We start from the raw sequence: 144,179 nt of genomic DNA, 5'->3' as shown, positions 1-144,179 counted from the left end.
TGCCTATTTTGAATGACATGTTAAATAACTTTTGCATAATGTTGAGTGCCTTTGCTATTAATGATATTACTATTATTATGATTATTATGAGCCAATGAAGGTACCAAATGTACCAGGTTATTGGATTGTGATCAGTGTGTTAGATGTATGCCCTAGAAGCCAATTTTGGCTGACACATTATTAATTCTAGGACATAATTTGTACTTGACTTTATTATTATTGAATAAATGAAAGGCATCTTTTTCATTCATATTATTATTGTGTCTATGAATCGTCCAAGAAATTAATAAAATGATGATGCATATTCTCAAGAGTTGAGAATTTGAGCCATGTATCATTAGTGATTAATTTCTAAACGCTCCTGATCGATGGATCATCACAAGGACGGTGATCGATCCGATGAGATCAGTGCACACTTACTTTCCCTATGGATGGACGAGACTCGAGTCCACGGTGTAGGGACACTGAAGTAATAGTGCAGGTGCTTGTTAGAGAACAAGGGTACTGAGCGTGACCAATATAAGAAGTCACTTGGATGTCTATCCACTCGTCAGTGACTTGCTTGATGTTGCAGTAGTGTGACTGGTCCTTTGACCTGCGATGCTTCGGCTACTCACAGTGAGGTTATTGTAGTTTGACTGCACACATACATGGTCTCTAGCCATATGGGTCCATGCAGTGTAGATTGGCTGCAGTAGGTTCACTGTAGGAGTAGGGTATGCACCTATAAGGAATCTATCGACCTTGATAGATAAGGAGAGATCCTATGTGATTTATAAGACTGAGTTCGTAAGACCTCGGCCGGGGCAATATGCACAGTGGAGAAAGAGTTTTCCACTCTCAAACTTAAGTCGAATAAATCTTGACATATGACAGGCGATGGAGTTTGACGAGTTGTCCATGATGTAGGGATCCACGATAGTAGGACTGTATCACACGATAACTGCACCTAGAGGTTCATCATTCCATTCTGCTGGGTAGCCACTACATGCTGCTAGGTGTCACTGGTGGATGGTGGGACTCACAGGGATTATCTCGATGATCGATTAACCCTAATGAGTAGAGTTGGAATCGTTCCAATCCATTGAAAGGAGTTTTCAATGATATTGTGATAAGAGATCACAATATATCTCACTACCAGTCAGAATAGAACCTATGCGGTCACACACACTAGAAGTATTAACCGATCCGATGGTTGAAAAGTGATTATGAATCACGAGTAATCAATTCGATTGATAAGAAGTTGAAGAAGGAATGTGAATTGATTAATTGGACTTAAAACACGAATCCTACTTGGAGTAGAATTTCTGAATCCTAATTGGATTAGGACTGGAAATCCTAATTGGAGTAGGACTGGGATTCCTACTTGGAGTAGGATTCCTACAATCCTAATTAGATTAGGAGTTTTGAATTAAAATTGGATTCCTACTTGAAATAGGATTCCTAGAGTCCTAATCGGATTAGGACTTCGGATTCAAATTAGAGTCCTAGTTGGATTAGGACTAAAATTAAATAAGTCCTAATTGGATTAGAATTTCATAAGTCCTAATTAATTATTAATCTAATGGATCAACATGACTCCTAATTGGGTTAGGATTGAAGAGTTCAATTGAGTCATGATTCATTCAAGTTCTAATTGGATTAGGACTAGTATAGATTGAACCCAACTGATTCATGATTTGGTTAATCCTAATTAGATTAGGACTAAACCATGAGAAGGACACCTAATCCTCCTTGGAGGAGTATTAGGTTAACCAAGTAAGAGGGGCATGAGCCCCTCTCCTTTTGGTTGGTGCGGCATGAAGAGAGGGGGCCGGCGCCCCCTCTTAGGAAACTAGTCTAGGCCTAGATGGCTTTATAAGGAGGCATGGGGGCCGGCGCCCTAGAAAAATGAATCCCCTTCTCCTTGCAGCCGTACGCCTCCCTCTCCTCTCCTCTTAGTTCAGCCGCAAGCAAAGGAAGAAAAGAAGAAGCCATTGGTGGCCTCCTCCTCCTCTCTTCTTCCTTCCAACGCAGGGAAAAGATAAAGGCTGAAAAGCCTAGTGATCTTCTTCCTTGGTTGCTCCTTCTTCCTCCTCCTCTCAAGCATATTCAAGAGTTGAAAGAAAGAGAGGAGATCAGCCATCAAAGTTATCTCTGCAAGGGAGCTAGCACCCCAGGGAGATAGAAAGCTTGGATCGGTTCCTGCTTCGTGTGGATACCCGTAGAGGCCGAGCACTTGAACGGCTTCAAGCGAACCTTCATCCAAAACCACGATCATCAGTTTGCGGTGATCATCTATCCGCACAAGGTGAAGATCTGATCTTCCTAAAGTTTTTAAAAGGTTTTAATCCTTACCCATCTACGAACGGTTCTTGAACAACGTTCATGCGATGAACGTCGATCCCGCTTATGCCGATTCCGCTGCCATCTGAATTTTTCTTTTTGAATTTTCTGCGGCATGGGCGGGTTCCCAACATAGTGACCAAATTTTGGTTATTGAAATGTTTACCAAGTATTGTGACGAGCAGCCATAAACTTAGTGACAGAATTTTGGCTAATAAAAATTAATTTTACTCAGAGGGTTTGTGACAAAGTAGTGACGATAACCTTATCACTAGGTCAATGACGAGATTAATGATAAATTTAGTGACAAAAGTTGTGACCATGTCTGTGACGACTAAATCTGTTACTAAAGGTTCTGATAGATCGGTGACCAAATTTATGACCGAAGTCTGTGACAAAATTAGTGACCAAGTTACCTTCGTCACTAACTCAGTGACTGGTTAGTGACGGAAAATACGTAATTTCTTAAATATTTAATTCTTGGATTTGTAACGGCTTAGTGACGGAGGTTCTGTCATGGAGTTTAGTGACAGAAATCGCCGCCGTCACGGAGAATTTAGTGACACGTATTTTTGTAACCAATTTAGTGATGGAAGCTCCAGTCACAAATTCCGTATTAGTAACCGGAAACACGGTATAGTGACGAGAATCTTCATCACTATAGGCGTGTTTTCTGGTAGTAATCATTGGAATTATAGTGCAAATTCTCAAGAAGATAGCTATAGGAAGTGGACGTTGGAGTGAGTTGACTCTGAACCACTAAAATTATATTGTGTTACCCTCTTTATGTTGTGCTCTTTGTTTTCTTATTTACTGTTGTGTTGATTTCCTTCCATACGATCCTTCACTTACACACTATTTCATTACAGTTGATTTTTAGATTGTTTCCATACTCATTGCTTTCTTTAGTTAATTGTCAACAAGTATAAAAGTTGCAAAGAAATCCAATTCATCCTCCCACGTGGGTTGCTATCTAAGCAACAATTGGTATCAAAGACGGTGCTCTATTGGCCACTCTAGGACTTGACATCTAAGAGCAAAAGATCCATGGCATCCCTTAGAGGCTCATCTCTAGTTGAGGGACAATCTACCAACGGACTTTTCTTGTCTAATTGAGGATGATAATGGTATTTTGATGATTAATACAATGATTAATAATGAGATAAAATTTGCGATAGGAAAGGGATAGTGAATTCTAAATTCCAATTCGGCAAAGTTTCAAGTGAAACGTACTCTTAAGTGGACAATAGTAATTTTCATTATTTAGAGTATGTAGCACCACCATTACATATATTCAAAATTGTTTAAAGTTTATTTCATTGATTATATGGATAAATCTAACCTTAATTTGCAGCAAAGTATAGATTGAGTCGACTCCAAGCTTGATTGAGTCGACCTCGGCACATCAAGAAAACATCTGGCACACTTCTGCAAAAATGGCACGGATGAACAGTACTTAGGTCGATCCAAGTGAAAGTTGAGTCGATCCCATCTTTAAGCTTCAAGAAAACAAGTCTCTGGAATCCCTGAGAGGGTCGACCCAAATGGAACTTGAGTCGACCCAACCTTGAGTCGACCCCAACAGAATATGAGTCGACCCAAAGGCTATGTCATTCAAAAATCAGTTCTCTGGAATCTCTGAGAGGATCGACCCAAGTGAAATTTGAGTCGACCCAACCCAACCTTGAGTCGACCCAAGTGAAGGAAGGCTGAAACACAAGGTTCTGTGGTTCCTGAGAGGGTCGACCCCAATGTTGCATGAGTCGACCCAAGTGGGTCGACTCCAGTAAAAGTTGAGTCGACCCAAGCACGGGAAGAAGCATAACGGCTAGTTCTGCAGAAGTACTTTTTGACCTCCAAACAATAAGTAAAGGCTAGTTTTTGAAATCTGACCAATGAGGGATGTCCAATGGGTGAGGAAAACTATTTAAAGGGATACTATTCATCAAAGAAGAATATCCTTTTGCAAAAAGATCAAAGCTTACACAAGAAAGACAAGTGCCCTAATCTTCTTCATCCAAGTGCTTCATTCAAGAGTTGAAAGGAAGTGGTTGAGCAGATTCCAAGAGATATCAAGAGCTCCATCCATCCTCGAAGAGTGAAGCATTATTGACAAAGAAGAGAGAAGTCTCATCAAGCGATAACTATTCTCTAAACTCTTCTTTGTAGCTTATAATTATTATATTTGCTCATCTAGAAGCTTCAACCTTCTTCTTTCTTTTGTTAATCACCTTGTAAAGGTTTGTTGGTGAGCCCGCAAAACCAACGGTGTAGGTCTATTGGTGAACCCGTAAAACCAATTATAAAGGTTCGTTGGTGAGCCCGTAAACCAACAAAGGTTATTGGTGATCCCGAAAAACCAAAGTGTAAAGGTTTTTGGATTGTGAGCCCGGAAAACAATCCAACTATAATCCGACGGATCATAGTGAATTCCCAAGGGATCGCTTGGGGAGTGGACGTAGGTGCTTAGGAGAGCACCGAACCACCATACTTCTTGTGTGTTTGTATTGTGCATTGTTCTAATTTCACTCACTCATCAATTAACTAAAGTAAGATAGCAAATATATAAAAAAACCAATTCACCCCTCCTCTTGGCTTGTCACCTTGGGCAACAAGTGGTATCAGGGCGAGGTGCTCATATAGTATTTGTTGATCTCACAATCAAGAGACAAAGATCATGACAACCCAAATGGAATGTTCTATGAGTGAGGGGCAATCCACAAATAGACCTCCTCTATTTAATGGCACTAATTACACATACTGGAAAGCTAGGATGAGGATATTCATTCAAGCTCTAGACTATGAATTGTGGTATGTTATAACTAGAGGACCTCACACACCCACAATTAGTGTAGAGGGCACTATCATACCCAAACCAGAAATGAATTGGAATGAAAGTGATAGAAGACTAGCACAACTAAATGCTAAAGCGATTAATGTACTTTACTGTTCACTAGATGTAATTGAATTCAATAGAATATCTACATGCATCTCCTCAAAAGAAATTTGGGATAAACTTGAGGTCACACATGAAGGAACTAATCAAGTTAAGGAGTCAAAAATAAACATATTAGTACATAAGTATGAGTTGTTTAAAATGGAATACACTGAGTCCATAACTGAAATGTTTACTCGTTTCACAGAAATCATAAATGGGCTAAAGAGTTTAGGAAAGTCTTGTACTAACTCTGAATTGGTGCGAAAAATTCTCAGGTCTCTACCAAGAGTTTGGGAGGCCAAGGTAACAGCAATTCAGGAAGCAAAGGACCTCAATACACTGCAATTGGAGAAACTTCTAGGATCACTCATGACCCATGAGTTGACCATGAGGCAAAATTCAGAAGATGAAGTCAAGAAAAGAAAGACCATTGCATTAAAGACTACCACTCCAAAATAGGAAACTGAATAGGAAGAATTTGATGATGATGAGGAATTTGATGAAGAAGGAATGGCTATGCTTGGAAGAAAATTCAGAAAATTTATGAGAGGAAAGAAGAAACTTCATAAAAAGAAACCCTTCTTCAAAGGTAGTTCAAGCAAAGAAAAGGGTAAGGACAAGAAAAAAGAAAAGGAAACGCTAATTTGCTATGAGTGTAACAAGCCCGGGCATTTCAAGATAGATTGTCCGGAATTGAAGTGGATGGCACGAAAACTTAAAAAGAAGAACTTCATGGCTGAAGGGAGTGAAAGTGAGGCGTCAAGTTCGGAAGAGGAAGATCAACAAGAGACAGCTCAAATCTGCCATATGGCTAATGACGATGAGGTAGATTCTGAACTTGAATGTGATTTTACTATTAATGAATTACATGATGCATTTTTAGAACTCATGGAAGAACACAAAAAACTAATCAACAAAAATAAAGTTCTAAAAGATGAAAATCAATCTCTTATCAAAGATAAGCTGAAACTATCTAATAACTATGAAACATTAAGTAGGAGATTCTCAAATGAAACCAAGAATCTAATTGCTGAAAATGTCAAGTTAAAAGAAGACGCTGAAAAATACAAATCCTTAGTAGACAAGTTTACACTTAGCTCAACCAAATTAAATATGATTCTTGATAGTCAAAAAGCTGTATATGATAAAGCTGGATTAGGATATAAAACAAATAGGAAACAAAAATACTTAAAGAATATATTTGTGAAAGCCAAAAATGAAAATATAACTTGTTATTGCTGCAATAAATTAGGACATAAAGCATATGAATGTAACTATAGAAAGTCCAGCTACAACAAATTGAGTAATAATTATAAGCTTAAATCTAAGAAAGTTTGGGTTCCAAAAGGAACATCAAGTACTAACCCTAAAGGACCCAACATAATTTGGGTACCTAAAGCTTATTCTTGATCTTGATTGCAGGGGTGTCTTGCAGCTAATAAGGTGGATAAACGATGGTATCTAGATAGCGGCTGTTCAAGATACATGACAGATGATGTAGAACAATTTGTCATCTTGGAATCTAAAAAGGGTGGAGTGTAGTAACCTATGGAGACAATGGAAAAGGATATATCATTGGAAAGGGTAAAATTTTCATTACTCTATCTATCTTTATAGAAAATATCTTATTAGTTAATGGTTTGAAACATAACTTACTTAGCATAAGTCAATTTTGTGATAAAGGGTTTAAAGTCACATTTGAAGCCTCAGTTTGCATAATCACAAATCCTAAAGATAATAGCATTGTACTTATAGGTCAAATGCAAAGAAATATTTACTTGGTAAACCTTCATGAATTAGGCAAGAAAAATGGATTGTGTTTAATTACTAATGAAGAAAAGAAAAATGAAACAAGTTGGCTTTGGCATCGTAGACTAGGACATGCTAGTATGGACTTAATATCAAAACTAGTCAAGAAGGAATTAATAAAAGATGTGCCAAAATTGATTTTTGAAAAGGACAAAATCTGTGGACCATGTTCATTAGGAAAGTAAACAAAATTATCCTTCAAATCAAAGAATATAGTATCGACCACTAGGCCCTTTGAACTCATACATATGGATCTATTTGGACCTACTAGAACCGCGAGTCTAGGAGGGAAGAAGTATGGACTAGTTATAGTAGATGATTTTTCAAGGTATACATGGGTTTCATTTCTTGCACATAAGAATGAAGCATTTTCAGCATTCTTTAAATATTATAAAAATATCATAAATGAAAAGAAGCTCACCTTAATAGCAATTCGAAGTGATCATGGAACTGAATTTGAAAATCAACACTTTGAAGAATTTTGTAATGAAAATGGTATCTCACATCAATTTTCAGCACCTAGAACGCCTCAACAAAATGGGGTTGTTGAAAGAAAAAATAGGACCTTGGCATAAATGGCACGCACAATGTTGTGCGAGTCAAATCTTCCAAAGTACCGCTTGCCATATTTTAAATCGGGTTTTAATACGACCAATAACCAATAAAACTCCCTATGAACTTTGGAAGAATAAGAAACCAACTGCTAAGTATCTTAGAGTATTTGGATGTAGATGTTTCATTTTAAACAATGGCAAGGAGGATCTAAGTAAATTTGATGCCAAGTCAGATGAAGGTATCTTCTTAGGATACTCTACATCTAGTAAGGCATATAGAGTATTCAATAAAAGAACTCTTATAGTTGAAGAGTCAGTTAATATCATTTTTGATGAGTCTGATAGTGAGTCTCCTAGGAGAGAAAGTATTCTTGATGATGATGCAGGAATTATTGACTTTGAAAATTTGAATCTTGATGACGTACCAAATCAAGAGATGGAAAATGATTGCGTGCCACCACAATCTCAAGACTTAGCAAAGGAATGGAGGTATGCATATGGACACCCTAAAGACTTAATCATTGGTGATCCATCTCAAGGGGTAAGAACTCGATTCCTCTCTTAGAAATTTAAATGATTATCTTACTTTTGTTTCACAGTTAGAACCTAAGACTTATGAAGAAGCTGAAAAAGACACCAATTGTATAAATGCTATGCAAGAAGAATTAAATCAATTCAAAAGAAGTAATGTATGGACATTAACTGAGAGACCAAAGCATAACTCTGTAATTGGAACAAAATGGGTCTTTAGAAATAAATTAGATGAAAATGGGGTAGTTATAAGAAATAAAGCTAAACTTGTAGCTAAGGGATACAATCAAGAAGAAGGGATAGATTTTGAAGAAACATTTGCTCCCGTGGCTAGATTAGAGGCTATTAGATTACTTCTAGCTTTTGCATATTTCATGGATTTCAAATTGTATCAAATGGATGTAAAAAGTGCCTTCTTAAACGGTTTTCTAGAGGAAGAGGTATATGTAGAGCAACCTTCTAATTTTGAAAATCATGAATTGTCAAATCATGTGTTTAGACTACATAAGGCATTATATGGATTAAAACAAGCACTTAGGGCTTGGTATGATCGACTAAGCAAATTTCTACTGAATAATGATTTCAGTAGAGGAAATGTAGATAAAACACTTTTTCTCAAAAGAAAAGACAAAAATCTGCTAGTGGTACAAATATATGTAGATGACATAATTTTTGGTGCCACAAATGATAATCTTTGCAAAGAGTTTGCTAATTTAATGCAAGGAGAATTCGAGATGAGTTTGATGGGAGAACTAAATTTCTTTCTCGAATTACAAATCAAACAAACTAAATAAGGTATCTTCATTCATCAAACTAAGTATACAAAGGAAATATTAAAGAAGTTTGGGAATGAAAATCATAAGGGAGTAGGCACCCCAATGAATCCCACTAGTAAGCTAGACAAAGATGAGAAAGAAAAAAGTATAGATATGAAGCTTTATAGAGGATTAATTGAATCCTTGCTGTTCGTCCTATTGGGAACCCGCCCATGCCGCTGATATTTCAAAATAAAAATTAGATGGTAGCGGAAGGGGCATGCGCGGGATCGACGTTCATCGCATGAACGTCGTTTGATAACCGATCGTAGATAGGTAAGGATTAAAAACTTTTTATAACTTTAAGAAGATCAGATCTTCACCTTGTGCGGGTAGATGATCACCGCAAATCTGAGTTCGTGGTTTTAGGAAGAGGGTTCGCTTGAAGCCGTTCAAGTGTCCGGCCTCTACGGGTATCCACACGAAGCAGAGATCCGATCAAAGCTCTCTTGTCTTTCCGGGGTGCTAGCTCCCTTGCAAAGACTTCTTTTGATGGCTGATTTCCTCCCTTTCAATCAACCCTTGATTGTGCTTGGGAGGAGGAAGAAGAAGGATGAAACTTGAAGAAGAATCAAAGCCCTTGCAGCCTACTTCCTTTTCCCTGTGTTGGAAGGAGGAAGAGAGGAGGAGGAGGCCGCCAATGGCTTCCTTTTTCTTCCCTTTGCTTGCGGCTGAACCAAGGAGGAGGAGAGGGAGGCCACGGCTTGGAAGGGAGAGGATTCAACTTGATTAGGGCGCCGGCCCCTTTGCTCCCTTTTTATAGCCATCTAGGGCTCCTACAATTTAGGAGTCCTAGAGTTATTTCCTAAGAGGGGGCGCCGGCCCCCTCTCTTCATCCCTCACCACATGGAAAGGGGAGGGGCGTATGCCCCTCCTCATGGTAAACCCTAATCCATATTAAGTAGGGTTTGCAATGCCCTAATGTGGTCAAGTCCTAATCCAATTAGGCTTAGCCCAAAGGTGAACCAATTTGGATCCAATCTAGGTAAGTCCTAATCCAATTAGAACTTAAATCAATTTTGACTCAATTGAACTCTTCAATCCTAATCCAATTAGGAGTCTTATTGATTCATTAGATTAATAATTAATTGTGACTTAAGAAACCCTAATCCAAATTAGGACATATTTAATTTTAGTCCTAATCCAATTAGGACTCTAATTGAATCGGAAGTCCTAATCCAATTAGGATTTCTAGGAATCCTATTCTAAGTAGGAATCCAAAAATGAATTCAAAATCCTAATCTAATTAGGATTGTAGGAATCCTACTCCAAGTAGGAATCCCAGTCCTACTCCAAATAGGATTCCCAGTCCTAATCCAATTAGGACTCTAGGAATCCTACTCTAAGTAGGATTTGTGTTTTAAGTCCAATTAATCAATTTCCATTGTTCCTTCTTCAACTTATTATCAATCGAATTGATTACTCGTGATTCATAATCACTTTTCAACCATCGGATCGGTCAATACTTCTAGTGTGTGTGACCCCATAGGTTCTATTTTGACTGGTAGTGAGATATATTGTGATCTCTATCATAATATCATTGAAAACTTCTTTCAATGGGTTGGAACGATTCCAACTCAACTCATTAGGGTTTATCGATCATCGAGACAATCCCTATGAGTCCCACCATCCACCAGTGATACCTAGCAGCATGTAGTGGCTACCCAGGAGAATAAAATGGTGAACCTCTAGGTGCAGTTATTATGTGATACAGTCCTTCTATCGTGGATCCCTACAGGACGGAGGTCATAAACAACTCGTCAAACCCCATCGTCTGTCATATGTCAAGATTTATTCGACTTAAGTTCGAGAGCGGAGAACTCTTTCTCTACTGTGCAATCTGCCCCGGCCGAGGTCTTACGAACTCAGTCTTATAAATCACATAGAATCTCTCCTTATCTATCAAGGTCGATAGATTCCTTATAGGTGCATACCCTACTCCTACAGTGAACCTACTGCAGCCAATCTACACTGCATGGACCCATATGGCTAGAGACCATGTATGTGTGTAGTCAAACTACAATAACCTCACTGTGAGTGGCCGAAGCACCGCAGGTCAAAGGACCAGTCACACTACTGCAACATCAAGCAAGTCACTGACGAGTGGATAGACATCCAAGTGACTTCTTGTATTGGTCATGCTCAGTACCCTTGTTCTTAACAAGCACCTGCACTATTACTTCAGTGTCGCCACACTGTGGACTCGAGTCTCGTCCATCCATAAGAAAAGTAATGTGTGCACTGATCTCATCGGATCGATCACCGCCCTCGTGATGATCCATCGATCAGGAGCATTCAGAAATTAATCACCAATGATGCATGGCTCAAATTCTCAACTCTTAAGAATATGCATCATCATCTTATTAATTCTTGGACGATTCATAGACACATAAACAATATGAATGAAAAAGATGCCTTTTATTTATTCAATAATAAAGTCAAATACAAATTATGTCCCAGAATTAATAATGTGTCAGCCAAAAATTGGCTTCTAGGGCATACATCTAACAATCTCCCACTTGCACTAAGGCCAATCAGTCATATATCTTAGTCCCATCTTTTCAAGGTGGGCTTCAGTCTTTTGCTGACTTAGCTGTTTAGTGAACGGGTTTGCCACGTTATCCGCGGAGTCTACTCTCTGCACTTCGACATACTTCTTCTCAACATAGTCGCGTATGAGGTGGAAGCGCCGCTCTATGTGCTTGGACTTCTGATGAGACCTTGGCTCCTTAGCAAGAGCTATGGCGCCATTATTATCGCAGTAGAGTGTTATGGCATCTGATGACATTACATCCAATTCCGCAATAAATTTCTTGAACCAGAAGCCTTCCTTAGCAGCTTCAGAGGCGGCGATGTATTCAACTTCCATAGTAGAATCAGCAATGATCGGTTGTTTAGAACTCTTCCAATTCACCGTACCACCATTGCACAAGAACACATATCCAGATGTTGACTTCCTATCATCGACATCAGTCATGAAGTCTGAATCTGTGTACCCTTCTACCTTTAACTCTGATGATCCTCCAAAGACTAAGAATAAATCTTTAGTTCTTCTCAAGTACTTAAGAATATTCTTTACAGCTGTCCAGTGTTCTTCACCTGGATTCGACTGATATCTGCTTGTGACACTCACAGCAAGAGCTATATCAGATCGTGTACATAGCATTGCATACATGAGGCTCCCTATTGCCGATGCATAAGGGATCTTGCTCATGCGTTGAATCTCTTCAGATGTGTTGGGGCACATCTTCTTAGAGAGATGAATTCCATGTCTTAGGGGTAAGAGACCCCTTTTAGAGTTTTCCATGCTGAACCTTTTCAGCACTTCCTCTATGTACATCTTCTGTGATAGGACAAGCATCCTTTTAGATCTATCTCTATAGACCTTAATTCTCAAAATATAGGATGCTTCCCCAAGGTCTTTCATGGAGAATTCTTTTGACAACCAGACCTTGACCGAGGTTAGCATGGGAATATCATTCCCTATCAGGAGGATGTCGTCCACGTACAGTACGAGAAATACGACAGTGCTCCCACTAACCTTTTTGTAAACACATGGTTCCTCTTCATTTTTGATGAAATCAAACATTTTGATTGCATCATCGAAACGAGTGTTCCAACTTCGAGATGCTTGTTTTAGTCCATAAATAGATCTTTGCAGCTTACAGACCTTGTGATCTCCATCATTGGAAGTGAAACCCAGAGGCTGTTCCATATAGATATCTTCTTCAAGATATCCATTTAGGAAAGCAGTTTTCACATCCATCTGCCAGATTTCATAATCATGAAATGCTGCAATGGCAAGCAATGTTCGAATGGATTCCAGCATGGCTACAGGTGAAAAGGTCTCCTGATAGTCAATACCTTCGCGTTGACTATATCCTTTCGCCACCAGCCTTGCTTTATAGGTCTCTACCTTTCCATCTGAACCTATCTTCCTTTTGTAGATCCATTTGCATCCAATAGGTACAATACCTTCTGGTGGATCTACTAAGGTCCAGACTTGGTTGGAATGCATGGAGTCTAACTCTGATTTCATAGCTTCCAACCATTTCTCAGAATCGATATCAAATATCGCCTCATTGTAGGTTTTGGGATCCTGTATGTGATCCCTATCTCCCACTAGGAACATTTCCTCGGTATCCTCTTCTAGTACACCTAAGTATCTATCGGGAGGATGGGAGACCCTACTAGATCTGCGAGGCGGTTGAGGGATATCGTGTACTGGCTCTGTATTAATGGGTTCGATAGGATCCATGACTCGTTGCTTTTCAGAGACTTTCTCTTCAAGCTCAATTTTCCTCCCACTGCCTCTGTCAAGGATAAACTGATTTTCCAAGAAGATGGCATGACGGCTCACAACCATATTGTGATCCTCTGAGATGTAAAAATTGTATCCTAATGACTCTTTAGGATATCCTATAAAACGAGCACTTATGGTCCTAGCCTCTAGTTTGTCCGCCTATAGTCTTTTGACGTGGGCCGGACATCCCCAAATCTTGAGATGACCAAGACTTAGTTTCTTCCCATGCCATATCTCATACGGTGTGGTAGGAACGGATTTAGAGGGAACCCTATTCAGTAGATATACTTCGGTAAGTAAGGCATCTCTCCAAAGAAACATCGGTAGATCAGTGAAGCTCATCATGGACCGGACCATATCCAATAGAGTCCGATTTCTCCTCTCTGACACCCCGTTGAGTTGAGGTATACCCGGAGGAGTCCATTGTGAGACTATGCCATTGTCCTTGAGATAGTTCCGGAATTCTCCACTAAGGTATTCTCCTCCTCGATCTGATCGAAGAGCCTTAAGGAGTTTTTCAGTTTGTTTTTCTACTTCATTTCTGAACTCTTTGAACTTTTCAAAAGATTCAGATTTGTGTCTCATAAGATACACATACCCATACCGTGAATAATCATCGGTAAAGGTAATGAAGTATGAATAACGTTCCCTGGCTAGCACATCGAATGGGCCACATACATCTGTATGTACCAGGGTAAGTATTTCAGTGGTCCTCTCCCCATGTCCTACAAAGGGCAATCTGGCCATTTTTCCTTGAAGACAGGACTCGCAAACTAGATATGACTTGGAAGTCAATGAGCCGAGAGGCCCATCTTTATCCATTTTGTTCATTTTGTCCTCTCCAATATGGCCAAGCCTGAGGTGCCATAAATACTTTTGGTTTATCTCATCCCTGGATCTTTTGGATCCTTTGGCACTCACTTCTTGCTCGGTAACATTCACAGATACATCCATATGTAAATGATAGAGACTGTCAATCATAAAACCACGTGCGACTATTTTATTTCTGAAATAAATAGAACAGCAGTCTTTGTCAAATGTAAAAACATGACCTTCCTGTGCTAGACATGAAATAGAAATCAAATTTCTGCTAGCAGCAGGTACATAATAGCAGTCTCTAAGTAATAAACTAAAACCAGACGGTAGTTGCAGATGGTAGGTGCCCACAGCCACAGCAGCAACTTTTGCCCCGTTGCCAACCCGAAGGGTTACCGCACCTTCCGCCAGCCTTCTACTTTTCTTTAGACCCTGCATGGTAGTGCACAGATGAGCACTAGAACCAGAATCTATAATCCAACTAGAAGTAGAAGAAACCGTTAGATTAGTTTCAATTATGAGCAAGTCTATACCTTCTGAAGGTGTGTCACCTTTCTTGTTCTTCAGGCTCTCGAGGTATGAAGGACAGTTTCTCTTCCAGTGGCCGTCGACATTGCAGTGGAAACATTTTTCTTTGTCATTAGCCTTTTTCTTTTGAACTTCCTTCTTTGGCTTTTTGTCTTTCTTCTGCTTCTTAACAGGCTTCTTTTTCTTCCAAGTAGACTTTCTCTTGGAACCAGAAGTCAACTCAGCAGCAAGGACATTGCCCCTTGAACCTTTCGAGGCTCCCTCAGCAGTTACCAACATATTTATCAGTTCAGTCTTAGTGCATTCAATCTTATTCATGTGGTAGTTTACTATAAACTGACCAAATGAATCAGGAAGTGACTGTAGGATCAAATCCACTTGCAATTCCTTGTGCATGTTCATTCCAAGCTTCTCAAGCTCCTCTAGGTCCTTGATCATAGTCAGACCGTGATCATGGACAGACTGCCCTTCGCGCATCTTTGTCTTGAAGAGCCTCTTGGACACTTCAAAACGAGCTGTGCGACTCTGCTCACCATACAACTCTTGCAGGTGTGCCAGTATGTCCCTAGCAGTCTTCATATTTTCATGCTGGCATTGTAGTTCAATGGACATGGATGCCATGATATAACACTTGACCCTAGTGTCATCGTCTGTCCACTTCTCATGCGTCGTACGCTGATCAGCGGTCGGACGTGCTGGTAATGCAGGAATGTCATTGTCGAGCACATAGCCTATTTTCTCGTAGTTCAAAACAATTTTGAGATTTCTAAGCCAGTCCTTATAATTTGTACCGGTCAATCGGTTAGTCTCAAGAATACGGGTCAAAGGGTTTGAGGCTGACATTATGATCTGCAGAGAGTAAAGATTCTAGTTAGACTTTTGTACTTGATCTTTAATCTATTTTAAGGACTTTTAGAACAAATGTAACTCCCACTATTTTCTCGAATTCCTCACACTCCCCTGGTAGGAAAACGAAAATCCCACACGACTAGAATTTCTAGTGGGTACTGCGGTCCCACCGATTTATATGCCACCTCACCTAATAGTTATTGGTGACACATAGATTGATGAATGTACAACTCTTGTACAATGCTTCTCAAGCATGTTGCAGTACAACTTGGTCTCTAAGCCATGAAAACCTCACCTAACAGTTATTGGTCCCATTTCTTAGTTAAGTCAGACCCACCGTATAACCGTAGGAATAAAGTCGTCATTGGGTCCTCACCTAACAGTTATTGGTGCCCAACTCTATCTTTATCCTACAACATCTCATGTCTATAGAAAGGTCCAGCCCCCCGATGCAACTTGACCACTGTGTCCAGCCGAGACAAATCAACATCAGAAAGGCCTTAGCAGCTCTACTACAGTGGAAGACCTATTGACTTAATATTGGTTAATCAGGTCTTAGTGTTTGCAACTTGAGCTCTTCATAAGAGATAATCGAACAATTGGCCAGGTAAGCAGGTGGGAGGCTCCCCTTACTTAGAGAGTAAGGTCCTAATTAAGTAACCACCTTTCATGCTTTCCTAGACACCAATTAGATCAATTAATCTAATATGACTTGCTCATGTCGGTTCACTCTCGACTTGATTGAGGAGGTTTTAATTTAGGTCTCAATTGGGTTTGTTACATCACATGTAAACCTATCTACCCGACTCTCATTCACATCACATGCAAACGGCACATTGCAGGCAGTTATAATCGCAGCAATAATTAAGCTAAACTTTAAATAGGTGATGATCATGGATTCTAGTTAGGTCGTATTATAAGCACATGCACGTCAATCGATCAACTGGTCTTCAACTCTTGAATTGGTTCCAAGCCTCCTTGATTCGATCATTGATCAACTCTTGATCCAATCGCCATCAACCGCTTAGACCCCTGCTCATCTCATGCATCATCTTCGACTTGATCGTTGACGTACATCACATCACAGAAATACAACCAGATATAAAATAAAAATAAAATAAATTACATCTTCCTTTTAGAAGGCACGCAGGCCTCTCAAAATATTAAATAAGATGCATGCAAGCATCTGAAAAATTACATGACATTGCAGATCACATAGCAGGTCCTTACATTTAATACCAAAAGGGTTTGAATCCTATGATCATCACCATATGCAACAATTATAATTTTCAGATCTGAAAACTAACTGATTATCTCATGACATAGGTTGCTGATCATGCTAATCATGATTCTAAACTTTGTAATCCCATTAACAATGCAATTAGAATCATCTTTTTATCACATAAAAATCAGCATGTAAAAATCAGCATCCTAGAAAAAATCTGCATGCAGAAAATTTTCAGCATGCATGATCATTCAATTTTCAGATCTATTAAGCCTATTAATAATTAATCCTTATCTTCATCTACGAAACCTAGGCTCTGATACCACTGTTGGGAACCCGCCCATGCCGCTGATATTTCAAAACAAAAATCAGATGGCAGCGAAAGGGGCATGCGCGGGATCGACGTTCATCGCATGAACGTCGTTTGATAACCGATCGTAGATAGGTAAGGATTAAAAACTTTTTATAACTTTAAGAAGATCAGATCTTCACCTTGTGCGGGTAAATGATCACCGCAAATCTGAGTTCGTGGTTTTAGGAAGAGGGTTCGCTTGAAGCCGTTCAAGTGTCCGGCCTCTACGGGTATCCACACGAAGCAGAGATCCGATCAAAGCTCTCTTGTCTTCCTAGGGTGCTAGCTCCCTTGCAAAGACTTCTTTTGATGGCTGATTTCCTTCCTTTCAATCAACCCTTGATTGTGCTTGGGAGGAGGAAGAAGAAGGATGAAACTTGAAAAAGAATCAAAGCCCTTGCAGCCTACTTCCTTTTCCCTGTGTTGGAAGGAGGAAGAGAGGAGGAGGCCGCCAATGGCTTCCTTTTTCTTCCCTTTGCTTGCGGCTGAACCAAGGAGGAGGAGAGGGAGGCCACGGCTTGGAAGGGAGAGGATTCAACTTGATTAGGGCGCCGGCCCCTTTGCTCCCTTTTTATAGCCATCTAGGGCTCCTACAATTTAGGAGTCCTAGAGTTATTTCCTAAGAGGGGGCGCCGGCCCCCTCTCTTCATCCCTCACCACATGGAAAGGGGAGGGGCGTACGCCCCTCCTCATGGTAAAACCTAATCCATATTAAGTAGGGTTTGCAATGCCCTAATGTGGTCAAGTCCTAATCCAATTAGGCTTAGCCCAAGGGTGAACCAATTTGGATCCAATCTAGGTAAGTCCTAATCCAATTAGAACTTAAATCAATTTTGACTCAATTGAACTCTTCAATCCTAATCCAATTAGGAGTCTTATTGATTCATTAGATTAATAATTAATTGTGACCTAAAAAATCCTAATCCAAATTAGGACATATTTAATTTTAGTCCTAATCCAATTAGGACTCTAATTGAATCCGAAGTTCTATTCCAATTAGGATTTCTAGGAATCCTATTCTAAATAGGAATCCAAAAATAAATTCAAAATCCTAATCTAATTAGGATTGTAGGAATCCTACTCCAAGTAGGAATCCCAGTCCTACTCCAAATAGGATTTCCAGTCCTAATCCAATTAGGACTCTAGGAACCCTACTCTAAGTAGGATTTGTGTTTTAAGTCCAATTAATCAATTCCCATTGTTCCTTCTTCAACTTATTATCAATCGAATTGATTACTCGTGATTCATAATCACTTTTCAACCATCGGATCGGTCAATACTTCAAGTGTGTGTGACCCCATAGGTTCTATTTTGACTGGTAGTGAGATATATTGTGATCTCTATCACAATATCATTGAAAACTTCTTTCAATGGGTTGGAACGATTCCAACTCAACTCATTAGGGTTTATCGATCATCGAGACAATCCCTATGAGTCCCACCATCCACCAGTGACACCAAGCAGCATGTAGTGGCTACCCAGCAGAATAAAATGGTGAACCTCTAGGTGCAGTTATTATGTGATACAGTCCTTCTATCGTGGATCCCTACAGGACGGAGGTCATAGACAACTCGTCAAACCCCATCGTCTGTCATATGTCAAGATTTATTCGACTTAAGTTCGAGAGCGGAGAACTCTTTCTCTATTGTGCAATCTGCCCCGGCCGAGGTCTTACGAACTCAGTCTTATAAATCACATAGGATCTCTCCTTATCTATCAAGGTCGATAGATTCCTTATAGGTGCATACCCTACTCCTACAGTGATCCTACTGCAGCCAATCTACACTGCATGGACCCATATGGCTAGAGACCATGTATGTGTGTAGTCAAACTACAATAACCTCACTGTGAGTGGCCGAAGCACCGCAGGTCAAAGGACCAGTCACACTACTGCAACATCAAGCAAGTCACTGACGAGTGGATAGACATCCAAGTGACTTCTTGTATTGGTCACGCTCAGTACCCTTGTTCTTAACAAGCACCTGCACTATTACTTCAGTGTCGCCACACTGTGGACTCGAGTCTCGTCCATCCATAAGAAAAGTAATGTATGCACTGATCTCATCGGATCGATCACCGCCCTCGTGATGATCCATCGATCAGGAGCATTCAGAAATTAATCACCAATGATGCATGGCTCAAATTCTCAACTCTTAAGAATATGCATCATCATCTTATTAATTCTTGGACGATTCATAGACACATAAACAATATGAATGAAAAAGATGCCTTTTATTTATTCAATAATAAAGTCAAATACAAATTATGTCCCAGAATTAATAATGTGTCAGCCAAAAATTGGCTTCTAGGGCATACATCTAACACGTCCGATTCCTGTCTACCTAAAAATATGCTAGACAGATCGTTGTTAGAGCCGACGAACAAAAGTTTAATTTAAATTTTTACTCTTACCTTTCCTACTCGAAGAATAGCGGTTGTAAGAGGTCGATCCACAGGAAGGCGATTAGAGTTGCATAAAAATTAAAACGTTCACTCGGATTCAAAATTGATTTTTGAATGATAAAAGAAAAATATTATTTTGAGAATGTTGAATGATTTTATAGTCTACCAGAGAATGTTTTCTTATTTGAAAATAAACAAAAGGAAGAAAGAAAACTTTGCAATTGAAATCTGATGCAGAGTAGGAGAAGAGCTTCTTGTTTCCAAGCGGAACTCGGTAGGGGTCGATTTCTAAAAACAGAATATAAATTAAAATTGCCAATCAAACAGCAAAGACTAATTTCAGAGTTATCTTAAGACTAAGAATTTCAAAACACATAAGATAAATTACAGAAATTAAATTAAAACTTAGACACAAATTGCATAAAAAGAAAATTAATGAATTGCATAAAAAAATAGAGAAAATTACATAAGTTGAAGAACGAAACTTAAAAATAATAGAAATTAAAAACAACAGAAATTAAAACTTGAGCATAAATAAAACTCTTTATTAAACTAAAACTAAAAACCCCAAAATAACATGCTCTCAAAATAAAAGAAACATAATGCTCTTCCTCCCCTATTTTTTTATTCTTTCTTTTCAAACCAAAACAGAGCCCTCCCCTGTTTCTATTTTTTTTTCTTTCTCTCTTCTCTCCCAAACCAAACTGTCTTCCCCTGTTTCTTCGACCCGCCGGCCACCACCCAGCCCAGCTCCCCTCTCCTCTCGTTCTCCCCCTTCTTATAGATCGTGGGGTGTTGAAATTAGGGGAGGAATGCATGTCATCCGGGATGCTGGGGCTGAATCGAGGTGCTAAACTGGAAGAGAGCTAGCCTGCCGTTCCTTGACAATGCATCGCGGGATCGCTGGGAGGGTGCTGCGGGATCGACGGAAGGGCTTGGATCACGGGATGGAATCTTGGGCTGCTTCACAGGCTGGGATCATGGCGGATTGTGGAGGAGGGGGTCGATGATCGTTGGAGACGCGGAAGCTTGATCCGTGGAGGGGGATCACGGGATGAGCTGGATTACCGGCTGCTGGCAGTGGAATTCCTTGGATGCAGAGGATGGGGTCTCGAATCCAGAATGGTTGCACGGCTGGACGCGGTGCGGAAGGAAGGAGGCGCGGGCTGAGGAGGAGGAGGAGCGATCTTGGCGTGATCCGTGGATGGCTGGGAAATCGCTCGGGATCATTTGAGGAGCCGGGAGCGTGATCAACGGGAGGAAGAAGCTCTGTGGATCATTTGTGATGTGCGGAAGAGCTGGGGAGGACGCCGATCATGGGAGAGGCGGTCATCCGGGCTGAGAGAATGGCTGAGGGAGCGACGCGGACGGCTTGAATCCGGAAGAGGGGAGAGCTTGCTTTGATGTGGATGAAGCGGATGGGCACGGGATGATCCGTGGAAGATGGACGGCCTGGCACGTTGGGGATGCGGGCGTTGCGATGCGGACGACGGCTGATTGCTGAGATGGGGGAAACGTGCCATGATTTTCTTTGCCCTCCTGAGATGGGAGTTAGTTCGTCACAGGCCATCTGTTCTGACTGGAGGTCAATTGCAAGTCTTTCAAGTCATGGGTCACCCAGCACCTCATAGTTATGATATGGCCAAATTAGATTTGTCCAAAATTCTTTCCCAAAAGCACAAACAAAATGGACCTGAACCCGACTCGGACCCGAGCCGGATCGGGTCTGGGAAGAGATCCTTCTGAAGTTAAATTTGTACTCAATGTGCATTTTATCTCTAATTTATGATAATCTGTGTCAAACCTAAATATAATATTAATCTAGTGAATTTATCATTATCGGTTAGCAATAACACTAATTTTAGTGACATGTAGGTCGTACTTTTGTGCTCTTGTCACACCCCCCAACTAGCTTATTGCTAGTCTCTAGCAATTAAAAAGCAAACGATAAAATGAGGGCACAAAAAGATGTAGTCTAACTTATGACTCTCTTTTTTTTTCTTTTTTTTTTAAACTAAATACACAAAACTAAGATATGTACCCATTTTCGTAGGGAATCACGATTGCACTTAGCACGTGCAACAAGCCTTTAAACCTCTAGGTTACCCTAGTGGACGAGTGTTGTCTCGTGAGGGTTTGTAGTGAAGTTATCCACAAACTCCATTAGTCAGGGATTTCTAATGTTTAACTCAAAATTTGAGCAAGTATTATTGTATGGACTTAGAATTGCAAGGACAATAAAGACTTATTGCTATCATATTCAAGCAGACTCTAACTCAAGTTTCATTACACCCCATCTATCTGCTAACAAGTCAAGAATGTAGTAAGGTGCAAGATAATATCATATAAATGAGTGGCTTTCACTTACTTCCAACATGATCAACTCCAATTTTCAAGACTTTCTAGAGTTAAATGGTAATGAACATCCCAATTTTTTTTTATTTTTCATTATTATTATTATTATTTATCAGACTGAATGCTAAGAAGAATGACTTGTGCAATATCTAGCCTTATTAAGCTTTCTAGTTGACCCATGTAGCGAGTGTTAGGCCAATAACTTCCGATCCAGATGGCTCAGTGCACTAAGTGTAGAGACACCCTAACAGGCTTAATAACTCAAGTTAACTAGGCTTCAAGGCCAAATTAGTCACTCAGAGTTTAATCTAAATCATCCTCACCTTTTTACGCGAACACTCGCTGCTTGCCAGGCAAGAGGCCCGGTTACTCAGTGAGAAGACTTAAAATAAACTCATTATTTTTATTTTATTTTATCTTCTTTTTTCTTATTTTCTTTTTTTTTGATTAGGGTGTTCATCACACATATAAGTTTAAATTATCTCGAAGATTAAAAGTATTTATATTAGTTGCAAGTATACATACCCCACTATTCATGTGCTTACGTTTGGTGCTAAATCATCTTGTATCATAGTAGCAGAAGATAGGTGGGACGAAAACTCAAGCTAGAACTGCTATCATATTCCTTAACTCAAAGCTATTGTCAAGCAATTTCTAGTTTGTACAGCCAAAAAGATTAGATCTTGAGTTAAAAATTTGAAATCCCTTCTCTTTTTTTTAAAAAAAATCTTTTTTTTTTGAAAAATATTCTCGATTTTAAAATCTTTTTTTTATTTTAGGTAGAAAAATTAAAAATATTCTCATCCCCATACCTAAATTTAACATTGTCCTCAATGTTAAACAAAATTTAAAGCAGTAATAGGACAGAGGAGAAGTTACATGATATGGATGGATAAAGTGACAATTGGGGCCAAACACCTCCAAACCTGCATGTTAGTAATTTATTGAATTTTTTTTAATTATTATTATTATTATTATTTAATAATATTTATATGTTGGGTTGCCTCCCAAGAGCGCTAAGTTTTATGTCTTCAGCCAGACAAAATGTAAATCCCCCTTTTTTTCAATCATTATCTAAGAATGGTTTTGGAAGAGTCCGATGAAGAACAGTCGGCTGATGACAATATATGCTCATAAGGAGAACAGAACTAAGGGGCGCATGCTTGACCCCTTCCCCGGAATGAGCAAGGTAAGCTTCTAAAGGGTCCTTATTATAAGTTTGTAAGAAAGTCTCCTGAACCAGACTTTCAATCATGTCAACTTCATTGGTTTCTTTGTCGTCTGGTGGTTGTTTACTTATGTTAAAGACATTAAGCTTGACTTTCATGTTGCTAAAAGATAACTTCAGCATCCCATTTCGACAATTGATCACAGCATTTGCTGTGGCTAAGAAGGGTCTACCTAAAATTATAGATGTGTGATTGTCTGGATGTATTACAGGTTCGGTCTCAAGGATAACGAAGTCCACAGGATAGTAAAACTCGTTTACCTTCACTATTACATCCTCTACAATCCCCTTGGGATACTTCACCGTCCTATCTGCTAAGAAAACGGTAATATTTGTGGGCTTTAATTCCCCCAAACCTAACTTTTGGTATATATTGTAGGGAAGTAGGTTCACACTAGCTCCTAAATCTAATAGGGCTCTCTGGATGATCGTCTCTCCTATTTTTATTTCAATGGTGGGGCAACCAGGATCTTTGTATTTCGGGGCAATCTGTTATTGAATGAGAGATGAGGCTTGTGCAGCCATAACAGCTTGTCTAGGAATGCTGGTTTTCTTTTGACCGTGGTGAGGTCTTTCAAGAATTTTGTATAGGAGGAAATTTGTCTTATGGCATCGAGAAAAGGTATATTTATCCGAACAGTTTTAAAGACTTCCATGATTTCATCAAAGTTAGATTGTTTCTTGGAGTCCTGAAGTCTACTGGGGAAGGGAACCTTGGGTTTGTATGTTTCTATAGGTTCTTCCCTTTTTTTCTGGTTTGTCCTGTTCTTGACCTCTCTTCTGAATTGGGTTCTTATCGAATTCATTTTTATTTTCTTTTTCATGTTCAGGAAGTTGGACTTTATTGTCCACTTGCTTGCCAGACCTTAGAGTGGTAATTGCCTGGACTTCATAGGTCGGATTTCCATTGATTTGATACTGACCTCTTTGATCTTGATTTTGTTGTCTACTAGGGTTAGGCACTGGTTGACTAAGTAGTTCACCTTTCTTTCTATCCCCTAGAGAGTTTGCTATTTGGCTTAGACTAACCTCAAGTTTTGCAGTTTCTTGCGCATGGAATTGGTTAGTCTGGGCTTGGGCTGTATTGGTCTGTTGTTGTTGCTTGATAAAATTTTGTTGTTGCTTCATCATATTAGCCATCATGGTTTCTAATGGTGAAGATTGCTGTGGGATAGGAGCATTATAGGGAGATACAGATGGAACCAAAGATTGGTTCATTTGTGGTGGCCCTATCCTGAAAAAGTTGTTTTGAAAACCTGGTGGACCACCTTGATGCTGAATAGGTTCGTTCTGCTTATATGAGAAATTTGGGTGGAACCTATTATCAGGGTGGTAAACTAGGCTGAACGAATTGGGAGTGGGCTTCTTAAAGGCACTATATGAATTTAGAGCATTTGCTTACTCGGCCTTTATGGTGGGTAGATTAGGGTAGCACTCCACTAGATGCTCTGGACTGTTACACAAGACACACAAACTATATGACTCGTGATCCACTTTCATGACGGGATTTGACTCTTTATATGACTCTGAACTAGTGGACACAGTGAAAGCATCAAACTTTTTGCCTAAATTGTTTACTCCAGTCACCAGATTGGATATAATATTTTTGAGATCTGGGTCTACTTTCATTTCATAATTACCTGGTTTTCTAGACCCAAACTCATCTCTATTTACTTCCTCACCATAGCTACTCCAATTTTGGGCATTTTCAGCTAAGTCAACAAGAAATTCATAGGCTTGATCTGGGGTTTGGTTCATGAACCTACCTTTGTGCATGGACTCGATCATGTTTCTATGTGCCGGAGGTAGTCCTTTGTAAAAGAAATGTACTAGATCAGCCTTGTCAAGCCCATGGTGCGGGCACTTGACCAAAAGATCATGGAATCTTTTCCAAAGTTGAGAAAATTCCTCCTCAGATTTTTCTTTAAAAGTTCTTATGGCATCCTTAATTTTTTCTGTTTTAATCATGGGGTAAAATTTTGCCATGAACTTCCTAGATAGTTGTTCCCATGATGTGATGGAATTTGAAGCAAGGGAATCCAGCCATGCAGCAGCACGATCCTCTAAAGTCATGGGAAACAACCTTAATTTAATACCCTCTTCATCTAAGTTTTGATTTCTAAACGTGTGACAGATTGTCAAAAATTTGTTTAGATGAATGTAGGGTTGTTCACTCTCGAACCCATGAAACTTGGGTAACATATTTATTGTTGTAGCTTGAATTTCAAATTGGGCTGCATTATTTATTGGCAATACTATACTTGTAGGTGGACTAGCGGATGCAGGAGCGAATAATTCATTCAGGGTTCTAATGTGATCACCCATTGTATAGATTGGTGGTTGATCAATAATTCGTCGAATGTGACGATGCTTTTTTCTAACCTCTGGGTTAAATGGTGTTAACTTACCCCTTAATGATCTTCTACCGTGCATACATTATCCACAACTTAATTAGACTCGACTCCTAAACGAAATCCTAGAAGAAGAGAAGAAGGGCTAGACCAAGATGACCACAATCAACACCACACAACAATTTGACCCTATTAGTCTTAGAACTAAGTGAGGTTTAGTAGCTTTTAAAATCTAGTTGCACAGAGATTTATCAGGTTAAAAAGTTTCTGAAATTCTCTCTAGATTAGACAGCTCCTAATCTCCCTTTCAGATTAAGCTTGAGCTTACCAGTTAAGTGATCCAGTAACCAGTGACCAGGAAAGTCCCGGGGTGTGCGGTGGTGCCAGAAGGGATACACCGATACCACAATACTCGTAACAGTTCTCACTGTTGTAAAACTTTCCTAGACATCACCAATTACAAAATTCTCACTAGAGTGGCTTTCAGCCGCTTCTTTCCAAGAGCCTAATTGAGCTCGAAAACCCTAAGGCCAACATCTAATTTGATTTTAATTTAATTTGGCTTAGGATATGTATGCAAGGTGGTGATTTTTGGGCTAAGGACAGGTAATGACTTTCTGACCTTATCTTTTTAATGGGTTTTGCCCTTAAATTCTTTTATGCAAATGCTTAATACTAAATGCAGCAAATAATTAATGGTTTTTTTAAAGTTTATGCAATATCATTAGGTTGTACTGATTAAATGAGCAAGCAAATTTTTTTTTATTTTTTTATTTTTCTTAATTTTTTTAAATTTTATGTTGTTTTTTTAATTTTTAATATAGGAATAACTTGAATATAAACTAAAACTAATCCTTATGCGTCAGTCAATCTCCGAATGCCCGTTGAATAAGCTCTGGAGATTACTCCGTGAGGAGCCCCAATAGAGGTATGATCACCTCGAGGGATTGTACCTTATCAATTACTAGAAAAAATAATATTTTTTTAAGATTTTTTTTAATTAATTTTTTATTCTTTTTTTTAATTTAAATTTCAAATTTTGAATCACAGAATTCAAATTTTGAATTTAAATTTTTAAATTTTTTGAATTTTGGAAATTTTTTCAATTTTTTTAATTATCTTTTTTTTTTGAATTTTAATTTTTTTTTACTTTTTTTGGAAAAAAACTTTAAATTTCGAATTTCAAATTTCAGAATTTAATAACTACGAAATTATTAACTAGAAATTATCAAAATAAGGAAAATTAATAAAAATAAAAATAAAAACTTACTACCGGAGTGCGTTTACTTCGGGCATCCAAAATTTGATTTGATCTTCGTGATCGTTCTTGCTTCTCGATTTGCCTCTCCGGCAACGGCGCCAAAATTCTGTTCGTCCGATTCCTGTCTACCTAAAAATATGCTAGACAGATCGTTGTTAGAGCCGACGAACAAAAGTTTAATTTAAATTTTTACTCTTACCTTTCCTACTCGAAGAATAGCAGTTGTAAGAGGTCGATCCACAGGAAGGCGATTGGAGTTGCATAAAAATTAAAACGTTCACTCGGATTCAAAATCGATTTTTGAATGATAAAAGAAAAATATTATTTTGAAAATGTTGAATGATTCTATAGTCTACCAGAGAATGTTTTCTTATTTGAAAATAAACAAAAGGAAGAAAGAAAACTTTGCAATTGAAATCTGATGCAGAGTAGGGGTTGATTTCTACAAACAGAATATAAATTAAAATTGCCAACCAAACAGCAAAGACTAATTTCAGAGTTATCTTAAGACTAAGAATTTCAAAACACATAAGATAAATTGCAGAAATTAAATTAAAACTTAGACACAAATTGCATAAAAAGAAAATTAATGAATTGCATAAAAAAATAGAGAAAATTACATAAGTTGAACAACGGAACTTAAAAATAATAGAAATTAAAAACAACAGAAATTAAAACTTGAGCATAAATAAAACTCTTTATTAAACTAAAACCAAAAACCCCAAAATAACATGCTCTCAAAATAAAAGAAACATAATGCTCTTCCTCCCCTATTTTTTTATTCTTTCTTTTCAAACCAAAACAGAGCCCTCCCCTGTTTCTATTTTTTTTCTTTCTCTCTTCTCTCCCAAACCGAACCGTCTTCCCATGTTTCTTGGACCCGCCGGCCACCACCCAGCCCAGCTCCCCTCTCCTCTCGTTCTCCCCCTTCTTATAGATCGCGGGGTGTTGAAATTAGGGGAGGAATGTGTGTCATCCGGGATGCTGGGGCTGAATCGAGGTGCTAAACCGGAAGAGAGCTAGCCTGCCGTTCCTTGACAATGCATCGCGGGATCGCTGGGAGGGTGCTGCGGGATCGACGAAAGGGCTTGGATTACGGGATGGAATCTTGGGCTGCTTCACAGGTTGGGATCATGGCGGATAGTGGAGGAGGGGGTCGATGATCGTTGGAGACGCGGAAGCTTGATCCGTGGAGGGGGATCATGGGATGAGCTGGATTACCGGCTGCTGGCAATGGGATTCTTTGGATGCGGAGGATGGGGTCTTGAATCCGGAATGGTTGCACGGCTGGACGCGGTGCGGAAGGAAGGAGGCGCGGGCTGAGGCGGAGGAGGAGCGATCTTGGCATGATCCGTGGACGGCTGGAAAATCGCTCGGGATCATTTGAGGAGTCGGGAGCGTGATCAACGGGAGGAAGAAGCTCTGTGGATCATTTGTGATGTGCGGAAGAGCTGGGGAGGACGTCGATCATGGGAGAGGCAGTCATCCGGGCTGAGAGAATGGCTGAGGGAGCGACGCGGACGGCTTGAATCCGGAAGAGGGGAGAGCTTGCTTTGATGTGGATGAAGCGGACAGGCACGGGATGATCCGTGGAAGATGGACGGCCTGGCACATTGGGGACGCGGGCGTTGCGATGCGGACGACGGCTGATTGCTGAGATGGGGGAAACGTGCCATGATTTTCTTTGCCCTCCTGAGATGGGAGTTAGTTCGTCACGGGTCATCTATTCTGACTGGAGGTCAATTGCAAGTCTTTCAAATCATGGGTCACCCAGCACCTCATAGTTATGATATGGCCAAATTAGATTTGTCCAAAATTCTTTTCCAAAAGCACAAACAAAATGGACCTGAACCTGACTCGGATCCGACCTGGATCGGGTCTGGAAAGAGATCCTTCTGAAGTTAAATTTGTACTCAATGTGCATTTTATCTCTAATTTATGATAATCTGTGTTAAACCTAAATATAATATTAATCCAGTGAATTTATCATTATCGGTTAGCAATAACATTAATTTTAGTGACATGTAGGTCGCACTTTTGTGCTCTCGTCACATGCTTTACCTTACTGCTAGTAGACCAGACATTGTGTTCAGTGTGGAAATATGTGCTAGATACCAATCAGATCCTAAGGAGTCATATTTAAGTGCTGTTAAAAGAATTCTTAGATATTTGAGAGGAACTACAAACATAGGATTATGGTACTCAAGAGACTCCTGTCTAGATTTGCTTGCCTACTCTGATGCAGATTTTGCTGGATGCAAATTAGATAGAAAGAGCACTAGTGGAACATGTCAATTTTTAGGAAATAATTTAGTATCATGGTTTAGCAAAAAGTAGAATTCAGTAGCACTATCAACGGCTGAAGCCGAATATATAGCCGCCGGCAGTTGTTGTGCTCGAGTATTATGGCTTAAACAACAACTAGAGGACTATGGAATTAAACTAGATAACATTCTTATAAAGTGTGATAATACTAGTGCCATCAACCTTACTAAAAATCCGGTTCAGCACTCTAAAGTCAAACACATTGAAATAAGATATCATTTTATTAGAGATCATATGCAAAATGGGAACATATGTATTAAGCATGTATGTACTGACAAACAATTAGCTGACAAATTCACAAAACCTTTGAGTGAAGATAGATTTTGCATGCTTAGGAGGGAATTAGGCATATGTGATCCTTTTGATTAAGGAGATATACAAAGGAGCAAGATGTCTCATGATACTCTCCTTCCATTTCTAAAAACCTATAAAACATTAATCAAACTAGTCATCTATAGATTCCTTACTAATGTATCATTGTCCCAGTAAGAATTTGTAAGAATTGGAAGAAATAAAAAATTTTTTTGAAAGGAAAAAGGAAGAGAAGGAAAAATTTCTGAACTTGGGTCGACCTACCCCAGAATGGGGTCGACCCAACGTTGAGTCGACCCAAGAAAAATCTAGGGTCGACCCAACGACGGGACCCCCCTGTTAAAAGGGGGACCCGTGAGCAATCTAGGGCACTGTTTTCACTTTGTCCTCTTCCAAAAACCCTATTTTCCACTCTCAAATCTCCTCCAATCATCTCCAAACAGTAGAAGAAAGCTTCCCAAAGCCGTTAGATCAAAATCTTGAAGAAATGGGACCCAAGAGAGCCATAGTCAAGCGATCCGGAAGGGTTTCACGGACCACCCGTGTTGATAGAAATGCTACAGAGCTTTTTACAGTGCCTCCACAAGGTGAGACACGTGTAGAGCCTCCTCCTCCTCCCTCCCCTTCAGTCCAACTTGCAAAATTTGTGGGGAGACCGGTTACCACGGAAAAAAGGATCCACTCCGAGTTTTTGGATCAAGAAGGGTTCCGGTTGGGTGATTGGATCCGAAGGCAAGGATGGGAGTATCTTTGCTATGTGGTGATCTACCTAGGGTTAGTTCGTGAGTTCTATGCCTTCCTGAAATCTGGAATGGGAGGGCTTATATCTGAAGTCCGAGGAGTAAGGGTTAGGGTTTCCGAAGAAAGTTTGAGTGAGTTGCTTCATCTCCCCTGCGAAGGACCTGAAAATAAGTTGAGAGCTCTACAGTTGATTCTTGAGAATGATGATTTCGACTATTCCGAAAATGTAATAGCAAGCTCTCTTTCAGCTGAGATGAGGTTGTTGCACAACTTCATAGGTCGGATTTTGTTTCCGAAAAGTGGAAGATTTGATCTCATTTCTGAGCGAGACCTGGTCGTCATGGAGCACATTGTTCAGGGCATTCCCCTGAACCTCCCAGCTATGATGCTTAGGCAGATGAGAAAGGTCATATGCAACTCGAGAGTATCCCTGCCTTATGGTATGATACTCACCCTGATCTTCCGACAGCATGATATATCAGTAAAGGGAGAGATCTCCAGGCATCTACTATTTACTGACACATACACTGCACGATCCCTTATTCGCATGGGGAATGAGAAGGTGAACGGGCAGTGGGTGCGTGCAGGAGCTGGGATTCATGCTGTATCAGAGGGTGATGCACCAGAGATTAGAGATCCCATCCCTGAGGATGAGGAGCCTGAGGATCATCCTACAGCACCTTCAGAGGCTGGACCTTCGTCATCTGTTCCCGCGGGATACACAGATGAGTTTTGGAGTAGGATGACTGAGCTTATGACAGCTCAGGCGAGGACTATCACTGGTGGATTGACGAGCAGATTGGATATTATGACTGCTGAGATTAGCGATCTTAGAGAGCAGGTAGGAGCTCTACGGAGAGAGAGAGAGGTTCATGGACCATCTGTGCCCCAGGCAGCTGAGTCAGAGATTTCGGCATAGAGTCATCCAGCTCACCGAGCTCCACGTCAGACTCAGTCCCATCAGGCCCGACCTCCACTCGCCACATATGCTCGAAGGATGAGGACTAGATCATAGCCATTAGATACCCCCTAGGCTGATGTTAGCACTTTTGGTATTAGTGCCTAGGATTTATCTAGTTCTTATATGTATTTTGTGATTGATCATGTACTTTGTACTTTGATTGAGGAATATTGTATTTGTTTTGTTTTGGCATTAATGTACTACAATGTTCCATTTTGATCAATGAAACTGAACTGTTTATTAATTATTGTGTCTATTTATCTATTACCATGCACCTATTTGATGATAACAAAAAGGAGGAGAAGCAAAGAAAGAGAAATAAGTTGACAAACAAGGTTGAAAATTATAATAGGAAAGACTATACATTTAAGGGGGAGCAATTTGTACAATGAAAATGTTAAAGTCTAAAATTTAAATCGAATTTCAGATTTTGGCACATACCTTTCATACCTCGATACATAATCTGAAACTCTTTCATTATCTCAAATTTTTGAAGTGTCATCTTTAACCAAGTATAAAAGAAAGGGGGAGAAGACCATAAGTTCAAATTGGCAACATTTGGATGAAATAGGGGGAGACTTCACTCTCATATTTGAAAAGCTGAAATTCAGCAACTTGAGCCCTTCTAAAATTAATTTTAAAATAAGAATCAATTTGATCATACTCAATATTTTGTAATCATCAAAAAGGGGGAGATTGAGGATGATAGTGGTATTTTGATGATTAATACGATGATTAATAATGAGATAAAATTTGCAATAGGAAAGGGATAGTGAATTCTAAATTCCAATTCGGCAAAGTTTCAAGTGAAACGTACTCTTAAGTGGACAATAGTAATTTTCATTGTTTAGAGTATGTAGCACCATCATGACATATATTCAAAATTGTTTAAAGTTTATTTCATTGATTATATGGATAAATCTAACCTTAAGTTGCAGCAAAGTATAGATTGAGTCGACCCCAAGCTTGATTGAGTCGACCCCGGCACATCAAGGAAACATCTGGCACACTTCTGCAAAAATGGTACGGATGAACAGTACTTGGGTCGACCCAAGTGAAAGTTGAGTCGACCCCATCTTCAAGCTTCAAGAAAACAAGTCTCTAAAATCCCTGAGAGGGTTGACTCAAATGGAACTTGAGTCGACCCAACCTTGAGTCGACCCCAACAGAACATGAGTCGACCCAAAGGCTATGTCATTCAAAAATCAGTTCTCTGGAATCTCTGAGAGGGTCGACCCAAGTGAAATTTGAGTCGACCCAACCCAACCTTGAGTCGACCCAAAAAGTGTTGAGTCGACCCAAGTGAAGGAAGACTGAAACACAAGGTTTTGTGGTTCCTGAGAGGGTCGACCCCAATGTTGCATGAGTTGACCCAAGTGAAAGTTGGGTCGACCCCAGTAAAAGTTGAGTCGACCCAAACACGGGCAGAAGCATAACGGCTAGTTCTGCAGAAGTACTTTTTGACCTCCAAACAATAAGTAACGGCTAGTTTTTGAAATCTGACCAATGAGGAATGTCCAATGGGTGAGGAAAACTATTTAAAGGGACACTATTCATCAAAGAAGAATATCCTTTTGCAAAAAGATCAAAGGTTACCCAAGAAAGACAAGTGCCCTAATCTTCTTCATCCAAGTGCTTCATTCAAGAGTTGAAAGGAAGTGGTTGAGCAGATTCCAAGAGATATCAAGAGCTCCATCCACCCTCGAAGAGTGAAGCATTCTTGACAAAGAAAAGAGAAGTCTCATCAAGCGATAACTATTCTCTAAACTTTTCTTTGTAGCTTATAATTATTATATTTGCTCATCTAGGAGCTTCAACCTTCTTCTTTCTTTTGTTAATCACCTTGTAAAGGTTTGTTGGTGAGCCCGCAAAACCAACGATATAGGTTTATTGGTGGACCTGTAAAACCAATTGTGAAGGTTCGTTGGTGAGCCTGTAAAACTAACAAAGGTTATTGGTGATTCCGGAAAACCAAAGTGTAAAGATTTTTGGATTGTGCCCGAAAAACAATCCAACTGTAATCCGAGGGATCATAGTGAATTCCCAAGGGGTCGCTTGAGGAGTGGACGTAGGTGCTTAGGAGAGCACCGAATCACTATACTTCTTGTGTGTTTGTATTGTGCATTGTTCTAATTTCACTCACTCATCAATTAACTAAAGTAAGATAGCAAAAATTTTGAAAAACCAATTCACCCCCCCCCCCCCCCCCCCCCCTCTTGGCTTGTCACCTTGGGCAACACTAATGGATCTAATTCTACCTACTAGCAAGCTAGAATGAGAATCTTCATTTTCATTCAACAATATTTTACAAACTTAAATAATGCTTAAGTAAAACTAATCTAAACACTTCGATACCATTTGCTGCCCAACTATGCAACCCATGTGTGTGTGGGGTGGGGGGGATGAATTAGGTTTTTCAAAATATTTTACAAACTTAAACAATGATTAAGTAAAACTAATATAAACTTAAGTATGTACAACAAAACGAGTGATAAAAAATGCATAAGATAAAAACAAGCACAAACAACTCATACACAAGATTTATAGTGGTTTGGTCTCAAACCCAACACCTATGTCCAGTCCAAAGATATCCTTCTTAGAAATTCTATTATAATCTTTCGAAAGATTATTGTCTGATTATTTTGCTTGAGTTCACAATCAACACAGTTGATTTTCTCTAAAAATCAACTACAACCATCCTTATCAATGCCTTCCCTAGGATTGATATAATATAATCCAATTTAAGGTTTAGATGGATTTTTTCCTAACTTCGAACCCTTGAAATTTGTTACAACAGAAATTTAAAGTATACAAGAAAAGAATCAAATCTTCTTGAAGAGCTGATTATGACTTGTTGAGGCACATGAGGAAGCAGCGGTTGGGATTGATGGATGCTTGAAAGATCTGCACTTAATGCTCTTGTAATGTGAAAGATGTGATATTTAAAGCTCTCACTTAATGTTTCTTCTTTTTTTTTTTTCTTTCACCTATTTTCTCTTCCTCCTTCAATTCCTTGGGTGGTCCAATGCATGTATACCCTAAAAATTCATTGGAAAACTGTTTATAGCCATTAGAGAGGCTGAAATAGCTATTGAAAGTGAATAGAGCCATTCTAATTTTATTGACTTGTGAACTTCAGGGGTTATCTTTTCTTCTTCAGGGGTGAATTGAGAAAGTGCTCATTTTTACTACATTTTGTCTTTCATCTGCGACCATTTTGGAGTCAACTCAACTTGTTCTGGGATTGACTCGTGCTCACTAAGGTTCAACTTATGATCTGCTTGGGTCGACTCGCAAATGATTTATTTTCACTATTCTTTATCTTTTGTTTATAGCTTTCTAGGGTCGACTTCTACAAGTTTGGGGTCGACTTCTACAAGTTTGGGATCGATTCTTCTTCACATGGGACCAACTCCTTTGCTATAAAAGCTTCTAAAATACTTCAAATATTTCTCCAATTTTGAGATTTGTTCTTCTAGGCTTCTTTATACTTCTCTAATCTTTCAAACTTATTGAGCTCCCTATAAAATAAATTAACTACTCGAAGAACATAAAATCATTAGTATCATACTGAAATATTTTGTACTCATCAAAATCAATTCATTAGGTTAACATAGACTCGCATAAACCAGCCAAAGACGATGCTCACGCCATCCATCCCCTCAATGGAAGATTTTATTGCAAACAATATGTTAAGTGAGTTTTTAACATATTAAATAGATTTAAATGGGTTAAACAGGTTAAGCGGATCAGATTAATTGGAACAAAAATAGGTTAGATAGGTTTTAAATAGATTACACAAGTTTTAAATGTTTAAATAGGTGAGTGACCGATTTATTAAAAGGGTCAAAATGAGTTACATCAGTCAAAGATCTAAACCTAAATCCGATTCATTTAATAAATAAATGTAGACATATTGATTCATGTATAATCCAAATCCATTCGCATCATGCTAGAAGTTGCTTAAAGCGGATCATTATAAATTGGGCTACCATCCTTATATATAATCAGTACGTATGGAATTGAATGCTCATGACTAATTAATTTTCTAATATGTTATAAATTATTCTTTTGAATTTGAATGAGAAAGTTATAGCTGCGAAATACACGGTGCAGTCCAAGCTACAAATTGGCAAGGGCAGACATGCATGCTTTCAGAAGGTAAAAAGACGGCAATACCACTCCGTTGGTTGGCTTTTAAATGACGTAAACCATGCTGTCAAAATTTAAGTTAACCACAAAAAATAGTACTATATTAAAAAATACTGGTGAAAAAATTTAGTTAACCACTGTCTTTTACAATATTAAGGATATTTGTCGGTACATTTGGACGATAAGCATACAGCTTTTAAGCGTCTCCTTGGTGCGACGTTGGCCCTAGAAAAAGTGGAAATCTCTTTTTCTTCGTTAGGCCTGATTTTTCTTCCGATTTTTTATATATTTTGTACAGCTGTATGGGAGGAAGTCCCCGCGAACTCCGGTTGGAGCAGCTGCCACCTGGGAGGACAGCATCCTTCGGAAGCCGCAGCATATTCTCATTTTGCCAAAACAGGACCACGTCTCGATTTCGTGGCCGTCAATCGGATTGCCGTGAGCGGCCGCTCATCCGCCGCTCGTTTGAAGCTTGAAGATTCACGACGGAATGCCTGGTCTGTGCTGGTTTATGCCTGCGAGATTCGAGGTGCTTGGGAATCTGTGGCTCCCGCAACCCGTGCCCACACATACATTTATGGCTCCATAAACTCTCAGCAGAACAACGCAGAGAGAGAGAGAGAGAGAGTAAATGGCTTTACGGGCTTCTCCTCCTGCTGCTAGTGTTCTGGCTAAGGCCTCATCCCGCCGATCCCTCTTACCACCCCCAATTCGCTCACCTCCCACTGTGACAAGTACCGTCTCAAGAACGGGCAAACGAGGAAGCTTCTCTGGCGTTGCTATCTCTCGTTGCTCCCTCTCCGGTAGCCTACGGTACTTTCTTCCGTTCATTCATTTCATGACTTCTGGTTGTCTTGATCTGTTTCAGCTTATTTTGCTTGGCTTTGTTGTTCTTGATTGAAAATTTACGCATAATTACTTTTATTTTCATTTTCATTGGTAAATGAATTCATGGGGTTTACTTGTTTTGTCCCATCAATTAGACATTGTTCGCTAACAATTAATGGATTGACCTTGGACATGATATCAAAATCAGAGGAATGACCTACATGTTATGATCGTAATATGATTTAGATGTAAGTTGGAATGGTCCTTGTGTAACTGTAAGGGATCAATATCAGAAATCCTTTTTTCACATGAGTCAGCACCAAATATCAACCATCCATGTGATATAGCTGCTTAGTCTATAATGATGATGGAAAATCTTGCATCTTTAGCGTCCAGCAATTTAGAACGATTTTTATATTAAGCTCTCTTGTCGATTTTATTTTGAGCAGTGCAGCTGTGCATTTGTGATATCTTCTTCAAGAACATTGGCTTTATTCATGCTGTGAATTTTTCCAATGGAACTCTCCATGCTTTATTCTCTAGTTCTATTGCTACCTCTTAATAGTCTCTTTCCTGTTCCTATAATTCCTTAGCTGTCAAGGTCCTGTGACAATATACAATCAAGCTATGCTTTTTTGAAAATCTTTGCACAGAAGAAAATGTCATAGCGTTAACTCATTGATGTTTTTGGATGAAGAAAACTAATCCTTTCAAAGTCTTACTATCATCAACCATATTTACACACACATATACATATACATATATATGGGTTACAATTGCTTGCTTAGAAAAATTCTAATTAATTAATGAATTATTTCACCAACAAATCTAATTGATGAATTAGAGTCTTATTGTTTGTGAATTTTATTTCATCCTCAAGGTTTTGCAAGACAACCCTGACTTGACTAACAACCAATGTCTCATGTGCCATTGTTAAGGATATATATGTAAAGAGACATGCACAAACTAAATAGTTAGAAATAAATTTTGTTTTTGAATCAAACCATTGAGGGCAAACTTGAAATTTCTCCAACATAAAGCTCAACTTTCTTGCCCCTTGGTGGATCGAAATATAATTGCAGCTCAATTAAACCTGACTTTCCTTACATGGTTTCAGATATCTCTTTTCTCCTCTTTTGACTCACTAGAAATCCCTATTCAACTCTTTAAAAATACCAAAAGACTATTAGGACTCCTATGTTCATGCCTAATGCCTCCCATGGCAGCAATAATAATGGGCATGCTTGCTAATAGATTTGCTAGGACTATCTTCTTTAGTTGAGAGAGATTGTTGGATTATTTTCACTTGTTTGCCCATAGAAGAAAAAGTGGGCTGTGGGAGTAGTGGAGCCGGTAACAAGCATGACTCCAGAAAGAAGCCTTGGAGGCAAAAAGAAAATAGGTATGCCAAGTCCTAGCCCTTCCTTTTTCTCTACTCTCGTATTTTTCTGATTTCTTTTCTCCTTTAACAAGTGAATTGTGATCGGAGCCATGTAAATAGCGTGTGATACGTATGTCCAAGGACTGCCGAATCGGGTCGAACCGTCCGATTTGGGTAATGCCGAACCGACCTAGTGCAAAATCGGGTTGGTTCGCCTATTACGCGGCTAGAACCCATACAGAACTGGCCGAAACCGTTTTCTTACCGACTGGTACCTGCCGCTAAGTGCCCGAACCGGCCGGAACTGGTCGGTTCGGTGCAGACTCGGTGCGAACCAGTAGGTTCGCACCGAGTCAACCCGATTTCAAACCGGGTTAAAACTGTAGACTATACCTAATGCTTTTTAAAGCATCGAGTGTCCAACAACAGTTTGAAAGCTATTTTGCTCTCTCGGCCACTTTTTCTTTTCGAATACTCCAAAAAAATACCGATTCAGGCTATTAGAAGGAAGAGCCAAGGCTAAATAAGGTGTGCTTCCTTTTATTACCTCATTCTCTCTTTTTTGGGAGGTGGGGGCTTGAAAAATCGCTAAAAAATTGCAAAATAAGTGAAGAGCATGCCAAAATTTTCGATTTGGACATTTTTTTTTATACGTTGTAGATCTATGGATGATCCACATGCTGGCATAAAATTTTTAAATTTTGGATTATATATAATTTGTAAAATTAAAATATATTTTTAGATTAAAGAATATTTTTTTAAATTAATAAAAATTAAAAATACTGTAAAATTAGAAACATATTTAGGAACATTCAAGCTACTCTTCATAAAAATTTGGTATCTATTCATTTATGTTTTGATGCGATCATGTGCATAGTGGTCTAGGCCTAAATTTAAAAAAAATTGAGAAATAAGTAGCCTTTGATGTATGTCCGAGGGCTTAAAAAAATAATATATAGCATCCATTGTTGGTTCTACATGGATCTGAACTGAAATTAATTTTTTAAAATATTAATATTTAAAAGTTATTTTTAAATTAAAAAATAATTAAAAATATATAAATAGTACCAAAAATTGTAAAAAATTAATAATACATATTACATAATTCAGAAGTAATTTTTGAGATAAAAATCATAGTTTTTTAAATTTATGATATTTAAACATATTTTTAAATTTAAAAATTATTTTATATATATATAAATTAGAGTATGTATTAGATAAATTTGATATATTTTTTGAGATAAAAAATTATTTTTATCGTAAATTATTTTTTATTTTTTAAATAATTGATAAATTAACGTACTTGATAAATATGCAGGAATGGAGTCATCAAAGAAAAAAAGACCCAGAGCATGACATTGGCTGGGATCATGGGCAAATGCTATCAGACCGGACCATTAGAAGTATAACTAGTGCAACACAGTGTTTAAGAGAGGAGGGATAACCAGTTTGAAGTAGCATATAGTTGGTAATTTTTTCGATGGATCTATATGCCCGAAAATGCCTATACAAGGCTCGACAACTGATGAAGAAGCAGTTTGTTGATTTTAAAGCAGTAAAGGAGAGGATTTTCAAGAAGAAGGCGGAGGTGGACCGTCGAGCGGAAGAGCCATCTTTCTATCACTCCAAAGAGTTAGAGAAAGCGTCCGCTCCAAATGACGAGGAGGCAATAATCTAAGTTGCCATGCAGACAGGGTCTGTTGAACCGTTTGGAACCGACAATTCAGCCTGTACCGTACTGGTACCGGCCAGCACCGGTATGGTACAACCATAGAATTCGGTTCCGAACCTTTTGGGGTCGGAACCGAACGACTCCTTGCCCGTACTGGTGGAAACCGGTGCGGTTCGCATCGGTACAACCTGGTGCCAGTGCGAACCGGTACAAGCCCGGTACCGGCACCGGAGAAGAAGAAGAGGAAGAAGAGGAAAAAAGAGGAAGAAAGAAGAGGAAGAAGAAGAGGAAGAAGAAAAAGAGGAGAAGAGAAAGAAGAGAAGAAGCCTACCTGTCGCACCGGGCCTTGGGCCGACCTCCTCCCTCGGGCCGACGAGGATCACCCATTTTGCTCGCGGTTCCGGCCCCTTCTTTGCTCGTGGGAGGAGGAAAAGAGAGGAGAAGAGAGGAGAGAGGGGAAGAAAGGAGAGGAAGAGAGTTCGAGAAGGAGGAAGAAAGAAGGGAAAAAAAAGAAAAGATAAAAAGAGCGCGTTTGCCCGCGCGGGCAGCGAGCCCACGCGGCCCCGCGTGGGCATTTAATGCCACAGAGTAGCATTTAATGCCACTATGTGGCTAAAACGCGAATGCGCGCGTCGCGTATTTTCTTTTTTTTTTTGCGGTTGGCCGGTTCGGTACCAATTCCAGCCGGTACCGGTCTCCACCGGTGCGTCGGTTCTGTTAGCTCCGCATGCCTTGATCCTGGCCTAATTATTTATTTGCGGTTTCCTATATTGCTTGACTTGTGTCTGAACGTGACTTGGTAGTGAGGATTTCTTGCATTTTATCAGATAGTCTAAATGGTAAATTAATTTCAAAAGTTGCTGCATGCTAGATGTCTGGGTTTGTCTAGTCAAAACTTCCTTGCAATGTCTGAACCATTTTCTTTCAGTAATCTAATGTTTGGGATGGTTCCATGCTAGTATTGTGAATATATCAAATTAGCTGTTGTATTGATATCTGACATTTCTTTTTGCATATCCAGCATGGAGAGCTTTTGGCATTTTTATGCTGGGAGTGCCAAGGCTTCAACATCTGGAGTAAATCCTTCAAGTGAAGGGGATGATATAAGTCAGATGCTTGAAGGTTTAGAAGTAAATAACAACAATTTAAGGACATCATTCCTGGCAAAATTAGCAGTTACTCTTGGTATAGCAGCAACAGTTACTTTGGTATCTGTTTGCAAGTGGCCACCATCAGGATCATCCTTCCAGTTACCACATTTTGTTAATAGTTCATCCCAGTCAGTTCCGGTGCCAACGCCAAATGGTTTCACCTTGACAATTTTTGGATGTAGGATTATTTTACCAGAACATACTCCAGGGTATGGACATATCTTGTTCCTTCTGTTCTCATAATTTCCTGTTTTATGCTCTGTATTTTAGTGTAGGAGATGCTACTGTTATAATAATTTGTGGCTTAGACATAAAATACAGTTATTTTTTGGGTGAATATATTATTCTTGTTGCTGTTGATGATAGTATATTGTAATTGCGCCGTTAGCATTATCCTTTGGTTAATATGCACTATATTATCCCTCCATATCCAATGTCTATGAGACTTTCTTCTTCACGGGAAGTGTTGAATGTATAGAATAACACACTTAGTAATGACCTGATATATGAAATCATGGTAGGCAATCTGATATATGATGTCTATAGCACATGCCATACATAGATGAACTAGTTTTATAAGGTTAATCATGCCTATGTTTGCTTGCATGAAGTATTAAGTATTGCACACATTTGTATAAACTAATGCATTGTTACTCCAAAGTACACAAGGATATGTTGATGAAAGCATTTATTGATATGATTTCTTAATGATTCATGGACTTAAAGTGAACATTTCATTGCAAGTTTTAATTCATATTTCTTAAAAAAATATAGCATGTTAAATATATCAAACAAACATGTTATTGAACATTACCATCGCACATGTAACTGTTTTGCATGGCAGATTCAGAACCATTTGAATTGATCTCGACAGAATTTGTTTCAATCAAGGTGTGTGGGCTAGTAACAGGACCGTGCTGGTTGCTCGGCACTATGCTACGGTAGGTACCGTGTTGTTCTATTTCGAGCATGTACTGACACAGCTAGAGATGGTGGAGGAGGGGGGGAAGGAAAGAGAAAAGAATAGAGAGGGAGGGAGGGAGAGGGAGAGGGAGGAAGTGAGGGAGAGAGAGGCGAGAGAGGGAGGGAGAGGCTTTTTGAGCCCTCTCTCCTTCGGCTGCATGGAAACAAGGATGAAGCCCTTATTTTGTTGAAAAGAGAGAGAGAGAGGGAGGCAGGGAGAGTGAGAGGAGGGGAGGGAGGGAGAGCAAGAGGAAGGGAGGGGAGAGAGAGAGGCTGAGAGGGAGAGAGGGCCTTTGAGACCCCTCTCCTCCAACCGCATGATAACAAACACGGAGCCCCTGTTTTTGACGTAATAGAGATCCAACTTATTTTTTTCTTGAAATTTTGTTTAAGTGAAGTCGGCACGAGGGCTTGAAATCCCTCCCTCTCCCCCCTCGCCTAGCCCCTCTCTCTCCCCCTCCCTCTCCCTCTCCCTCTCCCTCTCTTTCTTTTTCTCTCTCTCGTTCTTTCTCTCCCCTGCTTTACTGGATTTTTCGAACCAAGAGGTGGAACTGTGTCGGTCCGACCCCAGAATGGCTCAGTACGCCCTGAACTGGGTGGTCGGGGCGGTACAAGATTTTTAGTTTCAATCATGGTATGCTGACAAAATCATTAAACCTGGCGGCTGCTCGCTCTTTGATCAGTGATTCACCGGCCACTAGATCGCGAAGGGACAGAGCTAATGGATGCCTATTCTGTTCTCCTGCGGAAGCTCCTGCTCAAGAGTTCAAACGGACAGAAACATTTCTCTAAGCTTATCCTGTAGCTTATACTCGCTGATCCATGAAACTGGGATTTTGGAATGAACTATGGTTATTACTACGAAGATGGACTCAAATTACTTTTTCTTTATTGCTTTTTTTGATGATAGAAAAAATTTTCCTGCAGGCGTATCGTAACGTACTGGTTTCGTACCAGTATCTGGTACGGGTGGCGTACCGATACTTGATATGCTAAAAAAATTCCGTACCGTACCATACCAACACTATGCTAGTGTGGCACCGGTATGCGGTTCAGTACCGAGACGGTGAACCTTAGTTTCAATGCTCTCTCAATTAATATACTAGTCTTTTCATATTAAGGATATCATGAAGTCCCAGATCATGTAAAACTTAGCATGCTGAAATATGGAGTTCAATGGTACGAGCACATTCTTTCATGTCCATGACTAAAATCTTGCATCAGCCAAGTTTATTCAGCGCCATGCTTGCCAAACTATCAAGAATTTTCCACAGGTTTTTCTGCTAATGATTTTTAATTATGTCAATAGTTCCTTGTACTAGGAGTCAACATTTGTTTGGGCATACCTTCCACACATGGGAAAACAATACCTAGAAAGTTACAATTTATATTCTCCATATCACTTCAATTCGGATGTATCAAGTTTCAAAATAAAAATTGCAATGTTCAATAGATATATGATCTATCCAATATGCTGGATGTGATGCCCTAATGAAGCATTGATTTTTTGTTCATGATACTTGAGGGCTGAGACATCAATTAAAAGACATTTTTTTCTGTGCATACTGGATGTAATATGCATTTGCGTAAGATGTGTAACATGGTGCTAATATATAGCAGCCATAAGAAAATTTTAGTTGTTTCTTTAGACAATTAGTGACATTTTGAGGCATGTTTGAGTCATTTCCCTGCAATTTGTATATGGTGACTACAAGATGGTAGCAACATTTCCAGATACTGGACTAATGAGTGTTTGTCCTGACACATTTTCCGTGATGCAAAAGTAACATTAAGATTGAACCATCCTTAAACAAACTATATGTTCAGATTCTCTAAAGGATAAACTAAAAGCATATTACCAAGTACAGATGTTATTTTGATAAAATAAAGTTACAATAGTTTAATCCTAGCCTATTATACATAATCCTATAACTTCAAAAGATACAGTACTACATGATACTAAACTACTATATCCATGAAACAGAAACAACAATCATAAAACCAATAAAGAACCTAGTACACTTCGTTCAGAATGGGTTCACCAAAGTTATCACCAATCACTGTAAGATGGGTTTAAATTTGCATTGAGAATAAATGACCTGTATAATAGAAAATATAAATATCTACCATGAAGAATTATCACAATAAAGTTCAAGCAGAGGTTTAAACAATTAATTTTATAATGAATTAAGAAAATCAGAATTGCTAGTAGGAATTGAGATATTGTTTGATGATCAGGACACATAATTCTAGGAAAAGAGCTTATATAATTGACATAGAATAACACTTCAAATATATCCTAATGGCTACATATATTCTTATTGTTAATGCAGACTAGGCCACACACACACATACGATAACTTGAATAAGCCCGTAGATATCCTCAATGTCCACATGGCTAAAAGCTTCCACATATCGTCATTGATAGATGATAGTTCAAATGAGGTTGGTATATAGCACCGAGTAGGAGGTTGGCACATATTATCATCAATAATTTGTACAGGCCAACATATACTTGGTTAGATGTCTAAATGCCTTGTAATTGATGATTTGAATGAGGTGAAAATGTACCAGCTAACCATAGGTCTAGATATAGTTTCCAAGTATGTCATAATTTTTACAAATACAGAATCTCATATGTCATTATGAAACATTCATTAGATATGTCCAATGAAAACAAAAACTCTATTGCAAAATGATTTATAATGAATTTCAAGTTGGAACATGTAAATACAAGTTCATGAATATTAATTAGATAACTTATGATATCAAAATTTCGACGTAGAAAATGAGGCATCGTTTCAAGCTAATAGAAGTCAAAGTTATCAAAGAAGAATAGGGAGGGGTTATACTTTATTTGGCTTGAATTTGGACTCAAAAGTAACCAAACTTTCTTTTCCCCATATTTTTCCTTGACAAAACTGACCCTGCCATGGTATCCCGTGGCCGCCTCACTTTTTGTTCATTGGATGATCTGAATTGAGTCAAGCTGTATAGAGCATAGTATTCCGTACCACCCCGAACTGAAATGCCAAGAAACCGAGTCGGTTTGGCCATAAAATTGAGCACCCGAACTAGTGCATGGCGCTCCAAACCAAGTGGCTCGGAGCTGAACCGGCATGAACTACCCTGTTTGCACTGATTTAATGTTGAATTGGATCCCTCCCTGTTGACCCAAAAGACTTCATTTTGATGATACAAATAATTTGAGTAAAAAGTTCATTAATGATTAATCGCATGTTTAGAGTGTGCAAAAATGCTCACAAGAAACCAAGATTATATCAATTTAAAATACTTAAGGTGGAAGAATGTAACTCAAATTTATGAAGACCGATATAAGAGTGGACCCTAAGAACACTAGGAGCCGATCCATGAATGTCCACAATTTAAACCAAAAGACCTAATTTTGGGCAGTTTCAGGAGTCAATTCTAGAAGAACAAGAGTTTACCCCAACATATTAACAAAGACTGGCATGCTTTCACGAGTCGACCTCTGGTTAGCCAAGTCGACCCCTGAAGACCATGGGCCGACCCCTGTATAACAAGAGTCAACCCCAGAATGGTCATAGGCAAAAGATCAAAAGCTGATTAATTCAGCTCTTTCGTGAGTCGTCCTTGGAGGATAACGAGTTGGCCCCAATCATGGACAAGTCAACCTCAAAGACTAGATTAGTTGACCTCACAATAACCACAGGCAAAAGGCAACGCATTAAAAATAAGCGCTTTCTCGAGTTGACCCCTGAAAAAGAGGAGTTGAGCCCTAAAGAAGTCAAGTTGACCCCTGAAGAAGTTGAGTAGACTCGTCTGCGTCTAACAACTATAATAGCTACCTTTTTTGTAAAATCAAAATGATTCTTTTCTCTTCTAATGGCTAGTTCAACCTCTCCAATGGCTAAAACTGGGCTCCCAACTGTTTTTCAAGATATAAATGCATTGGAACACCCAAGGAAAAAACGAAGAAAAATAAGAAAAGGAAAACATGGATCAAGCACCCAAGTGATGTTAAGATCTCAAGGACAAGATCCATGCAATGGAACTGTATAATGGAGACAAGGGCTTGGCTCATTTATCAAATTTTGTAGTATGATGATTTATCACCTTACAAGCTGCTAGGAGCGTTAACGAAACATATTGGAGCATCAAAGTTGTTTGGCAATCCAAAATTGATCAATATATCAAGTTTATTTTTTATTATTTAATGAAAGTCATGGATATTAGTTTACTTGACCTTTAAGTAACTTAGCCATTAAGTTACTAGGTCCCCAAGTTACTTTTTTTTTAATTTTTTAGTAGGCTTTAAATATAGTCTATGAAGTATGAATAGCTAAGGAAGATAGACTTGAATTGTGTATTGTATGTTAGTTTATTGTTAAGAACGAAAATTTGTTTCTCCTCTTTCATCCCTCTCAAAGTCACAAAACTAGTATAAGGCAATCATTTCAAAAGTGACTGGTTCAATGTGATACAATTCTTATAGTACAATATGTACCCGGTACCAAGATAGGCTCCCAATACTTTTTCTTGCTCTAGTTATTGGTTGGTACAATGGTTCGCCATATCGACCCGAACCGGGCGGTGCGAGGCATATTTATACTAAATCGGTTCAGTACTAGTACCTGGTAGACTCTATACTGTACTATACTGATACAGTGCTAATGTGGCACCGATACGGGGTCTGGTACGAAGATGGCGAACCTTGGTTGGTATTGAATAGAGTTGGGCAGTTCTGCTCAGTTCAAACCGGTTTAGCCCAAGTCCCGAACTGAACCGGCAAATCGACCTAGTTCCCCACTTGTTCGGTTTGGTAGGCCCCAAACCAAGCAGTTCGGTGGGCCCCAAACCAAGCAGTTCCGTCTTGTATTGAATAGAGTTGCTTTCTCTCCTATCTCTCTGTCTTGTTTTCCTCTCATTCTCTCCTCTCTCTTTAATGTCTTCTTTTCTCTACTCTTCTATACTCGTCTATATTTCCATGACTTTCCTTCTCTATGAGGTCCATTGACATATAAGCAGGCCATTCCCCTCAAGTTGTCCTACATGAAAAATCCTCCTTCCAAAAGTAGGATCTTAATATCTTAGCAATCATTCTGATTACCCAATTTGGAACCTAGGAAAATGGTGCAAAATATAGAGGTAGGTTGGATAAAACCAAATCGACCAAAATTCTGTCTCCACCAATTGATGAGCTAGAAGATCACCCTAAAACAAGGATCGCAAAACCGGTATCGGTCGACCATTGGATCGGTTTGAACTGCTACCGAATTGGTCCTACTGGTTCGGCCTGGTTCATACATTCAAAAGCTCAAAAAAATTTGGCCTAGCCGGTACGGGTCGGTACCTTTTTTTAACGCCGAACGGGGCCGATCAAAGACTGGACCGATTCGGTACTGGCTGAATCGGCCGGTTCAGCATTTCTTGCCCTAAAATCCTCTGCGCCATTTTCTTCTAATTTTAAAAATAAGATATGTATTTTATTTGGACATAGTAAGCAATATGAATCATCCTTTCTTTGCATAATGCAAGCTTAATTATTAATCAGTCACCACTTGCGCGCGCGAGGCCATGCGCGCGCGGAAATTTTAAAAAAAAAACAAAAGAAAATGCGCGCGCGTTTTCCAATTAAAAAAAAGATGCGTCCGCATCAAATGCCACAGAGTGGCATTTAATGCCACTCTGTGGCATTTAATGCCCCCACGCGGGCTGCCAGCCCGCGTGGGCACGGTGCCCCGCATGGGGAACCGCGCTCGGGCGCGATTCCCTGCGGGGAATCGTGCGTGGGCACGGTTCCTACGCGGGGAATCGTGCGCGGGCGCGCGTTCTCCGCTCGCGCGTCCGCGCGTTCTCCGCTCGCGCGTCCGCGCGCGTTCTCCGCTCGCGCGTCCGCGCGCGTTCTCCGCTCGCGCGTTCTCCGCTCGCGCGTCCGCGCGCGTTCTCCTGTTGCGGACCCCCCTCATGCACCACCGTCGGATGCCACAACCATGGAGGAGCCCGTGCCCGGATGATGCCAAAGGAGGGTCGTGCAACGGTCCAACTCAAGATCCGGGCCAACTACCTCGCCTGGAGGGGTGGCCGAGCCTTGGCCAAGCCTCTTCGTACTTGGCCAAGCCTCTTCGTACTTGGCCAAGCCTTGGCCAAGCCTCAACACACTTGGCCAAGCCTTGACCAAGCCAAGGCTCCCAATGCACGGCCAAGCATGTCCAAGGTCAGCCAAGAGTCGGCCAAGCATGCCCAAGGCACGGCACACCCATGCGCGACACAAGCCGCGCCCGTGCACGCCCCGCGCCCGCCTGCGCGCACCCCCGCGCGCCCGACAGGGGCCTTCGCGCGCCGTCTGCGCGCGCCGCCTGCGCGCCCACGCGCGCCCGCCCGACAGCGGCCTGCGCGCGCCGCCTGCGCCCGCCGCCCGCGCCCTGCCGCGCCTCGGCGCCCGTGCCGCGCCCTGCCAGCGCCCCAGCGCCCCCTGCCGCGCGCCCAGACGCCCTGCCGCGCGCCCAGACGGCCTGCCGCGCCCCAGGCGCCCTGCCAGCGCCCTGGCACGCCCCCTGCCGCGCCCAGCGCCCTGCCACAGCGCCCCAGCGCCCCTGCCGGCCCAGCCCCACGCCCAGGCGCCCTGCCAGCCTGTGCCCAGCCTCTGGCCGCCCTGCTGCCGTGGCCAGCGACCTGTCCAGCCTGCTGCCGACCTGCCAGCTGCCCCAGCCGCCTGCCAAGGCCTTGCCACTGCCAAGGCCTTGCCCAGCCTGCTGCCCAGCCCTGCAGCAGTGCCCTGCCAGCCCAGCCATGCCTCCTGCCAGCCATGCCAGCCCTGCTGCCAGCCCATGCCACAGCCATGCCACAGCCATGCCAAAGACCTTGCTGCAGCAACCATGACAAGTGTGCAGCCTTGTGCCACAAGCAACCATGGCCTTGGCCATGCCTAGGCCCTATGAAGCCATGCCTTAGCCATCCCTTTGGGCATCCATATGAAGACTTGTAAGGCTATAAATAAGCCATGGAGGGACATCTTTTGGGAGCTTAGAATCTTAGATCTTTTGTCATCTTGGGAGTTCACTTGTATTCGGCCTAAGGGCTTGGGAGGGCTTTGCCCTATTGTATTCGGTCCTTGAGCTTGCTCTTGGACTTGGGCTAGGGGAGACCAATCATAGTTTCCTCTAGATATTTTGCTTGTAGCTTCATTTGGGAATAGAATCAATCAATCAAGCTTTCCTCTACATATCTTCTATTGAGTGATTGTCTTCTTCTCAAGCCAAGGGTCGGGCCAAGCTGCAACCAGTAGACCCGCCCCTTGTCTTGATTCCCACGGCCATCCAAAGGAGCGTGTCCACCATTCCCAACAAGCTAAGGGCCGGGCCAAGCTGCAGCCAGTAGGCCCGCCCCTTGACTTGCATCCGTGACCGTCCTAAGGATTGCATAGCACCCGGCGTTACCCGTTCGGCCCGCGTTCCTACGATTCTAAGGCATCCGCAAGGTGCCAAGGTGCAAGGCTTGGTGTGGCGGCTCGGGGCCGAGAGATGCCCTCCAACAATGGTGCTTTCATTGAGAGAATTCATTAGGAAGATCTCTTCCTAAGAGGTAACGCCTACAACCCTAAGAAAATTTCAAATTTTATTTTGGGTTAATATGGTAAACATAAAGGAGAGTGAGGCTTGTTTGATGAGGGCAAATGAGACCCTAGCCAAAATTGGAATGAATCTAAGGGCTAGGGAAGAAAGAGAGAGGAAAGATGAGTATATGAGGGTGAGAGAAGAAAAGAGAAGAGAAGAAAATAAAGAGAGTTGGTGGAGAAAGGAAGAGAGAAGAAGAGAGAAGGAAGTGAGGAGAGAAGAAAATAAAGAGAGTTGGTGGAGAAAAGAAGAGAGAAGAAGGGAGAGGAAGAGTGATGAAGTTAGTAGCTATGCTATCCATCACGGGGAGCATGGCTATGGGGAACGTAGGTGGAGAGAGAACCAATTAAAGATGATAAAAAGGGAGTTAGAGAGAGCCCGAGAATGTTTGAAGCTTGGGGCAAGCCATGAGTATATCATCAAGAAGAAGCAAGAAGAGATAGTGCAAACATGCATCGAAGAGAAATTCAACAAGCATGCATCTTCTTCCTTGCAACCGCAAACCCCTTCCGAAGACAAAGAAGAGGTTGAAAATGGCAAAAGGGACCAACCCAACGAAGTCAAGAGCTTGCCAAAGGAAGAGCCACAAGTCATTGAAGAAAGGGAAGAGCTTGAACATGATGATGAGGCCGGAAGTCGTTCAAAAAAGGAGGCCGAGCCCCCGTTGCATGCTTTGCAAAGATCGTCCATTCTTCAAGCTACAACAAATGAGGTACCTTGGCCTTACTTGACAAAGTTTGCTTCTTTTGATAATATTTTGGTTCCTTCTCAACCCATGGAGCAACACAAGAAGCATGTGGAGGTTGTGTTGTCCATTTTGGATGAACACCACTTCCACATCAAACTTGCAATACACACCCTCCCCCACCCAGAGTTGAAGTGCGCTACCCTCAAGTTAGAGGCCATGATTAATTGGCCCATGCCCAAGGTTGAGCCGGCATCAAAAAGATTCTTAAAGTTGACCGGCCCACAACATCATGAAGGCAACCGGCAAGAAAAGGAGTTGGAGGGGCTACCTCCAAAGGTTCGAAGGTTGCTTGAAGCTTACCGGGGGATATTGAAGGAAAAAGAAAGAAGAAAGTCATGGCAAGTGTTCATGCAATGGAGAGGAACGATGCTACTTGAGAAGACTATGCCAAAACTTTCCGGCGGTATCCATGCTATATCCTTGAGGACAAGGATAATTTTCAAGGAAGGGGGAATGCTGCGGACCCCCCTCATGCACCACCGTCGGATTCCACAACCATGGAGGAGCCCGCGCCCGGATGATGCCAAAGGAGGGTCGTGCAACGGTTCAACTCAAGATCCGGGCCAACTACCTCGCGTGGAGGGGTGGCCGAGCCTTGGCCAAGCCTCTTCGTACTTGGCCAAGCCTTGGCCAAGCCTCAACACACTTGGCCAAGCCTTGACCAAGCCAAGGCTCCCAATGCACGGCCAAGCATGTCCAAGGTCAGCCAAGAGTCGGCCAAGCATGCCTAAGGCACGGCACACCCATGCACGACACAAGCCGCGCCCGTGCACGCCCGCCGCACGCGCCCGTGAGCCCCCAGGCCGCGGCCATGCGCGCGCCCAGGCCCTGGCCGCGCGCGCCCAGACCGCGCGCGCATAGGCCGCGCGCACCCGCGCGCTGGGCGCGCCCGCCCGCGCGCTGGGCGCGCCCGCCGCGCGCCCGCTACCGGGCGAGGTTCGGCCGCCCGAACCTCGCCAGCCGCGGCACTGCGCGCGCCCGCCCGCGCTCGCCCAGGCACGCCCGACAGCGCGCGCCCCGCGCCCGCCTGCGCGTGCCCACGCGCGCCCGATAGGTGCCTGCGCACGCCGTCTGCGCGCCCACGCGCGCCATCTGCGCGCGCCCGATAGGTGCCTGCGCGCGCCGTCTGCGCGCCCACGCGCGCCATCTGCGCGCGCCTGTTGGAGGGCGTCTCTCGGCCCCGAGCCGCCACACCAAGCCTTGCACCTTGGCACCTTGCGGATGCCTTAGAATCATAGGAACGCGGGCCGAACGGGTAACGCCGGGTGCTATGCAATCCTTAGGACGGTCACGGATGCAAGTCAAGGGGCGGGCCTACTGGCTGCAGCTTGGCCCGGCCCTTAGCTTGTTGGGAATGGTGGACACGCTCCTTTGGATGGCCGTGGGAATCAAGACAAGGGGCGGGTCTACTGGTTGCAGCTTGACCCGACCCTTGGCTTGAGAAGAAGACAATCACTCAATAGAAGATATGTAGAGGAAAGCTTGATTGATTGATTCTATTCCCAAATGAAGCTACAAGCAAAATATCTAGAGGAAACTATGATGGGTCTCCCCTAGCCCAAGTCTAAGAGCAAGCTCAAGGACCGAATACAATAGGGCAAAGCCCTCCCAAGCCTAAGGCCGAAATACACAAGGTTCTAAGGTGTTCAAAAGATCCCCTCACAAGCTTGCACAACACATATTTATAGGCTCTTCATGGGGGACAAACAACTAGTGGGAAGTGTGGCCTAGGTTGGCCAAGGCTTGGCCTAGGCTTGGCCTAGGTTGGCCAAGGTGTGGCATAGGCTGGCCAAGGCTTGGCCTAGGTTGGCTAAGGCCTTGGCTGCCCAAACTTGGCCATGGCTGCCCAAGGCTGTCCAAAGGCTGTTGGTGGCTGGCAGGCCTTTGGCTGGCTTCTGGGGGCTGTGTCATGGCCCTTGGCATGGCTGGCAGCAGGGCTAGCGGGCAGAAGTGGTAGGCAGGCGGCTGGCAGGGGCTGGGCACGGCTGACCTGGGTGGCTTGGTCGGCCAAAGGCCCTGCAGGGCTCTGGGGCGTGGTCCTGGGCGCTGGGGCGCGCGGCAGGGGCTGCTGGCAGGCTGGGGCGCGCGGCAGGGGGCTCTGGCAGGGCGTTGGGCGCTGGGTAGGGCGCTGGCAGGGCGCCAGGGGGGCGCGGCAGGGCGCGGCAGGCGCGCTGGCAGGGCGTGGCACGGGCGCCGAGGCGCGGCGCTCGGCAGGGGCGCTGGCAGGGGCCTGGCGCGCGTGGGCGGCCGCGGCAGGCCGCTGTCGGGCACGCGCACGGGGGCGCGGTCGGCCGCAGGCGCGCGTGGGCCGACAGGCGCGGCGCGGCCGTAAGTGCGCGCAGGCGCGCGGGCGGGCGCGTGCAGTCCTGCGGCCGGCGAGGTTCGGGCGGCCGAACCTCGCCCGGTAGCGGGCGCGCGCAGTCTTGCGGCTGGCGAGGTTCGGCCGGCCGAACCTCGCTGGGTAGCGGGCGCCCGCAGGCGGGCGCGGGCGGGCGCGGCCTGGGCGCGCGCGGGCGCGCGCGGACGCGTGCGGTGGGCGCGCATGGGCGCGGCCCAAGCCGCGCATGGGCGCGGCCCAAGCCGCGCATGGGTGCGCCGTGCCTTTGGCATGCTTGGCCATGCCATGGCCGACCTTGGAGGTGCTTGGCCATGCCTTGGGGGTCTTGGCTTGGCCAAGGCTTGGCCAAGTGTGAAAGTGGTTGGCCAAGTCTTGGCCAAGTGTGAAGAAGCTTGGCTAAGGTCCGGCCACCCCTCCAAGCAAAGTATTTGGCCTGGATCTTGAGTTTGGCCGTTGCACGACCCTTCCTTGGCATCATCCGAGCATGGGCTCCTCCTTGGTTGTGGGATCCGATGGCGGTGCGTGAGGGGGGTCCGCAACATTCCCCCTTCCTTGAAAAATATCCTTGTCCTCAAGGATAAAGTTTGGATACCACCGGGGGGATTCTTGGTGAGCATGATGTGGAAGTGGTGTTCATCCAAAATGGACAACACAACCTCCACATGTTCCTTGTGTTGCTCCATGGGTTGAGAAGGGACCAAAAGATTATCAAAGGAAGCAAAATTTGTTAAGCAAGGCCAAGGTACCTCATTTGTTGTAGCTTGAAGGATGGACGATCTTTGCAAGGCATGCAAAGGGGGCTCGGCCTCCTCCTCTTTTGAACTTCTTCCGGTCTCATCATCATGTTCAAGCTCTTCCCTTTCTTCTTCTAAATTTTCAGATTTGGTGGCTTCATCTTTGCTTCCCACTTGTGTCATCTTGGTTTCCTCGGGTTGGCCCTCAAGCTTTTGAGCATGAAAAAGCTCCTTCTTGGGTTGTCTCATATGATCATGGTTTGCCCCAAGCTTCAAACACTCCCGGGCCTTTTCTAACTCTCTTTTTATCATTGTCAATTGGCCCTCTCTCCACCTACTTTCCCTATAGCCATGCTCCCCATGGTGGTTAGCATAGCTACTTGCTCCTTGAGTACTCCTATACTCCCAATTCCTCTTCTTTTCTTCTCTTCTTTTTTCTTCATCTCTCCTTACTTCTTTCTCCCTTCTTCTCTCATCTATTCTTCTCTCTTCTCTTCTCCTCATGAATTCATCTTTCCTCTCTCTTTCTTCCCTATCCTTTAGATTCTTTCTAATTTTAGATAGGGTCTCGTTTGCCCTCCTCAAAGATGCCTCACTCTCCTTCATGAGATCAACTCCTTGCCGGCTAGTGTTTGAGTATGCACCGGACTTCATTGTTTCTTTATCTCCAATTGTCACTCTATTCCCCCTTTGGCCGTCACCCAAGGGATGATCCGGCCCTCCTCTTTTTATAAAAATTGGAATGAACATCACTCAATCTTCTCCAATTACAACAAGGATTACAACAAGTAAAAACTCTCTCTTCTTTCTCCCAAGAGAGACGTTTCGAAACTCTATTTGCTCCCTACCCGATGTAGTTGGGAAAGGGCACGAGGTACTACCACTAGCCTCCCTCTTGTGCCGTCCCTAATGTACCCTACACCGAATAGTTGGGTCAAATAGTGCCGGGTACTACCATTAGCCTTCCCATTGGCACCATCCCTATGATGAGCAAGGTAGAGATCAATTCGTTCTCTTTCACAAAAAAAATGCTCACTCCTCTTTTGCAAATAAGAAAGATAAATGCAGAAATTTGAGCACTACTTGCATGCAAAATAACTTCTAATATACCCCTCTCAAGTTCATCAAATAAAATGTAGGTAATAAGAAGTAACTTCACTCCTAGGCATGCAAAGAAAATAAAGCATCTAAACTCAACCCAATATGTAATCTAAATTCTTCTTAGGGTTGTAGGCGTTACCTCTTAAGATGAGAGATCTTCAACGGAGCTTCTCTAGGAACTTCTCCCAACGAAATCTCTCAATGAAAGCACCATTGTTGGAGGGCGTCTCTCGGCCCCGAGCCGTCACACCAAGCCTTGCACCTTGGCACTTTGCGGATGCCTTAGAATCGTAGGAACGCGGGCCGAACGGGTAACGCCGGGTGCTATGCAATCCTTAGGACGGTCACGGATGCAAGTCAAGGGGCGGGCCTACTGGCTGCAGCTTGGCCCGGCCCTTAGCTTGTTGGGAATGGTGGACACGCTCCTTTGGATGGCCGTGGGAATCAAGACAAGGGGCGGGTCTACTGGTTGCAGCTTGACCCGACCCTTGGCTTGAGAAGAAGACAATCACTCAATAGAAGATATGTAGAGGAAAGCTTGATTGATTGATTCTATTCCCAAATGAAGCTACAAGCAAAATATCTAAAGGAAACTATGATGGGTCTCCCCTAGCCCAAGTCTAAGAGCAAGCTCAAGGACCGAATACAATAGGGCAAAGCCCTCCCAAGCCTAAGGCCGAAATACACAAGGTTCTAAGCCTCTAAGGTGTTCAAAAGATCCCCTCACAAGCTTGCACAACACATATTTATAGGCTCTTCATGGGGGACAAACAACTAGTGGAAAGTGTGGCCTAGGTTGGCCAAGGCTTGGCCTAGGTTGGCCAAGGTGTGGCATAGGCTGGCCAAGGCTTGGCCTAGGTTGGCCAAGGCCTTGGCTGCCCAAACTTGGCCATGGCTGCCCAAGGCTGTCCAAAGGCTGTTGGTGGCTGGCAGGCCTTTGGCTGGCTTGCTGGGGGCTGTGGCATGGCCCTTGGCATGGCTGGCAGCAGGGCTGGCGGGCAGAAGTGGTAGGCAGGGCGCCTGGGCGCGCGGCAGGGGCGCGGCAGGGCGCCAGGGGGCGCGGCAAGGGCGCGGCAGGGCGCCAGGGGGCGCGGCAGGCGCGCTGGCAGGGCGTGGCACGGGCGCCGAGGCGCGGCGCTCGGCAGGGGCGCTGGCAGGGGCCTGGCGCGCGTGGGCGGCCGCGGCAGGCCGCTGTCGGGCACGCGCACGCGGGCGCGGTCGGCCGCAGGCGCGCATGGGCCGACAGGCGCGGCGCGGCCGTACGTGCGCGCAGGCGCGCGGGCGGGCGCGTGCAGTCCTGCGGCCGGCGAGGTTCGGGCGGCCGAACCTCGCCCGGTAGCGGGCGCGCGCAGTCTTGCGGCTGGCGAGGTTCGGCCGGCCCGGTAGCGGGTGCCTGCGGGCGGGCGCGGGCGGGCGCGGCCAGCGTGCGCGCGGCCTGGGCGCGCGTGGGCGCGCGCGGCTGCAGCCTGGGCGCGCGCGGACGCGTGCGGTGGGCGCGCATGGGCGCGGCTTGGGCCGCGCATGGGTGCGCCGTGCCTTTGGCATGCTTGGCCATGCCATGGCCGATCTTGGAGGTGCTTGGCCATGCCTTGGGGGTCTTGGCTTGGCCAAGGCTTGGCCAAGTGTGAAAGTGGTTGGCCAAGTCTTGGCCAAGTGTGAAGAAGCTTGGCTAAGGTCCGGCCACCCCTTCAAGCAAAGTATTTGGCCCGGATCTTGAGTTTGGCCGTTGCACGACCCTTCCTTAGCATCAATCCGAGCATGGGCTCCTCCTTGGTTGTGGGATCCGATGGCGGTGCGTGTGGGGGGTCCGCAACAGCGCCGCCTGCGCGCCCACGCGCGCCCGCCCGACAGCGGCCTGCGCGCGCCGCCCGCGCCCTGCTGCGCCTCGGCACCCGTGCCGCGCCCTGCCAGCGCCCCAGCGCCCCCTGCCGCGCGCCCAGACGCCCTGCCGCGTGCCCAGACGGCCTGCCGCGCCCCAGGCGCCCTACCAGCGCCCTGGCACGCCCCCTGCCGCGCCCCAGCGCCCTGCCACAGCGCCCCAGCGCCCCTGCCGGCCCAGCCCCGCGCCCAGGCACCCTGCCAGCCTGTTCCCAGCCTCTGGCCGCCCTGCTGCCGTGCCCAGCGCCCTGTCCAGCCTGCTGCCGACCTGCCAGCTGCCCCAGCCGCCTGCCAAGGCCTTGCCACTGCCAAGGCCTTGCCCAGCCTGCTGCCCAGCCCTGCAGCAGTGCCCTGCCAGCCCAGCCATGCCTCCTGCCAGCCATGCCAGCCCTGCCAGCCATGCTGCCAGCCCATGCCACAGCCATGCCAAAGACCTTGCTGCAGCAACCATGACAAGTGTGCAGCCTTGTGCCACAAGCAACCATGGCCTTGGCCATGCCTAGGCCCTATGAAGCCATGCCTTAGCCATCCCTTTGGGCATCCATATGAAGACTTGTAAGGCTATAAATAAGCCATGGAGGGACATCTTTTGGGAGCTTAGAATCTTAGATCTTTTTTCATCTTGGGAGTTCACTTGTATTCGGCCTAAGGGCTTGGGAGGGCTTTGCCCTATTGTATTCGGTCCTTGAGCTTGCTCTTGGACTTGGGCTAGGGGAGACCAATCATAGTTTCCTCTAGATATTTTGCTTGTAGCTTCATTTGGGAATAGAATCAATCAATCAAGCTTTCCTCTACATATCTTCTATTGAGTGATTGTCTTCTTCTCAAGCCAAGGGTCGGGCCAAGCTGCAACCAGTAGACCCGCCCCTTGTCTTGATTCCCACGGCCATCCGAAGGAGCGTGTCCACCATTCCCAACAAGCTAAGGGCCGGGCCAAGCTGCAGCCAGTAGGCCCGCCCCTTGACTTGCATCCATGACCGTCCTAAGGATTGCATAGCACCCGGCGTTACCCGTTCGGCCCGCGTTCCTACGATTCTAAGGCATCCGCAAGGTGCCAAGGTGCAAGGCTTGGTGTGGCGGCTCGGGGCCAAGAGACGCCCTCCAACATCTCCGCTCGCGCGTCCGCGCGCGTTTTTCAAAAAAAAAACAAATGCCACAAAGTGGCTTTAAATGCCACTCTGTGGCATTAAAAGGCCCACGCGGGCTCCAGCCGCATGGGCGCTCTTCCCCGCGCGCGGGCGCTCTTCCCCGCGCACCCACGCGCAGGGAAAGTGTGGCTTGGACTGGTGCGCACCGGTACCGGCTTGTACCGGGCCGGTTCGCACCGGTACCGGCTTGTACCGGGCCGGTTCGCACCGGTACCGGCTTGTACCGGCGCGAACCGGGCCGGTTCGCACCGGTCCAGGTACAGAACCAATCAATTCCGACCCAGTTTGGGTCGGAACCATTTTATACCCCTGTACCGGACCGGTGCCAGTCGGCACCGGTCCGGTACGGGCTGAACGGACCGGTACAGGTCGGTTCAGCAGACCATGCTGCCTACTTCTATGAGCGATTGGCACCGGTCCGGTACAGGCTGAACGGACCGGTACAGGTCGGTTCAGCAGACCATGCTGCCTACTTCTGTGAGGTGAACAGTGCCCTCAGGTCTATTCTCTTCTAAATCTGGCTTTTAAAAGCAATGTAATTGGTGGCAAATCTAGTAAGAGCATGCCCCTCTATCTCCATCTGAACGTGCTTCTTTATCAGGGCAAGCATCTAGAGATGATTGTTGACCTTGCTCATTCACTATCCTAATAAATTGCTACTCATTTATGTCATTGAACATAAAATATTAATGTAATGTTCTGCAAAAATGTCCAATGAAGATGTCGCTTCAAACCAGCTGGAGATCAAACAACCCATCTCCATCCTAGCATTCCAATAGTATTCCAAGGCCACATTTGTATATGTGTAGGGTCAATGTCCTTGATGTCTGAATAGCAACTGCTCTTCTTAAACTTGCCCTTGCTGAATGAGCTAAGCTTCTGGTTCATGGAGTTGTCATCTCTTACAGTCCGACTTTGGACAACCCGGCCCTTACATACTTGACCCCTTACCATTCCTAGAGCCACCTCCCCTCTTGTACTCGAATAGCCCAAACTGTGCTTCGTGCTCTGCATGTTATCTCATTCATGTTGCTCTGACTTGGATGTCTTCATAGCTGCTATATGCCTATAATAATAGCCTTGTTCATATCATCTAGGTTGTTCATATCATCTTGTTCACTCTCCACATCCTTAAATGGGTGATGCAGGAGCAGGAGCCCAAGTCATCAAGGATGTGCGTGGAGTTTGGGTCCTTGCTGGGGCGTGCCCAAAACACATTGGGCCCATAAGTTCTAGCACCAAAACACAATGGGTCCAAGAGTTTCAGTCTAACAAGGACTCTTCAAGCGATCAGCCACTTGGGATTCATCAAGCGCGCCACGCATCAGCCTAGTTCCACCCTGGCTGGGACTCTACATGTGCGCCATTCAGAGACCAGCGCAGCAACATGGTTACATGCCATTTGGGGCACTCCAAGGGGCGCCAATCAATAGTAGAATTTCACTTGGTTTGGGACTCTTTGAGGGTGCCAACCAGCAGGGGGAATTCCACTCGCAGAAGGACTCTCCAAAGGATGCCAACCAGTAGATTTGTTTCACAGTATTTGGGGCTTTCCAATTTCGTCAACCATTAGTTCAGGGGGCACCAATGCGGGGACCTATTCCACTTAAAGGACTCTCCATGGGGCGCGTCAAGTTCACGTTTGGGGACTTCATGGACAGCAACCATGATGCAGCGTGTGCATGAGTTTTTGAGAGTCTTAGCTGTTTTGAAAGTCCTAGATGATTAGGAGTCTTAAGTTAAGGAGTTTGGGTCCAACATTGAGCGTGTCTAATGTTACATTGAGTCTAGAATTTGCAGTCCAAAGTTAGGAAGAGTCTCTAATTATTTGCTGGCTTGTTGACTTGGTCCGAAAGGGTCTGAATTTAGGATGGAATTAAGGATGTACGTGAAGCCTTATTTGTGGCATGCGTGAAGCTTCCTTGCATGGGGCATGCACAAGCTGAGTCCTAAATTAGTTGAAGTCTTATTTAGTCCATGTGTCATTAAAGAGTCCAAGTCGTTTGGGAATCTTAGGTAATTTGTTAGTTGATTGAGTCAAATGATTGATTTGATTTAAAAGAGTCTGTGTTTAGTAGGAGTCCTTATTAAAAAAGGAATCCTCAAAATTTTTGTTGTAAGAGTTTTTATTTTTTCAACCTCTTACTCTATATAAAGAAGAGGTTGAAGAATAAAATTCAGAATAGAGTTTTGAAGAAAATTTAAGAGCTTTTCTCGTGAAGAAAATGATATTCCAATGATGCAATCGGTCAAGACTTGGCTATCAAAAAGTTTTTCTATGAAAGACTTGGGTGAAGCATCCTATATACTTGGGATAAAGATCTATAGGACTAGATCTAAAAGGATGCTAGGCTTGTCCCAGTTTAGGTACATAGATCATGTGCTGAAAAGGTTCAGCATGGATGGAAGTAAAAATGGTTACTTACCCATGGGTCATGGCATACGTCTCTCTAAGAAGATGTCTCCTAAGACATCTGAAGAAAGGAATAGAATGAATTCTATTCCCTATGCTTCGGCAGTAGGGGCAATTATGTATGCTATGCTATGTACCAGGACTGATGTTGCTTATGTCTTAGGCATAGCAAGCAGGTTTCAAGCTGATCCAGGAGAGGATCATTGGAAAGCAGTGAAAAGCATTCTTAAGTACTTGAGAAAGACTAAAGATGTTTTTCTAGTATATGGAAGATTTGAGTTGAAACTAGAAGGATATTCTGATTCTAGTTTTCAATCAGATGCAGATGATAGCAAATCCATTTCAGGGTATGTCTTTATCCTGTATGGTGGTGCAGTGAGTTGGAAGAGTTCCAAGCAGCAGACTGTAGCTGACTCAGTTACTGAGGCAGAATACATTGCTGTAAGTGAAGCTGCTAAGGAATCGGTCTGGATGAAGAATTTCATCACTGAATTGGGTGTGGTTTCTGTGATTGCTGAACTAGTACAAGTTTATTGTGATAACACTAGAGCTGTTGCTTAGGCGAAGGAACCAGGGTCTCATTACAAATCCAAGCACATTCTAAGACGCTTCCACCTTGTTCGAGAGATTGTCGACAGATAAGATATCATGATTGAACGAGTAGATACAAAGAACAACCTAGCAGATCCATTCACGAAGGCTTTACCTCCGCAGCAGTTTGATTGCCATCTCGATTGTATGGGGTTAAAGTTTAAAGGCGATTGGCTTTAGTGCCAGTGGAAGAATGAAAGAATAGTATCCTAAAAGCCAACCGCAAGCTGTATTGTGATAGGATTTCTTTTGTTTTTTAAGATCATGTACATGACATTTTGATTATAAATAAAAGGCATTATGTTTCACCAATTGCTGCATCTTATATTTGTGATGAACCCCATAGATTAGGGCAATAGTTTTAGAGCTATGATGAGATCATGGTAGTGAGACTTCAAATCCTAAAACCCTAATCTAAGATATTCCCAATTGTTGGTATATTGAGTCGGGGATCAATGCTACCGGAAAGACTTGGCACATCTTATATATGCTCGATGCAGAGGATGATTGATCTCACAATCACTTGTGTGGAGACATTAATACAAAGATGTGGGTACTCATTAGAGGAATGAGTTCACTGAATTGATCTGCCAAGAGAATATCTTATGGAGTCTTACTTACATGTCAAAATATGATTCTCTTAGTGGGAGTTGTACAACTGATCCTTTGACCTAAGATCACTATGGTATCTTGTGCACATGAATCCATGTTTTGGCTTACACTCATTCATGACAATAAGTTGTGTATGAGGTCTTCTGGATATGGTGGATTGTGTACGAAGATTATGAATAGGTCAACAAGAAATCAATCACTTCTAGTAAGAGAAGACCGCATCCTACTTATTCTAATCATATGATAATTCAGAAAATCTTTGATCAAAGTAGAGGAAAAATTAGAAAGAGTTTCTAATATTTCATTATTCGAATTATCATTAGAAGATTGAGAGACACATGAATATGTAATTGAGTTTGACATAGATTCATACTTGTATACATATTCGGGATGCAGCTTGATTGAAGGATTGAATTGTACGGTAACTTGCCACTGAAGGGTATGTTTGGTATTTTCACCAAATTTCATGTCTTCCGGGTAGACATGATACGTTGCTAGACGTCAATCTTGTCTTGTAGGTTTGATCGAATTAAAGAGTTTAATTCGATCACCAATTAGAAAGGGTTCTAATTGTTAAGCTCGGGTTTGCACAGTTTGGACCTAAATCAATTAGAAGAGTTCTAATCAAATCAAGTCAACTTGCACCTGTGTTGAAAGAAACAGGGGACACGGCCACCAATTTTTAATTTGGGGGTTTTAAGGGAAGTCGGCAAATCGGTTGCTGACTTCACTTAAAAATTCTCAAATTATTTTTAAGTGAAGTCGGCAACCGATTTGCCGACTTCACTTAAAACCCTTAAATTAAAAACCTGCGGCCGCGTCCCTTGTTTCTTTCGAAATAGGAGATGCGGCCGCGGCCTCGGCCTCCCCCGCCCCCTCGCGGGCTCTGCCACCCCCCGGTCTCCGCCGCCCCTCCGCGACTCTTTGATGACGGCCACAGATCTCCTCCCTCCCTCTCTTCACTGCGCTCTCTCTCCTTCTATTCATCTTCTTCGTCTCCGGCACAGGACTGGCCTTTACAGGTTTCCATGGCTTCGGCATACCGGTAGCTGGCCAGTTCGGCATACCATGGTTGCACTCTTATTAGTGCGGACCCCTGCCATTCTGCCTTCTATGCAAACACCCAATATCTCTGGCTCTTCCTATCTTCTTAGCCATGAAACACTTGCAAACTATATCCATTTAAATGATACCAACAATTTGGTATCAATGGCATGCTATGATTGAATGTATAGAGAATTTTATCTATATATTTTTAATTTTTAATGTTTTAAATTTGTTCGAATGATACTCGAAGGGCTTGTTCACCTTGCATATAAAAGTACCTTGATATGTCTTCTTTTATTGTTATTTAACATTATTTTTCACATCTTAAAGCTATTGTTTATATAATTGATAGTCAAAAATCAAATATCTTTGTGAAATTATGCTGTGCCTTTCTCTTTTTTTGGGTAAATTAACTTTTAAATATTTGTTATAAGTATATAATTTAAAATTTAATTTCAAGATCAAGAGAGATGAGAATTCATGTGAGTTCGGTAGATTTCAAATTTTAGTTTCAAGCCTACATTTTGTTGGAACCCAAGCCTGCCCAAATCATGCGCAATTAACAAGTCATTTTGGTATTGTGCACACATCATTGATTAATTATTTAATTTTTACAGTTCCATATATATTAAATTTTTAAATAAAATTAAAAAAATATTTTGGTGGGGTTGTTTGTCAGTTTCTGATTAGCAATATCTCCAAATACCAACCAGAATGAACACCATTTTTGAGGTTTTGGCTTTTTGGACTTTAGAAGAAGTTGGAAAGGTTTTTGGTATTCAACTTAAAATCCTCAATTTGTTCAAGCTTGATCTGGGTTCATGCCATGAATTCAATTTTCATACACCATGAAGTCAAACCACAACAATACAACATAGTTTCCACTAAATTTCCCCAATTTCCTTTTTTTTTTAGGGTTAAATTTTTGAAAATTCTTAAAAAATACGCAAGGGAAAGAAGCCATTACCTAGATAGAAACTAATTCTAGCCCCTTTTTTGGTTATTAGTGCTGATTGATGTGTAAATATAGTTACAACTTACAACTCCCATGCCCCTGCTTCCTGCTGCACCCACCTTCGTATGTTAGAAAACAAATAAAAGGATCTTATATAGTCCTGGTTGGTTTCCACAATACAGAGTGTTTCACGCTTGATCCACCCCAATTTGGTACGATCTAGCCTATTTGGATGTGGTTCACCCAAATTGGGCATTATCGAGCCTGTAGTTTAGGTCCTGGCTGGTACAGTACTTATCAAGCCAGATAATGGGTATCCATCATAGATTGCTTCTTATGTTGATTACATCCATACTTGAGCTTGAACCAAATAGAGTCTAACATTCCATTTGTTTGGCTATTGGAAGCTCTTCCTGTTCAGTAAACTCTGCATTTTGAAGTTTTGTTCAACCCATGGCAACCCATTGGTTCCATTTATAATTTGGTTTAGTCTTTGCTAACCCACAACCAGCCCAGTTATAAAGACCCTCTCCTGAACCAATTTCTTTCATGTGGCTTCAAGCATTTGGCAGGTCTTGGTCAAAACTTGCCACCCCTACTCATTACTGACTGTGTGCATCTCTTTCTTGGTTTTGTTAGCTGTATGGACCTTCCACCATACCTTTTGCACTATATTATTAGGTTTATAAAATTACATCTGGACATTGTTATCATGTTTCATTATCAACTCCTCTTTGGGAAAACCTACTTTTTCATCTGACCTTAATTTACCATGCGAATTACCATGCAGATGGGTCTACTTTTGGTTGCTAATGGCTGCTGGATGTGGACTTTTCATTAGTGAGGAAGCACTAAATGTTTGGGTCTGTCCTCTATAGTGGTACCATCCTTTTGACTAATTTCAGTTTGGTTCACGATACCTTATTTTTTCTGTCTAAACTTTTTTTCTAACCCCTTGCCATGTGACTGAAAATCTACTCAGTGATTTATAGATCTCATAGTGCTTGATCTAGGCTGTATAATCAATTTTTTTAGCAAATGATGTAGGTTGGCATATCTTTGGCAAGAAATCTATCTCTGGATGGAAATTGGAAATCATTAGTTAAGTCATTTTCAGCAAATGCTTCATATGTCATATCCACAATATTATGGGTTTACTGGTAAGTTAAAGATTTATTAATCCTGCAAATTGTAATGTAACTTTCCATGCATGCGCATACTCACCAGCCTTACCTGCTATCTTGTTCTGCAGGGGTGTTTGCATTAGTGATATGATACCATTTTACTTAGGAAAGCTATTTAGGCAGACCAAGGCATCTGAGGGTATATGTACCAAGGTATGTATCCTGAACTTCATTTCCTGTTCATCATATGAGAGTAATTTTGTATGTTTCATATTTCATTTCAGTTTATTTCCACTTTTTGGGAATAACATCCATCATGATCGTATAGTGTAATTAAATGATTATGCTAGTTGGTTGGCTTAATTAGTTATCATATTCTTCGTACATAATTCATACTAATGGCAATTGTAGTTGGGAATTGGCAAGGAGAAAGCTATGAGCATTATCAGAGCACTACAAAAATATGGAAACCTGATTGGCTTTGGTAAGTTGTCTAAGCCAAGAAATATTGGAACTCTCTCTTTCTATTCTAGATTTTACGAAATAACTGCATTAATACTCTACACTGTTTAAATATGTCAAGGTTAGAGGCCTAATTCGTATTGTAGAATTGAAAGGTACCTTAACAAATAACGATCATGAATTTGAACTTGTGCTAGTGGTCATAATCCTTTATGTAGCAACCAAAGGTTCTATGTTGAGTCTTGGATGGTGCATCCTAAAGTAAGGTCTGCTGAACTGGGCCGAACCAGCCGGTTCAGGCAGTACCGAACCGGAAATCGGGTCAGTTCGCTAATAGAAAACAGTTGCGGCCCGGGCCGGAACCGCAATGGGACTGGCCAAAATCGGTCCTTTTTGGGTTGGAACCGGTCGGAACTAGTTCGATGCGACTCGGTGCAAACCAGTCATTTCACACCGAGTCAAGTAACACTGTGACATTATTGCCACAATGCTACCACTGTATTATTTTAAATGTATATAACTGATTGTATTATTTTATATTTTTATTCACTATTTAAATTGAGTATATTTTAAGTTGTTCATTTTATGATTTGAATAAGTTTAACGCAATAAGATGCATCGTCTAGGTTAAAACGGGATCATAGAAACATAAAAAAACATCAAAAACAAATCAAGAAAACATCAAAAAAACATCAATCTAGACTTAAATTCGTAGAAAAAGTTCGAAAAGAGTGATTACCAATTAATGTTTTTGAAAACTATAAAAAAAATAGGGCGTGCTGGTCCGTGAGCTAGCATGCCCTACCGGTTTGGTTCGGCACCGAACCGGTACTGAATCATACCGGGCGCCGACTAGTATGGGTTCCAGTACCGGTTCGGTGGACCTTGTCCCGAAGTATTGGGACCTAAGCATCTGTAGCGCAGGTGGTCATCCCTCTCTTACTCTTTTAAAAAAAAACAAATAAAGAGATCTGACTTATCACAGTTCCATTAGTTATACACTGAATTACACTAAAGCAGGCATGGGAAATATAGATCTTGGTACTTTAGCATATAGAGGACCTAAGGAAGGTTTTCTGAAAGATTTCAAAGTGGGTGGGATATCATAAGGATATACTTACATGAATTGTATGCATAAGAACGTACATACATACATATGCACAAATAATAGTTTTTATGATATATATATATATATATATGAGCTGCATTGTACTAGTTTTCTTACATGTGCAAATGCACATGTATCTCCAAAATAAATGACAAAAATCTAGTGCTTGAAACAAAGAAAAAAAAATTATATGAACTGAAGTCTGAAGCCAATACCTCTAAGATATCTTATTCATAAAACAAAAATAAATCAGAAGGTAATATCAACAAATAGTAGGAATTATGTGAGTATAAGAACAATTTGGCTTGGGTGGTGTTTCATGATTTTATTTCCTTGTCTCAACTGTACCGGGCCATGTATATAAGTACCACTAACAGCTATGAAGCAACCTAACAAACAAATGAACCTGAATGGATCTCTCAGGAACTTGCATGTATATTTCAAGCATAATAAACTGAAACTTTAAGTGTATTCTGGGAATAAGTAGAAGGAAGAAATGCTGGCATACGGATATAGTTGTGAGGGCTATATACACATATATATATCAACGCTTGAAATATTGATTATTGAACCAATATTGACGTAGGGTGGGTGTGCTATGTGCAGCATGTATACATTCCAACTTAACCACCTACCATTGGGAGCGTGCTATTTTGGCTGTGCTGACTGGTGCTTATTTGGGGGATTTTTACTTTAATTTTTGATAAAATGGGAGGTTAAAGGCTATAGATTAGGTTCTATAAAGTTCTTTTCAACCTTACTAGGTACCTCTGAGAATTCACTAATTACAACCAATAATTGGAGATCTCATGATATTCACCAAGCAATAACATAGCTTTTCAAACTTAATCGTTGAATTAAAGCTTTTACCTGAATTTTGCTATAAAAGCACATCACATATCCTTCTTCTGCATGTTTATTCTCTTTCAGTTACTCTGTTGTGCTTTTGTTGTTTCACATTCATTTGTATGCTATTGGATGCTATGGTTTCCAATTAAAATGGGATCTTTTAAGAGAATTTTTATGGCTTTTACAGCTATGTTGCATTTGTTTGTGTTTTTATATTTTTACTTTTTATTGTTAATTTGGTTAATTCTGAATTTAATTGGCAATCTATGTCCTTTTCAACTCTAAGGAAGTTCATAAAAATTATGTTAGCTTTACTAGTGTCACGCCCTGAACTTAGAGCGTAACAGGTGCCGCATGTCTACAAGACAAACCATACAAGCATGCAAGGCTATTGACCAAGTCATTTAAATTTCAGAGCAATAATAATTTTTTTTCTCAGTCCTCAAAAATTAGGTTAATAATGATCCCATCAAATCATTCTCATAAACAATATCTCAAAGTAATGAGTCATATTGTTCCAACCAATTATGATCATTTAGACCCAATAAAATTATTAAGAAAACTAAACTAAACTAAATTAAACCAAACTAAGATGGTCAAATAATCACGAATATCTTCAAGAGATCCAGCACACTCCCCCATGTCCCGAGCAACATGATTGAGAATCTGAAAAATAGAAAAAAAAATAACAAGCTACACTAGCCCAGTAACCAATATAATACATCAAAGTAATATCTAAAAATACCAAACAAATAAATAATCAAATAGCATAATACTTATTACTAACTGAGAGGAAATCAAATCTCGAATAATACATATATTTTTTTCAAAATTTATTCTTCATAAATTGATAGTAGACCGAATATCAGGCTATGGCCACATAACTCAGTAGCATGGGTCAAATAACAGGTACAGGATGCATAACATGGTAGATAACATTTAACAGAAACCTCTTAATCACCGGTGGCTTGGTATTGAAACTAGTTTCTCAGATACACGTTGATAGGATCAATGTATAATTTCCATTGGTGGAGCCAGTTCATAGACATGCTGATGCAGGAGCATACTCCTTGGGCATGGAGTATTGGGTCTAGTCCCTTGGGCATGGAGATTGAGTTCCCTTCTTGGGTGTGCACCAAGTTTCATGGGGTTCAAGGAGTTCCAATATCAATCATGTTGAGCCCAATTGAATCATGGGGAGAGCGTGGATATGAAGCCCAACCATGAAGCACCACCCTCATTCTAATAGCGTGGGACATTGGGTGAAGGAGTGGAAAGAATTTTAGTCCAAGCAAAGTTGAGTCCAAGCTGAAATTAGATTGAGTCCATGCAATAAGTGATTTGATTCACAATGGGTTAGCCTCTTCAATATCAATTAGATTGAGTCCAAGGCATGAATGGGTCCATGGCTAATTAGAAGTCGTCACATGTCAAAATAAAGAGAAATTCAACCATGAAGACCTCTCACATGTGAAAGAAATTCAGAGTTCAGATCCAGTTGAAATCCGTGACAGATTGAACACCATATGGTATTTTGAAGATTTCGGGAGCTACAGAAGTCTGATTAAGTTGATTCAAATTTTGTTGGAAAGTAGACATCCGTAGCTTTCCAATGACTATAAGAACATGAAATTTGGAGATTAGATGACATTTAAGGAGTCTCCCGAACTTCATGCTGATGTTGGTACCCGAGAAGGAGTTCCACCTAGATAAATATTCATGGCATGCGGCTGAATTCCTTTTGATGGGTTTCAATCCACATGCCATAGATATGGATCTTAGGTGTCTAGGCTTAGGTGTCAAGGCCTTTGATTGGTCAATTAGAAAATTTAAATTTTGAATTGAGTCCACATGTAATTAGGAGTCTAATTTAAAATTCTGTGTAATCCTTATCCTTATCCTTTGCCAACCTTTCTTTCTATATAAAGGAGGGTATGATGAATGAAGTTAGTTTTGGATTTCGAAATTCCCTTTGTTTACGTGAAGAGGAGCTAGTCCCTTGCTTGGTGCGATGCCAAGATGCTGGAGGAAGAGGTGGGACGCCTCCCATCACGCCTTCCAATTCTGAATTAGTTTGGATGAGACTTCCAGCTAATTCATCCTTATCCATTCTCTCTCTCCCTTGTTTCACGCCTTGTTTCCTTAGGTGCGCCTCCTTGCGTGCTACATCAGCCTCCCCAGCCGTATTCCTCATGCCACAACCCCTTCCCACGTCCTCCCTTGAGTCCTAATTCCAATAGGACTCTAATAACCCAAGCCGGCCAACCCATTAGGTGCAAACCAATTTCAGCCGCCCACTCAATTGGGTGCCCAATTCTAGTCACTTGGTTGATTCCCACGAACCCAATCTCACCCATCCAGCAACCCATCTTCTTCCTCCTTCCTTCCACCACAAAGAACCCTAGCCTCCATTGCCATTGCTTTGAAAAAAAAAAAGAAAAAGAGAAGAAAGATTCAGCCATCCTCAAAGAAAAAAAATCTGCAGCCCACCCTGATTGCGTCAATTGGTATCAGAACGAATCCTTGTCGCCATGAGTACCAGAAGTGGTCGCCCCTACAACAATGAACGACAACGTGCTGAGATGATGGACGAACTCATCCGGCAAGTGGCGGCCTTGAATCAGAAGGTGGAAGTAGTTTGGGATCGTCTCTTCCTCGAGCCAAACAATCTTGAAGATGAACATGCTGTCCCCGCGCAACCTGAAAATTCAGAAGTGCCATTTGGAGAAGACCCCGACGTTGAAGCATTCTCCCCTGGGGGTCTATCACCCCAAAGGCCACCTAGGGATCAGCGGATGCCCCCTCCAAACATTCCTCGTATGGGGAATAATTTCAGGAACCCCTATATTCATCAAAATCAGCGGGAGCACAATGATCTCGACGATGTCATGAAGCGGGTTCGTGTAGAAGTTGCTGATTACAGCGGAAGCATGGACCCAACCTACTTTCAGGATTGGTTGATGTCTCTTGAAGACTACTTCGAATGGTTCAGCATACCCAATGAAACCAAGGTGCGATTTGTGAAGATGAAGCTCAAGGGCCAAGCACGCATATGGTGGCATAGCGTTGAAGAGAAGCTTCATCGACTCCGACAGCCCCTATCAATGATTGGGAGGAGATGAAACTTCGTTTGAAGGAAAAGTTTCTTCCCCTTGATTATGAGGAGACACTTTTCGAAGAACTTCTGAAACTTCGTCAAGGAAGCTCTTCCGTAGAGGAGTATACAGCCCAATTCCATGAGTTGATGATCCGCAGCAACCTCACGGAGACGGATCGACAGTTCCTAACTCGGTACCGATCCGGGCTGAGGGATGACATCAAGAGGGAGCTAATGACGACACGCATCTTCAGCCTAAAGGAGGCATACCAACTCGCCATTCGAGTTATCGCAGCTACGACAAAGATGCCTGCGCAAGCACCGGTTGCACGACGATTTTCCGAGCGCAGCACCAACCGCGGAGTTCCATTTCCTCGAGGTAACGCTCCTGTTTTCAGATCTGAAACCTCTGTAAATAGAAGCACATATCAGGAAAGGGGTGCTCCAAGGGCTAATGAAAAGGGTAAAGGTTTTATGCCACAATCCACACCGCAAGGGAAGAATCCTGTTGAATGCTACAAGTGCGGCGGGCGAGGCCATTTCGCCGTTGTTTGTCCTACCCGAGATCAACGATTTGCATTGGTATGTGAAGAGGATGAGATCATAGGACCCTCTGAAGTCACTCCTCCCTCTCAGCCCGCTGATGAAGAGGGAAATGAAGGAAACGAAGAACATGATGAAGAAGCCCCTGCGGTGGAGCTAGAGCTTCAATCTACCTGTGTGCGTCGTGCGGCGGGTTTTTACGAGTTGTAAGCAGGAGGAGAATGTGGAGGAAGATTGGAGGCACACCAATATCTTCCACACTTGCGTCGAGCATGCCAACAAGTCTCTAAACCTCATCATTGACAATGAAAGCTGCATGAACATCATTTCTGAAGAAGTGCTGAAAAAGCTGAATCTGAAACTGGTACCGCATCCAAAGCCGTATCGGGTAAGTTGGATCGAAGACTCTTCCATCCCTGTTAAACAAAGATGCTTAATCAGTTTTTCACTTGGTAAGGACTTTCGAGATGAAGTATGGTGCGATGTTCTGCCCATGAAGGCGTGCCATCTTCTTCTAGGAAGACCTTGGTTGTATGATCATAGTGTCGAGTATGACGGTCGATCCAATTGTTATTCTCTATATTATGCCAACAAAAGAGTTGTGTTAAAGCCCCTTCGGATCACTGATTTTACCTCTAAAATTCTGATAATCCGGCGGGTTTTAACCATGAGAAAGTTTGAAGCTTGTAGCCGAGAGATTGGAGTCATGTATTCACTAGTGTCTAGGAAAGTTGGTGCTGAAATTTCAGAAGTTGTTCCTCCTGATTTCAAGTCCATATTGGATGATTCCTCTAATGTAACCCCTGAGAGTCTCCCCAAGGACCAAGGTCCGCCGTACCGGTACCGGTCGGCGTACCGGTGGCCGGCCGGACCGGTACGGTACCGGTCCGGTCCGGTACGTACCGGTCCCGTACCGGCCGGTACGCGGTGGTTTCAAAAACCACAGCGTGCGGCGCTGTGGTTCTAAAAAAAAAAAAATCGTACCGGTGCGAACCGGCCGGTTCGCACCGGTACGAGGCCGGTACCGGCTCCGAACCGGCCGGTACGGGCCCGAACCGGCCGGTTCGGATAAAAAATCGGGAAATACCGGTTTTTTATCCGTTCCGGTACCGGTCTACGGCCGGACCGGTACGTACCGGCCCGTACCGGCCGGTACGGGCCGGTACGGCATTCCATGCCAAGGACCTTCCACTGATGAGAGACAACCAGCACACCATAGGTTTGGTGCCCAAATCAAGCTTGCCGAACCTTTCTGCACGCTGGTTGAACCCGAAAGAACACGAGGAGCCTCGTCGCCAAATCCTGAAGCATGGGCCACATGCAGAAGATTTTATTGCTGATGCTCTCCGTCAAAATTCACATGTTCTAACTCTTTTGAATGTTAATGGGGTTTGCCAATCTAAAAATTTTGTACCCCTCTGAAGTATATTTTCAGCCCATATATGCAGAAGTTTCAGCAGTGGATCAGTGGCAGCATTCAAAATTTTCTGCCCATGATTGCTTTCTTTTATGTGTCTCGGAGATCTCACTTTGTGATCATATTGTTCGAGAAGTCCATGGCGGAGGCCTTGGTAGTCACTTTGGCTATGTCAAGATAGTCACCATGGTGGAGGATAGGTTCTATCTGCTAACCCTGCGCAAGGAAGGAGACTTTGTGTTAATGCAGTTGAGTACTGAACGCCGAAATTTTTGGAAGCTTCAACCTTGCCAAGTCGAATTCTTCAAGGTGCTGAAGTGGATGGGACCCAAGACCTTTGTGCTCAAGTTATCAGATGATTTGCAGGTTAGCCCCATCTTTTATGTTGAAGAGTTGCAGCCCTACGATGGTCACTATGTTGAAGAGTTGCAGCCCTATGATGGTCGCTATGTTAAAGATGAAGACATCCCACCTGTATCATCATCACTTCTTCGACGATCAGCCCCGACGGACACCATTGAGGAAATCCTAGTTGATCAGATCATGCCTACATGCCGACGAGGATACCAGAAGTTTTTTATTGGAGGACCGACTAATTTTAGATTGCACATGATTAAAGACGGAGGGAGTCCAACAGCTGAACCTGAACTTCTACGAGCTCTATCAAATGCAAAATTCGATGGAGTCGAGTTTTTTTTCCAGAAGGGGGGAATTGATGCAGGAGCATCCTCCTTGGGCATGGAGTATTGGGTCTAGTCCCTTGGGCATGGAGATTGAGTTCCCTTCTTGGGTGTGCACCAAGTTTCATGGGGTTCAAGGAGTTCCAATATCAATCATGTTGAGCCCAATTGAATCATGGGGAGAGCGTGGAGATGAAGCCCAACCATGAAGCACCACCCTCATTCTAATGGCGTGGGACATTGGGTGAAGGAGTGGAAAGAATTTTAGTCCAAGCAAAGTTGAGTCCAAGCTGAAATTAGATTGAGTCCATGCAATAAGTGATTTGATTCACAATGGGTTAGCCTCTTCAATATCAATTAGATTGAGTCCAAGGCATGAATGGGTCCATGGCTAATTAGAAGTGGTCACATGTCAAAATAAAGAGAAGTTCAACCATGAAGACCTCTCACATGTGGAAGAAATTCAGAGTTCAGATCCAGTTGAAATCCGTGACAGATTGAACACCATATGGTATTTTGAAGATTTCGGGAGCTACAGAAGTCTGATTAAGTTGATTCAAATTTTGTTGGAAAGTAGACATCTGTAGCTTTCCAATGACTATAAGAACATGAAATTTGGAGATCAGATGACATTTAAGGAGTCTCCTGAACTTCATGCTGATGTTGGTACCCGAGAAGGAGTTCCACCTAGATAAATATTCATGGCATGCGGCTGAATTCCTTTTGATGGGTTTCAATCCACATGCCATAGATATGGATCTTAGGTGTCTAGGCTTAGGTGTCAAGGCCTTTGATTGGTCAATTAGAAAATTTAAATTTTGAATTGAGTCCACATGTAATTAGGAGTCTAATTTAAAATTTTGTGTAGTCCTTATCCTTATCCTTTGCCAACCTTTCTTTCTATATAAAGGAGGGTATGATGAATAAAATTAGTTTTGGATTTCGAAATTCCCTTTGTTTACGTGAAGAGGAGCTAGTCCCTTGCTTGGTGCGATGCCAAGATGCTGGAGGAAGAGGTGGGACGCCTCCCGTCACGCCTTCCAATTTTCAATTAGTTTGGATGAGACTTCCAACTAATTCATCCTTATCCATTCTCTCTCTCCCTTGTTTCACGCCTTGTTTCCTTAGGTGCGCCTCCTTGCATGCCACATCAGCCTCCCCAGCCGTATTCTTCATGCCACAACCCCTTCCCACGTCCTCCCTTGAGTCCTAATTCCAATAGGACTCTAATAACCCAAGCCGGCCAACCCATTAGGTGCAAACCAATTTCAGCCGCCCACTCAATTGGGTGCCCAATTCTAGTCACTTGGTTGATTCCCATGAACCCAATCTCACCCATCCAGCAACCCATCTTCTTCCTCCTTCCTTCCACCATAAAGAACCCTAGCCTCCATTGCCATTGTTTTGAAAAAAAAAAAAAAAAAGAGAAAAAAGATTCAGCCATCCTCAAAGAAGAAAAAAAATCTGCAGCCCACCCTGATTGCGTCACATGCTGAAAATATATAGATATGCGGAAGCAATTTCACAAACTACCTAGTCAAATTTTCCAAATCCAATTTATAAGAATATCAAAATACATAATATATTTTAAAATAATCATGACTGTAATAATAACTTGCTTATCCATATTATCATATATAGGCAGAGATCATAAAACTAATTTAATAAACTAATGGGAATTTTCATGAGATCATTTCTGCTAACAAATTTTGAACGAAAAATTCTATAAAGTGTTAAGTTACTTACCTTTGCTCAATTCAAATTCTTATTTCAATCAAGTAGGTCAGATGCACCTATTCAAGATCACTGAAATTCAACATATTAGGAGCCAAACAAAATAATAAAACTCTAAAGAATATAGATAGATCCAATTGAGATATTGTTGCAGATATGGCTTCATGCCAAAACTAGGATGGAAAGAGGATAGTGCTGGCTAGCTAATGGTGCTCAACATCCGGGCTGGTCCAATCAAGATAACTACATTAGATCAGACAAGTAAGGCTAAGATACATATGGCTCAATAACGATCTAGTATAACTAAACCTAATGGCGTCCAATAAAGACTAAGCTTGTGGCCAAGGTTTGGGACTTCTTTGCCAAGATCAATGCAGGTTGCAAGAGAGACTCTTTGGCGTCACTTGGCAACTATATAGAGAAAGGAGGTCTAAGAAGAGAGAATGAGAGATAAAAAAGAGAGAACAAAGGCTAGAGATTAGCCAATGGATAGGGATTAACCTAAAACAAGGAATCGAGGCTTCAATTGAGCTTGGTTCGCTTGCCAATAGCTGAGGTCCCATTCAAGCAGTTATGGCAAGTTGCTAGGTGCTCAACTAGATCTCCGATAAAGGACTTGCCATCAATCATAAATTCATAATAAAAAAAAACATGAAATATGGGAGAAGAAATGAAAACATGGGAGGTAGATTACCATTCAAAGTCTCGCAATCTTGCAATGAGATCCTAGCCGACGATGGCATCCTGATGAAGGGTAAGGTCGGGGAAGACAGTGGCCCCACACCTCGGCTCTGTTGAGGCGTCGAGGTGGGCGACATGGAGAGGAGACTCAATGGTAGTGCAAGGGCAATTTTTTTTGGAAGAGAAGAGAGACACTCCATGGCGATGGGAGAGGAGGGGACGGTTTATAGGTGGAGGTTAGGGTTTCCTAGTCTCCGACAAAGTTAGAGAGGAGCTAGAGTTGGTCTCCTGTTCTGACTCGAACAGGGAAGCTTCGTTCCTGTTTCTCTCTTTTTTTTTGTATTTGGGTTGTTCTTAGAGTCAGGCCAGTTAATGGTATCAAGCCGGCTAAAGGGCTGAGCCTCACATTCTTTCCCCCATAAAATAATTTCGTCCTCAAAATTAATTTACTGAAGGCTCAAACTCTGAAGTATACAACCCTTATGTCATCCTCGAGCTCCCAAATAGTCTCTGCTCAAAGTACTTGCTTCACAAGATCTTGACATAAAAAATTATGTGGCATTTCAAAACTAGATCGTTTCCATTCACAATATATATCGAATTCTCTTAATCTCTTTCAAAAGAATGCCAACCTCCTAACCTTGGATTAAAATACTGTAATTCTTTGCATACAAAATTAATTGCTCTTGATTAATTCCAGACAAAAATCATAAATAGCTTAATCCACTCTTAACAAAAATAGAAGGCTTGAGCATTAGACATTGTTCATGATCTACAGCCTTCTTTCTTCTCTTAACTTCTCCTATGATTTAAACAATCAAACTTTTATCCTAGAAAAATCTTAAGCTCCTTCAAACAGATAGAATAACAATGTCAGAGCTAGAAGGAGATTTATGCCAAAACATCCTAGGTCCAAGACCAACCAAAGAACCATCAATCAGTTAACCCTAAATTTGAGATGCCCAAAGTTCTCCCTAGCATTGTCTACAATAGGACAACCTACTAGTGAAAATTGCATGGCTACATCCAGATTAGCTAAAGAATCAAGAACATTCTACTTCCATTTATCACTAAAATCCTACATTACTGGATAAAAGAGTCAACTCTTCCATCATGGTATCTTTTGGATCCATGAATTTATGTTTCTAACTAGTTTCAAAATAACTCAAACCATTACACTTCTGCTGCGCAGTCTGATCTAAATTTACTGAGTTCTCTAGGTTCACTAAATGATTTCTGACCAAAATACTGCTTTGCGCTGGAACTACAAAGATCCAAAATTTCAAATTTTCAAGTAAAACTAGAGCAAAACCTTTGAGCCACTTTGTCCTTACTATGCCTCGAGCATACCACATCAAGATTAAACCTTAAGCTACTTTCCATAGTTGAAGCCATTGCATAAGCTTCACCATCCGTCCAAGACAATAGCTTTAGACCAGTTTCAGTTACGTTGACTTCCTTGATAATTCAATTAGACAATTCTAGATCCACTTTCCTCTTAGAAGATTAACTCCAAACTCTAACAAATTAGAAGACTCCAAGTCAATATGAGTTGAGTCAACTCGATTATTTCTCATATAGAGCTTCCTTCATCATGATCCCTAGCATCTATCAAAACCCTACCTAAAATCTTATTCCTTCTATGTTGAACTCATATAAGTCTCCAAAAATCAATTCCTTCATTCAATTCAACAATAGTAGCAAGATACCCTAGATCTGCTCATAAACCAAGACATTGACTTGAAGTTTAATGCACCCAATAGTCTCCAACAAATACAAGGATGATAAAGTAATCTGATCCAAAGATAGTAATTTAAATTATCAAAGATTTCACCAAGATGTATATCCCATGTCCTGTAATTGATCGATGGAACCAAATATATTTTTCTTCTATATGCCAATTTAATACATAATCTACATATAGGTGCAGCCTTAGAGAATATTCCACTCTGATACTCTGAAACTCTTTCTTAACTCAACCCCACTTATTGAAATGAGAGATAGAAATCCTCTAGCCTATCTGTACTCATCGTATGCCAAACCGTATGCATAAAGTTTATCACAATACCTAGCGATCTTAAATCTAAGCTCTAAATCCATTTCCTCTACTTCTATCATATCCTTAGTGATTATAAACCTAAGCTCTGATATCGCTTAATTTGTCATCCCTCGAACTCAAACCATAACAAACGCCGCATGCCTACAAAGCAAACCATACAACTATGCAAGACTACTGATCCAGTCATTTTAAATTTAGAGCAATAATATTTTTGTTTGCAATTTTCAAAAAATAGTTTAATAAAGATTCTATCAAATCATTCTTATAAACAAATATTCCAAAATAATAAGAGTCATATTGTTCCAATTTCCAACCAATTATTATCATTTAAACCAAATAAAGTCTAAAGAAAACTAAACTAAACTAAACTAAACAAAACCAAACTAAGAAGCCCAAATAATAACGAATATCTTTAGGAGATCTAGCGCACTTCCTCATGTCCCGAGCAATTGATGATTTAGGATCTAGAAAATAGAAAAGGAAAGAATAATTAGCGACACTAGCCTAGTAAGCAACGTAACACATCAAAGTGGGGTCTAAGCATACCAAACAAATAAATAATCAAACGACATAAAACTGACAGGGAAGAAATCAAACCTTGAATAATATATATATTTCCTTTCAAAATTTATTCTTTATAAATTGATATTAGGCCCAATTTCTGGCTATGGCCATGTAAACTAGTGGCATGGGTCAAATAACAGATACAGGGTGTGTCAGATAACATATTACAATACTGCTATTCTAATTACTGACGGCTTGATTTTGAAACTAGTTTTTCAGATTACAAATCAACAGGACCAACATATAATCTCTTTTGGCGGGGCTAGATCATAGCCTTGCTGAGAATATATAAAAAAGCAATTTCACAAACTACCCAGTCAAATTTTTCAAACCCAATTTATAAGAATATCAAAACACATAATATATTTTAAAATAATCATGACCGTATAATAACATACTTGATTCATTATCAAAGGCAGAGATCATAAAAGAAATTTAATAAACTAATAGTAATTTTCATGAGATCATTTCTTTTAAGAAATTTTGAATCAAAAACACTATGAAGTGTTGGGTTACTTAAGTCTTCTCGATTTGAATTCTCACTTCAATCAAGCAGGTCAGATACACCTATTCAGTGTCATTGAAATTCCAGATATTAGAAGCCTAACGAAATGAGAAATCCTGAAGAATCTAGATAGATCCAATTGAGGTATTGGTGGGGATATAGCTTCATGCCAAAACTAGGATGGAAAGAGGACAGAGCTAGCTAGGGGGTGGTGCTCAACATCCCGGCTGGTCAAATCAAGATAACTAAGTCAGATCCAACTGGTCGGGCGGAGATACATACAGCTTAATAATGATCGAGGGTAACTGAACCTAGTGTGTTTGATAAGGACCAAGGTGGAGGCCAACATGTTGTCGGCTAAGGTTTAGGACTCTTTTACTAAGATCAATGCAGGTTGCAAGAGAAAGACTCTTTAGGGTCACCTGCCAACTAATTAGAGAAAGGAGGTCTAAGAAGAGTGAGAAAGAATGAGAGATAAAGTAAGAGAGAAAAATGGCTAGAGAAAAGTGTTTCAGTTGCTTGACGATGGTGCTGAAGGCTTGGGTCAGGGACCATCGTGGATGGCGGAATCAAGCTGGTGGCCGGCAATAGAATTTTGAATAAAGAGGGGCGAAACAGGGGTTTAGTGTAACAACCATGGACCTCACCCAAAATGGCTAGCTGGAAGGTATTATTTGGGTTTCTTGATTTTGTATAAGTACCCAAGATATATCTAGTGGATAACCAATGTGGGACTAACACACGCTCGAACAGGTACTCACATGCTCCCCCTATTCAAGTCCTGACGTCCTTGTCAGGCTAAGGGTTCAAATCCATTCAAATCTAATCACAAATACTATGATCGGCCTATGGTCAGCACCAATGGATCCGTGATGCAGCGTCTCCTAGTCCACATAGGTTATGGGTGGGTCCGTTCTGATACCATTTGTCACATTCTCACCCAGAATGGCTAGCCGGAAGGTATTATTTGGATTTTTTGATCTTGTCTAAGTACCCAAGATCTATCCAGCAGATAACCGATGTGGGACTAAACAGACGCTCGCACAGGTCCTCACATTCAATGGGTTCTTTGGGTTGCTTTGCCAATTGTTTTATCATCATACCACACCACGTATTGAAGTTTCAGTAGTATAACCAATGTCTCTTGCGTTCATTCTAATAACTTGATGACCAAACAATAACAATATACAGGAATTACTCTTTGGTGCTTGTCTTTCCACTATACTTGCTTCATTGCTTCAGGATCATATCCATGTCATTTTAATCTACTTTGACTTTCTACAAGTTTGTCTCGTTATCTTGCAACTTTGCATGGTTGATCTGCACCTCAATCAGTTAAATCAGCTAGCAAGCCTAGTTGCAGTTGTCTAAATCAGCTAACTCACCTAATAACTTTCTTGCTCTAGTGGCCTTCATATCTTGCAAAACTATGGTGTTGTTATGTCCATTTTAGACTCACTTTATCATTCTTTCAGTTTCATGATTATCCTTCAGGGGCACACTGCTGATCATGATCTGCACTACCAGAAATACCTGGAAACTTAGAATCACATAACTCAATGGTCTGTCACCTACGATGAAGCGGTTAAAAAATGGAGGGTACAAGTTGTATTAGTTTGCTAATATACATGATTGAACATGTAAATTGAATATCCAGTGTGATCTTGATCTATGTTATGGTTTAGACTTTAGAGTTTGGTAGGTTTTGATGTTGCGTTCATAGAAAAATATCATATCATGCAGTCAAACCTATCGATATTTGCACCTGCTTCACGCATAAGTAGAGGACTCCAAAACATATAATTTGAGTGGCTCATCATCAATCTATGAGTTGTTAAATAATACAGATGCTACATTTATTTTTCCGTAAGTATACTACATAAAAAATGAATTCATATATTGTAGATTTTTTGAGTCAAACAAGACATAAGTACCTTGAATGATTGAACTGCAATTTTCTGGACAAATGTATTTGCAATAAAATTTTTCTTTACTAAATCTACTTTCTCATGGTATATTGCATATCTCCTGCACATTTTCCCTCTCAAAACATGAAAGTTGGATGCTATCAGTAACTTCCCTGAAAAAAGACCTACATGTGTTATTATGTGAATGCAAAAACAATTTTCCCTCGTTACATCTGTTCATGATTATTAAGGATATAAACAAATTAAAACTAGATTGTTGCTCATAGAGACTGCTGAGTAATTTGTATGGAAATATTTGTAATGCAGTTGAACGGTTTTCTCTTGGAATACGGAATCCCATGGCATTTCTAGCAGGAGCATGGGTCAGTGCTTCCTTCTTCATGCATAAGTAGTGATAAATTTAATTTATTTATGGTAGATTTTAGTGATGAATGTGCAATTTAGTTGACATTCTGTCATATCATTTGGTCCCCTAAGTCCTAACCATATATGGATGCTTGAGAACATAAGTTGTTCTTCATGAGATAAATTGATTTGCAGGATGCCATCTTGAGAATCCTAAGTTATTAATCAGTTCATTCCAGAAACATGCCAGATGGGGTTTTTGACAATGTATACTTCCCTATCAAATATTGTGTTTTGGTTGTATTTTTATTTCTTGAATCACATGATTTCTACTTAATGATAAGTATGTATCTGATATGGTGTTTCATTATAAATATCCCTAGAATATACATCATGATGCAATAGTTAATTGATCTAGTATATGAGAGCTTTTGTCTCTAAATTCTAAATAACTTCTTTTATTAAGTCAAAAGGGATGTTAAAGAACGGAAGTTTACAGATTTGAAGCTTCTTTTTATACTATCCCATTATATCATCTTCTAGATGACATATTAAGTCAAAAGGGAGGTCATATAAATTAGAAAAAGATGACACATGACCATTAGTGGATATCAAGGAGGTAATCTTGGCTTACAGTTCCGCTGATATTTTATGCTCCTTTCAGTTAAATGCAACTTTAAAACTCCTCCAAAGACGTCAAGCATTTTTATAACCTGAACATCTTTTATGTAACAACTGAGGATGTTTCCATAGACTTATGTATCCAACTAACTCAAGGTCCGCCAAACTGGAATCGAGACTCATACCAGTCGGTGCCCGGTACGGTTCGACCAGTACGATTTGGTTCCGGTTCGGGCCGAACCGAACTGAACCGATCCGGTAGGGCGTGCCGGTTAATGGACCGTCAAGCCCTAATTTTTTTTAAGTTCTCACTCTTGTCGAACTTTTTCTTTGAATTTAAGTCTAATTTGATTTTTTTTTGATATTTTTTTAAGTTTCTATGATCTCGGTTTAACCTAGATAATGCATTTTATTATTTTAAAATAATATAAATCATAAAATGAACAACATAAAATATATTCAAATTAAGATACAATCAATTACATATTTTTAAAGTCCAACATACATACTGATATCTAAAATCGGATTGAGTGACGATGCCTTTCGTAGATATTCGGATCATCAGCATAATCAGAAGAACATCAACCCACCTCTCTAACCAAGTGGCATTATAGTCTTGTATGTTAATTCCACAAGAAATGCGCGTCGAGTTTTAAGCACTCTCGGATCTCGCGTTGAAGCTCTTGCTCTGCAAAGTGTCCTCTGGTTGATAATACAGCTATGAAAGGGCCATCCGAATATACCGGTAGCAAAATCTAACCCGTGAGATGCTCCGAGCTGCGTAGGATAATAGCTACCGGAAGATGCCTCAGATGCATCATATCGATAATCTATCCATATGAGTCATTAGCTGCATGTGGCTTGGATAATAGGATGCAGTATATGACTCGAAATCTGATACGTCTATGGATTCTACTCCACATGCGAGATCATCTACAACTGCATCGTGTCTTCTTGAATGACCTCGAGGAGCTTGTATCCTATATGCAATCGTATCGTCATGGGCTCTACCAAATCGTCCATCGTGGTCCTTATTTTGTGTAGCATGTGTAAACTGAAACTCACCAATGTATCGATGACCACCTTGCGGCTGTGTTTCATGAACAGTGGTCTTCTATCCTCCATTCTCTTTATGGACAGCAGATCCATAACCACTAGAACTGTCATCGCTACTGCTCCAGGACTGCTTGACACTCCATTGGGGCTACAGGTGCCTTTTGTTTTTTTTTGGTGTGTTGGGCAGCTTCCTTCTTACCCTTCATGCCTCTCTCTGCCTGGCTATATCATCCTCCTGACCAAGTTGACCGAGTAGCGTAGTGGCCTCGTTCAACCATCTCTCGATTATATGTCTGAGAGAATGTCTCGGATAAGAAGTTATGTGGTGATTGGCTTCTCTATGGCTGGGCTGATCAGTTGTAGAAATGCATGAAATATTGTGCTCAGCCCATTATCCTGCATCGACCCTAGCCTTGCTGGCTATGAAGCTGGCCGGTCGTGGAGGCAATCCTACCTTATCAAGCTTCAGCTCTTGCTGCTGGCCAACAAGCCATCCGATCATAGGATCATCTTCATCAACGAAAGCACTATGGATCAAATTTGTATACTTAAGCTCCACTTTCTTCCGAATGCACTTCAGCCTCATTCAGATTTTAGTGAACATATGCAAAGACGTTGAGGCGCTTTTATGTCAAACGGTTCCTCTGCTTATTGTGGATGAGGGCGAAGGTGTACCAGTTGTGCTCACAACCACTTGAGGAGACTGTTTAGAAGAGAATCCGGATAGCTATCCACTTAAGATTTTTTCGCGGACAGCCCAAAATAAATCCACCATTCAGCTGCAAAAGCATTTAAGAAAAATAGATATAAGATAGTACCATATTAGTAACCTTCTAACTCCAAACAAATGTCCTCCTGATGTGTAATATACCTGGATTTATACTTGTCTTACTTACGACAGTTGCCCGCACTCTAAAGCTGTCACCGTCCTTTTTAAATAATTTGGTCTGTGAAAAAGAACAGTATTGTACTATGTTAGCAATAGAAGATTCAGTTAATTTATACATGTCAATTGAGTTACCACTTCTAGACATAGGGCTGCAACTTTTGGATCAAGCTCCATCTTGTAAATAACATTACGCAGAGTGGCCAGAACTTTGTCATCCATACCAATTTCAGTTATGCTGTACTGAAATCGAGGTTTCGGATAGTATACTGCACATAGAGGAGACCATCTTAGTAAAACTATACAAGTACAAGAGCAAGTATAGGAGCAATCTAATTTTCAATGTTCTTGCTTACCTGCGAGATATAAGTTCCTACCCATTTGGTAGTCCCACCATCGCTCAATGATGCCGATGTACTCTTGGGCATGGGCTGGATCTACCTTCATGATTTGAGCCTTTGCCCTCTCCATCATGCAATACAAGAAGCCCATCTAGGGGCATCTCTCGCTATCCATGGCCCAAAGCACTTCATAGAATGGTCTGATTGCCTTCACTACTGCAGTGGCCTACTGCCAGAATATCTACCTCATCACTAAGTTTTCGACACTACTCCCTTCAGTGTCGTGCTGGGCATATCTACTTTTCTGCCACTCGATATTGACAAACATATGACGTAAAACTGCTTTCTTCTCAAGAGAGTTATCAAGTACAACGTAGTTGGTAGCCAACCGTGTGATTCCTGGTCTCAAAATATCTCCTCTTGCATACCTTCTCATCAGTGAAAGGAATCAAGTATGGTTATAAATATCCTTGGTGATGGTTTGGGTGTCTCCATTGTTCGCTGCATCCTACAAATCTTTGCAATGTCCATCAACATGAGGTCGATGTAATGTGTAGCACATTGGGTCCAGAAAATATATGGCCACCACTCCATCAAGACCTCCTCGACGGTCTTATATTATGGCCCACTATTAGTGATGACCTGTACGACATTCTCCTCTCCTATCTAATCAATTACCTTCTCTATAAGTTTGAGGATGTACACGACGTCGTGTACCTAATTAGAAGCATTAATCGACTTGTGGAAGAAAGTCTTGGTATAATAGTATGTTAGAAAGTTGATGCTCCGTCTTGTAGGACTAGTCCAACCATCACACATCATGGTCAACCCATATGTGGGCCACTTGATCATGTAGGAGGCAATCCATTTGTCTAGCTCCTCCTTATTACTGTCAAGAAGCTCACCGTATGTGTCCTTCGAGCTTCGAGCATCTATACCGGGACCGGCAGCTTGTATAACAGAAATGGCAGATCTGTATTACGTATTATCTGTCTGTCATATTCGCCAGGATGTCGCTAAAGTGGAATTAGGATCTAATCACCACTTATCCTTCTTTGGCATTGAGTCAACCCTCTGCTGCCTCGAATCTCTGCTGGAGAAGGCATTTGGATCTAAATCATGGATTGCTGCTCCTGGTGGAATTTCTCTGATGACTTCTTTCAATGCTTCTCTAAATATTCAAGCTTCTAAGGCTTCCCAAAAAACCAACTTAAATTGCTCCAAAATACACAAGCACTAGTAACCTGCTCAATTATTTTGTAATCATTAAAATCATTCTTTTAGGTCATTTTTGATGACGACAAAACATTAGGTATAAGTAATGTAAAGCGAAGTGTGTTTTTCAAAACATAGTCTACTGTCATGCAAAATATCAAAGTAGAATAATGCCTATGTGATATGCCATTTTTAACAAGCATCAGAATATTTCGAAGTAGGGTATATATTACACTAGAACATTGTATAAACATCTAATCATTGTGTCGGGCATGCTAATCATTCGATAGTGTCTCAAACCAATGTATCATAGCATTATTACAGATCATTAGAAGATCATTTAAATACACAACAGAGCATCTAAATATTGAAAATGGTGCATGCAAGACATAACATAGCATTAGAGCAAATAGTATGAGCCTCTAATCTTTTCTCACTGTCTCTAATCATTTTACATAATATTAGATGAATGGTGTTAGTAAGGTTCATCGTCTCGGTACCGGACCCCGTACCGGTGCCATACTAGTATAATGTCGATATAGTATGGTACAAAATATTTTTGGCATATCGAGTATCGGTACGCCATCCATACCAGGTATCGGTATCGAATCGGTACGATACGTCTCGTATCTCTCGGTTCGGGCTAGTACGGCGTACCTTGGGTGCTAGTATTAGAATATAAATCATATACTCTCCCTTTTCGTGACAATAGTAGGAATATAAAATAGTATCAGAGCATGTAATAATACAAATGTGTTGTAGCATCAGAGCATTATCATTCCTGTACAATAATATCAGAGCATATGAATTTATTCAGGATATGCATGCATACATGACACATTAGTCAATGGTATCGAAGCAAACATGCATGCTAGTCAATAGTATTAATCCATAGTATCAAAGAAACAAATAGTATCAAATCAAAAAAATGCATGCACATCAGTCAAAACATTTGTATCACCTCATGCATTTATGCACATTAGTCAAATGCATGTATACTTGTACTACATTTACATATATACTCTCTCTTTTTGGCATCATTAATCAAGGAAAGCCATACATAGCATGAAAGAGCGGACATGAAATAAGATGGAAAAAAGATAGTGCATAATACATGAAGTCATCCATAATACGTATCATCCATAGGGTCATCTCTCATCCATAATACATATCTGAAACATGATACCAAAACAAAGTCATCCAAATAAAACACATGCTGAAGATACATATAGAATCAGAAGAAGCTCTAATCCTTTTTAGATAAAGAAGAAATCTCCTAATGAGCAAACGGTCTAGACGAAATATCGGCTCCCCAGCTTCTAGTCCTGCTAGAAGGCCCAACACTTGGCCGAAGGGATGAGAGGTCCAGACGATGATGACTGGAAGAAACGATAAGTAGTATAACTAGGCTGACTAGGAGGCCTACTGGTGGTAGTAGACATCCTAGGTGCTACAAAGCTATGGCATAAGTAATAGGGCATCAAGCTGTCAAATCAATTTGTCCATGGATTGAAGAAGAGAAGCATTGCCCGATGTGATTGTTGCTTGAGCCTCTCATCTCCTCACGCAACTGCCAAATGCCTGACTCATTCAAGCCTAGGACTCTTCCAGCTTCTACAGTCAGCTCTAACAATGGAATGCTCTCATCTTGATCAGATCGAGTTGCCGACTCTCTCCTCTCACCTCATGCTCCATATCTATAACTCTCCCACAAACTGATGACCAATGTCCGAAGATATGCAAGCTGGATACTTTGCTCGGTGAACAACTGAGTGATAGTGGAAGTATAGGCAAACAGTTATATCCAATGGAGTCATAGGGAGGAGCCATGGAAGAACCCTTTGCACTCTTCCCCGGCGTTGTAGCTCTGGCTGCTAGCAATATAGCAGCCACCTGCTCAGAGATGGTCTGGAGGTAATCATCATCCAGTCTAGGGGATGTAGGTTGTGAACTACTCTTTGACTGGTGAGTCTGTGACTCAAATTGAAAGGCATTATCAAAATCTCTCCCAAAAGATTTATTTATTTAATGAAGTACTATATTACTCCCATATTAAATTAAACTACATGTTGTTTACTAGATCTATCATTAATATCCAGGGAACGTGATCATTCATTTTTTAGGCATTTGGAATCTTCATGCATTAAAAATGATGACAATAAATTGGTTAACTATGATTGTTTCTTCAATTTGAATAATATAGCTATAAATTGCTTGTTATGCACAACAGAGTAATAGAAAGGTAAACTGGGGATTGAGAGTTTTGACATTCAGATATTCCACTTTGGTCTGGTGGACCAACTTGACATGTGCTGGTTAGTGGTTGGAGACCTGGCTATCTAGTCATAATCAAAAACAAGTTGGCAGGCAAACTATTGAAACATCATGATCATGATTGGGGGAGTTTGATCGAACCATAGAAAATTTGATTAATGCCACTTGTGACACTTTGGAATGATTAGAAAATTACAAAAATGAAACCCATATTTTTACTTCAGATACTTAATAAGGCTGTTTTGGTGAAACAGAACTAGAAATAGATCATTATAAGACTATCTTGAATTCAAACCTCCTGTTGCTCAAAGATGTCACTTTAGAAGTTGGTGGTCTCTGAGATGCTGGTGATCTTTAGCTTCCAGATTATATGTTTTTATTAGTTATTTTAATCTCTCTGCTAAAAGATAAACATATGGTGATGGCTTACAAAAGTCATATATTTGTGTAGCTAATTCTTTTCCCCCTTTATGTTGGTCATGCTACATCATCTACAGCATTGCCTATTGCAGTGGAATAAATTTTCGCTACCAGATACCTTTACCAGTAAATTAGGAAAATGATAATCTAATCCCATAGTCTGTAAAATAAAAGAATATTAAATCACCAATAGGTAAATGTAAACATACCTCTTGTTTCAGTATAAATTTTGCTTTTCAAGCTCGAATCCTAATGATCTCAAGTATTCATTTTCTTCAATATGACAAACCATATTTGTTTTATGGGAACTGAAACTATCATGTCATGTCTAGATTAACTAGGTATATATATATTATCTGGCAAAAAAAAGGGATATTTATTCTTCAGAATCTATTCTTAGACAGAAGAGCAACAACTTTATCTTGATGGTATTTGCATTCAGAGAATTGTTAGACCATCATCTTGTATTGCACCCATTTTATTCTTTTATTAAAAATAGATTCCCATCTGCTAAGCTATACATCCATTTACTTCTTAGCACTCACATCCAATTAACACTTAGGTTTGATTTACTGCATTCAGGGAATACCCTCAGAGTGCTTTTTTGCTGGAGTTTGCTGTGGTGGTTTAATTACTCTTCCGAGTCAGGTTAATCATCATTATCCTTAATTATAGATAATACTTACAGTTACTGTAAGTTTATATCATAGAAGTATACTGTGTGAATCTTGTAGATGAACTACTGTCACATCCTTTTATGGAGATAAATGCATGAATGCAGGTGTACAGCTTGTATGTGGAATCCAAATATTAGCAGCATCTGATGATTTGCCTTATCCCTAAAAGTTTTGGAAAGAGTTATCACCAATGCCAAATTCTGGCATCCAATCAGGCCCTTGAGATCTTAAGTTATTGGCCAATAATGTGTATAAACACATAGCTTTGCAACAATTAAAACATTTGATTTACTATTTGGTACTAGGAGTGATTAACTAATTAATATATTTGTAGATCTTACAAATTTTCATTGACAGATAACATGTCTAGGAACAAGGGGGTTGATAGAACAGCTACAATGTAGATAAAGGAGACCATGTATGCTATAAGGTTAGGAGAGAGAGGAACAAAATACCTACAAAAACAAGAACAGGAATTGTCAAGAGAACACAATTCATGAAGGGGAACTAGATAGAAATGATAAGGCTTGTTATGCTTTTGAATTATAGACATAAACACATGTTTGTCCATGTACATATAGCACATGTATGTTCGTGATTCAACTTTTGTGTTCTATCAAGGTTGTTGCTCTTGTTTTACCAGCCATTCCATTGTAGTGACCACCAAGGTCTGCCGAACTGGCCGGAACCACTTGATTCGGGCCATACCGAGCTGAATCGGCATAGAATCAGGTCGGTTCGATTGTGAAAAATGAGACCCACCTAGAATTGCTCCGAACCGGTCGACTAGTCATTCCTTTTTTTAAGTGACGAGAAGGCCTTCCAAAGGCTTCTTCAAGCCTTTTCAAGCCTTCCTTCACACTTTTCTCAAATCCCCCCTTGCTAAAAACATACAGATTTTGACGATTCAAGGAGGATCCTACCCAAAATAAGATACGATTGCTCTTCCCTACCTCATTTCTTTCCTTTTTTTCAATGCCGAAAAATACCAAAAAAAGTTCAAAATAAGAGGTCATGCCAATTTTTTTTATTTTGACTTAATTTCATGATATGTTCTAGATCCATAGATGATCTACATAATCACACTAAAATCTTTCATTTTCATTAAATATAAACTTTTTAAATTAAAAAATATATATTTGGATTAAAAATTAATAAATAAATAAATTTAAAAATATAACTGTAAAATTAGAAGCTTGTTTAGGCATATGCAAGCTACCTCAATCTAACTTTTGTATTCATTTATTCAAATTTTGATGCAATCACACTTATAGTGGCCTGGGCCTAAATTTAAAAGAAAATTGAGAAATAAGTAGCCTTTGACGAATGCTCTTAGGCTTCAAAAAATGTGTAGCATCCACAGTAGGATTCTACATGGATCTGAGCTCGTTAATTTTCTAAAAATATTATATTTATTTTTAATTAAAAATCATTAAAATATATAACTAGTAAAAAATATAAAAAAATAGTACTATGTATTATTATATAATTCAAAAGTATTTTTTGAATTAGAAAACATATTTTTCTTAATTTATGATAATTAAACATATTTTTAAAATTAAAAATTATTAAAAATATATAATGATTTTTAATAAGATACGATTGCTCTTCCCTACCTCATTTCTTTCCTTTTTTTCAATGCCGAAAAATACCAAAAAAAGTTCAAAATAAGAGGTCATGCCAAATTTTTTTATTTTGACTTAATTTCATGATATGTTCTAGATCCATAGATGATCTACATAATCACACTAAAATCTTTCATTTTCATTAAATATAAACTTTTTAAATTAAAAAATATATATTTGGATTAAAAATTAATAAATAAATAAATTTAAAAATATAACTGTAAAATTAGAAGCTTGTTTAGGCATATGCAAGCTACCTCAATCTAACTTTTGTATTCATTTATTCAAATTTTGATGCAATCACACTTATAGTGGCCTGGGCCTAAATTTAAAAGAAAATTGAGAAATAAGTAGCCTTTGACCAATGCTCTTAGGCTTCAAAAAATGTGTAGCATCCACAGTAGGATTCTACATGGATCTGAGCTCGTTAATTTTCTAAAAATATTATATTTATTTTTAATTAAAAATCATTAAAATATATAACTAGTAAAAAATATAAAAAAATAGTACTATGTATTATTATATAATTCAAAAGTATTTTTTGAATTAGAAAACATATTTTTCTTAATTTATGATAATTAAACATATTTTTAAAATTAAAAATTATTAAAAATATATAAATAACCAAAAATATAAAAAATTAGTACTATATATTAAATAAGTTAGAAGTATTTTTTGAAGTAGAAAAATATATTTTTTATTGTAACAAAATTTTACTATTATTAAATAATTATTAAACTGATGTATTGCATATATGCTGGTGGCTTTTGGCAAAAAGAATAAGTCCTCCAAAGAGATTTCACTAGGAGCCATCATCCATGATTTAGATTCATGTGCCTTTCTCAGCAACGCTTCGAAGCAGCAGAGGGTTGACAGTTTGACACCATGCTAAAGAATGATAAGAAGGATATGTGGCAAGCATTGCATCCTAGTTCCACTTCAGTCATATTCCAGTGAATGAGGCAGACAATACGTAATATAGGTCTATCATTTCATCCATATAGGTTGTTGGTCTCGGTGTAGTCTTCAGAATTGAAGGACATTTATGGTGAGCTTCTTAACAATAATAAGAAGCTAGAAAAGTAGATTGCCTCATACTAGAGCTAGTGGCCCATATATAGACAGATGGTGTGTATGATGGTTGGACCGGTCCTACCAAGCAGAACATCATCAACTTGACATATTGTATGAAGACTTTCTTCCAAAAGTCAGTTGATGGTTCCAATTAGGTGCACGACGTTATGACATTCTCAGATTGATGGAGGTGATTGATCAAGTAGGAGACAAGAATGTTGTGCAGACATCACTGATAATGGGTTATAATATAAGGCCATTGGAAAGATCTTGATGGAGTGGTGACCATATATTTTTTGGACCCCATGAGCTGTATATTGTATCGACCTCATATTGATGGATATTGTGAAGATTTGTAGGGTGTAGCAGATAATGGAGACAACCTAAAGCATTACTAGATATATTTATAACCACACATGGATCCTACCATTAATGAGAAGATATACAGGGGAAGAGATCTTAAAGAAAGGTGTAACATGATTTGTTACTAACTACGTTGCACTTCGTAGTCTTCTTGAGAGGAAAGTAGGCTTGCATCCAATGTTTGTCAGTGTCGAGTGATAGGAGAGCAGATTTGCGAGGGTCAGCACTGGGGGAAGCATTGTGGAGGATTTCGTGATGAGGTAGACATTCTAACAGCAGATCGAGAAGATAGCAAAGGCTATGAAGCCATTGCACAAAGTGCTTTGGGCTGTGGATAGTGAGAGGTACTCCTAGATGGGCCTCCTATATCGTATGATGGAGAGGGCAAAGGATCAAATCAGAAGGCAGATCCGAAGCATGCCCAAGACTACATCAACATCATTGAGTGGTGGTGGGACTATCAGATGGATAAGGACTTGCATCTAGCAGATAAGCAAGAACATTAAAAATTATATAGCTCCTATATTTGTACAATTTTACTGAAGCAATAACGAACTCTATCTGCAGCTTCTACCTGAACCCAAGGTTCTAGTATACCATACCTGGGATCGATATGGACGAACTTCTGGTCGCTCTGTGTTATATGATCTATGAGATGGAGCTTGATCCAAAAGTCGTGGCTCTATGTCTAGAAAAGATAAGTTAACTGAAGTGGCATGCATAAGTTAACTCATATCTTTAATGATTAACATATTATAACATTGTTTTTTTTACAGACAAAAATATTTAGAGAGGACACTGATAGTTTGGAGCCTTGGCTATTGTCATAAGAAAAGCATGAATCTGGATATATTACATATCAACGATAACTATTACCTAACATTATATAGTTACTAATATGATACTATCTTGTATGTAATATTCTACAATATTTTTGTAGCTAAATGTTGGATTCGTTTTGGTTTGTCCACGAAAAATCGTAAATGGCTAGCTATCTGGTCCTCTCCTAGATCTTCTTAAGTGGCTGTGAGTATAATTAGTCCATCTTTGCCCTCATCCATAGCAAGCAGAGGAACTATTTGACACAAAAGCATCTCAATGATCTTGTATATGTTCACTATAATCTGGGGTTCAAGCTGAAGTGCATTTAGAGAGAACTAGTGCTAAAGTACACGGATCTGATCCACAATGCTTTTGTTTACAATGAGGATGATCCTAGAATCGAATGGTTTGTGGGCCAGTAGCTAGCACCGGAGCTTAATGAGCTAGGATTGCCTCCACAACTGACCAGTTTTGTAGCTAGCAATGCTAAGATCGATACAGGGTAATGGGCAGGTCGCAACATTTTATGCATCTTTCCAACTGATCAGCCACAGCCACAGGGATTGTTAGGGAGTTGATCATCACATGACTTTTTGTCCCAGACATCCTTCTAGAGATACGATCGAGAGTTGCGTAGATGAGGTCACCATTCTATTCAGTTGACTTAGTAAGGAGGGCGACATCCATCCTCCCAGCATAGCCAGGCAGAAAAGGGCATGAAGGGAATGCAAACAACTGCTTAGTGCAGCAAAAAAAATGGAAAGGCAATTGCAACCCTAATGGAAAGGGTGGACGATAGGTAAGTTCACTCTGATTTAGAGATCAAAAAGAGTAGCGATGACATTCTTGGTGATCATGAATATAGTGGCTAAGGAGTAGATATAGGAATACCGTTAATAGGACAGTCGGAAGATGGTCTTCGATTCACTGATGAGTCACAGTTTACGTATACTACATAAGATAGGAATATGGTGCATGAGCCGGTAGAGCCCGTGAGGATACGATTAAATAATAGAAGACGAGCTCCTCAAGGTTGTTCAGGAGGATACGATGTAGCTGCAGATGACCTCGCACATGAAGTAGGACTATAGATATCAGGTTCCAAGTCGTATACTATATCCTATTACCTGTAGCCACAGACAGCCTATGACTCATACGTATATGGATATGAATATGTGCGTTTGAGGCGTTGTCTTTTCGTGGCTACTATCCTACGCAACCCGAAGCATTTTACGGATTGGATTTTGCCGTCGGCATATTCAGGTAGGCCTCTCCATGGCCATATTGTTATCCAAAGGACACTTCTCAAAATCAAAGCTTCAGTGAGAGATTTGAGACTGATTATAATGCAAAGTTTGTTCCTTATGGGATGAGCGTATAGGATAATATCGCTTTGTTAGAAGGGTGGGCTGATGTGCCTTCTGATTATGCTAATAATCCATATATCTATGAAAGAATCGCCACTCGACAAGATTTTAGATGGTGATATGTTATACTTTAAATATATATAATTGATTATTTTATTTTATATTTTGTATTTTACTAATTGCTTTTAGAATATTTTATGTTGCTTCTTCTAGCATTCAATGCATTCTAGAAATAGAAATTATACTTAAGCATCACTTTAAAACATCAGAAGACATCATTGAGAATGTATTGGGATAATAGAAACATCAAAAAATGTCAAGAAACATCAAAAAATGTCAAGAAACATCAAATTATACTTAAAATAAAAAAAATAAAAAATATATTACTATTAATTCAAATTTATAAAATATTAAAAAAATTGGCATGCCAGCTCGGAATCGGCATGCCACTTGTACCGTGTCGGTACGGTATCAAACCGCTCATTGACCGGTATGATTCTCGATATTGATTCGGCGAACCTTGCTGACCACCATTACTGTACTTTAAATTTTGAAAAGACTTGAGGTTACCTTGCATCATGTTATGCAATGCATAGAAATGAGAGCAAGGTAAATAGAACCGATACCGAGAACCATACTGGTCAATTACCAATTCGGTACTATGCCGCCACATGGTACACCAAGACATGCCGATCTGACCGGCATGCCTATTTTTTGTTTTTGGTTTTCTCAATTTTTTAGCTTTCTCATTTTTTTTTGATTTTGTGGTTGATTTCATCCCTAATTTTATATTTTTTCATATTTTTTGATGTGTGATTTATTGTTCTGATGCTTCACGCCCTCAAATTGACCATAATATTCTCATAAAATTCAATTGAAGTAGATCAATTAGTATATTTTTACAAAAAATTAGTGAAATAGAAAATGTAGAATCAATTTAATACATTTTAAATATGATATATATACCGACATCTAAAATCTGGTGGGGTGTCAATGTCTCTTATAAGCGTTAAGATCATTTATGTAATCAAAGGGCACATCATACCATCCCTCCAACCACATGGCATTATAGTCATGTAAGCTCATCCCATAAGGTATGCTTCTTGGGTTGTAACTAGTCTCGGTACTCTAGGTGTAGCTCTAGCTTTAGGAGGACTCATCTGTCTGATGCTATAGCTGAGGGCCCTATCTTAATATGCCGATAGTAAAATCCACTTGTAAGGTGCTCAAGGCTATGTAGGGTAGTAGCTACTAGAAGATATAGATGCCCCATATCTGTATCTGTATGGGTCATAGCTAGGTAGTGGGCATTAGGATCCAGTATATGATTTGAAATCTTATATGTTCAAGGATTCTACTCTACTTGCGAGGTCATCTATAGTGGTTCATATTTTGAATGACTTCGAGGAGCTTGTCTTCTGTATACATGGTATCTTCACAGGCTCTGTGTCGTGCATCATCTCTATATTGCATGGCATGAGTGAATTGGGACTCTAGTGAATCGAAGACCAACGTAGGGCTGTATCTCATAAATGATGGTCTCATATCCTCCGCTCCCTTCCTGCCACTAGATTTATGATCATTGGAACTATCATCGCTGCTCCGATTGGTCTTTGAGTCTAAACGAACTCCACTCTCTCCAAGGGGTTGCAGTTGGCTTTCCTTTTTCTTTGAAGATTGGTTGAGAAGCTGCTTTCTTTTCTTTCGTGCTCCTTTTTGCATGGCTATGTCGGAAGAATGGATGGTGCCCTCCTAATTGAGTAGATCGGATAGCATGGTGGCATCATCTAAGCATCTCTTAATCATATCTCTAGGAGGATGTCTCAGACATGGAGCACTGTGATGATCAGTTCCCCACTTACCCCTTTGGTACGATTGAATGCAAGCGTAAAATGTTATGTTCTATCCATTGCTCTACATCCAATCTTGCCTCCTTGGCTACAAAACTAGCTAGTTGTGGAGGCCATCCTAGACCATCGAGCTTCGGCTCCTGCCTGGCCCTCAAGCCATTCGATCATGGGATCATCCTTATCTTGAACGAAATCATTCTAGAGTGGATCATTACACTTTGGTTCACTTCCTCCTAAAATCACCTCAGAATCAACCTTAAATTATAGTGGACATAGGCAAGGTCTACCGTACTGCACCATTCCACCCAATATGTGGCATACCATACCGTACGGGAGAAAACCAGTATGAAACACACCTTCAAGTCGATATAAGCACTATACCATCAGTACCGAGGTGTACCACCCTATACCGAGGCATATCAAGGTGCATTCAGTTCCGTACCAATGCGTACCGAGATAAAAATTAAAAAAATTGGTTAGAGAGATATTTTGACACATAGGTGTACCGTACCGGTATTGAGATTGCGGACCTTGGACATAGGCACTTCTGCATCAAACTGGTTACTCTGGTTGCTATGGATGCGGGCAAAGTTGGAGCAACTGCTCACAGCCTTTTGAGGAGATCCTTTGTAAAAGGATTCGAATGACTAGCCGCCTTAGGTTTCTCGCTAACAGACCAAAATGAACCATCCCTTAACTGCAAAAGCATTGAAGAAAATTACATATAAGATAATAGTAATTATAAAAAATCAAGTATTAGTTATAGTTGATATTTTATGTGCCTAGGTTTATAGTTTTCTTATTTGACAAGGTTTCCTTGCCACCAAAGCTATCAGTGCCCTTCCTAAATATTTTTGCCTGGAAAAGAGACGTGTTATATGTTGATGTTTGAAGATATGAGTTCACTTACGTATGACACTTAACTTACCCTTTTAAGAAAGCGGGTTGCAACTTCTAACTCATGCTCTATCTTGTAAATCATATGGCAATAGATAGCTAGAAGTTCCTTGTCCACGTCGATCCTAGGAACTGTATTTTGGAACCTTGATGTTAGGTAATAAGCTACCAATACAGTTGTAGTTGTTTTACTAAGGCATTTATAACTACAAGAGTAGTCAATGAACAAGTATTTCAATGTAATTTTCTTACTTGGTAGATGCAACTTCCTATCTATCCAGTACTCGCACTTCTGCTCAATAAAGTTGATGAACTGCTGGGCAAGCATCTGATTTGCCTGTCTATTTTGAACCTTGGTCATCTCCAGCATTTGATACAGCAAGCCTATTTAGGTGAAACTCTGGTTGTCCACGGCCCGAAACATATTGTATAATGGCTCGATAGCCTTCACGGTCCTCTCGGCCTACTACTAGAACTACTGGCTCATCACTAAGCCCTCACAAGCCTTTCCTCAGTGTCGGCCCTTGCAAATTTACTCTCCTATCACTTGACATTGACAAATAGTTGATGGAGGTCTGCTTTCTTCTCAAGAAGACTATCAAGTGCAAGTCTTAGAAAGGCCTTTCCTATGTATTTCCTTATCAATGCTAGGATCCATATGTGGTTATATATAAATTTGGTGATGGATTGGGGTATGTCTACAGTCTTGTTCATCCTATGAATTTTCACAATGTCCATCTACAGTGGTTGATAAAATGTGCAGTACATCAAGTCCAAAAAATGCATGATCAGCGCTCTATCAAAATCTCTCTAGTGGCCCTATACTATGGCTCGTTATTAGTTACCATGTGCACGGTGTTCTACTCTCCTACCTAATCTATCACATCCTCCATCAATATAAGGATGTATGCAGTATCGTGCACTTGATTGGAAGCAATAACTGACTTTGGGTAGAAAGTATTCATATCACAGTACATTAGAAAATTGATGCTTTGCCTACTAGGAATAGTCCAACCATCATGCATCATTGTTAGTTCATAGGTAGCCCAATTGTTCCGGTAAGAGGTGTTCTAGTTCTATAGCTCATCTTTATTGTTGTTAAGGAGGTTACCGTAAATATCCTTGGTCTTGGAGGATTCACATCCAAACCAGTAGCCTGTACCAAGAGATGGCGGATTGATAGTACATGTTGCCTATCGCGTTCGTTGGGATGTGTCTGAAGTAGAATCAGAATGTAATGGTTCGCTATATGTCCTTGTCATCAGTGTAGTGTCAATCCTTTATTGCTTCGAATCTTTGCTAAGGAAGGCACATGAATCTAGATAATGGATGCTGGCCGTTGGTGAAATCTCTTTAGACTTTTTCTTCCTACTACCAAAGGCCCCAGTATAGATGCAATATAACCTCCTCTATTGATGGTTTTCTTGACTAAGGAGGCCTTTTTGGACTTTGGAGCTGTGTTGTTGACTCCAAAACCAAAGCTTGACTCATACTATGAAGGCTTAAACTGAGCCCTATGCCTTGCCACCTCCTCCAATTGCCATTGGTCATCCAAGCTCGTCTGAATGACAGTGGAACGAAGGCGAATGTCTACTCTGACTCTCAAGTGATAAGAAAGAGGCTTATTGCCTAGGGATCCACCTTCGTCCTCTTTTGGGCAACCTTCTTTGTTGCTTTAAAATCAGCAAAATGCTTCGTCATCAGTTGTCGGACCTCTTGTGTGCATTTCTGGCATATGGATACATCAAGATAACTAGTGCCAAATGCTGCTTCTTCTTGGTTACCCCTCTTCTAAATTTTATGCTGCACCAGTTGCATCTCCAATAATGCCGACCTGAGAGACTATGCCTATGGTCTTAACCAATGTCACGTTCTACATCTTCCTCCATGGATCCATTCTGACAAATTTGTCGAGCACATTTCATTTTATTAATTATTTAAAAAATAATAAAATTTTATTGTGATGAAAAAATATTTTCTACTTTAGAAAATACTTGTAAATTATCTATGCATAGTACTTTTTTTATATTTGTTATAGTAATTATATATTTTTAATAATTTTATAAACTAAAAAAAATAATTTTTAAAATTAAAAATTTTGAAAATTAATTAGAGCTCAGATCCATGGACTATTCTACCATAGATGCTACATATCTTTTTTCAGCATGCGGGCATTCATAGAAGGTTTCTTCTTTTTATATTTTATTCAAATATCACTATGCGTATGATCACATCTAAACTTAAATAAATTGGTACTAAATTTTGGTCGAAAGTAGCATGCATACCTCTAACATACTTTTAATTCATAGTTATTTATTATTATTATTTTTAATTTGAAAATATATTTGTTAATTTAAATATTTATTGATTTAACGAAAAAATAAGTTTTATTGAGGTTGTGTAGATCATTCATAGATCTACAATATTTTATGAAATCTTGCCAAAATCGAAAACTTTGGCATGAAAACTTCGGAATGGTTACACATAACATATTTGAGAAGCTTATGTGAGGTGCAAGCTTTGCAATCTATTTTATGCCTTTATGCACATATACTAACTAATCTTTAACATTTTTCACAGCCAGTTGAAGGTATATATTTGATTTTATGGCATTTTTCTGAGGTTAACTTGAATCCAATATATGGAATGGGTTGGCATATCGGTGCATTTTTCAACTTTACTGAAGAAACCATCTTTTGACACATTTGCTTTAAGTAGCGGCGGAACCAAAAGGGGGCTGGCAAGGGCCACACACTCCCCTCTGAAAAAGAAGTATTTGATTATCTCCAACGAATTATTCATCCCCCTCTCCGCAACAAAATTATTATAGGGAACTGCTCCCCAAAATATTTGTGTGGCCTCTATTTTTCAGCAGCTACTCAAGAATCAAGAATATCAATAAATCCCGATTGTTGGCAATCATTGTAGTTTTACTTTTCTTGGCTAAAAATGTATTTAGAAGCATGTAGTTTAAAATCTTTACTTAGATGGCTAGCTAGTTTCATAAATATAGAATATTTTTCATAGGCTTGACATTTTCCTGATTGGAGGGGACCCAAAACAGCATTGGTTACATATTTCTCTGCCCATATTATTTCACCTCTCTATGCTCATTCCTGGAATACTTTGGACTCTCTCTCTCACACACACATTTTCCAATTGGACAATGTTTGAAATAGTCTCCCTTCCATAGTTATTTCTCTAAATACACATTCATTTACCTCTCTCAGTCTTCTGGCTTCACTATAATCCTCTTGGCATATATTTGGCAAGATTTGTAACTATATTTTTCTTGTTAAAGTATTTTGTTAATATGTTATTAAAATTATAGTTTATATTTAGAAAATAACATCGGAAAATCCCTTGCATATGCTTCAAGTAAGCATGAAAAACTATATTCTCATTTTTTGGTAGCCTTAATCAGAATTACAATTTATGAACCATTTCTATATGTCTATGTAATTTAATGCATAATTTTTTATTTTATAGTACTTTATATAATGCCTTTCTATTCTTTCATTTGTTTATCTATCATAGATGAATTTACTTGTCAAAGTTGTGGAATAGAAATTAACTAAGAGAACTTTTGATTGAGTAATGAGGAAAAGCTATGTAAATGTTAAAATATTAGATTTTGAGCTTTATTGGCATTAAGGTTTTAAAAACATTTTTCTCATCAGCTCTCTTTATATCAAGGATGCGAAACTATAACATTCATTTTTAGTTTTCAACTATCATATATCATTGTCCCTCTAAAAAGAGAGAATTTTTAGTTCCAACCCTGGCTTTGCTTGTCATATGTTGAATATAGTTTAAAATACCAACAAAAGTTTCATAGGAGTTCCACATTTAGAAAAAGAAAGGATTTTTTGCATGTATGCCCTCCTAAATATATGAAATTGCATGAATATCCTCATAAAATTACTATTTGCTTGTATATCCTTCTTTTTTTTGCATATGTACCCATACCATCTAACGTTATTAAAAAATAAATGGCTTAAAATTAAAATGACTGAAATAACCTTATGGATAGATATGCAAAAAAGTTATGATGGTATAGACGCAAATAGCAACTTTACGAGGGTATTCATGCATTCTCATATTTAGAAGGGTATAAATTCAAAAAATTTATTAAAAAAGGATCAAAATATGGCGGTAACTTGTTAAGTCTTTTATGATTCAGTTGAATCAACAAGTCAAAAAAAGATGAGCCACATTGTCAAATTTTTTTTTAAGATCATGACTCGGTCAAGTTGGAATATTAGGTGATCATTTGGTAATGTTATTCTCCATTTGATTTTGATATAATTATCATTATTGAATCTAGGGCATCTATATATTCTTCATCATTTTTAAAAATTAAAGCATATCAAATTTAAATTAATTATAGATGCTTAGATTAGTAAAATATTTTTTAGTGATTTATAAATGTTGAGTTATTTCTTTTTGAGGCTAGGATTTCATCAAAGCAACATTATTCATTCTATAAGAGTTGATATTAACAAAAGATCGTGTGACATGATAATATTAATTTTTTTTTGTCATCCTTTCTTTTCAGGACAACTGAATTATTTTTACTGAATTTTGATCATTTTTATTAAATTTTTTTAAGTGTATACCATTCTAAATATGCATAATTGCATAAATACTCTTGCAAAGTTGCTATTTACATGTGTATCTTTATAAAGTTTTCTTTTTGTGCGTCTACCTACAAGGGTATTTCAGTCATTTAAAATTTAAATCATTTATTTTTTAACGGCATTAAATGATATTGGTACATATATAAAGAAAAGAAAAGGAAGGGTATACATGCAAAATAAATATTTTATTAGGATATACATGCAAGTAGCAATTTTATGACTGCATTCATACAATTTTGTATATTTTTGGGGGTGTACATGCAACAAAAGAAAAGTAAAAAGGCCTTGTATTCTTTTCTCTGCTTTTATCTTACAATATCCTATTGGAGAATAGGAAATTTGTCTAGATCTAATTGTTACACCTGAAGCCTGATGCCTTGTTGAAAACGAATCATCTCATCCTGTGGTTTCTCTAATCTAACCATTCAATCAAGTGTGGAACCAGGACTAAAATTATCTTTTTTCTGCATATCTCTGTATCTCTTTTTTTTTTTTTTACCTCTTACCAAGGTAGACACTTGGAAAAATGTCTGAATGATTCTTGTATTCATCTCCATGGAAGACTAGAGTTAACATAGCTTGCATATTTTTAAAAAAAATATGTATGATGGTCAGTATGCTCCTCTAAGAAACAAAATAATATTTTGTTCTTCTTTGAAAAAGTGCATTGTGGTATTGATATATGAAGATCTCCTGGTTCTGGAATTTGGCTTCCCTGAACAATGTAGTATCAATCAGGCCTCTATGCAGTATCTTTCCCTCAGCTCTAAGATGAACCTTTCTCATTCATCAGCTCTCATTTCTGTGAGAGATGATGTCTCTGGCTGTAGAGTAGTTTACATGTCGTAGAGTAGGCTGTCTGAAAAAATCACACTGCTCTCTGGTCATAGAGTAGTTTACATGTTGTGAATATCCTCACAAGAACCATGCTATCACATCATGTTTCTACTCTCAAGTCCTGAATTGTTTGTGCATTTAGATTAAGGTATGCCATACTGTCACGCCTCCGGCCCGAGATCGCGAGCCGGGGGTCCGCGCCAACCGCCGCACACCCGTAGAAAACTCTCCCCACGAGCATGCAAGGCATGTTAACCAAATCTCAAAAATGTAACTAAATTAATTCAGCTGAAATAAATACAATCTTATTCCATCGACTGACCCAAATTATATAGTCTCAGTTCTAAATACGCAGCGAAACAATAAAGATAAAACATCAATTTAAATAAAGCCTAATCTAGGATAACTTGTGTTTCAGTTCTTCTAGTCGCCCTCCCATTTTAAATCCCCGATAGGTTAGTTCTCGAAGTCTGTAAAACAACAAGAAATTGTATAATGAGCTAGACAGCCCAGTAAGTAATAAACACCTTAACTAGTCAATTCATATAATACATAAAATATAAATACAAATTACAATGAATCAACATAATAACATAATTAATTCCTTTTCAAGCACAAATTCATTAAAATTCGTATTTTTTCAAATATCTATATACATAATCATAAATCTGATTCGAAACAAATCACATTCATCTCATCAGCCTTTAGCTACGACCACACTTATACCCTATGGCTAGGCCAGAAACAGAACCGCACTTATACCCTGCGGTGTGGGCAAGAATACCGCACTTATACCCTGCGGAGTAGGCCAGAATACCACACTTATACCCTATGGTGGGGCCAGAATTGCCAATGCATAACTCCCAATTGGCAGGGTACAGAACATAGTCAGACTGAGAGTTCCAAATCTAATGCACATCAAAATTCTTTTTGTAACAAAATAGATATATCATAATCCGATCTAAATATGCATATACGATGCAAGAACAGTAAATATAACAATAATCCGAAAAATATTATCTCAGTTCACATATCCATTTTTCATTCAAATCATCATCTCGTAAATTCATAAATCACATATAAATTCATTAACAATTTATTTAATGCAAAAATAATATTATATAAATGAAGAGTCTAGAAAAGGCAGTTCATTACTTACATTGAATGCGATCCAATTAATCTCACAAATCCCTCGCAGAACCTAATATCCAAAAATCATATTTTTCTTTTAAAATTTATCACAATATATATATATATAACTTAAATCTTAATATCCTTCCATGGCTGGCCCTGAAGGAGTGCCTAGCACCCCAAGTTTGGGTTCATACCCACAAACCATCCTCTTTCTTTATTATTATTAAATTATTTTTCTTTTCTTTTCTCTTTTTTTTTCTTTCTTCTGTTCTCCTTTCTTTTTCCTTCTTTTCTTTTTCTTCTTTCTTCTTTTCTCTCCCGACTCCCCTCTTCTCCTTCGGCGAAATAGGGGATCCGTGCCCCCTGCCGCCCCCTTCTTCCCTCTCGGTCGATCCGAAGGGCGGCCGCGGTGGCCGGCCCCAGCAGCAACAGGAGGTGGCGGAGCAAGCCCAGCCACCCTCGGCGACTGGCGGCGGCGAGCACGCCAACGGCTAGAGCCGAAGCCGTTTTGGACGCAAATCCGGCGATTGGCCGGCTCCAATACACAGCACGTCATGGCCAAGCATCAAAAGAGGAGGAGAAGGCGAGGGACTCTTACCTCGGCCCCGACGAAGATCCGGCGCCTCTCTTCTTCTCCGGCGGCAACGGAAGAAGAAAGCCACTCAACGGCCCTCTCTCTCTCTGGCAACACGAAGAAGAATCCCCCCTTCTCCCTCTTCTTGGTGTGGCGGCTCTCCTCGGTGGCCTCAAGGAGAAGGAGAGGAAGCCCTAAAAACAGGGCTTCCTTCTTCGGGATGGAAGGAATTCCATCCCGTTGCCTCACGTGCAACGCACGTGAGGCCAAGGTTTGGGACTGGGCCGGTCAAATGGACCGGGCCCAGTTCCAGGGTCTCACACATACTATGCTGAACGGGACGGTACAAGGCATATCGAACTATACTGGTTTGATACCGGTTTGCAGTACGGAAATGTACCGAGTACAAGGCATACGGAGCTGTACCGGTTGGGTACCGATATGCGGTACGGGAGTCGGTATGCCGAACTGGTCAACGTACCAAACGTACCGATACTCTAAGAGGGTAGTACCAGTATGGAGCCTGACACTGAGATAATATTCCTTGATCTGGATGGTCCTGTTTAGTTTCTTTTATTGTAGCTAACATGTATTGCAAGTTGTATTGTAGCATGATATATATTTCAAAGTTGACTTGTCCCTTGTTTGACTTTAAAAATATCTCTGTCCAACTTGAACGTGTTATTTCGTGTTCCTGCATCAGTTGGCCATTGGTTTTTTGCTGAGAGAACGACCAGTCGTGGCACTTGCAAGTGTTGCAACAGCTGTGGTAATATTATATATGTATTTTCCTTTTGTTAAGTCATTGTTTTCCCTTAATGCGAATGTTGAGACTTCCCTTAATGCGAATGTTCTTATTACATGTTTCCAGGGCATATGGACTTTATTTCCGTACTTGATTGTGGCATCAACAGCGTTTGTTGTTTTCCTTCGTCAACATGGCTCTAACTAATACTACTTTATTCAGAATTTTATGGCATTTTGTAAATTGTTGGAAAAGTCTGCTTCTTTATAGGAAGTATCCAGTTTAGGATGCAGTTCTCTTTGTAACATCAGTGCTCAATTTTTGTTTTCGTCAAGCATGAATGATGGTTCAAATTTTACTAATCTACTGTTCTACGATAGTACAGTCTGTTTGAATCTGAAGTTTATGTGCCTTCATGTAAATAACCAAGCTTCTCTTTTATTACCACTTTGAACTCAGGATTTGCGATGCCTTAAAGCTTGCATCTTGCACGGTAATCAGCAAGTATATTTACCCCGTCTATGAAGATGGTAGCCATGCTGCCTCGATTTTGAAAAATCAATCCAGCTGTCCGGTTTAAACTATGCCTTAAAGCTTGCATCTGGCACACTCTAAAGTTGGGTTTAGAAAGATCTCAAGGTTTTCAAGAAGCCTCCTATCTTGACTATTGTCCATATTTAGGCGTGGCACCTTAGGTTTTGAGTGCATAATACCTCTTGTAAGAACAACTTTGTGAATATCTTCTCATGTTAATTTCATCATGAAGATCCTGGCGTGGCTTTTATTTCTTAAGCCAAGTTTTTAAAGAGTTACCTTCAACGTGCAACACCTCCAACTTCATGACATGTTATTTTGACTTTGTACAGAAGAGCTGGACACAAAGTAGTAGTTACTGTTGTGTGTGCATATGATTCATTGCCAGGGTGGGAGATTGATAGTGGTCCCAGTCAAAGAAGGATTATAACAGATAAAAAAAAAGAAATATATATTCTCTTTAAGGCGAGAACAGGACCACAATAGTTGAGGAAATTTTCTTGCTTTTTTATTGCTAAACTCTGGTTCCTTAAATAGGCTAAAGCCTAGCGAAATCAACGAGTACATGACCGAAACTTAAGCTACGAAACTTTTACTCAGTAAACAACAACGGGAAGTAATGGAAAAACAGGCTCCTAAACTAGCTCCAACGGCTAGTTGACTGGGCAACGCTGCATGTAAACGTTTGAAGTTGTTTTATTCCATGCAACAACTTTGACAGCTTCTTCTTGACCTCCGCAAGCCATGCAGCTCCTTTCTCACGTGCACTCTTCACCCTTGATACTTGAGGTTCGGTTTTAGGCCCCTCTCTGACCGACGTGGCCTATCAATCCTTCCCCCATGAGGTGGATCCTTGTCCTCAAGGTCCAAGGTTGGGAATCTCTCCCGCAGCATCTTAGACCGCTCCCAGGTTGCCTCCTCAATAGGTAGATGCTTCCATTGCACTAAGCTTTCTTCAACAAGTTGGGCTCCATGTTTAATCCAGCGAGTGTCCAGGATGGCCAAAGGTTCCAAAATAATCACCCCCTCATTGGTGAATGGTGGTACTTCCGCATGCAGCGCTTCCGTATTTTTGCCCTGATATTCATATCGCTTAAGTAGCGATACGTGAAAAACTGGGTGAATACGCACCCCTTTAGGTAGTTGTAACTTGTAGGCGACGGGGCCGAGCTTTTCTAAAATCTGGTAGGGCCCATAAAAATGGCTGGCTAATTTCTGGTGAACTCGTTTGAAGGCCGTCTGCTGGCGGTAAGGGTGGAGCTTAAGAAGGACCATTTCGCCGACGTTGAACGAGATATCCCTCCGCTTTTGATCTGCCATCTGTTTCATCCGATTAACAGACCACTCCAAATTGGCCTTTAGTTGCTGAAGGAGTTCATCTCAATTCAAAAGATGCTGATCAACTTCGTGTACAAGTGAGAGACCATCTTTGTACGAAGGAATGGAAGGTGGGAGTCTGCCAATATAGTGCTTGAAAGGGAGTCATCCCGGTAGAAATATGGTATGTAGTGTTGTACCAGTATTCTGCCCAAGGTAAGAAGTAACTCCATTTGTGCGGCCATTTGTGAACGAAACACCGAAGATACTGTTCAATGCAGCGGTTGACAACTTCCGTTTGTCCGTCGGTTTACGGGTGGTATGTGAAGCTGAGCTGCTGCTTGGTGCCCGACATCTTGAAGAACTCTTGCCAGAATTTGCTAATAAAGATTGGGTCTCGGTCACTCACAATGGTCTTGGGCATCCCGTGGAGCTTGATGACCCCATCCACAAACTTTTCTGCAACAGTCTTTGCAGTAAATGGATGGGTTAAAGTAAGAAAATGAGCTGATTTACTTAACCTGTCTACTACCACCAAGATGGTATCCTTGCTCTGCGAAGTTGGTAGTCCCTCAATGAAATCCAAGGTGATGTTGTCCCAGACTTGGCATGGAATTGGTAACGGCTGTAGGTGCCCTGCGGGAGCCAAAGATTCTGCCTTAGTCTTTTGGCATACCTCGCATCCTTTGACATATTCTTGGACTGCCTTGTGCATCGCAGGCCAGTAGAATTGTTGACTCAATTTCTTAAGCGGGCGTAGCACACCCGAGTGGCCGCCCACTTTAGTGTCGTGCATCTCATGGAATAGCTTGGCTCGTAGTGATGGGTTGGCCGGTACGATCACACGTCCCTTGTAAAGGAGTAGGCCATTGTGCCATTTGAATGAGCCTTCAGGATGGACTTCGGCTTAATGCCCCATGGATTTGATGCATGGGTCATCTTTTGTTGCTTGTTTAATCTCCTCCCATAAATTAACCTGCAGAATAAAAATATGATGAAGAATGGGACTACCTCGTTTACGTGATAGGGCATCGGCTGCAGAATTTTCACGGCCCGGGCGATATATGATCTCGTAGTCGTAGCCTAAGAGCTTGGCCACCCATTTCTGTTGCTCCGATGTTGCCACTCTTTGCTCCAAAAAATACTTAAGGCTTCTTTGATCGGTTTGTATGTAAAATTTTTTGCCCAGTAAATAAGGCCGCCATACACGTATTGCCTCTACAATGGCCAGCATCTCCTTGGCATAAGTGGACCATGATTTCTTGGTCACTCCTAGGGCCCGACTCATGAACGCCACTGGCTTGCCTTGTTGAGTCAATATCGCACCAATTCCGTCACCGGATGCATCTGTCTCAATAGTGAAGGAGTCGTTGAAATTTGGCATTGCCAAGGTGGGCGTGGTTGTCATGGCCTTCTTGAGGGCAAGGAAGGCTGCTTCAGCTTCATCATGCCATCCGAATTATCCCTTTTTGAGAAGGTTGGTGAGAGGTCGCACGATCATGCCATAGTTTTGGACAAACTTCCTATAATATCCCGTCAACCCTAAAAATCCACGCAACTCAGAAATGTTAATAGGCCGTGGCCATGCTACCATGGCTGCAATCTTGCTTTCATCCACCTTTACTCCTTCATTGGTGATAATATGCCCCAAGTATTCCAATTCTTGTTGTCCAAAGTCACATTTGCTAGACTTGACAAAGAATTTGTGCTGCCTCAATATCTTCAAAGTCTGTCTTACATGTGTCAAATGCTTGTCCCAAGTCGGACTATAAATCAATATATCATCAAAGAAAACTAATATAAATTTTCTAAGATGGGGACGAAATATAGAGTTCATAATTGCTTGAAATGTAGAAGGCGCATTACAGAGACCAAATGGCATGACCAAGTATTCATAATGTCTGTTATGAGTACGAAATGCAGTTTTAGGGATATCAGGAGGATTAACTCTTATTTGGTGGTATCCGGCCCTCAAGTCCAATTTAGTAAAGTAAGAAGCACCGTAGAGCTCGTCCAACATGTCGTCCACCGTAGGAATTAGGAAGCGGTCTTTGATGGTGACGGCGTTGAGCGCACAGTAGTCTGTGCAAAAGCGCCAACTTCCCTCCTTCTTTACTAATAGTACTGGCGAGGAGAATTGGCTGGTTTTAGGGCGGATAAGCCCCGAATCTAGCATCTCTTGGACTTGCTTCTCAATTTCTGCCTTCTGAAAATGGGCATATCGGTACGGCCGGACGTTAATGGCCTCGGTCCCTTCCTTAAGCTGAATGCAATGGTCTACATCATGGGTTGGTGGCAAACTGGTGGGCTCTTTAAAGACTTCCTCGTATTCTTGCAATACCTTCTGCATGTCCTGCTGCCTCTCGAGTTGCAACTCGTCCCTAGCTGCTGTCCCCGTGGTTGGTTGGAAACAAACCGCAAATAATGCATGGCCCTGGTGAAAATCCTTCTTAATCTCCTTCAATGAAGCCCCCTGAATAGCTTGCACCTCCACTCCTTGTAGCTTTCGGGCTTGGTTGTCCCAAATAAATTCCATGGTTAACTGTTTCCAGTTACATACCACAGAACCCAGCATTTCGAGCCACTGGACTCCCAATACAAGATCTAAGCCTGACAATGGTAGAGAGTAAAGGGTGAGTGAAAACTCAGTGCCTTGTAAGTTAACCCGTACCTTCTCGAACCTCCCCTGGCATTGTAATCTTTCACCATTTGCTACTTGACAGTGAATGCTTCGGTTGGAACAACTGGTAAACGAAGCAAACTTGCCAAGCGGTCATTAACAAAGTTGTGTGTTGATCCACTATCGATCAACACAACAGCTTCGTGGGGACCAATCTTGGCCGTGATGTGCATCGTTCTGGGTACAGTCCATCCCGTCAAAGCATGTAAGGTGATTTCTGGCTCTATTTCCTGCTCGGGTTGCACTCCTGGGTCCTCTTCCAGTAGTTGTTGCTCCGTAACGTCCTCACAAATGATATCGCCCGTGTTGGTGTGCCCCTCCAGAAGTAGCAGCTGCAGTCGTTGGCACCTATGCCCCGCCGTGAAACACTCGTTGCAGTGGAAGCATAGACCTTGAGCTCTTCTACATTCCATTTCATCCCAAGTCAACCGTCTGATCGGTAGTGCAGGAGCAGCAGGTGCTGCACGATTTGCTTGTGGGAGAGCCAGCGGAGCCCGCGCCGGTGGTGGAGGTGGTCGCAGGAATTGCCTCTGTCTTGTGAGTTGGTCATCTCACATTTTTGCCAAGCTGATGGCATCTTTCAAAGTTTGCGGTTTGAACATGCGAATGTCGTCGGCTATCTCCGCCTTCAAACCTCCCATAAATATCCCTACAAGCGCCTTTTGAGTCCAGCCCCGAACACGGTTGCCAAGCCTCTCGAATTCACGTTGATAATCTCTAAATGAGCCAGCTTGCCTGACCCGTGAAAGAGCCTCATCGAAATCTTCACACTCGGATGGTCCAAAACGAGCCCAAAGCTCGTCTTCAAAAACTTCCCATGAAATCACCCTTCCTTCTTGCCGGAAAGTCCTCTTGAGCCACTGCCATCATTGATTTGCCTCGCCTTCAAGGTGGAACGAAGCTAACGGCACCTTTTGTGCATCGGAAATGTCCTGAAAGTCAAAAAACTGGTTCACTCTATTGAACCATTCGGTGGGGTCTTCCCCGGAATACCGAGGAAATTCCAACTTTGCCGTTTTTGATGAACAGACAAGTCGTCCTCCTCCTGCTTCCGTCTGGTTGTTCTCAGTGCGGTTCTGAGAATTTTCTCCTCGTTCGGTGTTGTGACTGGTGTTGTCCTCCTTGAATGATCGCAGTATGTCGGACAAGTGGCTGAAACTCTCCTCCAAGTGATGTAACTTGTCGGTGATTCCCAGCTCCATACGACTCATGCCTTCTTGAAGGCCACTAAGCCCAGCTTCCAATCTTTCAATCCGCTCCTTGTTTGTGGCCGTTAAAACCCCGCTCTGATACCATTGATAGTGGTCCCAGTCAAAGAAGGATTATAATAGATAAAAAAAAAGCAATATATATTCTCTTTAAGGCGAGAACAGGATCACAATAGTTGAGGAAATTTTCTTGCTTTTTTATTGCTAAACTCTGGTTCCTTAAATAGGCTAAAGCCCAGTGAAACCAATGAGTACATGATCGAAACTTAAGCTACTAAACTTTTACTCAGTAAACAACAACGGGAAGTAATGGAAAAACAGACTCCTAAACTAGCTCCAATGGCTAGTTGACTGGGCAACGCTGCATGTAAACGTTTGAAGTTGTTTTATTCCCTGTGTAATCCATGCAACAACTTTGACAGCTTCTTCTTGACCTCCGCAAGCCATGCAGCTCCTTTCTCACGTGCACTCTTCACCCTTGATACTTGAGGTTCGGTTTTAGGCCCCTCTCTGACCGACGTGGCCTATCAGAGATCCCTAGGAAAAGGATCATCAGCAACAAGGTTACTTGGATCTGAATTTTCAACATCACCATGGACACCTTGATCATCCTCGGAGATGTTCTGCCCGGGGAGGATGGGCGTCCAAAGGGCCTCCATCTTTTGGTTTAGGGAAGCTATTTGTCGAAGGATTTCGGCCATGTCTCCTTCTGGTTGTTTGTCATTGTTGTAGGGATGTCCACTTTGGATACTAATGATGAAAAAAAAGAATTTTCACTCTGATACCAATTGATGCAGTCAGGGATGGGTGTTGCTAGATTTTGTGGATGATGGTTGAAACTCTCTTTTTTTATCTCTCTTTGGCAATGGTGGCTAGGGTTTTAGGGATGGTGGAGAGAGGAAAATAGGTTGCTAATTGGATCTAATTAGGTTCAATGGATAGGAATCGAATGAAACTATTAGGCTTCAATGGGAGGTGGCGGCTGAAATTGGTTTCGACCCAAGGCTGATTTGGGTTAGGCTGAAATGGCGTGACTAATGAAAGGGACTATTAATAGGAATAGGACCCTATGGGATTAAGGATAAGTGGGTTTAAGGGAAGAGTTTCACCTCCACTTAAATGCCCACAAAGCTAGGCAGAAGAGAGGAGTCGCATATTCTTCTTCACCGCTTCTTGGCGTCGCACCAAGGAATGAGAAGAGTCTCTCTTCTTACATGAAGGGCTCTCAAAAACTCAAAAAAATTTCACTCAAATTAATTCTGAATTTTATTCTTCAACATCCCATTTATATAGAGTAAGAGGATGGAAAAATAAACTCTTACAACTAGAATTTTAGGACTCCAACTAAACATGAACTCGTTTAAATCAAATCAATTATTTGACGAAATCAATTAAGAAAATCAACTGATGAAATCAATTAACGAAATCAATTGACAAAATCAACTGACGAAATCAATTGACGAAATCCACTAAACCATTTAAGACTCCTAAATAACTAGAACTCTTTAAAGACACATGTATTAAGCGTCTAAATTAGTTAGGACTCTTTCAAACGACATATTGACTCAATAAACAAAACTTCAAATAATCTAGGACTCCTCATGGCGCATGAAAGAGAGTCCAAATCAACTTGGATTGTTTTTCAAATGCCACATGGACCAAATAAACAATCCTTGTCATGCCCCGAATTCGGATCATGACACGGCCGTGCTATTGCAATCTTATGCATACAATAATACAAAGCCACTTAAAATTTTATAAAAAAAATAAATAGTTTCATTTACTAATATCATAACATTATTCATGAAGTTGGAACAGTACAGAGCTTCTAAAATTTGATTATTACATAACATTTTCAGTTACCCTAATCTTAAATAACACCAAGCTCCTGCTCCTAGTAGTCTTATTCATCTGTAGGAAAAAAATAGGAAAAAGATATGAGCTACACAACTCAGTAAGTAACCAAGTATTATCTTATTGGATCAAGTACAATTATGCCAATGCACTGATTAAAAAGCCAACAGTCATAGTAAAATAAAACATTTTATAGATGATATACACAAATCAGGTCATAAAGGCAATGCATGTTCCATTCATGAAAGTTCATAATCATGATAATGCAAGTCATATAGAAATATTGCCATTTATCCATACTTTATAAAACATACTCTCATACTGATGTGCTACTATGGTCGCTATAATCCTGTGATAGGGCCTGCTAGTCTTAGTCAACTAATTCTGTTATTCGTTACTAATTTTAATCCATTGGCAGAGGGCTTGTTATTCTTTAGATGCTAGCTCCAGGGTGTCGACTGACCTCTATTTCTAGAGGTGGTCATAGCTATCTGAGAGTTCATAAATCATATTCTTTTCTTTCATAATTCATAATCATCATAAATAGGTTGGAAAATGATAAATGGCATCATATAATTTAAAATGCATAAATATTCCTCAAATATCATTTTTATGCAGTCTAACATAATCATAATTTCATAACTCATACACCATCAAATATTCATGAAGGATGCTCTTTAATCAAATTCATGAATCATATGCAATCATATACTTGATCCTAATTTTGAGAAAAATATATCATAACAATATATTTTCATAATTGTAAATAAACAGTAATTTAAAAACTTTAAGATCAGTGCCAAGGTTACTTACCGAAATTTGCTTTCCAATTTTTTATGACCGGGTGACGAATCCTTGATCACCTAAATTAATCACATAGGGGTCACATTATTTCCTATTTATTTTATAATTTTTTAATTTATCATAACATGAATTTACTTGCTTGGATCTCAAGTCCAATTTACCCAATTTGGAGTCTTTGGGCTCGATTAAGAACCAGATTGGGTTCATATAGGTCAATTAGTCTTTAATTAATGGATTGGGCCGGTTCCTAATTGGGTCTAGCCCCTTTCGGGCCAATTTGGTCTTCTAATTAGGTTATTAGGCTCAATTTCAAGTCCAATTATATTTAATTTTGGTCCAGGGTCAATGTGGCTCATTTAGGCTTGAGTCAGGGTCAGCTCGAAGTCAATTTGGTCTCAATTTAGTTGAACTGGTTTTGAATTGGGCTTGATTCATATTCAATTTGGGTCTGCTGAGACTAACTCGACTTAATTGGATTTGGACCCAACTCAATTGGGCTTAATTTGGTTCAGATTTAACCCAATTTACAATTTGGGTTCGTCCGGACTTAGTCCAATTTGATTGGGCTCGGGTTTAGTCAAATTTGGCTAAACCCATTTTTCTTTTCTTTTATTTGGGCCTAAAAGGTTCGGACCCGAACTCGAATCCGACCCGTTAGGTCGAACCCGTTAAGGGTCTCTCTTTCTCTCTCTTTTTTTGGGTGATGGCAGTTGATTTCTTTCTTCTTTTTTTTTCTTCCTCTATTAATGGCAGCTAGGGTATCTTGCGGATGGAGGAAGGAGATGAAGGGATGATGGCTAATTGGGTTCAATTGGGTGTGGGTTGACTCAACCGTGTGCAAAAATTGCTAATGGATTGTGGACACAATAGAAAGTGGGCTTGGACTTGTTGTGGGATTGGGTTAGGACATGAAGGACCTATAGGGGGCTAGGGATTAGGAGTCCTAATTCCATTAGGACTCTAGAGTTGGCGTGAGAAAACAACATGGCATGAGATAAGGATGGTTGTTAACGTGAGATAAGAGGAAGAGTCCTTCTATCAGAAGGACTCTTAAATGAAAGGGTATGGCGTGAGGAAAAGAAGGGATATGGCTAGGATGGTGTGAGGAAAAGGGAGGAGTCCTATTACTAGGACTCTTTATTAAGGAGAGAATATGGCATTATAAGAAAGGATATGATAAGGTAGGATGTTGCTGGAGCTACGATCAAAGTACTCCATTGGTACTCTAACTAGTAAATTAGAATCCTATTCAAAAATTAAAAGTAGGTAATTTAAGGATAAAAATAAAAATAAGAATAAATTAAATATAAACTAGTTTCATCGATCAAAGAAAGAATCCTTTGTTCAAATTACAATCCATTATTTATATGTATAACTAAGCTATCAAGTAATCGCCAAATAACTAAGCTGCACAATATAACCACATACAAAATCTCATTCTAAATTAATGTTAACATCTTTTGACATAAGTCCTTTAGCTTGTGTTTCTTCACTTGTCGTGGTTATCCCATCTATCATGGTCAAGTTCTGATAGGTGTAGTAGGGATCACATGATTCCTGTATATCCCTATATCTTAGCCTCATCAATGTGGCACCTGCTCATAATTGCCATCTAAGTTGTTGAGAGGAGGTGTAAACAATACCTCCCAAATCTCATCGATCGATGAGCAAAAGGCTGATTGAATGTCTTCGTCACCATCCCATTGGTAGTTGTGCAATGAAGGTCTTGTAATCATGGCCTTGAGGTTGACTTGATTGTTGATTTTTTATCGATGTGGCATTGCTACCCTTGTAATTATGCTCATCCCCTTTCCGATTTCCAAATTATGTGTTTCCATCATGAAACTTCCAACATTGAATATCCTGATACACTCGATTGGCCTGCATATTACTTAACTGATTCTCAACATTGATGGGAATCCTATATGTATTCCTTAGTAAAACATGCTCCTTCTCTATAAATTAGCTCTGCCTATCTCTACTGGTATACATCTCTTACTCTTCCTAATAATACTCATGCCTCCCTCCATTTTTTGTCTATGCTCCATGGCATGTCAAACTAAGTATTGGCCAAAGCAACTGAAGTACCTTTGATTAGTTTGCTTTTGGCCAATTTATCGAATCGAAATGTCATCAAAATTGAGTTCCTCTGACTCAAAGCCTCCAATCAGCAAGTCGGCATCTTTACATCCGACCTTCAGTTGATTCTTTACCTTCACCATCTTTAGGGTAGTTCATGCATATCTCTTTCTATTTCAAACTTTAGTGCCTGGGTCCACATAGAAGCTCAATGCCCACCACGCCTTGGCCACTACTGCTAGCCTATGTAGGTCAAAAAAGTGGAGCATGTATGTTGATAGTATTAGTCCAATCGGCCTTGTATCTACACTTTTATTGTATAATTGTATTAATCCAATGTATGAATTGATGCAACCTTCTAACTTTGTACTTTTTCATGCACTTCCCAAAGAGTAGGATCATAGTTCTTTAAATATTCTCCATTAATGGATCAGCCATGAATTTCATTATCAATGTCCTTCAGTGAATAGACTCCTCTAGGATGTACTTGAAGTACAAATTTATGGTCCATCCCAATTTAGAGACCACTTCCCAAATCTGGAATCTCGTAGTTCGATATGGAGTATTACTTTCCATACCAAGTCGAATTACTATAGTCAAATCCTCTTATCAAGTAACTATAAGATTCTAGGCATACAAATAGTCTGACATCATTACTCTTGTTTCATTCAATTCTCCCAACTCAACCATCATGCCCTAAGTATGATCTTGATTAGACAACCTAGATTGATAGGCTACCATGTATGATTTGACAGTCATCTCCATCAGTGCCACTATAACATGACCACAAGTTAGGCAGTAGAGAGTTGCTTCAATGTCCTACCTTTTGAAGTTCTATATAGTTCAAGTTCATCTGGTATTAGAAATGTTACGGGGGAACTTAGCCACCATGCCCCACGTGACCGGCACGCGCGCCCAGAAAGACTACGGCTGCTCCTTGATCCAGCAATCCGACCTCGGGTCGGATATCTTCGGCTCCGCAGCCCGACCCCGAGTCGGCTGCCCCTTGATCCAGCAATCCGACCTCGGGTCGGATATCTTCGGCTCCACAGCCCGACCCCGAGTCGGCTGCCCCTTGATCCAGCGATCCGACCCCGAGTCGGCAAACTCTTGACAACAACAGACTGTTCCCCTGAGGCACGCCGCGGCCCCCTGCTCCACTACTCCCTGCAACGGCCATATCCGGCGCTGCCCCACGATCCCCTGTAACAGCCGTACAAAGCGGAGCTCCACTACGCCCTGCCATGGCCGTACCCAGCGCTGCCCCACGACGCCCTATAACGACCATGTCAGTGGCAACCCCATCGTGCCACACGATGACCAATCCCCAGAAAAACCCCCCAGCCTGATATATATGCGGCTGGGGGGGAAGGGGAGGGTAAGCAAGATTTTCCAGAGTATTATCTTACCTGCTACCTCTCCTTCTCCTTCGATCTCCCCTAACTTGATCGTCGGAGGGCCCCCACTACCCCGGTGGTGGTGCGAGGCTTGCTTGCAGGTTTCCCGGCGGAAGGTGGAGCGCAACCGAAGTAATTCCAAGGGAACCCCGTTCACACCGCTGTGCCAATCGTTCACGGTTTGGACCCCCAGCAACAGTTGGCGCTAGAGGAAGGGCCCCGGATCTCAGAGCGATCGTAATGGCACGGCGAGGTGGTCGTGGAGCTTCCAATGCTTCCGGTCGCGGGGCCTCTCGCGCCTCTGGCCGGAGGGCCGCTGCATCTCCAACACACTCTCAGCAACACTCCACCTCCCCACCGCCCGTTCAGACGGTCGAAGCCGCCCGGTTCGACCAGCTAACCCAGCAGGTTCGCACCCTCGCGGAGGCGGTGCAGAATCTGCAGGGTGCGATGTCCCGGGCGCCGCAGCGGGCTCAGGAGCCGCCGCTGCCTGAGCGTTCGCCTGTCCTCCTCAACCCGCGCTCCTTCCTCTCCCATGGGGAGGAGCGCCGGCGCGAGGAGGATTCTCGAGCACGCTCCATTCTGCCGGGACCTTCCCGCCGGAGCTGCGCGGGGTCCGAGAGACGGGCCCGGGCGCGTTCCCAGACCCCCCAGTCCTCGAGGAACCCGCGCTCCAGTCGGTCCCCCTCTCGCCGCCCCTTGTCTCCCACCCACCGGTCGCGCTCCCTGGACCGGCGGGTGGACGATCTCCACCGACAACTCCAGGTCCTGAAGGGCCATTCCAAAGATCCCTTCGCCGACTTAGAGATCTCCTCCCAGCCGGCGCTTGCCTCGAGGATCCTGCGGACCCCGAATCCGCCGGGGTTCAAAATATTGGCGATCGAGCCCTATGACGGGGCGGCGGACCCGCGGGATCACGTCGAGAGTTTCAGGACCCTTATGCTCCTCCACGGAGCATCAGATCCCCTTCTCTGCAAGGCTTTCCCGGCAACCCTCCGTGGCCCGGCGAGGGCGTGGTTCGCCGGGCTGGAGGCTGACTCAATCCGGTCCTTCGACCAGTTCACTCGCCTCTTCGTCACTCATTTCGCCGTCAGTAGCCGGCGGCGACTGGTCTCCGACTCCCTCTTTGATGTCCGGCAAAACGAGGGAGAAAGCCTGCGGGATTATCTTACCCGATTCAACAGGGCTACGCTGGAGGTCCGGAACCTGAGTCAGGAGGTAGCTCTTTCAGCCCTGAAGCGTGGCTTCCGGAAGGGCAGACTCACCTTCTCCTTGGACAAATGCCTGCCGCGGAGCTTCCCAGAGCTATTGTCCCGGGCGAACCAGTATGCGGACGCCGAGGAGGCGGCCGCCCACCGGAGCAAGGAGGCCGCCGAGATCCCTCCAAAGCTTGGGAAGAAAAGGCGGAAAGAGGCACGCCAGAGGAGGAGCCCGACGCCCCAGCGTCGGCGCAGAAGCCCGTCGCCGGCGAAGAACCACGGCGCCCCACGCCCTCGTTCTCCGCCCCGACGTTTCAATCGGTACACCCCTCTCCTGACTCCCCGGGCCCAGATCCTTATGGAGATCAAGGGGCGGGAGGACCTCCATCCCGGGAGCAGACTAGCCTGAAGCCCCGACCGGTCGCCTCGGCTTGCGCCAGCCTTGGCCGACCAACGAGCGGAATTCCCCGAGGCTCGGCCCTCGGATGCCAGGCTAACCCGATGATCATCCCGGGAGCAGACTAGCCTGAAGCCCCGACCGGTCGCCTCGGCTTGCGCCAGCCTTGGCCGACCAGCGGAAGAATTTCCTGAGGCCTAACCCTCGGATGCCTGGCCTAGCGCCGGAAGAATTTCCTGAGGCCTAACCCTCGGATGCCTGGCCTAGCGCCGGAAGAATTTCCTGAGGCCTAACCCTCGGATGCCTTGCCAAGCGCCGGAAGAATTCCCTGAGGCCTAACCCTCGGATGCCTGGCCTAGCGCCGGAAGAATTTTCTGAGGCCTAACCCTCGGATGCCTGGCCTAGCGCCGGAAGAATTTCCTGAGGCCTAACCCTCGGATGCCTGGCCTAGCACCGGAAGAATTTCCTGAGGCCTAACCCTCGGATGCCTGGCCTAGCGCCGGAAGAATTTCCTGAGGCCTAACCCTCGGATGCCTGGCCTAGCGCCGGAAGAATTTCCTGAGGCCTAACCCTCGGATGCCTGGCCTAGCGCCGGAAGAATTCCCTGAGGCCTAACCCTCGGATGCCTGGCCTAGCGCCGGAAGAATTTCTTGAGGCCTAACCCTCGGATGCCTGGCCTAGCGCCGGAGGAACTTCAAGAGTCCGGAGTCGGCGAGACGCTACCAGGAGTTAAAAAGAGGAAGGACGAAAGTGAAATGAGGAAACACTTTGTTTGCATTAACTTTCGTTGCATCAGGGCCGAGACCCATACAACATGGCAAAACACCAACATACAAAGAAAAGAACAAAGAAAAGTACAGAGAGTCAGCTTGGAGGAACCCCTGGGTCTGGAACGGCGAGCACGTCCGCGAAGGGAAGGGAGAACGGCTCCGAGAGCGTCAAAGGAGGAGCGAACGAACAGTCCGACGGCAACGGCAGTAGCACAAGGGAGAAACTCGAGGATGCCTGTGAAAAGAAAGGCGGACGGGGGAGGGCCCCCGGTTAAATAGGCGGAAAGGCGGGTGACGCCTCGGTGATGCCAGAGGACGCCTGGCTGCCGAAGGATCGTTCGCGCCCCAAAGGCGAATCGACGCCATTAAGGAAGGATGTCCGCCGAAATCCGCAGACCGCCAGATCAGCGACAACCGCCATACGCCATAAAGAAGGTGGGGAGCTCGGAGCGCGCGCGCCTTTCCGAGGGATGGCGGCAATCTCGAAGCGTCACTCCCTTCACCCGTTCCCCTCCTGGTTCCAGGCTCGGAAGTGGGGGGCTACTGTTACGGGGGAACTTAGCCACCATGCCCCACGTGACCGGCACGCGCGCCCAGGAAGACTACGGCTGCCCCTTGATCCAGCAATCCGACCTCGGGTCGGATATCTTCGGCTCCGCAGTCCGACCCCGAGTCGGCTGCCCCTTAATCCAGCAATCCGACCTCGGGTCGGATATCTTCGGCTCCGCAGCCCGACCCCGAGTCGGCTGCCCCTTGATCCAGCGATCCGACCTCGGGTCGGATATCTTCGGCTCCGCAGCCCGACCCCCTGAGGCACGCCGCGGCCCCCTGCTCCACTACTCCCTGCAACAACAGACTGTTCCCCTGAGGCACGCCGCGGCCCCCTGCTCCACTACTCTCTGCAACGGCCGTATCCGGCGCTGCCCCACGATCCCCTGTAACAGCCGTACAAAGCGGAGCTCCACTACGCCCTGCCATGGCCGTACCCAGCGCTGCCCCACGACGCCCTGTAACGACCATGTCAGTGGCAACCCCATCGTGCCACACGATGACCAATCCCCAGAAAAACCCCCCAGCCTGATATATATGCGGCTGGGGGGGAAGGGGAGGGTAAGCAAGATTTTTCAGAGTATTATCTTACCTGCTATCTCTCCTTCTCCTTCGATCTCCCCTAACTTGATCGTCGGAGGGCCCCCACTACCCCGGTGGTGGTGCGAGGCTTGCTTGCAGGTTTTCCGGCGGAAGGTGGAGCGCAACCGAAGTAATTCCAAGGGAACCCCGTTCACACCGCTGTGCCAATCGTTCTCGGTTTGGACCCCCAGCAACAAGAAATATACTAACTGTTGATGATTATCTACAAACTATTCCTTACCAAGTGTGTTGTGACTCTGTAAAGAAAAGTAACATGATAATATAAAGTAACAACTCAGTAAGAATCCTCACACGCCCACAACAACATAAATAATATAAAACTAGAAAATAATAAATAATCAATAATGATATACATTTAATCCACAAAATTTGAACCAACTATTCAACATAATAATATAATTTCATCCATCGTAATACATCATCACATAGCATCAAAATATCTCTCTCTCCCATGTTGCCACCTTCTGTACCCCGGCTGCTTTGCCGAGGACATCACTGATTGCAACCACTCCCTCGCCCTCGACTCGCCATCCATCGTAGCCCTCCACTCTCATTTTAACCTCCTCAAGACCATGTGGGCTCTCCTAGATTGCCTTTGGGACCTCGACAAGCTCCCATATCACTCCATTCTTCTCTAAGCCATGACGGAGAGGTCTTATAATGATGTCCACTACTGCAACATCTTTGCCAGCCATCAGGCATTTACCACTCGAAAGAAGCCATGGGCGAAAAAGATGCCATCCATTCAAGACTCTTTGAGAACTCTAGCTAATTTGATTAGTTATCGGCCGATCCAGATACTTCAAGAGTAATAGAGCCCAAGAAAACCGGCAGCCACGATCTTGATCGAACCATAGCTCATTTATACCAATCCCAACGAACCAAATTGAGAAATTGATCTAGGACTAGATGCTTGGCTAAATCCAAGCCAGACATTGGCTTGGAATTTGGGACTATTTTAAGCTAGGGCTCTAGCCGAATCTAGGCCGACCCAAATATCTACTCAAGCTCGATCCAAGATATCTTCAGGCCTAGCCCATAGCCTGACCAGATGAGCGTCAGGCTAGCCTTAGCTCACTTCCATCCCAAATAGTCCCTATGCAATTAGTAATTGGTCTCTTTTAAAAAAAAATCTGGACATTTGAAAAGCAATTGATTTGTTTAGATCCTAGTAATCCCCCCAAATTCTTTTGCTAATTTATTTTTAAAAGCACCATTTAGCATATTATGTGTTACTCCCACATTATTATACTTATCTTCATGTATATTAAACATTTTTTTATTATCATTATCTAGTATATAATGAAAAACTTTTAGAGTTGGACCTAGATAACAATCAAAGAGGCAAGAAGAAAAGCAATTTTTTTCCCTTCTCTTTTTGTGTAGCCAAATATACCCTCATAGCGCTCTTTTTTTACCTTTAATAGTCCATGTACAAAAATCTAATTTTCATTCAATAAAATTCAGACTTCTGCAAGAAGTTGTAGTCATGTATATGCATTACAATTCACATATCTAAATACTTGTACTCTAGTGCTCGTCAAGTATGACCGATGATGCCAGGTGCTGGTCATCTCCATGTGCAAAAGCCATTGTAAGGATAACCCCTTGTCTAGATAATACATTTCCTTGATCAGCTTGGGAAATTTGGGTGCTTCTGTCCTTTCAGCTAGACCTTAGCCAATTAAGCACATCATTGACTTGAAAACAAGGCACATACGAAGTACTTCATGAAAGGACCCTTGTTGGTACTGTGTCCACGATAGCAAAGACAAGAGACCAAGATCTCCAAAATTTAAGGCTTAACAAATCTGCATTATAGTAGAACAAATATTATACAGTAACCAGAAAAACTAAAATGAGAGCTTATTATTACACGTCTGATGCTCAAGTTGGTTAGAGATCCAGAGTGAGCTTACATGAGATTTGCAAGGCTAGGAGTATCTACAGGACACTATTTTTGGGACAACCATGAACACTGACCCCGAAATCCAAACAAATCTATTCATAGCCCATAATAGCTAGTTGGGCACTCTCTTTTCTGTCCCGAGATTCGTTTGCAGATGTACTATGGCTATAATAGTATAATCTCCACCAATTCCCAATATTGCCCTTGTTATTAATTTCTAACTCTAGCACCTATATAGAAGCATCGAGTGAATCAGGGCCTTTTGATTCGATATACCCACCTACTCAAAATAACCATATTTTTTATTAATGAACTAGTCAAAATTAAATTTTGATTACTATGAAATCTTAAGTAAAATGAACCCAATTGGCTAACTATAATGCTTAGGGTCTCCAACATCAATTACCAAAAAAAATCACGATGCCATGTGGCATGAGCTTATTAGAGAAATGAAAAAGATTGTTGCCTGCACACCAATCTTCACATAAAACAGGCTAGTGGAGTTTTTGAAACTTTATATGAAATGATCCCAAAGTATTTTTCTCATTACAGAATTTTTATCACATATTTTGCATCTCAACTATATACGTAAGATTATCAGATCGGAGATTAATGTCAAATGAATCACCAACGAGGTAATTACACTTCCCATTATTAATTAAGCACCAAAGGCATTTGCCTTCAAATTTACTTCTTCTCAAATCTCAATCCCGCCTTTTCCCTTCCGTACCCCCGCTCATGCATCGGATCCCATTCATCCTGCCCACTGCTAAAGTGCGCCAGACGTGGATCGTTTATAACACCGCATAGCCATTTCTTTCCCGGCTCATCTTCTCCTACCTCGAAGAAGCCAAGAAAAGACAGAGGAAGGGCCATGGGTCGCGAGCTCTTCTCTCCGCCGGGGCTGCAACAGGCTGACCGCCGGCTCCCCTCCGATGTACGCCCCGGCCGCCGACAGATTGCCACCACGGGGTCCATGCAGCGGCGCAGAAGGGCTCGATGTGCCAGCCATCACCCGTCGTTCTCGGCGGCTTCGGCCTCACCGTCATCGTCGTCTTCGCCCTGGCGTCTTCGCAACATAGCTCCTGCCGTCGTTCCGATCTCAGGGACGGCGTCACCTGCCGCCGCGGTCGCGGCGGGGGCCGCCTGCTTGGGAGATGCTCTGATTCTTCCCGGTAGATCTGCAGCGGTGGTTCCAGAAGCAAGGCGAGCTCGATCGGCTGAGATCTGAAGAAACCCGGCAACCGGCCGCCTAGAGCGGCGCTGGAGAATGATTCTTGATCTGCCGAGAGGGCTTCTTGATCTTTTGGGTTCAAGATTTTGAACCTTGCGGAGGCCGTGGGGGCGGGCGGCTCGGGAGCGTGCTGCGATTCATTCCAGCGAATCCGCAGCAGTGGTTCGAGGAGGAGGGTTGGCTCGATTGGGACGCTGGTGAGTGATTGTTCCTTCTTCATCTCTTTATTTTAGGTTCCTCTTTTCCTTGCTGTTGGATTTGATTAGAAGGAATTGGCATCAAGAATTTTGCATCTTAGTTCCACGTTCTTTCATTCTTGATTTCTTTTTCTCTAGAGCGGGCAATTTCTTGGAGATTTCGATATGGTGCACCAGCTGGACGGAAATCAGGGGACATGTTCTGCACGAGGTCCACTCCTTCCCCATATCCTCATTGTTCTTCACTTCTTGTTTTCCAGCTTAAACTGCAGTCACTAGATCGCTGCGTCTAGTCTTCTTTGCTTTACCGCCACACCTGTCATCTCTTTGCACTGGATGCCAGCGCCAACCTTCTCCCAAGTATATGGGAGCAGGTTTTGAATCCAAATGTGAATCATCGAAGGTTGAAGGATGTTAGAATTTCCTAAAACCCTTCTTCTTCCGGCATGGACTTTCGGGGCTCCTCGAAGGCTCCTTCTATGTAAAATCGTTCAATCGTCGATTGATGGAGGAGAACGGGAGTGTGCGTAAATAGAGAGCAAACGTGCCGCCTCAGGAACAGCAGCATTATTCGCTATGTTCTGATAGTTTTATGGGCTCTCTATTTTTAATTATTAATTGACATAATAATTATAAGGTGGTTGTAAATGAGAACTTCTTTTCTTTAAAAAATGTGGTGCTGATTGAGAGAATTGGGTTCACACGCATGACATAGAGTTTCGCCACCAAAGGTTTGGCTACCAGACCACGGGGGAGCTAGTGGGTGCACGTTTGGGTGTGGAAGGGACGGTATGAGTTAAGTAGGATTCCACAATATCGGTGATGTACCGAGATAAGGAAGAGTTGGGGAAAGGAGGATTTATGGGTTGGACATAAGCTCCTTATGTTTTCCTACTTTGGGTGCCAACATAAAATCCACAAGGTCGTCCAACACCGATGATCAATGGACCGGATCTTGGATCAATTTGGATCAAACCCGGAAGAGTTGGGTGGTTGGAATTGAACTTGACCGTGAATTCTATTGATATCATCTAAAATAGGCTTTTCAGTGGATCAGATTCCTGCCTGTAGTGTTTTTGGTCCATTGATCATTCTTCAAGCTTCAAAGTTTTATTAGAATTGTCAATAGGTTGGGTTTGGTTCGGTAAGTATTTTTGGTCTAATTATGTATATATGGTCTTTCAAAATCTAAAATTCCATTTGGACCGCATCAAGTAGTTGATTCTCACTATAATACTCTAATAGTGACTTGCATTTTGATTTGAGCGTGGTACTAATCAACAAACCAACAATAAACATTGAATTGAAGTTGCATCTCATAGTGGTATTTAACTACTAGAAAGATAGTGGTAATTAAATATACTATATATGTAGAATTAAGCTATCGCTTCATGAGGATTGAGAAAATTTAGGGGTACAGGAAGGCTACGTCCTACTTGGTTACCCACTAATCAAATGAGAATATACACAATATACAACACATACATATGTGCATAAATAAGTACATACACTATTTGGAGTAGGATATAGTGCATGAGCAACAGAACACATAATGCGATTATAGGTACTTGAATGATATCAATATCGATATTGTTGCAATGCTCCTTCTACGTAAAATCATTCAATTGATGGAGGAGAATGGGAGTGTGCATAACTAAAGAGCAAACATGCCGCCTTGGGAACAGCAGCATTATTCGCTATGTTCTAGGATAGTTTTATGAGCTCTCTATTTTTAATTATTAATTGACATAATAATTATAAGTTTTTTTGGAGGTTGTAAACGAGAACTTCTTTTCTTTAAAAAATATGGTGCTGATCGAGAGAATTGGGTTCAAATGCATGATATAGAGTTTGACCACCAAAAGTTTGGCTACCAGAGCATGGTAGAGCCGGTGGGTGTGGAAGGGGACGGTACGAGCTAAGTAGGATTCCACAATATCGGTGATGTACTGAGATAAGGAAGAGTTGGGGAACGGAGGATTTATGGTTGGACTGGGGCTCCTTATATTTTCTTACTAGTGCCAACAAACCCATTGGGTCGTCCAACACCGACGATCAATGGACCGGATCTTGGATCAATTTGGATAGAGCCCGAAAGAGTTGGGTGGTTGGAATTGAACTTGACCATAAATTCTATTGATATCATCTAAAATAGGCTTATCAGTGGACCGGATTCCTTCCTGTAGTGTTTTTGGTCCATTTATCAATGTACACTTTTGCTTGATCATTCTTCAAGCTTCAAAGTATTATTAGGATTGTCAATAGGTTGGGTTTGGTTCGGCAAGTATTTTTGGTCCAATTATGCATATATGGTCTTTCAAAATCTAAAAGTCCATTAGGACAGCATCAAGTAGTTGATTCCCACTATATGGCAGCGACATGCATTTTGATTTGAGCGTGGTACTAATCAACAAACCAACAATAAGCATTGAATTGATGTTACCTCTCATAGTAGCATTTAAATACTAGAAAGATAATGGTAATTAAATATACTACATATGTAGAATTAAGCTATCGCTTCATCAAGATTGGAGAAATTTAGGGGCATAAGAAGGCTACGTCCTGCTTGATGACCCACTAATCAAATGAGAATATATACAATATACAACACATGTATATGTGCATAAATATGTACATACACTACTTGGAGCAGGATATAGTGCATGAGTAACAAAACACATAATGTGATTATAGGTGCTTGAATGATATTAACATCAATAGTGATTCATATTTGTGTATCAATAGATCATGGTGCAACAAGCACAACTATGCAAGCAGAATGGAATGCTATTGTTGCAATGCACCAAGGGACCATAGTAACTAATTACTTCAATAAATTAACAATCTCCTATTCATGATTATGCTTCTGCATTTGTTGACAATATTAATTTTGTTTTAACCAAGATAGTAATTTTGTTTTAACAGTCACCATAAACTGTTTTTGACTTAATATCACTTGTATTACGTTTTGCTTTATGCTTTGATTGCAGTTGAATCTAATTGGATTTTGTTGTCTTATAATCCTAGCAAAATAGTGTTGTTAGTTTCAATTGAAATCTTTTGGACTTATCATCGAGCATACTTATTACATTACTCTTTTTCCATCAAGTCTTTTATGTTAATGATTTTAGAGTAGTGGTAGAAATGTATTATGCTGTGTAGATTACAAGTCAACTAAGTGCACAAACTCCAAGCTAATACTAATCTATCTTGGAAATAGCTGATCTACAATTAATATCCTTTATCTCACACCAAATTTGTCACCCCATCAAATCTATATTGGAATGCTTTCAACAACTCACCTGCCCACCAGATGAGATCAACAATAATTGAACCAAGCAAAATCGTAAAGAAAGTAGGAGGGATCAAAGCCAACTTCCAGTAGTTAAAGTAGCTAAAAAAATGAACTAGAAATGAAATTTAGAATCATCAAAGAGAACTGATTTATAATATCTGAAATTCACTTCTTCACCTGACCTAACTTTTTGGCAATTTGATGCCAAAACTAAATGCTGATTAAGGTTTACACTCCTTGAAGGGAAATATCATGTCATAAGGGCGCAACAGAAGCTAGGGATTTCAAAATTTCGTATTGGAATCTCATAACATGAAACCCTTATAAGCTAAGATCACCTTAATAGTAACAATCAAATAATATAATATTAAATACAGAAATAGAAGAATACCTGTAATGCTAACTCCAAGTTTGGAGAATCTCCACGAGATATCCAAGTGTTTGCCCTCCAACGGTGATCCACACAGGAACGAAGATCAAGACTCTAACTCCAAGTTTTTTTTTTTACTCTTGATGGCTGAATCCTTCCTAAGGATTTAATTGGCTTGTATACCTTCCTTTCTATTTTTCTTCCACATTCTAAAATCACTTCTAATCCTTTTGTGTTAAAGAAAACCACCTTGTCTTGGCTTAGGACACACTAGAAGTAATGCTAAAAAGAAGAAAACTAATGTAAGAAAGAAGGGATGAGAGGATACAGTGAATTGGGATGGAGAAACCCGTATAGCGCTAGCCTATTTATAATAGGCGTGGGGATGCATCTCCAAGAGATGCATCCCATCCACACATCCCTACATGAAAGGCCATGATCTAAAGGGTCTTATCAGATAGGGAGAGGCGTTGATCAAGTCAAGAGGCGTATCCAAGAGGGGTCCCTCCATGTGGCGCCAAATTATTGAAGGAGAGAGGAGATGATTCGGTGGAGAGGAAGTTAGGATAGGATGAAACACTGATCAATATGGCGTTTCATCCTTATCCACTCCTAGGGGCGCCTCTTCATGAGGCGCCATTCCATTTATACGGTAACTCCTTCTCACGCCATCTCACTTTGACCAAGTCAATGCCATGTCATCATCATCCATCACGCCTCCCTCCTTATCCCTTCATCATCTCATGATGAAGATCCAAGGGCTCCAATGCAAGGCGCCATTCACTTGACCCATTATGTCTTCATCCAACGGTAGGACGAAGATCCAATGGTCAAAAGTGATAATCTTTGTCTAACCCAATCTAATTGGGTTTGAATCAACTTATCATTATGTCTTCATCCAACGGTTGATGAAGATCTAATGGCTAGGAGTTGAAGGGGTCTCTTAACTTAACCCAATTAAGTTCAAATCAAGCCAATTGGGTGCCAACTCTTGGCTAACCCATATTAGGACATAATCTAATCAAATTAGATCAATCAAGAATCAGATTCGAACCCAATTCGAATCAGGAGCTAAAATTTGCAACATATGCTAGCATGTTCATCTTGCAAACATGATCTAATCTAGTTAGACCCTTGATCAGTTTCTTTGCGTGTGACCCATTGGGTTCCATACTTAGCCAGCAGTAGGTGTGGGTGCGAGTTGTCCTAACCTGATTAGAACTCTTTTAATCGATTTAGGTCCAAACTACGCGAACCTGATCTTAATAATTAGAACTCTTTTTAATTGGTGATCGAATTAAACTCTTTAATTCGATCAAACCTACAAGACAAGATTGACATCTAGCAACATATCATGTCTACCCAGAAAATATGAAATTTGGTGGAAATACCAAAAATACCCTTCAGTGGCAAGTCACCGCGTAATTCAATCCTTCAATCAAACGGCATCCCGAATATGTATATGAGTATAGATCTATGTCAAACTCAATTACATATTCATGTTTCTCTCAATCTTTTAATGATAATTCGAATAATGAAACATTAGAAACTCTTTCTAATTTTCATTCTACTTTGATCAAATATTTTCTGAATTATCATATGATTAGAATAAATAAGATGTTGTCTTCTCTTACTAGAAGTGATTGATTCCTTGTTGACCTACTCATAACCTTCGTACACAATTCACCATATCCGAAAGATCCCATGCACAACATATTGTCATGAATAAGAGTAAACCAAAACATGGATTCATGTGCACAAGATACCATGGTGATCTCAGGTCAAAGAATTAGTTGCACAACTTCCACTAAGAGAATCATCTTTAGACATGTAAGAAGATTCCATAAGATATTCTCTTGATAGGTCAATTTAGTGAACTCATTCCTCTAATGAGCACCCACATCTTTGTATTAGTGTCTCCACATAAGTGATTGTGAGATCAATCACCCTCTGCATCGAGTATACATAAGATGTGCCAGTCTTGCCAGTGGTATTGATTTCCGACTCAATGTACCAATGACTGAGAATACTTAAGATTAGGATTTTAGGATTTTAGGTCTCACTATTATGATCTCATCATAGCCCTAAAACCATTATCCTAATCTAAGGGGTTCATCACAAATATAAGAAATAGCATATGATGAAACACAATGCCTTTATTTATAATTAAATGTCACATACATGATTTGAAAAATTAAAGAAAAATTCTTCGCAATATAATTTGCAATTGGCTTGTAGGGCATCTATTCTTTCAATCTCCCACTTGCACTAAAGCCAATCGCCCTTAAATTTTAATCCCATACAATCGAGGTGGCGATCAAACTGCTATTATGGTAGAGCTTTAGTGAATGAGTCTGCTAGGTTGTTTTTTGTATCTACTCGTTTAATGACTATGTCTTATCTCTCGACAATCTCTCGAACGAGGTGGAAGCGTTTTAGAATGTGCTTGGACCTTGATTCCTTCGCTTGAGCAACAGTTTTGGTTTTATCATAATAAACTGGAACTGGTTCAGCAATCTCAAGAACTACTTCCAACTCAGAGAGGAACTTCTTCATCCAGATAGCTTCCTTAGCGGCTTCACTCACAGCAATGTATTTTGTCCGGTAGTTGAGTCAGCTACAATTTGCTACTTGGAACTCTTCCAGCTCACTGCACTACCATTTAGGGTAAAGACATATCCTGAAGTAGACTTGCTATCATGTGGATCTGATTGAAAATTAGAATCAGAATATCTTTCTAGTTTCAACTTAGATCCACTATATACTAGAAAAATATCTTTAGTCCTTCTTAAGTACTTAAAAATATTTTTCACAGCTTTCCAATGATCCTCGTCTGGATCAGCCTGAAATCTGCTTGTTGTGCCTAAGGCATAAGCAACATCAGGTCTGGTACATAGCATAGCATACATAATTGATCCTACTGCCAAAGCATAGGGAATATAATTCATTCTATTCCTCTCTTCAGATGTCTTAGGAGACATCTTCTTAGAGAGACGTATGCCATGACTCATAGGCAAGTAACCTCTTTTACTTTCTTCCATACTGAATCTTTTCAGCACATGATCTATGTACCTAGATTGGGACAAGCCTAGCATCCTTTTAGATCCATCTCTATAGATGTTTATACGAAATACATAGGATGCTTCTTCCAAATCTTTTATGGAAAAGCTTTTTGATAGCCAAGTCTTGACCGATTGTAATATTGGAATATCATTGCCAATGATTAGTATGTCATCTACATTAATATTAAGAAGACAGTGGCACTCCCACTAGTCTTCTTACACATACATGGTTCATCCATATTTTTGATAAAACCAAACTCTTTGACTGTTGTATCAAAATGGATGTTTCAACTTCTCGACGCTTGCTTTAATCTATAGATGGATCTCTTAAGCTTGCATACTTGATTTGCTCTCTTACTTGAGACAAATCCTTCTGGCTGTGTCATGTAAACCTCTTCCTCAAGATAACCATTAAGAAAAGTGGTTTTGACATCAATCTGTCATATTTCATAATCATAATATGCAGCTATTGCAAGCAAAATCTGAATGGATTTAAGCATGGTAATTGGTAAAAAATTTTTGTCATAGTCAATTTCTTGCTTTTGCCTAAAATCTTTTGCCACCAATCTAGCTTTGTAGGTTTCTATTTGGCCATCTGTTCCAATCTTTTTCTTATAGACCTACTTGCAACCTATAAGGTTTACACCCTCTGATGCAGCAACCAAAGTCTATACTTAGTTGGTGTACATTGAGTCTATTTCGGATCATGCAGCCACAAGAATGGGGATTGGATCCCAACAGACCAATTATGATAACCAAATATGGTTATGAAATCATGGCAACCTACTGGGACTACGTCGAGGCTTTTACTAACTTATTTTTTTATGAAAATTCCAAGAGAAAATACTCTTGGTTTATGCAGGTACATCCTGATGTCTTGACCAAACCCGTTCCGGGTTGGTTTAGCAAATGGTGGACTTTCTTCGGCCCTGATATAAAAATATTACCTAAAGAATTATTCAGTCTCTTTGAAGAATGGGTAGATAATCATCCAGTCATTAATAAAATGACCGATGATCAGATATGCACTGGTACTTGCCCTATGATGTATTTCATAGAGAACAGAATTTCATGGATCTGGAAATGGACACTATCCACTGGATTTGACTCCGATAATATTCCAGTTCTAAAAAGAAATGCTCTCTACAAATGGTGGGTAGGAATGCCCAAGGACAAGTTAGATGGTATAATAAGTACCATCAAAGAAAATATTTGTGCTTATAAGGAGAAGAAAGTGTTTGGATCTCCTCAACAATCCAGCACTAATGATGACAATTTATTTATGTCCATGAAACATAAATTAAGCAGAAGATATCCTAATATATCTGAAGAAGAGGTAAAGGCAAAATGCCTGGAAAAAATAAAGAAAGAGTTCTTGGAGGCATTTGATGACAAATCTATGAAATCTGCCTCGTCACAACACTCTTCATCAGATACTCCTGAAAATACAGGCAATACTTATGATTGCTTAGCAGGAGAGGCACAAGATCCAAATGCAGATCTAGAAGTTCAGAATACTCCTACTCCAATGGAAGAAATATGGCAAACAATTCTCACTAGAAGACCTGGACAAAAGGGAGCAGCAAAATCTGTCCCAAAATCAGGCAAAGGAAAAGAAGTGGTCACATCAAACTCAGGATAAAAGGCATCCCGTGAAGAAATCATTCACCGACAGCTTTGTGTCACTTTTGGCATCCCGTGAAGAAATCATTCACCGACAACTTTATGTCACTCCTTACTTTTGACCTCTAGGTCTTGTCACCTGTATTATTATGTCTTGTCACCTTTTCATTTCTAGCTGGTTACTTTCCAGCCGTTGTTTTGTAATTCTGTGTGCACCCCCGGTATTACAAGACCGGTTTCTGGTTTAATTTCATCTATAAAAAGCACCCTTGGGGGTCTGTCCAAGGCATGCGAAAAAAATATTTCTTAAAGAAGTACTTTCTTTCATTTCCTCTCACTTTCACCTCCTCTCGTCGTCTGCTCTCCTCTCCGACTCCCCAATTGAATTCTCCTCTCCGACTCTCCAATTGGTATCAGAGCCAAGTTGGCATACTCAGTTCATTAGCCCCGAACCCAAGAGGGAGGCTACTGGTAGTACCTCGGGTCGGTAATCTGTAGGCAACTATCTTTAGTAAGGGTAATAGGCCGAGACATAAGCGCCGGAAAAAAGTCTCGGTAAGCCAACCTTACTTAGATAGGGAACTGAGCATAGCCAGAATGGCTGGCTAAGCTACTGGTGGTAGGAGCATATGAAGGTATAATGTTCAGACCTTAGAACCTTTTATTTTATGCTCTTTTCTATACTCATTAGACTTTAGTTATTTCAAATGTCTTATAATCTAGTCTCATGCTGATTTAATATCATAACTGAGTAATGGTCCGTAGGAAGGCCATTTGTACCCGTTAATGCCGGGATGGCGAGGTAGGGTGTTCAGGCCGCATCCGTGAGGGACTTATAGACCAAAACGCAGATATGGTATGAAATTTAGCAAGATTGATAAGATTTAAAAGACAGAGTCCTGTGATAGGATAAATAACCAAAAGTTTAATGATTATAGAAGACAGCATAAGATAAAGTCTTTTAAGATCAATAATATTATACATTCATATCTCCTATTCACCATTCTGCTCTCATTATGGAAACCCCTTCCATACATCAACAAGATAACCATCTTGTAAAAAATGCTCAGATAATTGAATATCCAAAATCAATGGATGATATTAGTAATTGGACAATTCCAAAAGTATTACCTAATGAAATCTATCATATAGGAAGATGGGATTTTAGTTCAAAAATGATAATAAAAACGATTGAACAAACATTCCAAATAGATGGAACCCCTCAAACCCTTAAATTACTAAGGAAAGAGGATATTGAGAAATATAAAAAAAAATATCAATTCCTACATATAGGAATGATTCAAGTAGCATTTAAACCGTTAACTTTACTAGGAAATAATACTAGTTTAATGTCAACCATCAGAGATGGAAGATGTAACTTGTTTAAAGAATCTTTAGCGGCAGTAGTAGAAACTAGCCTCTGCCATGGACCAGTATATTTTAACTGTGTTCCAAACCTTAGTCTGTCTCTGACAGATACAAATTTATATGAAGCTTTAAAATTAAACATAATAACATCTGGCTATGATTTTATTCCAGGATCTGAAGTAATAGCAATAAGCTATAGACTTCATTTTAAGGTATTAAATACCTTAACACCTAAAAGTATAATAGATACGCAAAAGGGTCATACGACTTTAGTTTATACAAATTTACAAACAACTAGAATTGCTACAAATAGACTAATCTCATGGAATGAAATAAACTTTTCAGAATCTTGGTCAATGGAAGAAGTAATTCCAACCCAACCGGTAGTAAATAAAAATATTGACCAAATAATTCAAATGACTGATGGGTCAGTAGAAATCATGTTTAATAACTCTACAAGAAAAGTAAAAATTCCTGAAATTGGCAGGTCAATGTCAAGTAGAAGTTTTGAAGAGTATACAAGACCTTCTACTTCTAGAACTAGAAATAATGAAACAAATATTGTAGAAGAAATAAATATAAGTAAAAATAATATTCCTTATGGAATTTATAAGGGTAAGGAATCTCCTACCCAATCAGACATGAGCTTCCATATTTAATGGATTACACCCCAGGAAGTTATCTAAGAAGAAAACTCAATGAAGAGTTTCAGTCACACGGAAATAAACCATTTAGAATTTGGTATTATGAGAAATTTTCTCCATTAGAATTAATATATTATAAAAATAAATTGTCATCATTAGTGCTGGATTGTTAAGGTACTTAAGATTTGGCTTCCTACCTCTCCATATCTCATATGGAGTACTAGATACAGATTTTGAAGGTACCCTGTTTAATACAAGTGCAGTAGTCTCTAGGGCAAAACCAGAAGGAAATAGGAAGATTTTCTTCTTCTTCTTCTCCACCTCATCCTCCTTCTCCTCCTCCTCCTTGTTTTTCTCCTTCTCCATCTTTTTCTTCTCCTACTTCTTCTCCGGCTTCTTATTCTTCTTATCCTTCTTCTTCTACTACTTATTCTTCTTCTCCTAAGTCTTCTTCTTTTCCTTCTTCTCCTTCTTCTTTTCCTTCTTCTCCTTCTTCTTCTTCTCCCTTCTTCTTATTCTTCTTTTTGTTCTCCTTCTCCTTCCTCTTCCTCTTCTCCCTCCTCTCCTTCCTCTTCTCCCTCCTCTCCTTCTTCTTCTACTTTTTCTACTCCTTCTTCTTCTTCTCTTTCTTCTTCTTCTTCTTATTCTTCTCTTTGTTCTTCTTCTTCTTCTCCTTCTTCCTCTTCCTCTTCTTCTTCTTCCTCTTATTCTTCTTCCTCTTCTTCTTCTTCCTCTCCTCCTTCTCCTTCTTCTTCATCTTTTTCTTCTCCTTCTTCTTCATCTTTTTCTTCTTCTTCTCCTTCTCCTTCTCCTTCTTCTACTTCTCCTTCTTCTTCTTTTTCTTCTTCTAATTCTTCTTCTTCTCCTTCTTCTTCTTCTTCTTCTTCTTCTTCTTCTCCTTCTCCTTCCTCTCCTTCTTCTTCTCCTCCTCCTTCCTCTCCTTCTTCCTCTCCTCCTCCTTCTCCTCCTCCTTCTCCTTCTTCTTCTTCTTTTTCTCCTTCTCCTTCTCCTTCTTCTTCTTTTTCTTCTCCTTCTCCTTCTCCTTCTTTTTCATCTCCTCCTCCTCCTCCTCCTGCTTCTTCTTCTTCTTCCTCTTCTTATTTCACATATTCTTCTTCTTCCTCTACTTCTCCTCCTCCTTCTTCTTCTTCTTCTTCCTGTTCTTGTTCTTCTTCTACTTCTTCCTCTCCTTCTTCTCCTTCTTCCGCCTCTCCTTCTTCTCCTTCTCCTGCTTCTTCTTCTTTCTCTTCTTCTTCTTCTTGTTCTCCTTCTTCTTCTTCTTCTTCTTGTCCCCCTTCTTTTTCTTCTTCTCCATCTCACTTCTTCTACTACTTCTTCTTCTTCTTCTTTTTCTTCCTCTTCTTCTCCATCTCACTTCTTCTACTTCTCCTTCTTCACCTTCTCCTCCTTGTTCTTCCTCTTCTCCTTCTTCTCCTTCTACTATGTCTTCTACTTCTACTTCTTCTCCTTGTCCTTCTTTTTCTTCTTCTTCCTCTCCTTCTTCTTCTTCTTCTTCTTCTTCTCCTTCTTCTCCACCTTTTCCTCCTTTTTCTTCTACTTCTTCTTCTTCGTCTTCTTCTCCTTCTTCCCCGTCTCCTTCTTCTTCTTCATCTTCTTCTTCTTATTCTCCTTCTTCTTCTTCCTCTACTTCTCCTTCTTCTTCTTCTACTTTTCTTCTTCTTCTTGTTCTCCTCCCTCTGCTTCTTCTTCTTCTTCTTCATCGTACTCCCCTTCTTCTTCTTCTCCACCTTCAACTCCTTCTTCTTCTCCGCCTTCTTCTTCTTCTTCTTCTTCTTCTCCATCTCCTTCTTCTTCTTCTTCTTGTCCTCCTACTTTTTCTTGTGCTCCATCTTACTTCTTCTACTTCTCCTTCTTCTTCCTCTTCTCCTTTTTCTTCCTTTTCTCCTTTTTCTTCCTCTTCTTCTCTATCTTACTTCTTCTACTTCTCCTTCTTCATCTTCTCCTTCTTCTTCTTCTTCTCCTTCTACTATGTCTTCTTCTTCTTCTTCTTCTTCTTCTACTCCTTCTTCTTCTTCCTATTCTTCTTTTTCCTCTCCTCCTCCTCCTTCTTCTTCCTCTTTTTCTTCTTCTTCTCCTTCTCCTTCTTCTACTTCTCCTTCTTCTTCTTGTTCTAATTCTTCTTCTTCTACTTCTTATTCTTCCTCCGCTCCTTCTTCTCCTTCTCCTTCTTCTTATTCTCCTTCTTTTTCCTCTCCTTCTTCTTCTTCTTCTTCTCCTTCTCCTCCTCCTTCTCCTTCTCCTCCTCCTCTTCTTATTTCACATATTCTTCTTCTTCCTCTACTTCTTCTCCTCCATCCTCTTCTACTTCTTCTTCTTCTTCCAGTTCCCCTCCCTCTTCTTCTTCTTCTTCTTCTCCTTCTTCTTTTTGTCTTCTTTCCCCACTCCTTCTTCATCATCATCATCATCATCATCATCTTCTTCTTCCTCTTCTTCTCCATCTTCTACTTCTCCATCTTCTTCTTCTTCTACCTCTTCTTCTACCTCTTCTTCTACTTCTTCTTCTTTTTCTTCTTCTCTTCTTCTTCCTCTCCTTCTTCTTCTTCTTCTACTCCTTCTTCTCTTTGTTATTCCTCTTCTTCTTGTTGTCCTCCTTCTTTTTCTTCTTTTTCTTCTTCTTCGTCTCCTTCTTTTTCTTCTTCTTCTTCTTCTTCTTCTCCTCCTCCTTCTTCTTCTTCTACTTCTTCTTCGTCTTCTTCTTCTTCTTCTCCATCTCCTTCTTCTCCTTCTTCTTCTTCTCCATCTCCTTCTTCTCCTTGTTCTTCTTTGTCTTCTTCTCCCTCTCCTTCTTCTTCATCATCATCATCTTCTTCTTCTTCTTCCTCTTCTTCTCCATCTTCTACTTCTCCATCTTCTTCTTCTTCTTCTTCTTCTTCTTCTTCTTCTACTCCTTCTTCTTCTCTTTGTTATTCTTCTTCTTCTTGTTGTTGTCCTTCTTTTTCTTCTTCTTCCTCTCCTTCTTTTTCTTCTTCTTCCTCTCCTTCTTCTTCTTCTTCTTCTACTACTCCTTCTTCTTCTCTTTGTTATTCTTCTTCCTCTTGTTGTCCTCCTTCTTTTTCTTCTTCTTCCTCTCCTTCTTTTTCTTCTTCTTCTTCTTCTCCCCCTTCTTCTTCTTCTTCTTCTTCTCCAATTTGATTCAGCTTTAATCAGAGCATCTTCTCTGAACTTGTCCTTGTGCTTGGTGACGAGTCATTCCTTCGACCGAAAGCATTGCTAATGGAGTCACAAGGCTTGGTTTTTCTGCCGAAAGTAGATTTTCTCGGCCATAGAAAAATCATCTTCCTCTGCTTAGTTAGAGGCATGTTCTTTATTCTTGGTTTGGTGCAGCTTCACCGGCTTAAACTTGGGATCATCAAGAATTAACTGACGTTGGGTCTTAATTACACCCTTTCTTGGATGGATTGCCAAGATGCTTTGCCACATGTGTTCTGTAGCCTCAGCTCTACTTGTCTTGTGCATCAAATTATACACTGAAGTAGACTGTTCTTCTTCTTTCTCAGGAGATAAAGTATCCTGTGCATAAGGGATTTTCCACATGCCCTGGTTCCAGCCCTATGGAAAATTATTCCATAGATATGGAGGAAAACTCCATCGGCGCTGTCTCCACCCATAAAAATAATATTATGGAACAGTTATTTTTGTTTTTTAATTTTAAAACAATAAGTCTAATAGACCGATAAAGGAATCTTCAATATGGAAGTTCCATAAAGCAAATCTTAAATAAAGATTTTATGTCTGAAAAGAATACACTCTTTAGGAAATGGTACATAAGCCATTTCATTGAAACTGAGAGAGATAATCATCATACTCAGTATTACCAAGACTTAAAAACCACAGGAGAAATAATAGGTTTTGTCCTTTGGTTTAAAAGGTTCTCAAAATATAAAGCAGACCTTAAAAGTCTTGAAGAGTTTCTAATAAGAGAAAAGGTCGTAGAAAATTTCACGACTGACCATAATAAATTAATTATGGTGTATAAAATCATAAAGAACCTTGATTCATTTCAACCAAAGGATCCTCCTTCAAGAGAAGAAGTCTTAGAAAATTCTAGGACTAGCCCTGATAAATCTGTTAGGGTAGAAAAAATATCTGTTAAGGAAAACAGTGATTTAGACCCTTCATAGAGAAGAGTAAAGATCACTGATTTATCTAAGTCAGATCTTATTTCCTTTCTCATTCAAGAAAAGGAAAAGAAAATAGACCAACATGAAGTTGAGTCTGATCTTCCAAACTTAATAAGTTATGATGAAGATCCCCTAGACAATAAGTCTAGGTCAGTAACAGATCTAATAGATCTGCCATATCTAACTAACTGGAATACTAGTAAACTAGATGATATTCAAGAAAGAATTAAAAGCCAAGTTAGTTCTTGGTTTTAGGAAGGAGACTACCGGATCCCGGTAGGCCGGAGGAACAGGGCTTAGCCTAATGAGAGGCTGAGAGGCGTCTGGCTTGGGAGTGGTAAGGCACTCGAAGGTATAAGACTTCCTCTACCTAACCTTATTGTGCATGGCTGAGATAAGGTAAGGTTCTTCAACTAGAAGCATGGTCTGGTAAGTAATGGTTCTATCCACGTTTGAATTATAAACCTACTAATTAGTAATGATGCTTAAGCATGAATGGTTGTATGATAGTTTAACATTCCATGTCTAAAAGCATGATATGATAGTAATTTGTCTATCATTGGACGATATGAATATATCTTCATCCTGAATCTGTCATAAGGGTGTCAAGTATACGACTATTTCTCTTCCGGGGATAATGTACTTGGATGGGTTGAGACCGAGAGCGGGAGGGTAAGGGCGCCTGATGAACCCCGTTTGAAGGCCCAGCAGTGTGGCCATGTGTGTAGGGGAAAAAGGTAGGGCGTTACGCCTAAGTCCCCGTAGTGAATCTCCCCTGTATGGTACATCGCCTGCGATCGAGGAGCTGTCGGGTTGATTACCCATAAGATGGCAGGATAGAAGGATTGTGTATTCCAATGATAGAACAAACATTATCATATTATGCTTTCAAGTTCCATAGAGTTAAATTATCATATGCTTTCATCTGCTTTTGTATCATAGGCTGTATCGGAAGATTTATCTTTCAAACATGGAGGAGAACATTATTATCATGTCATGATATTTCTATGTTTTAGAATCATATATTATCTGTCAGCTATTTCATATATATTTTCTGGGAATAAGGTTAGATAGTTAAGGAAGTTATATCTTCATTGTGCATCCCAAACTTAGCACTCGCCAAAAAGCCAGTTAAGCCTTTGATCATGGATATGGAACCCATAGACCCAGTTCCTATCTCTTATGAGGTCTCCAGAAATTCGACCAATGAGGTCACATATGCTGAGAGCATAGAGTATCCAAAATATTTGGATGAATTGAATAATTGGTCAATTCCTAAGGTAAATCCTAGCCATATTTATAAAAGAGGATGGCTGGATATAGGGTCTAAGATGATAGTAAAAACTATCGAAAGAACCCTTTCTGTTAAAAAACAGACTCAAACTTTTCCATTATTAGATGAAAAGGATATCAAGGAATACCGAGAAAAGTATAATTTCATACATATCGGTATGGTCCAGGTTTCATTTAAACCATTAACTTTGCTAGGAATTAATTCTAGCTTTATTTCCATAATAAGGGATGCAAGGAATTTGGATTTCCAAACTTCCTTAGCAGCAGTAGTTGAAACTAGCCTCTGCTATGGTCCAGTTTATTTTAACTGTTCTCCAAATCTTTGTCTTTCATTAAAAGACCAAAATCTTTTGAGAGCCTTAGAACTTAAGGTATCTACTCATGGATATAATTTTATTCCGGGTTCCGAAATTAAGGCCATTAGCTATAGAATTTACTATAAAACATTGACCACACTTGCACCTAGAACTAGGGGCGTAAATCTTTCAAATGGATTTACTACAGTGGTTCAGACAAACCTTAGGTCATCCCATGTTATGACCAACAAACTTATCGAATGGAATAAGATAAGGTTTCCAGAACCCTGGAAAATAGAAAAAGAAGAAGCAACTGAACCTATACTAAATAAAAGTATAGATCAAGTGATCCAACATACAGATGGATCTGTAGAGATTATGTTTCAGGATAAAGAAACAAGTAGGATTAGGAGATCACTCTCCAGTAGATCCCTTAGACAGCTGTTTGAAGTAATAAGAAAATCTCTTTTGCTTCCGTCTCTGTCTTTGCGCCCTTGCTTCTCCTTCCTTCTATCCCCGCTTCTGCATCCGAGGGCTCGACCCCCCTCAATTTGGTATCAGAGCCAAGTTAGTTCTTGGTTTTAGGAAGGAGACTACTGGATCCCGGTAGGCCGGAGGAACAGGGCTTAGCCTAATGAGAGGCTAAGAGGCGTCTGGCTTGAGAGTGCTAAGGCACTCGAAGGTATAAGACTTCCTCTACCTAACCTTATTGTGCATGGCTGAGATAAGGTAAGGTTCTTCAACTAGAAGCATGGTCTGGTAAGTAATGGTTCTATCCACGTTTGAATTATAAACCTACTAATTAGTAATGATGCTTAAGCATGAATGGTTGTATGATAGTTTAACATTCCATGTCTAAAAGCATCATATGATAGTAATTTGTCTATCATTGGACGATATGAATATATCTTCATCCTGAATTTGTCATAAGGGTGTCAAGTATATGACTATTTCTCTCCCGGGGATAATGTACTTGGATGGGTTGAGACCGAGAGCGGGAGGGTAAGGGTGCCTGATGAACCCCGTTTGAAGGCCCAGCAGCGTGGCCGTGTGTGTAGGGGAAAAAGGTAGGGCGTTACCCCTTGGTTTTTAAAATTTTATGCAAATGAGAAAAACCAAGAAATAGTGGTTCTCCAGAAAACATGGACAACTATACAGGATGAAATAATAAATTAACCTTTTCCTCCGCAACAAATGTTAAAACTTCAATCAACTGAAGCAATGGCTTATTCCAACTTAAGTAAGATGGAACATTCACATGTTACAATAAGAGAATTAAATACTCTTATTAGAGCACAAAATTATACAAATGCATACTTACATTGCATAGGAACAGAATTAGTGCAGCTAGAGAAAAAATTAAATGAAATACAAAAGAATATGGAAAGAGACATCCAGATTCTAAAAAAATTAAAGGAAAACCCTGAGAAAAATAAGGAACCAATGACTCCGGTTATTCAGCCTCCACCAGAAGTAAAAAACTTTAAATTACAAAAACCAAATGCAGAATTTATCAAAGTCCTTGAAGAAAGACTAAAAGGATTTCACATAGGAGTAGTCAATAGAAATTCTAGGACTAACCCTGATAGCGAACAGACAAATGAAAGTAGTTCGGAAGACTTATGCAATATGATTGAACAAAATCTTCAAATAAATTCAGATGAAGAATTATCAGAAGAAAATATTCTAGGCTTAGAAAAATTTGAAGAACAAATGAATGAATTAAATGTTAATCCTATTAAGTATGAGCCTAGACCACTAGAAAAATATTACTATAAAAGGCCTTCTCCATTAGATGTACTACATGAAGAAAGAGAACCATATCAGAATTCTTATTCTGGAAAACACATCTATGAATGGAACATAGATGGAATGTCTGATAAACAAATCTTAGATGTAATACATAGAATAATGATGTATTCAACAATCTGCCAGCAAAATGGAAACACTGATCATGAAATTGTTAAATTTATAATAGCAGGGTTTATAGGTCAGTTAAAAGGATGGTGGCAGGGATATTTAAATGAAAACCAAAAGAATGAAATTTTGGGACATATAAAAACTATAAAAGTAGAGCCAGATAGGCCAACCAGCAGTGGCACTCCAGGAATAGACACTGAACAAGATGCAGTATATACACTGTGTGTTACCATAATCCAACACTTTGTAGGATTAGAATTAAAAGATGGAGATTCAATGAGAACTCTATTACTTAACCTAAAATGTCCAACTTTAACACATTTTAGATGGTATAAAGATACCTTTATGACTAGAGTATTCCAAGTAGGTGATCCTAATACTGAATTATGGAAATCTAAATTTATAGATGGATTACCATATTTATTTGCTGCAAGAGTCAAAAAGACTTTAAGAGATAGACAAGGTGGAATAAACATCAACTATGACCACTACACTTATGGACAGATCATAGGAGTATGTGTTCAAGAAGGTTTAAATATATGCAATGATCTAAAGCTCAAAAAACAAATTAAGAAACAATCACAAATAGAAAAACACCAATTAGGTGATTTCTGTCACCAGTTTGCATATGATATGCAAGAAAAACCAGAAGGATCTAAGAAAAAGAAAAGAAAGTACAAAAAATATGTACACAAAACACCTCGTAAAGAGTATAAAGCATATAAACAAAGAAGGTACTTTAAGAAAAAGCAACAACAGCAAGAAAAACAGGCTGTTAAGAGAAAAAAGAAAAAAAGGACTATTAAAGAAGATCCTAAATGTTATAGGTGTGGTAGATTTGGACATTATGCTAATCGATGTTCAATGAGAAGGAAAATTGATTCCTTAGAAGTAGATGAAAATCTGAAAAATCAGTTAATGAAACTTATGATAAATTCATCTTCAGAAGAAGATAGTAACTATTCAAGTTCATCGGAAGATGAGATCAATGAAGTTATATCTTCATCAGCAGAAGAACAAATAAGATCAGGAAAAGAATGTCAATGTAATATAGTTCAATATAACAAAGATTATTGGAAATCTTTGGTGGGAATGAAATCATTAAATGTACTGACAAATAGTCAGGAGGAAATATTAAAGATCATAGATCAGGTTACTGATCATAATGTCAAAAGACAGCTACTAGAATTTTTAATAGAGAAGAACCCAAATAACAGGGAATCATCAAAGTTGATACTACCCAATAAAGGATATCAATTTCAGGAAGTAATGAATAGATTTAATCATTCTAGAATAAAAGAAAAACCTGCTTCCTTACAAGACTTGAAATATGAGATAAACCAATTAAAAATAGAAATATCTATGTTAAAACATGAAAATAAGGAATTCAATGTTAGAATATCTAGCCTAGAAAATGCAAGAAAAGAGACTCAGATATCTTTTCCAGAAACTCAGGAACCAAATGATCTTCCTGAATACTTAAACATATTGAATCAAATAACATACCAAAAATGGTATATAAAGATAAACTTAGTAATTAATAAAGATTTTGTATTAGAAAATGCTAAGGCATTAATAGATAGTGGTGCAGATATGAACTGCATCCAAGAAGGACTTATACCAACAACTTATTTCCAAAAAACAGTACAGACACTAACTGCAGCTGGAGGGAATAAGTTATCAATTAAATATAAAATACCAAAAGCACACATTTGCAATCAAGATGTTTGTATTGAAACATCTTTTATTTTAATAAAAAACTTAACACAAGATATCATTCTAGGAACTCCTTTCCTTAATGATATCATGCCAATCACTAAAATAGATAACACTGGAATCTATGCAGAAAACCAAGGAAAGAAGCTAATATTTCCATTTATAACAGATCCGCACACTAAAATGATAAATGAAATCAAGGACATCCTTATGAAAAAGAAAAATCAATTAAACTTTCTAAAGGAGGAAGTGGACCTTTATAATATAGAAGAAAAATTGAAAGATCCTTATAATCAAAATAGGATCAAAATGATAGAAAAGCAATTCAAAAATGAAATTTGCGATGAATTACCCAATGCTTTTTGGAATAGAAAAAGTCATCAGGTCAGTCTACCTTATGAAGAATCCTTTAAGGAACAAGATATTCCCACTAAGGCTAGGCCAACACAAATGAATCAAGAATATCTCAAACTATGCAAAAAAGAGATAGAAACACTTCTCAATAGAAGGCTAATAAGAAAATCTTCTTCTCCTTGGAGTTGTACTGCTTTTTATGTCAATAAAAATGCAGAAAAGGAAAGAGAAAATCCGAGGTTAGTAATTAATTACAAACCTTTGAATAAAGTACTAAAATGGATAAGGTATCCCTTACCAAATAAAACAGATTTGTTAGATAGATTAAATAAGGCAACTATCTTTTCAAAATTTGACCTAAAATCAGGCTATTGGCAAATTCAGATCAAAGAATCAGATAGATACAAAACTGCTTTTACAGTACCATTTGGTCATTATGAATGGAACGTAATGCCCTTTGGATTAAAAAATGCACCCTCTGAATTTCAGAGAATTATGCATGAAATTTTCCATGACATATCATACATAATTGTGTATATAGATGATGTCTTAATCTTTTCTCAAACATTTGAAGATCACATCAAACATCTTAAATATTTTAAGATGGTAGCCCATAAAAATGGATTAGTTATATCCGAAAAGAAAATGAGCTTATTTCAAACCAAGATAAGGTTCTTAGGACACTATATATCTCAAGGGAAGATAATTCCTATTGAAAGAAGCATTGAATTTGCATCTAAATTTCCAGATGAAATAATTGATGTTAAACAACTTCAAAGATTTTTAGGAAGTTTGAACTATATATCTGATTATTACAAGAATCTCGCAGAAGATACTGCTCTTTTGTATAAAAGGCTTAACAAAAGACCGGTTCCTTGGACTGATTTGCATACCAAACAGGTAAGAAAAATCAAGTCAAAGGTAAAAAGTATACCTTGTTTAGCACTAGCTAATCCTAATTGGTTTAAAATTGTCGAAACTGATGCATCTGATATCGGATATGGAGGAATCTTAAAGCAATTAGATCCTAATAATGGCAAAGAAATCCTTGTCAGGTTTGTCTCTGGAAAATGGAATCCTACTCAAAGTAAGTATTCTACTATTAAGAAAGAGATGCTTTCCATAGTTAAATGTATTTTAAAATTTCAGAGCGATCTGCTAAATCAACAATTTTTGTTGAGAATAGACTGCTCATCAGCAAAGCAGATCATAGAGAAAGATATAAAAAATTTGGTATCCAAGCAAATTTTTGCTGGATAGCAGGCACAATTGTCTGTTTTTGATTTTAATATTGAATATATTAAATCAAAAGAGAATTCTCTTCCAGATTTCTTAACACGTGAATTTTTACAGGGATGATTCCTCTCAGAGGAACATATGCTCGGGGAAGAAATTCTTCTCGAGGAATCAGGGGACGCAGTGCCAATGCACTTCCCATGAATACAGCTAATTTCCTGTTTCATAGACAGCCAGAAAGGGTACCACAAATGGTGGACCTAGCAACCTACTTGGGGCAACAAAAACAAAAGCAGGTTGAACAGCAAAATGCTGCAAGAGAAAATCTCTCTTCTTCATCATCATCAAAGCCAACAATGAAAGAGGTGCTTCAAGAAAGTACTATTGACACCTCATTCTTGCAAAATAATTGCGAGACCATTATAATGTACCTGGGTCCAAGTGACCTTGAGCAAATGGAAGACCCATGGTGCATTCGTCAAAAATATTTTGACGAGCAAGGATATCCTTCAATGAATGACAAGGACAGACAGATAATGGAGAAATTATTGCTCCTTACTGAATCTGTGGAAATTAATCATAATTTCCATAATAATAATATAACTAATTATATCAATTATAGTAAATGTACTATTTGCAGGATCATGCAGCCTCAAGAATGGGGACTGGATCCCAACAGGCCAATCATGATAACCAAATATGGTTATGAAATCATGGCAACATACTGGGACTACGTCGAGGCTTTCACTAACCTATTTTTCTATGAAAATCCCATGAGAAAACACTCTTGGTTTCTGCAGGTACATCCTGATGTTCTGGCCAAACCCGTTCCGGGTTGGTTCAACAAATGGTGGACATTCTTCGGCCCCGACATAAGAATATTACCTAAAGAGTTACTTAATCTTTTTGAAGAATGGGTGGATACACATCCAGTCATTAATAAAATGACCGATGATCAGATCTGTACTGCTACCTGTCCTATAATGTATTTCATAGAGAACAAGATTCCATGGATCTGGAAATGGACCTTATCTACCGGATTTGACTCCAACAATATTCCAGTTTTAAAGAGAAATGCTCTCTATAAATGGTGGGTAGGAATGCCCAACGACAAATTAGATGGTATAATAACTACCATCAAAGAGAATATTCAGGTCTATAAGGAGAAAAAAATATTTGGATCTCCTCAACAATCCAGTACCAATGATGATAACTTATTTATGTCCATGAGACATACATTAAGCAGGAGATATCCTAATATATTTGAAGAAGAGGTAAAGGCAAAATGCCTGGAAAGAATCAAGAAGGAATTTTTTGAGGCAT

The 144,179-nt window shown here is 40.8% G+C and overlaps 1 protein-coding gene and 2 long non-coding RNA genes across 8 annotated transcripts; all 3 read left to right on the top strand.

Annotated features, from left to right (window-relative positions):
* Positions 1–35,375: 35,375 nt before the first annotated feature.
* Positions 35,376–103,253, top strand: LOC103697102 (uncharacterized). 6 transcript variants are annotated; one of them, XM_039118837.3, is made up of 10 exons: positions 35,380–35,947; positions 40,037–40,375; positions 63,083–63,155; positions 63,340–63,452; positions 63,545–63,629; positions 63,828–63,900; positions 79,350–79,405; positions 86,784–86,849; positions 102,765–102,830; positions 102,933–103,253. In XM_039118837.3, exons 1-10 carry the CDS (start codon positions 35,766–35,768, stop codon positions 103,011–103,013), a joined length of 1,134 nt encoding a protein of 377 aa, XP_038974765.3. In that variant the 5' UTR covers positions 35,380–35,765; the 3' UTR covers positions 103,014–103,253. The 6 variants fall into 6 exon arrangements, with proteins under 6 accessions (XP_038974766.1, XP_038974767.3, XP_088566158.1 ...); XM_088710033.2 differs by having other exon boundaries at positions 35,796–35,937; XM_039118838.3 differs by lacking the exon at positions 79,350–79,405 and having other exon boundaries at positions 35,376–35,947.
* LOC148700200 (uncharacterized) lies at positions 55,644–60,986 on the top strand. Its single transcript, XR_015972753.2, has 2 exons — positions 55,644–57,042; positions 57,121–60,986. It is a non-coding gene; the product is annotated as an uncharacterized LOC148700200 (long non-coding RNA).
* A 17,676-nt stretch (positions 103,254–120,929) lies between the features above and the next one.
* LOC148700199 (uncharacterized) lies at positions 120,930–127,407 on the top strand. Its single transcript, XR_015972671.2, has 2 exons — positions 120,930–121,537; positions 121,676–127,407. It is a non-coding gene; the product is annotated as an uncharacterized LOC148700199 (long non-coding RNA).
* Positions 127,408–144,179: the final 16,772 nt, after the last annotated feature.

The sequence above is a fragment of the Phoenix dactylifera genome, chromosome 13 (assembly GCF_051530095.1).
Source record: "Phoenix dactylifera cultivar Ajwa chromosome 13, Ajwa_hap1_PhDact_Kaust_v1.1, whole genome shotgun sequence".
NCBI lineage: Eukaryota > Viridiplantae > Streptophyta > Magnoliopsida > Arecales > Arecaceae > Phoenix > Phoenix dactylifera.
The sequence above is the reverse complement of the archived record's forward strand: the minus strand, read 5'-3'. Positions and strand labels throughout refer to the sequence as shown.

What these genes read in the sequence shown, in the direction of transcription:
- LOC103697102 (XM_039118837.3), top strand. Translation starts at nt 35,766, where the DNA reads ATGGCTTTACGGGCTTCTCCTCCTGCTGCTAGTGTTCTGGCTAAGGCC. An exon ending in ACAATATTATGGGTTTACTG is followed by an intron (nt 63,453 to 63,544) that starts GTAAGTTAAAGA and finishes CTTGTTCTGCAG; the next exon opens with GGGTGTTTGCATTAGTGATA. An exon ending in TAATTACTCTTCCGAGTCAG is followed by an intron (nt 86,850 to 102,764) that starts GTTAATCATCAT and finishes TTCCTGCATCAG; the next exon opens with TTGGCCATTGGTTTTTTGCT.